At 38.5% G+C, this 144,179-nt stretch overlaps 2 protein-coding genes and 2 pseudogenes across 5 annotated transcripts; all 4 read right to left on the reverse strand.

Annotated features, from left to right (window-relative positions):
• Positions 1-9,952: 9,952 nt before the first annotated feature.
• Positions 9,953-19,263, reverse strand: TBR1 (T-box brain transcription factor 1). Its single transcript, XM_036320865.1, has 6 exons — positions 18,470-19,263; positions 17,722-17,876; positions 17,235-17,356; positions 16,492-16,650; positions 15,413-15,474; positions 9,953-12,460 (listed from the first exon to the last, which is right to left on the reverse strand). The coding sequence occupies exons 1-6, from the start codon at positions 19,159-19,161 to the stop codon at positions 11,602-11,604; spliced, it is 2,049 nt and encodes a 682-aa protein (XP_036176758.1). The 5' UTR covers positions 19,162-19,263; the 3' UTR covers positions 9,953-11,601.
• A 4,434-nt stretch (positions 19,264-23,697) lies between these two features.
• On the reverse strand, positions 23,698-108,423 carry PSMD14 (proteasome 26S subunit, non-ATPase 14). Of its 4 annotated transcripts, none has more exons than XM_036320885.1 (12): positions 107,950-108,159; positions 100,168-100,293; positions 96,919-96,970; positions 66,358-66,429; positions 66,031-66,150; positions 63,370-63,440; positions 62,185-62,335; positions 48,913-49,020; positions 43,695-43,769; positions 35,810-35,935; positions 26,679-26,741; positions 23,698-24,440 (listed from the first exon to the last, which is right to left on the reverse strand). In XM_036320885.1, the coding sequence occupies exons 3-12, from the start codon at positions 96,964-96,966 to the stop codon at positions 24,342-24,344; spliced, it is 933 nt and encodes a 310-aa protein (XP_036176778.1). In that variant the 5' UTR covers positions 96,967-96,970; positions 100,168-100,293; positions 107,950-108,159; the 3' UTR covers positions 23,698-24,341. The 4 variants fall into 4 exon arrangements, with proteins under 4 accessions (XP_036176778.1, XP_036176779.1, XP_036176780.1 ...); XM_036320886.1 differs by lacking the exon at positions 107,950-108,159 and adding an exon at positions 106,996-107,124; XM_036320887.1 differs by lacking the exon at positions 100,168-100,293 and having other exon boundaries at positions 107,950-108,423.
• LOC118662249 lies at positions 37,537-40,899 on the reverse strand (annotated as a pseudogene).
• Positions 94,187-94,329, reverse strand: LOC118662343 (annotated as a pseudogene).
• Positions 108,424-144,179: the final 35,756 nt, after the last annotated feature.

Consider the following 144,179-nt stretch of genomic DNA (forward strand, 5'->3'; position numbering starts at 1 on the left):
CTTAAAAAAATAAAAAAAAATAAATAAATAACTCTATCTTTTCTTTCATTACAAAAACAAACAAAAAACCTAGAGGAGTGGGTCCCAGCTTTGATGCACATTGGAGTCACCTAGAAACCTTCAAAATGCACCGACACCTGGCTCTCACCACAGACATCCCCATTCTGATTATTCGGCATGGGGTGTGAATATGGGCAACAGAATCTTTAAAACCTCCCTTGGTGATTCTAATGTGAAGCCATGGACCTAAAGGATCTGCTATCCTTTTCCCTCCATCCAACTGGGCCCTAGTGTCAAAAAGGGGAAACAGGCAGTTCATGCAAAGAACCAGTTCATGCAAATATGGGTGAGTTTATGCCCAAGACTAGAAGTGACCTGACTTCAATAAATCAATACGCTTAAAGAATGTATGTGTGCATGACAGAGAGAAATGTCTGAAACATCTGAAAAAAAAATAAGATCGTCTGAAATAAAATAGAGCAATCTCAAAGAAAGAGAACTTAACAGATTTTTTAAAACTTCCAGATCAAACAGAAAAAAAACATTGTGAAGGACAGTCTCTCAATCTTTTTTTTTTTAGTCTCTCAATCTTTATACCATACATTTAAGTACTAAATAAGAAGTGATTCACTGTATATTCTGCCATTCTAGAAGAGAAATATTAAGATGTACAGATATAAGGGGAAACTAAGGCCACTCTAGCCTAATCAAATTAATAGTAGCACTCTGACAATGTTTTTTCAAACTTTGAGTCATTGTCCATCAGAGAATCATGAAATAAACTTAATTGATCACAACCAGAATTTTCTTTTCAATGAAATTCAATGTATGAGAAAACAATCAGAGTGTATCGAATGAGGTAAATATTTTGTGAAGCCTTTGTGTGTGTATGTGTATATATTTATTACTGTATCAGTTACAAATTTTGAAAGCTACTGCTCTAGAGGATGTTCCACCCTAGCTCAGAACATGTGAATTCAAACTGCATAGAAAGGCAGGGGTCCACAAAAAAACAAAGCTCTTTAAAGCTGGAAGATACTTGAAAGATTTGACTATAATTTCATTTTTAAAATGAGGACATTGAAAATCATAAACATAAAGTGTCATATATGTGTCCAGTGTTTTCTCCTATACCTTAGGAGTCGGCTTCCTTTGAGACTTGTATTTTCAAAACAAATTTAAGGCAGGTATGTTACATACTAAATAGCCATGGCAACAACTACAAATTTTCAGTTATATTACATAAACATTTCTTTGACATGGTGGCATTTTCACCAACTTCTTACTCAAATGGAAATTATACTGTGTGCAAATTAAGTGATTCATTTAAAGACCCTTGATTCTAGTACTCTAAAGTAGAGAATTGTTTTCCTAGATAAGAGATTGTTAAAAGGCTATTTCTTCAGGCTCCAATAGGAGGTCCTCAAAAAGCATACAGTCGCAGCTGTACCTAGGGAAGCAGAATTCAAGGAGTTTCAAAATTTCCCATTCGCTTTTGTTGACTTTATGTTCTTGTTCTGCATCTCATCATGGTGTTATACACACACACACACACACACACACACACACACACACATTTATATTTTGAAGATTACTGTAGATAAAAAAGAATTGAAAATGAAATTTAAAATCTGTGTAACTTAAATAAAGTAAAAAAAGAGAGAGAAAAAAATCTCTAAAAGGAAAAAAAAAAATCTATGTAACTTTAATCTCAAGAACAAAGAGTTTCCCAAAGAAGTGGTGATGCAAGTAGAACTGTTTTTCATGGTTTGTGAGGCCTGCATTCTTAAGTTCAGTACTTTATTTTTTGTAGCTGTATAGAAAAAGGGCTTATAGTGATATCATTAATAAGATACAGTGCACACATTTGTATAGCCATTAAAAAATCCTTTCTTCTTAATGGTGTTGGCATGTATATTTCATATTGCAATCTCCTTAAGGCATTAAATAAATATTAACTAAGAAAAATTAAGTTTTTAAAATTTCATTTTAAACTTCATTATGTTAAACTTAAGGGCAAGGAGAACATGAATTGGTATCAAATGGTTCAAGGAAGGACATAGAACAACCCAGCATATCAATTAAAATGTATCAGGCTACAAGGGATAAGAAATCAGCCCAGCCAGTGTGGCCCAGTGGTTGAGCATCCACCCATGAACCAGGAGGTCATAATTCCATTCCCCAGCAGGGCACATGCCCAGGGTTGTGGGCTCGATCCCCAGTAGGGGGCGTGCAGGAGGCAGCTGATCAATGATTCTTTCTCATTCTTAATGTTTCTACCTCTCTCTCCCTCTCCCTTCCTCTCTGAAATCAATAAAAATATGTTTTAAAAGAAGAAATAAGAGCCGAAACCAGTTTGGCTCAGTGGATAGAGCGTCGGCCTGCGGACTGAAAGGTCCCAGGTTCGATTCCAGTCAAGGGCATGTACCTGGGTTGCGGGCACGTCCCCAGTGGGAGATGTGCAGGAGGCAGCTGATCGGTGTTTCTCTCTCATCGATGTTTCTGACTCTCTATCTCTCTCCCTTCCTCTCTGTGAAAAATCAATAAAATATATTTTTTAAAAAAAAAAAAGAAGAAGAAATAAGAAATCATCAAGTTGGGGAAGGTTGTTAGGCAATGACTAGAGGAATATATTAAGAAAACTAGCCAGTTTGGCTCAGTGGATAGAGCGTCGGCCTGCGGACTAAAGGGTCCCAGGTTCGATTCCAGCGGGGGCACATGCCCGAGTTGCAGGCTCTATCCCTCCCAGTAGGAGGCAGCCGATCGGTGATTCTCTCTCATCATTGATGTTTCTATCTCTCTAGCTCTCTTTCTTCCTCTCTGAAATCAATAAATATGCTTAAAAAAAAAAAAAAGAAAACTAGTACCAGATTTTTCTCTCACCCTATTCTTCCATAACACATGTCTAGCAAGCTTTCTGAGGAAAGGTATATGAAAATACAACCCGTGAAAAGCAATCCTTAGAAAGCTATAAACTTCATAAATAAATAAACAAGCAGAGAAACCCATGAAAGAAAAGCTGGAAGAAGGAAGGAAACGTTAAGGAGTTGCAGAATCCATGATTCTGAGTCATGCAAAGGCCTAATTGTGATTCTAAATACCTAAGAGAATAATGATTAGTCGGTAATAAGGCCATTACATTTAGTTAAGAGCCCACTGGTAAATGTAGTAAGAAAGATTTTGATGTCTGTGCAAATGAGGAAGCTGAATTGAAAAGGATCAAAGAAAGCATTGATAGATGGGCCTAAGTACAAAAGAGCAGGGATAAATGGAGTGCCTCACAAAGCTAAGGATGTTATGGGTACAGAAGAAAACAGAAATACCAATAAGAGACAACATATTTAATAAGTTGTCCTTTCACAAATGCAAAAAAAAAAAGATAACAGAATAAAGTAAATGTTAAGAGATGAAGTGATTATCGAAGTATATAGGGAAAGTCACATAATATTTTTAAAAAGTAAAGTGGGAGAGTTTAAATAAAACACATTGTATCTGAGGTTTGTCCTGAAAACTTTACAGTTGCTATTGGGGAAAGCATAAAAATTCTGACTGGGTAAAAACAAAACTGATGAATCAGGCATAGATCTTATAAAGACTCAGGTTCAGGAAGATAGCATGAGGAAAATGATTAAGTGGGGTTTTTTTTAAAGTTGTTTGCAACAGAGTTAACAAGGGCAAAATGTCAGGGAGACAGCAGAGCTGGAGGAGGAAAGAACAAATTTGTTGAGGGGGAAGTCAGTATGTTTCTTTGACTTTCTCCACAGGAACAAAGCAGAATGTGAGCATAAATTAAGAGGGTGAATCCCAAAGGTGAGTGAGCTCTAAGGATTATTTAGAACACAGACAAATTTTTTAAATATACTGCAAATTAAGACACGTAGGGGGGAAAATAATTTTATGTGAACAAAATATGAAGCATTCAATGGTAAGTAAACTGTGAAAGGATGTCTTCATTAGAGCTTGTTTCCTCAAAGGTAGGTGCTGAGTAGTAAACACTGCTATTATTTGGTAAAAATATATCCAAAATTATAAATTTTTAATTAAAAAAAACACATCAGGTTATAAAAGTACTAAACGCCTTTGAAACCTTTTTTTTAAATTTGAAATAATGGTTTGGACTTTAGTAAATTCCCAATTGAGCAAGACATTCAAATTAATAAAAATCTATATAACTGAAAAGTTATCATAAAAATGTCACTGTTGATGGCAGATGGCCTAAACTGAATCTATACAACACGTATGCGTATTTTATTCCTCGAAGTTCAAGTTAAACTTTATATATATGGTAGCTTAGTATTGTTAATACCGAGATTAAACTATTAATTTATAACTTGAATTTTCTATTAAAGTTATAATTCCACAAAGAAGCCTACAATTTGACAAAAAGGGAGAGATGCTTTTGCTAATTCATGTCTTTAGATAGAGTCAAAGGAAGTACCTCCTAAGGCAGAGGGAGAACACATCCATATCCTGGAGCCTGAAGAGAATGACCTTTTATTGACAGGACACAGCAAATGTGTGACCGTTCACGGGTGTGCATGTCACTATTCAAAGAGGATACTTAAAACATATACTCAGTGCAAACACGTATCTGAAACAGTAGCGCCTTCTATCAACTTTCAAAGGCAGCCTTACTTGTGCCCACAAGTGGCAGCCCAGCAGACAGTGGCATCAGACCTAGAAGGGCTGTGGCCTGTACAGCATGCAGTGAAGTGCAATGCTCTACTTGTTTGCAATGGTTTTATTTTTCGACTAGTTTTTATCACACTTGGCATGAACAAGGGAACATGTGCTTTGCTAAATTTGAACTTTTAAGATGAAACTGAATTAACTGAGAACCAAAAAATTGCTTCTGAATTATCCTAAGATTGAAAAATGCCTTTCCTTTCACACAAGGAATGACAAAACAAAAGACAAATACATCCTCGCCGAAACCGGTTTGGCTCAGTGGATAGAGCGTCGGCCTGCGGACTGAGGGGTCCCAGGTTCGATTCCGGTCAAGGGCATGTACCTGGGTTGCGGGCATATCCCCAGTAGGAGATGTGCAGGAGGCAGCTGATCGATGATTCTCTCTCATCGATGTTTCTAACTCTCTATCTCTCTCCCTTCCTCTCTGTAAAAAATCAATAAAATATATTTAAAAAAAAAAAAAAAAAAAAAAAAAAAAGACAAATACATCTTGGAAAAGTTGAAATGTGAGCAAGGAAGATCCTGTGGTTTGAGAACATTGTTGACTTTTTTCTGTTTCTAGGAACCTGAAATAAGGTTATAATGAAAAGGCTTTTTCCCATACAGGACACTTCTGCTAACATGAAGATATGTACCAAGCCAAAAAGCTAAATAAACTTAATATGAGCATGAAACCTAACAGAAGCAGTATTTATTTTGTTCAATTAGAAAGTTCAATTAACTTGCCACTCCTTAAAACTCTGAGCGTTGACCTTCGAACCAGGAGATCATGGTTCCATTCCCTGTCAAGGCACATGCCCAGAGTTGCGGCTCGATCCCAGCAGGAGGCATACAGGAGGCCACCGATCAATGATTCTCTCTCATCATTGATGTTTCCATCTCTCTCTCCCTCTCTGAAATCAATAAAAACATATTAAAATATATATATAAAAACTTAGTATAATATGTATATATGTTATATATAAACATATTTTATATATACATAAACATATATACTAAATACATATAACCCTTGCCCCCAAATTTAAAGTTAAGTTCTATTCTTCCTTTTTCCTACTAGTATTGGAACAAAATAACTACATTGGCTAAAATGACCAGAGGCCTATCCCTAGGGACGCTCTCTTCTCTTAAATTCCCTTTTCCTCTTCATAAAAAGTGTGCCAAGATACCTAAATGTAAATGCTTTGTATATAAAGGGAGTGCCATGTCATGCAGAGTTGAAAGCCAAAATAATTTTAATATAAAATTCAAGTTATAAAGCACAGGATATGTTTGTAAGGAATCTAGTGATAAGCAATAGGTCAAACTACCTGAAAGAATCAGCTTGTGGTACAAGCTTCACTGCATTAAGAATGTCACAGTTAGTGTGTTTATTAAATTAAATATTACCAGCAAGGGTCTTCTAAATGCCATGTTCCTAATACTAGATTACATATTTATTTCAGAGTTAGCATAGTAAGAGGGGGGGCTATCACTAGAAAGCCTATTAAGCCATGGTTTTATTTTTCCATTGCGTTAATGGAACTATTCAAATCAAATTTTTCACGCCATGCCTTGAACACCACCGCAAACCATACTGTGGGTGTAAAATACATGCAAGGCGGATATAATCAGCTCAGATGAGACCTGAGTCTTAGACACCATCAAGTTTACTTTATTGTGAAAGCAGTGGGGTTTTCTTTCAAGTGAATATATTTTTAAATACGTTGCAGCCTGACTTACAACCTGGAGACAGGAACCAGGAAGATACACAAATCTCAAAGCCACCGAATTAAACCCAATATAATGCCTTAAAACTTGCCCAGTTTGTCCCTGTCTTCCCTGATTCTTATTTTACCTTGATGTTCTGGCAAAAGGAGATCTGACTGCCCAAAAGTAAACATTGCCCTCAGATTGTAACTTCAACAAATCATATACACTTAATGTGCTTTAAAAGTCTCCCCTAACTTTTAAAAGATTGATTTTACTGATGTTAGACCAAAAATGTACTTTCTTTTTTTTCCAAGCAAATTTATTAAGAATCAAAAATTCACTCTTTCGAATAGTAAAATACATAAAGCAATTGCCCACCTAGTATCAGAGTAAATTAAATATTGTGAAAACTGAATGTGTATCACTAGTATTTAAAGTTGCTAACTTCTTCATAAGTAAGTTTGTCTGAAAATAATCATTGTTGCTGTTTCCTCTGGGGGGATCTAGACTGGTTTGTTTCCACACCAGAGGATCATAACTCTGTGTGTGCTTTTTCCTATCCCCATGGCTAACATACCTCCACGATATGCTGATATACACAAGAAAGATGCTGCCCCCAGGACAGGCTGGGCATTTTAGAAGTCACCCTCGACCACACACACGTTGCCCAAATGTCGCCAGAGATATTTTTCATTCTCCTGTGAAGATAAATGGCCTGTATTCAACAAGGCCTTTGCTCCTGGCCTGCCCCCAAACAGAAAGCAGAACATCCTTGAAAGCTTCGGTGCCAAAAAGAGAAATACTTATCATCACAAAAGAGGGTGCATCACGGAGCGTTTTCGCAGTGGGATTTATAAGTACATGTAACTGCAGGAGGTGACGGGTTCAGAAAGTTCTCTCTAGGTCCTAAATGACTGCATTGTAAGCGCTCGGGTGCTGTAAGTCGGTGCTAAGGAGGCGGAAACAAGTAGAATTTTGAAACAAACAGTCGGGCACATATCTGCTAGGCCGAGGCGGCTTTCCCGCCCGCAACCCTAGTCCACTGCTCGGCGCGCCTCCCTGCGAGAAGGGCGCGCCCTCGGGCCAGACCCAAGGCCGAGGGCCTGCTCCCCCGGGCTCCCCCGGGCTCCCCCAGGCTCCGCGGGCCTAGAGCGGCCGGGACTCCGGACCCGGACCAGGGCCTGGGCCTGGGCTCGAGGTCTAGACCGGCCGCCGGGGCCCCGGCCCGAATTCCCTGTCCAGACCCCTAACCTGGACTCGCGGCTGGACGAATGGGCCCGAACAGCCAAGCGCAGCCGCCCGCGCGCGCAACGCGAAGCCGGACGGCCATGGCCCTGGCTCGGCGGTTGGGAACGGCCGATCGCCTGCAGACGCCCTTGCCCGCCCACCTGGCACCCAGTGCGCCCCGACGGCGCTGGGCTGGGCCACGCAGCGGCCTCGCCCGCGGGAACAGGAACGACCTGCCGCGCGGGCCGCAGCCCAGACCGCCGGGCGCTCGGCTTCCGCCCCCGGTGTACAACGGCCGCGGCGGCCGCTCGCAGGTTAAGAACCGGGTTAGGGCAGCACCCTCGGCGGGGGCCGCACCTCCCCTGCGCGCTCGGCCTCCAGCGGGCGGCTGGGAGTGAGTTAAGATGGCGCGGACTGGGAGTAGCGGGAAGGCTGAGCCAGAATGGAGTGCTAGCCGCACGTCCCTTTCTTTTGCTTTCCTCATTTTTGAAAATACGCTGCTTTTGGAAAACTGGGAAACTCTGCAGATAGCGGGGAGGAATCGCCATCCCTCTCCGCCCTCGCTCTGACCCCTACCCTCCCGGAGATGGAAAGGCGACCCGAAATCTAACCCGGGCGCGCACTGATCCCCCGCGGCCTCCCGAATCCAAACTCCGACCGCGTGGGCACGGCAGCAGCCTCGCAGACGCATGGACAGTGTCGCTTCACCAGTCACCCCAGGCTTCTTGGGAGCGGAGAGAAAGACATGACCATGCTTGAAAGGGACCAGCAAGCACACTGCCTCCGAGAGGAGCGCGGGCTGCAAATTTACCTCGTGCCGACTCAGTCCCCACAGCAGATGGTGGCAGAGCTGATAGGGAAACGACCTCCCTCACTTTTCAAGTGCTTCCTAATAGCAGCTCAAGTGCGTCCTTCAAGGACAAGCCACTACGTGCCTGTGAAATCTAGGCTCGGCTCCTAAGAGCTTCCCTTGCGCACAGGACACCGACTCCTTTGCTCGCGGTGCCTGTGGACCGGGGGCGGCGGGCCAGGCCGCGCTGCGGCTCCCACGCGCCCCTCGCGCTCAGGCCTGGGCCCAGGCGCCCTCCCCACCGCACGTGCGCTCCCTGGGCTCCCTGGGCCCGAGGTCGCAGGAGCGCAGCCCCAGTGGGGGGATCACAAGAATACACTGCCTGTGGTCACCCACTAGCCACGCTTTATACTTTCCGCCCTCCTGTTTGGTTCTTAGGTGTGGGAAGGGAGAAAAGCACAAAGGAAAATCAGTAGTCGCGTTTCTAGATAGCAGACAGCACTCCGCGGAACGCCGTCTAGTGGCGAAACTGTCCAGGGAAGGCAAATCGGTTTCGCTCCCACTCTAATTTTCATTTCCACTGGAACTTTGAAGCCTTCTTTGCATGACAAATAGTGAAAGTGAGACAGGACGATCTCTAGGTGAAGCTAAATGTAGTCCTGTAACCTGGAACTGGCCCAGACTAAGCAAGAATGTTGAGCCATTTTCCACCTCTTTTCTGGATCTCCTTCCTCTGGAGGCAAATACAAAAACCGCTTCTCCACGAGGTAAAGGCAGAGCTGTGCGGACCCCTAGACTAAGACGCAGCGACCCTCTCCCCCAGCTGGAATATCCACATTTCTGCATTTGTTCTCCAGGGATGGGGATCTGGCTTAGGCATGGATTCCACTGGAGAAAGGATGGAGCACTGCTCCCAAATACGTCCCAAATCAAGTTTTAGGTTCCGTGGTTAAAAAAACTGACCTTTCTCAAGTTGGTCACCCCTCTCCAACCCCGCCAAACACCTCCCAACCCCCAAACCATCCATTAAAGAAATGTAGGCCATTCATTCTGTGTTTGCATTTACAGGTTCGACACTGGTGTCCGAGGCCTCGTATTTAAAGACAATTTTCGACTTCTGCCTAATGCTGTGGTCAACAGCCTAATCTGACATGCATTTAAATTACACCCTACTCTTACTCAAAGCCTCACGCCTTACTTTGTAAAATTTAAAGAAAATTTTAACTCCTTATTAAAGACCCTCCGTTTTCCTGCTTGAATTATTTCCAACTTCAGGGATCAGACATATGATGAAATGAATACATTTTCCTGGGGGGGGGAAAAATGAGTGCAACCAAGTGAAATGACTCAGGGAGCTAAGTAACTGTAAATAAGAAGGAAAAGGGATTCACTGGCAATGCTATAAAACAAACTTAAGAGGGGAATGGGAGGTGGTTCCCATCAAACAGACTGCCCCATACTGGAGTGGGGACGGGTCATTCTTCCTTAACCCTTAAAAGTTACTGCCTATAATAATTAAATTATTCTCAAACTGTAAACTGCTTTCAAACACCATAGTGTTTTACCAGATTTATTTTACTTGTTGTACACAGACGATACAAACGAGCAAAAAACAAAACATTTCTCAATGGAGTGTGTACTTGTATAAATTATTCAGTTCACAGACAAAACGAAACAAATATAAAAATCACAACATTGGATTTACAGGAGAGCCAAAGTATACACACGTTTAGACCCTGAATTCCTATTAGGAAAAATCCCCCCGTGGACTGGAATCTAGATTGAATATTGTGTATGATGCATATTTCACATTAATTTTAAAATACAAAAAAAAAAGTATAGGCTTGCTACACAACATTAGAAATCCTACTAATCTATTTCCAGGGAGATAAATGTTTCTTATCAAATATAACAAGACTTAGAGGGGAGAGAATCAGTCTTACTTGCATTAATGCTAGTGTTTTCCCAAGAAAGTCAAATTGCAGCTGTTTCTAGGTAGTGGGGGAATCATTTTCAAAACTAAAATGCAGTAAAATATACAACTCACAATTCATCTTCACTAGACTACACTATAGTTACCAACAATTCAGTCATCTATATGATTAGGGGAATCGTCATTACAAAGATTTACAGCATATAAAGGTGGAGGGGGGGGCGCTGAAAAGATTTTCAGAAACAGTTTGTCAGCATATTTGGCACCTGCACAGACCAGTCATGAATTTGGCACTTTGGGGAAAAACAAATAAGGCAAAATAATATTGCTATGTTGAGCTATTCTATTTAGAAGGAAGGAGGGGGAAACATACAATTCCAGTTAGCTTTGCTTTGCAGGCTTCATGCCGCTTAATGGACTTGCCTAGGAACAGACACCTGTCCTTCTCAGGTGTCTGGTCAGGTTCTCCGTAGCTACTTGTATGCATGAGGGCACAGAGCAATTATTTCATGCAATGGATTGAGGAGAAGTGAGAAACTCATCATTATATCTATCAAGTATTTCAGGTTTCCAGAGCCTCTTAGGATATTGTTAATTATCTCTCGAGGAAAAAAAAATTAAAGGGGGAGAGGTGGGTGGAGAAAAAGGCAAAGAAATGAATGAAAAGGTTAAGCAGGAACTGGTTTTGTGCCTTGACGATGAGAATAAAAACTAGCCATTCATTACAGTAAATTAACACTATATACAATCATTTCACAGGCTTTGTTCCACTAAAAGTATTAACATCCCTACCATCCATCCATCCATTCGGGGATAAGAAAGGACGCGCTGGGTGGATCCAGGTTCTAGAGTCAACATCCTAGGGTTCATGGGGAGGCCGAGACCGACGGGTCGGAATCGCTGCTGCCTGACAGGCTGCCCCAGGTCTCCCAAAGGTGAAGAGTTGCATGACAAGAACTAGAAGGAGGGGGCGAGGAAAAGACAAGGGGGGGGGGCGATGGGAGAGAAGTGTGTGTGGAGTATAACTTCACAGAAGGAGAGGAAGTAGGAAAACCAAACGGTTTACAGCAAAGTGGAAGGTCGGTGCGCTAACTGCAGAGATTGCTGTGCCAACACAGGTTACAGTCACCTTCGCTGCGGGCGGTCATCGCGGGTCCACTGACACGAGGGGGTGCGCAGGGTGGGGCGGGGAGGAGGCGCTGGGCAGAGCCGGGAGGGGCTGGCGGCGCCCGGGCCGCCGGGGGCGCGGGGCCGGGCGGGCAGGGCCGGCCTAGCTGTGCGAGTAGAAGCCGTAGTAGCTGCCCAGGTCCTTGGCGCAGTTCTTCTCGCAGTCCCGCTGGGCCAGCACCTCGCTCTTGAGCGGCGACGAGCTCTCGGACGCCGGCGTGTCGGCGGGCGAGATCCGCCTCCGCTTGGCCTGCTCGTAAATCCCCGAGTCGCTCGAGTCGATGGATTTGATGGAGGAGGGCGTCTCGATCCAGCTGGAGTCGGACAGGTCCTTGGGTTTGGCGTCCTCGGCGGCGCCGGGCGGCAGCGGCGAGCGCTCGGCCGCCAGGCCCTCGGCCTCCTCGCCCAGGTAGGGGTTGGCGCCGGCCATGCGCGCGGCGGCCGCGGCGCTGTTGGGCCAGCAGGGCAGCACCGAGCCCGACTTGGCGCCGCAGTACTGCGGGGGGCTGCGCGCGCCCCAGCCCGACGGGTCGGCGTAGTAGCCGAGCGGGCGGCCCGTGCAGCCGGCCGCCTGCAGGGGCAGCGCCTTCACGCCGGCCGCCGCGTACGACAGCAGCGTGGCCGCGTTGCCCGCGAAGTCCGTGGCCGTGTCGTAGGCCGAGGCGGCGAAGTCCAGCCGGTTGTTGGCCGGCGTCACGAACCAGCGCTGCGGCGACGGCGCGCCCGGGTCCTCGGCCTGCTGGGGCGACAGCAGCCCGTTGGTGTGCGGCACGCTGCGGTCCGTGCCCGGCCCGGGGCCCGCGCCCGCGCCCGGGTGGAAGCGGGCCTTGGCGTAGTTGCTGACGAACTGGTCCTGCAGGAAGGAGCCGGCCATGGCGTAGCGCGCTCCGGGCACGATCTGCGAGCGCGGGGAGTCGTTGGGCGAGGGGGTCAGGCGGTCCATGTCGCAGCCCGTGTAGATCCTGCGAGGGAAGGAGAGAGAGAGAACCCGGGGTGGCGCAGAGGTCCCTGCGGGGGACGGAAGGAAAGGACGCCACGTTTCGCCCAGCCCCGCACGCTCCATCTGAAACTGGCCATCCAGGATGGAGGCAAAAGGTCACAGACCTGTAGGCTCTCCCAAATAAATCGTGGAATTAAAAAGGGAGCAATCTGCCCCGACATGATGCAGATCCAGAGGAAGGCTTTCCTTGTCCCCGGCTCTCACACTCGCCAAGTGTACAGGGGACCAAGAGGGGAGCGCCGCAGCGGGTTCCCATCCCGCACCTCCAATCCGTGTACACATCATGGCAGGTTACCCCAGGGACTAAGGTGTTATCTGCCCAGTGGGCCTTTCCTCTGCGGAGAGAGTTTCTGAACCAAATTTCTAACCAAGAGACCCACGCCTCCGCCCTTTTAAAACCGCTTTCTTCCTATTGACACACCTGCTGGCCGTCCCAGTAGCAACCATTAAAATCTGGCCTCCGCCAGCAGCCTGAGACCCGAGGGTGGCTGCTGGAAGCGTCCAGAGTACTGACTGTCTTGTGTGACCCTTTAGCCCCCACCTCTACCGGTACAAACAAGAATGACTATTTGGAAACAAAGTCAACAATCAATAAATTTCTTTTACAAAGAAAAAGTATTTTTTTACTCTGGCCTTCTCTGCCCAGTTTTGGATTCCCTTATTGGTTTGTTGTTGTTTTTTAAGTACTTTGGGGAAGACTCTTAGAGGACAGTTGTCCACTTCCTCCAAGCAATCTCCCACCAATAATAGCTAACCCTTATGCAACTTGACCATGTGCCAGGCACTGTTGTCTAGGACTGTACAAATGGTGATTTACTTAACTATTACAATAATCCTTGGAGTTAGGTGCCATCATTACCCCCACTCTACAGATGAAAACACTGAGGCCAGGGGAAGTTGAATAACTTGCCCTATAGCTAACTGCCCAGACAGTAATTGTGTTACTGGGAATCACCTTAGATAAAATAATCACAAACTAACTCTAGGCCCTGGGCCTAGAAAATCCCATCAGAATTGAGAGGGAACCAGAGATTGGATCAAGATTGGTAGAAGTGTTTTCTCAGACACATACACACATGCCTCTCTTTTTATTTAGCTCACACTTAAATGTTTTAATATTTAATCAGCAGACTGTTTTGAAAGAGAGCCTCATTTTTGTCAGACCTTAAGCCCTTGGGGAGGAGATTCCCTGGTGAGTGGCCAAGCATCCCGCTGGTCCCCCTAAACTCTTATTGCTCTCCCTGTTTCTCCAGGAGTTGGCGATGCCCAAATAACTGACAGAACAGTGGAAAGGGAGATGTCATGAACCCCTAAAAAGCTAAAGTATCCATTCGTATAGGTAAAGAAGCCTTTTATGAAAAGCACATAGTGATTTACCAATCAAAGGGACCTGGTTTTTCTGACTGAAGTCAGCCAGAGGAGGGGCAGGTGCGGCTACTCTGCAGCTGCTCAGGTCCATTTTGTTCACTGCACAAAACTTCCCTCCTGAAATTTCAATCCCGTTTCAAATAAGAGAAGTAGAAGGAGTCAGAAAAGGAATATAACCAGCAAGGTGCAAATGTCTTTTCTGTTTACCACCGCAATATTTTAAAAGAAAAAGAGAAACAGTCTGCAAAAGACACAGTTTAGAAGCCCATCCAGGTCCCAACCCATTCGGGATTACTGAATTGATTTGTGCAAAATAAAATGCTTCGGAACAGATGTTCACAACAGAATTAAAAGCTCAAAATCTACAAGACCCCCCTAGTACAGACTCCAATATCTCTGGTCTCCTGGGCCACACACTTTCCACTGTGCCGGGTCCACCTTTTTAGACTGGGAGGACTAGAGTAGCCAAGTTTTTATTCTGGGTAATCATAGGTGAAGCTTGCTTCCTTTGAACTAATTTTGAAGGATGCACAATTTGTTATTTTAAAAAACAGAAAAGAAGGTTGGTATCTACCTGGAGATGGAATAGAAGCAGCCATTTGTCTCTTTCTCTATAAACTTAATCTATTTTTAATCAAACACATCTTCAATTTTGTAGCTCTATCCCAGGCACGTAATGCAAGCCGTGAAATTAAAATGTATGTACCCTTCCCTTTTATGGTCAGGAAAAGGTATGGGAATCCCCACAATCTAGAATAGATTTTGCTGTGTAACACTATCTGAACTCTTAGGCACTATACCAGGTCTCTGAGCAAGAATGCTAGAACATGCACAGAGAGCACTGTATACACCTGCGGTTGCCCCAGAGGACAGCATGTTGGCAGAAAAGAAATGGAGATAGGTAAGGGAGGCTTGGAGAAAAGGGAACCAACACTGTTCATTAAAACACATGTAAGAGGAAATATTTTTCTCTCAAAGCTTATAAATAACACACAGCAACAGCACCCAGATCCTTCTCAAAGCCTGAAATTACTTTGGAGTGGCTCTGCTCATGAATTTGCCTATGGTGGGTGCACATTTTTATTCAGTCCATAGTAAACTCACACAGGAAACGCTATTACACAAAACTTGAAGATGGGTAAATAAAAGTCACATATGCCAAGGAGGCTGTAACAACTGCCAGAGCCACATGCACTTTCAGACAGAATCGGGAGGTTTCAGACACAGACAGTCTGAGCTGAGCATCTGCAGCGCCACATACAACTCCACCCGCACCCGGGAACCAGGGCAGCTTCCCCTGCCAGCCAGCAGGTCTCAGAGGCCCCCCTACAACTCTGTAATTTATAAAGAGGCTAAAAATAGGTGGAGGAAACCTTTGACCAAAACTGCTGAAGAACTAAGCCAGAGAGAAAGGGAGAGGGGAAACCTGGAAAACAACCTTGTCTTCACACATTCTAGCTTCCAAAAACCTTGCACATAACAATCCACCTTTGACCTAAAGCCCAATTCCACAACTATTTGAGAAGAAAGGAGCAAAATTACTTACGTGTCATAATTATCCCGAAATCCTTTTGCAAAGGGGTTGTGGTCTATCTTCAGTTGTGTAATCTGGGAAAGAGGAAGAAAAAGATTAATATGATCTCACCTTCCATACAGGAGGATTGGGCGTTTGAGGATATATCATCTGCCACTCTTTATAGGGGCTTAAGGCCTATGATTTCATCAAAAAGTTGAGGGCATGGGTGGAAAGGGGGGGGATTATCATGAAAGTTATGAGGAGCATCTTTAAATCAATGATGCCCAAAACTAAAGCACTGCTTTCAATTAGCTCTCCTATGTGCTCTAAATTGGTTCAAATGCACATTTTTTTAAATGCTTGTTACACATAATGCACTTACTGAGACAAAAATCTCTAAGGAGTACTTGAATTAATCACCAAAATTGCCTATTTTAAACGTTTCACCATATTTTTAAAAGTTGGATGCTTCTGAGTCACAACCAGACAGACAAGTTGTATCTTAAAGTCAGTTTTGGTTTTTGCAAACTTGTAAATGCTCAAGAGGTCAAGAGCTAGAAAATTCATTCCATAGCCCACAGTAATTTAATTTATTGTAGTTTTACATATATGAATTAGTATGTTCTTTTGCTCCCCAAAAGTGATGTTTGATTCAGCCATCAGTTCTGAGATTTTATATATATATATATATATATATATATATATATATATATATATATATATATATATATATTAGGTAATGCCACAGATTGCCAAGAATAAAATGCAGGGTAAAATCTGCTTGTTTTCTAAAGGAAAGAGAGCTTTTTTTAAAAAAAAAAAAAAAAAGCATATTTAAATTTGTTCTAGTTTGAGAACTAAATAAAATATTCCAAAGAAAAGGGGCCCTAGAACTCCTGAGCACCTCAAAGGTGGCCCGCATGACCCAGAGACGTAAATTCCACCGGCCAGGTATCTAGGGGAGGTGCGCAGCAGGCCCCCACGCCTTGTCTAAAAGGCTCAGCAGAGCCAGCTGTTGCCAATGTTGGTGCCCCAGCCCAGCCGGGCTGGCGGGTGCCGGGGAAGAGGTGCCACCGCCCCGCGCCCAGCCCCCAGCCCGCACTCCTTACGTCCGTGTTCTGGTAGGCGGTGACCGCGATGAACTGCGTTTCTGGGAAAGTGAACGTCTGCACGCGGCCGGGCTGGCTGGTGTCCTCCGTGCCGTCCTCGTTCACTTCCACCACATGCAGGCGGGGCTGGTACTTGTGCAAGGACTGCAGAACCACCATCTGTCCCGCCGAGAGAAAGGGAAGCGCCGGGCGGCGCGTTAACGCGGTGGGCGCGGGGCTGCGGAGGCCCGAAGGGGCCCGCCCCGGGGCTACAGGGCCTCGGGTCTCGCCGGCTGGTGACCCGCGGAGCAGGGGCGGGCCAGCCGCGCTCCTCTGGGAGCAGGGACCGCCAGCGCAGGAGGAGAACCCACCCGACCGCCCGAGCCTCGGGGCCCTTCTCCTAGTCCTTCTTCCTTGAGCGAGAAAACAAAGATTTTCAAATCTGCAGATCCTGGGGGTTTCCTTCTCGAAATCAATCAAGTGTGTTCGTACTTGGTTAGGTCATGAACTCGGAAACTGGGCAGGGGGCGAGGAGAACAGCTTTATAGATGATTTAATATAATTTTGGAGGGTGAAAATATAATTTTAAAAGTCTTTTTAATGAAGCAAAGAAACATGTACCCAGTTTTTCATGCTGATTTAACTAATGAGCTGAATATTGAGGGGGCGAGTGCGTGTGTGTGTGTGTGTGTGTGTGTGTGTGTGTGTGAGAGAGAGAGAGAGAGAGAGAGAGAGAGAGAGAGAATAGCTCTTGAGCCACTGACCTGCCCGTTGTTGTTTGAAGCTCCTTTGTTGTTTGTAAGTTTTAATTTTCCAAAAGAGATTTCTTGGCGCATCCAGTGAGCCCCCGTGTTGGGGGAATCCGGATGCATATAGACCCGATTTCCTAGAGAAAGAAACATGTTGTTTACATATGCCCCGGGCACTGCCCAGTCCCAACTCCTCGATGCGTAGGACACACACACACACACACACACACACACACACACACACACACCTTATTCCATCCCACGTAGAGGCCCATTAGCGGGGGCTTTTTAGGCCGCCTTTCTTCCGATTAACTGGGCACCCTATTAAAATAGCTTTTGGATAATCCTCCCCCTTCTGTCTGTCCCCCTGTCCCCCCTCATTTCCTTTCAGAAGTCATTGGCCGATCGTTTTAAAAGTCGCCCGAGCCAGTCCACAAAGGCTTTAATTAATCATTCTCACCTAAGTAAGTGTCAGGGAAACGTGTTAATTGGAAGGACTTGCCTTGCACATTGGTGTCCGCTTTGCCGCAAGGAACCCATTTGCCTCCTTGAAACCTCCAGTGATTGGGATCCGCCAAAATCACATCCACAAAAATATTGTAATGAGCCGTGGGATCGAGACCAGAAATGTTAAAACTTAAAAAAGGAAACATGCGCCTATTTAAATTAAAGGGGGGGGGGAGACAGAGAAAGAAAGCAAGGAGGAAAACATAAATGTTAAAGATTAAAAGCAAGAAGCGCGGCGCCAGATAGCAAAGCAAAACTTGTTCGCTCAGCGTCGGTAGTGAATGTTTGCGGGGTTAGAAAAGGGGTTAGAAAGGGGGTGGTGGGGAAGGGACGGAAGCGCGGCCGAAGCCCGGGGTGGGGGTCCGGCCGGTGCGCCGGCGTGGGGGAGCCGGCAGGTATGGCCGCCCAGGTGGAGAGCAAGGCTGGCGACCCGCATTTCCACCTGTCGTGCACCCCGGCGTCCCTCCCCACTCGCGGCCGCTGGCCCGGTCTCTCCCTCGCTTTCGCCTTTCTCTGCCCACTGACTGCCTTTCCGACCACCTTTCTGGAGAGGGATCCCCCCACCCCCAACATCACCGCGGTGGTTCTACCTTCCACTTTCCCCTTCTCCAAAACCAGCCAACTCTAGGGAGCACCACCGCGCCTTCCACTCGGCTCCCGATCCCGAATCCTCGCAGCCGCGGCGGTCACAACTTGCCCCCGGCCGCCCCAGGAGTAGCGGCAGCCGAGGACGTAGCATTTACCTTCCCTGTTTGGTGATGATCATCTCCGTTTGGTGCCGGTGAAATTTCAGCCAAAGGGGCCTGTTGCACAGGTACACCTGCGCTTTGCCGGGCACAAGCCCGGGCTGCGTGGAGGAGAACTGGTAGAACGGGGCTCCTTGGTAGGAGTGGCCGTACTGCTGTGGGTAGGGGTAGCCGGCCGCGGGGTAGCCCTGCGGTGAGGAGTTGGACAGGAGGCTGTTGTAGGCTCCGTTGGTGATGACTGGGTGGTGGGCCATGTAGCGGCTGGGGCTGCCAATGGAGAAGGCGGGGTGCGCGGGTCCGTGCTGGCCGGGGTACGGGAACATGGCACTGGGAGCAGTGGCCGCAGACTGTGGCTGGCTAGACTGAGAGAGGAGGTAGCGATCTGCAGCAGAGCCATCGAAACTGTGACGAAGCTCAGAGACCCCCTCCAAGACAGGAGAGAGTTTACTTCTCTGGACGTCCCCTGGTGAGTCCTTGGAGTCAGGAAAATTGTCTGTATCTGACTGATTCGTCATCCCCCTGGTAATTTTTTTCAAAGGTGAACTTCTCTCCAGGTTGTCAGTCGTCGAGATAATGGGATGATCGTGCAAGACAAGCTCAGATCCGCCTGAATGTGGGTAGCTGCTGCTCACATTGAGAAATTTCTTGGAGAGCATGATAGAAGGAGAAAGGCAGTGCTCCAGCTGCATAGCTCTAGAACCTGAACACTCGCCCTCCTGTCCCTGATTTTTAAAGTCCTATTTATCATAAACTAGAAATCCACAGACCCCCTCAGTAGGCAGAAAGCACTTCATCCAGCGAATGCTTCCCAAAGGTTTGATTTACTTTTTTTTTTTTCTCCTGGGAGAAGAGATTGGCCAATTGACACTATGCAGCAATCAGAAAAGGCTCGCTCACTTTTGATCTTGCTGCTTGTGCAGCCGATGAAACGGCTCCTGCCATTGGTTAACTGCTGACAGTAATTTAATTAGATAGACATTAATTAGGATAATCACCTGGCTCCTGGTCGCGATGATCATGGCAAATTGAAGGGGATGATTTTATTGTTGACTTGGGGTGGGGGGTGGGGAATGTGTGTTGGTTTTACGTGAGCACTGTTGTGTCACCTTTAAGCTTTGTGACCACTGCTTTAGGAAGATTCAAAGACGTGCGATTTACTAACCATTTTCCTACCCCCCACCCCATTCCTCCTTTCGAGCTGAGGGGCGGAGGAGGGAATTTGACGATGCTAGGAGACTTCGGATCTGAATGAGCCAAATATTCAGTTGAATGTAACGATTTCAAGTGCAAAGTATACAAAGCGCGAGCTGGTGGCCTCTTCTCGCCCTGTAAAAGTTCCAGAATCTGTCTTTTCCAGTTAATACCGAAGCACACAACACCTGAGCCAGTCCTGTGTGTCCTCGGCGACCCCCACCCCAACATACACCTTTTAAATTCCTCAGTAAATAAATCACTGCTGCCGAGAGTCACAGCGATGAAAGTGGGCGGGAAGAGGGAGAAGTGGGGGCGAAAAGCAGCAACTCACTCACCCATCCACCGACCTCCCTCCGGAAGGTTCGGTTTCTTGGGTGAGCATAGAACAGTGAGAACCTATGATCTTTTTAAGTTTTGAAATAATCATAAGCTGTCGGATTGAAGTGCCTTACTGTACTCGCAGTGACGTTTAAGAGGTCTTCACTAAATATTTTATCAGCGAGCTTGGTTGCATGTTATCTGAAGAGCATCTAACTGGGGGCAGGCGCCCCGCATCCCTCGCGTCTCACTGCACTACATTCTCTCCAAGGTACTGCCTCGGCGACAGGTTCAAAAGCCTCACCAGAAAAGGAAAGGGCCGCGTCCTCCTGCAAATGGGTTCGTTAGAAGCACTGATCTGTGGAGACAGAGTGGAAGTGGTGTCAACACAGCGATCGCTGCTGAAGACTCGTGTGTGTGTGTGTGTGTGTGTGTGTGTGTGTGTGTGTGGTGTATGTGCACGCGCGTGCGCGCAGTGTTTATATAATCTGGAGAGGAAAAGAACCCATGCCAATAATTTTAAAATGCGAAGAATCGGAGGAGAAATTGAGAAAAGAAGCAATTTAAAGGATGTTGGCATAAATATCTAGCACGAGGCCCAACGCAACCGCAGGTGCAGAAGAAATCTAGTACTCGGTCTGCAGAGGAGCCAGCCCCTGCCCGGACCGCGCCGGACCGGAGGGCCAAGAGCAGCAGACGCTTTATGCGCCCAAATCGGCTCCCCCTGGCACGGCACCCGCGGACCGGCCCTCCTGCCGCTTCCCCCGGGACGCGGAGCCGCGCGGGAGTATGGAGCAGCCTCGCACCCGAGCTCACTCCGCCCCGCGAGCTGGCCGGCAGGCGGCGGCTCCGCGCGGGGCGCTGCTGGGACTGGGGCTCATAGTGTGGGGTCCCCGAGCGGCCCGAGAGGAGGCTCCCAGGACCCTGGCGATCCTGAGAGGGAGCCTCCGGGTAAACTGAGGGAGCGCGAGCGGGTGGCATAAGGCGCAGAGCCCGGGGCACACACTCTTTCCCGCGCCTAAGGCTGGGTACCTCCGCCCGGTGTGGCCTGCGCCTTTGAAAGAGCCCGTCTCTCTTCCCCAGCAGCTCCCGGAGGGACGGCCGTGCTGGGGACATAGGTGGGTCCTGGGCAGGGGCGAGAGGGGCTAACCTAGGCGGGCGCATTTTCAGATCGGGCTGTGCTGAACTCAGACTGCGCGCCGCGGCGGGCTGGCCGCCTTCGCCGCAGAGGGCACCAGCTGCGGCTCCAGCAGGGCGCCGCGAGCAAGGCCCTGGGCAGGACAAGTTGATGGACCAGATGTCCTAGACTCAAGCCGAGACAGTTTTCTGGGAGAAAATACAGCCAGACCCAATTTTCCATTCAGAAGCATATCTCAGCTCCTTGCCTGCAAGCTTAATAAACGAGCAGGGCCTTGGCTATGCAGGCGTTGGGCTGCGGGATTGGAGTCAGTGGCTATGAGACTATTTGACACTTGTTTTTTTCTGCTCATTACCTTCCAGCACCGTTTCTGAGAGGCGTTGGCTCTATTTTAGCTACTCTTGTATTCCCTTTTCTTTGACCATGAAACTCTTTGTCCCTGAGTGTCTGCCCCCTGCATTGCTTCGTTACCCCCTCCTTCCTCAGCAGGACACAGAGCCTTCCGTGTGTAGCAAAAAGGTGAGATTCTTCCACCTGGGTTCCTTGAGGCTGTCATTCCTAGCACCCTGAATTGTTTTGTGTTATTTCTTAAATGAAGAATGCTGAAAGAAAGGTTAAAGTATTGGAAAGGTTGAAGTGCACGTCCCTCAGAATTAGGAGATGATGTACACTCTATCAGTACGAAACCCAGTGATTCCTCACATACAGGCTATGCCTTGAATTTACATACACTCAAGAAGGAGAACTAAGGCTTGCCCCAGGATCAGCACACCTGCTTTTGAGCCATATTTATGCATAGCAGTGCAAGCTTTAAATTGCATATGAACCATGCCAAGATTCAGGTCTGGATTCTGTATATATAATAAGCTTCCAGAGGGCCCAGGTGTTCCTGTTCCAGGCAGATCACACTGAACAGTGAGGCTGGAACTTTCAATGCCCCTCATACTAGTCTAAGAGTAAAGCAAGACTTTTTGTTCTAGTGCTACTTTAATGTTTAGTACACGTGTAAAGGTCACACAAGCACACGCACACCTGAAAAGTGGCTTGTTGAACTTGTGATTCAATAAGTCACTTCAGTGCCTAAGGGCCTGTGCCATCAGAATGCTGCTAAAATAGCAATACATTCAGAGACAAAGGTGTATTCAATGAGCTTCTTTTTCGGGCATCCTAATCTACAAAGAAAATGTAGGTTTGGGATAGGGAAGGGATTCTGATGTTGTTTTGAAATTGGGAATGTCTCCAACATGAACCAAGTGAGAGAAAATGGTATGTGGCTGTGGAGAGGCCAGGAAGATGAGGTGATCACATAAGAGGGAAAAAGACGAGACTCGTGTAAGCTTTCTCAGTCACCACACTCACTCAGGAGGTATTTTCAGGGGGCTTAAGTGGAACCAAAAAAGAAACCCAAAACATTTCCAAACAGAATGTTGAGAATAGCCATTGCATTACTGAGGCCTTCTTCTGAGGGCATACTGTACAAAAAAAAAAAAAAAATCTGACTAGCTCTAATGAACAGTATTGTGAAATAAGTCATAGAACCTTATTTATGTAAAGGAAAAAATCACGTATCCAAAAAAATAGGCCACACACAAGTTTACATTAGGCAAAAGGAAAACTTCCATTTATATTTTAATTACAAATGATTAGTCGTATGCCAACAAATTAATACATATTACATGTCCTACATAAAATATACTACCATCATATTTAAAAGAAGAAACTACAGGAAAAGCAAGAAATGTTCAGAATATCTCTTATTCCACCAAAAAGAGACTGCAAAATATAATGGAAATTTAAGACATTTCCACTTTTAGTTTCCGCTAACTTTTCATTAGGCAAGCAGTAAGAACCTGGAATTGTTCAAACAGGACAAGAATTCTACCTACCCCTTCGTTCATGCCACCCCTAATAGAGGCTAAGTCTAACTCCTAAGTGCCCAAATAAAACCTCCTTTAAACATTTTTGCCATATTTTCATGAAGGTACAAATAAGACTTAAATCTTTGTCTCCATATGTTTTGTCAACACCCTTTGGGATACCCAGTATGGTGCTGTACCATGAGTATTTGGGGCTGAACTTACGAACATCAGGTTAGAAGCAGGTTGTGGGATAGGGTCATTTACAAAAACTGCCAATAGTCAAATTTTTGTCTTTAACAGAAAACTGAGTACTTCTAAGTTACAGAAAGAGGAGAGAAAACAGTAACAAAATTATTGCTTATGTGCTCATTATATTAAATTCACATTATGGCTAGTTTTCTCTTTTTTAAATATTTTTATTGATTTCAGAGAGGAAGGGAAAGGGAGAGATAGAAACATCAATGATGAGAGAGGATCACTGATCAGCTGCCTCCTGCATGCCCTACACTGGGAATCAAACCCACAACCCAGGCATGTGCCCTGATGGGGAATCGAAATGTGACCTACTGGTTCATAGGGTGATGCTTAACCACTGGGCAGCACTGGCCGGGCTACTTTTCTCATTTCTGAAGACATTATACAGTATACTTTCTATGTCCAGTGGAATTTGCAGCAGGCAATTCCCACACAATCTCAACATGATTGGTGGATTGTACTCTTTTTTTTTTTTTTTAAATGATAGTTTACATCAAAATTGCCCCTTCTTCAATTGCACTCTTCTGAGATCCTGATTGTATGTTAACAAGATATATTGTTTATACAAAATTAACTTGTGACAAATCCTTTAAATGAAAGATGTCAGCATTTTTCTGCATTACCCACTAATGAGGTAGCCACTCAGATGTTTTGTTATCACATTGATGTTTTATGTGTTATAAAATCTTAAAATGCACAGGGAAGCATATCTTAGTATGAAATTTCTAAAGTACTGTCAAATGTTATCCTGTCAATTCCACCCAGTGCCAAAAAGAACTCAAGAGACATAGATTGTAAATGTACTTTATTTTGTAAGCAACAATCAAAATATATTTGTGTTACTGATTTCTTCAAATATTAAATGAGATCTTAACAAAATTTGTCCACTTTGATGTATTCTTATATAACTTTGGAATCTGCAAAGACCCTGACTAAAGAAACAGAAGTAATTGCACAACTGAGACTGAAGGTGTTACAGTGCTGCAAATGATGCCAGATGTCTTACATTTAACCAAATACACCTTCAGAGGTCCCTTGATTTGGAGTATTAGGAACAATAGAGTAATGTACACTGAAAGTATCACTAAAAGCTTTCTGCACTGCTTTATTTAAATACGACAGTATCCAACATAGCTGCTAAACACTGGACAATATTTGAAGTCATAAGTACATCCACATGTTCCTCCAAATGACGTTTGGGGTCCTGAAAGAAAAAAAATAAGGAAAGAGAAAGAAAAAAGAATCATATTACTGGCAGACAAATTACTTAGATTTTTTTCAGTACCTAATGAAATTCAGTCAAGAAAGCCAAACTAAACTGATATATATTTTACAATTTAATATTCCTAATATACTATTTCCCAGCGGTTCTCAACCTGTGGATCGCAACCCCTTTCGGGGTAGAACGACCCTTTCACAGGGGTCGCCTAAGACCATTGGAAAACACATATATAATTACATATTGCTTTTGTGATTAATCACTATTTGAAATGTCTGAGTTTAAAAAAAAACACTTAAAATTGCATTGTAGTAGCCCTGCCCAGTAGGGCTCCATCATCCCATGCACCAAAGGACTGTCAGATCAATTCCCTGTCAGGACACATGCCCGGGTTGTGGGATCAATCCCTGATGGGGGCCATGCAGGAGGCAGCCAATCAATGTTTCACTCTCATATCAACGTTCCTCTCTCTCTCCCTTCCTCTCTAAAAATCAATAAAAATATATATTTTTAAAAACAGCCTAAAAAGTGCATTTTAGTAAAGGAAGATAAATTATTTATGTTTAATGCTGAGCTGAATGAAGTATTTCAGCTAAATATGAAAGCTTTGAAATAAAGAATATTGCACACAATAAAAATATTCCAATTAAAGCATTATTTTCTTATGAGTATTGCTAAAATACCCAAGACTCCTAACTTTAAACAAATGTTCACTACTGGAATTATTTCTTGGCTGTTCTCTTCTAAACTACAATTTCAATGTATTTGATTTTTTAAAACAATCCAGAGATACAACATGCTACAAGTAATGTCAAGTAACTAGGCTACAATTTTAAATTTTCTTTACTTCAGAAATAAGACCTAGAGTGTTTTAGGTGAAAGAGACTAAAAAAAGACTGGCAGGAGAAGATGATTATTGGTCTAATTCCAATACAGACAGTTTTGCTTTTGCTGTGCAATAGGCCAAACCAGTGAAGTACTCTGTTTTAAAAAATGATTCTGATGATTATTACACTTTGCCAATTATACATTTAATTTAGTCCTTTTATTTATTGCTATTATATAAAACCTACACATCAAGAAACTACAGCTTCAGAGTAATTTAAAAAAAAAAACCAGTTACTGAATTTTATACAGTGCACACTTCAAGTTGGTGATTTAATATGTATTAGATGAAAATAAGTAGTGGGGAAAAGACAATAGGGATGACCATATCCCATAGGATGAAAGAATAAGATGAACAATGTTTCATTTTTGTTTTTGAAGGTTCTTGTTGTTTTTAAATTATAATATTCAGAATGTAGTGGGATTTAATTTCATCACTGTGATATTTTTAAGTCAGACCTTTGCCCCTACTGCTCTATTGGAGTAACTGGTTTTGTAGTGAATTGGTAACACACTTCCCGCAGTTATCTACATTACTTCTTGTGGCAGCTGGGTGATTCTTAGAGATTTCCCATCCAAGAATGGTCCTGGCCCAAACCTACATAGCTTGTGAGATGTGATGGGATCAGAGCATATGGTAGGATGGCTGCAAGCAAAGACAGCTTAGTGTCTTGCATCTGAAATATCAAGATTCTGCCAACATCAGCAATATGATAACCATGTTCCATGAAATGAAAAAATGTAATCAACATTCTTTAAAAAACAGTCTAATTAATCTGTAGATTCTTTTAATTGGTTAGTGTGCTCTCCCCAATCCTTAGGAAGGAGGAACTAAAATATATATTTCATCTTAGAAAAGTGAAAGAGCAAATACTTAAAATTAAAACCCTTTCTCATCATGCAGTATAATCCAATAGGGCTCTGAGCTTTCTCAGGAACAGTACCTACATATTGTTAAACTATATCATTAAAAAACTGTTACATATGAAATTAATTTACCATTCTATTATCTTCAATGTTATGATTATTTCAAGTAAAAATAATACTTAAAAATTAACTCAGGGCACAAGTTTCCTAATTTATTTCTAGTAAGGTATTTTCACTAAAGATCTCACAGGTATATTTGTGATTTACTTATCTTTAGGTGGCAGAGAGAATATGACATTGAATAATTCAATGATTTTAAAATTAGTGTCACATTTAAATGACAGAAGAGAAATATAGATTGAACAGAAGGGGGGGGGGGGAAGCAGGGGCGGGAAATAGGCCCTAAAATAGTTTTAACTTTACAAAAGTGTGTTATTATGCGACTGTATAACCTATTACAGTAGACCTCACCTGCTTGCCAACATTCTTTATTGCCAGCTGTTCAGGTGTCATCTTATCTTCTTCTTCTACAGCCTGTGAATGAAACACAAAGGACAGAGTTTCAAATCCTTAGTTTTCCCATTGCAGAATAATCACCAAAGATAATGGTTATCATAATTTTCATTCTAGAATCTTTTTTTTTTTTTAATATATTTTATTGATTTTTCACAGAGAGGAAGGGAGAGAGATAGAGAGTCAGAAACATCGATGAGAGAGAAACATCGATCAGCTGCCTCCTGCACATCTCCCACTGGGGATATGCCCGCAACCCAGGCACATGCCCTTGACCGGAATCGAACCTGGGACCTTTCAGTCCGCAGGCCGACGCTCTATCCACTGAGCCAAACCGGTCTCGGCTCTAGAATCTTTTATTAAAGAAATTTACTGAACAAAAATGCAATTTTACTAATCTTAAGAATATGCTTCAGGGTAATGAAAACTATTATCACCATCATTTTGACAACAGATTTTAGGAAATATGTAAAGGGCACTGAAAATACCAAACTGGACTACCAGTTAACTATTTGGAAACTGTTCTGGAATTTTTTGAGGGATGGCTAAACTGGAGGATAAGAAGTACATCAGATAAACTCCTGGTCTATGATTTATTCATAGTACTTGATAAATGGAAAACAAAGCAAATTTAAGGATCACCCACCTTTAGAAAGAACACTATAGCACGTACTACAAATATGGTTACAAAAGCAGATGAGATGGTGGTGGCAGAAAGCAGGAAACCAAAAAATCCCAGTGAGGTTTAGATTTGGATACTCTAACTTAATAATCTTGCAGCTGCCAAATTTCTTCATGTGTGAACAATGAACATGTAGGAAATGCAATCATCAGACATTTCCCATAAACTGGGAAGTTTGGCTGCATTTCACACCTTCTTAATAGTTTTGTAAACAGAGAACTTGAAAATGAGCAAAGATGGCAAGTGTCTAATTTTATAAATGGACAAACTATCTAGAGAATTTCCCTGGTAGAACCTGCCTAAAAGAAAAGATGGCAAATAAGTATTGTATTCACTGCTTATTACAGTATACTTATTTACAACACATCATTAGGAAATACACTTATGACTGATAAAACTGCAAAAAGGAAAAATAAAGTTAACACTCCAAATCCAGAATTCCCTAGATAGAGAATATGTTCATTTTCAGAGTCAGATGCCATTCATATTATTCTCGGCTATTTAAAAAATTATTTCCTAACTAGGAAATTGCTTCTCTCTATCTTAATGTTTTTCATATATGAATACACTGCAACACATAAAGTTTGTCCTCAATTACTTTTACAATTATGACACCATACCTTACCGATGACTTGAAAACGTATTAGATGAATGGAACAATTTACATAAGTTTGTACTCTATAACCATTCAATGTTAGCTGCTCTATGCTCTGCCAACAACAGTACTTTACAGTATTGGAAGGAGGCAAGAGTTTTGGAACTTGGCTCAAAATACCAATCCCTGTACAAAATAGTTATTATGGAGTATTTTGGGGTATTGCAAATACTGAACATGGCAGATATGTAAAGATGAAAGTCAAACGTCATTTAAAGCATTGACCCAATATGAAAACTTAAGTAGAATGCAAAAACTCAATTTTAAAAATCTTCTACAACATGTAACAACTTTACCAATTAGTTTTTTCCATTTCCAATAATTAAAATAGAGAGTTCACAAACTCTTTGAGAAGTGCAGATGGTAAAAAGTACTCCCAGCCATAGATGCCATCTGGAAAATGAGGAGCAGCTGTAGATTTAGGCATATACTAAGGTTGCAAACCTCCATGACAAAAGATTAAGCACATCTCTTACACTCTAAGACAGACCAGATCACCACATCAACCCCCGAAAATATTTTCTCCATCTACCTAAGTTACCTACATTTCATCTACCATTTGGGCAAGGCCAGTTCGTCTTCATTCATAATTCTAATCTGGCAAGTCACCAGGAAAAATTAAGAAATGGTAGCAGCAGAAACAAATGAAATTCAGGCACAGGCAGTGTCCTCACTAGGGGAACTTCTGTGTTTATGGCAACTTCTGTGATTTGGCATCAAATTTTGCTTTTGCATTTGTGCTCTTCGGTTTACTCAACCAACAAAAAAGCACTGAAAATGTTTGTGGCTATTCACACTAGAAACGTTTTTAACAGTTTATCAACAAAGACCCCCAGATGGCTATCCCATCATGCACGGTCTGCACAGTTCTAAGAAATTCCTGGAATTTGGTCTGTTATGTTATCACAAACCCCTCAGACGTACCCCTGATCTCAAAGAGGCTTTTACAAAACTCATTAACCTTGTCCTCTTTTTTTCTGGTTATGGTCACATTTCTCAAGTGGAAAACCTGTACCTCAAATTCTACCATTTATTTATCCTTTAACAATATGGATTATATCTTTGGTACCTCATTAACAGCCTTTAAGAATCTCCACCAAGTGAGTTCCATGGACTCAGTTTTCTTGAATTTTCTGAACACCTTAGAGCTATTTCAACACGTGTTTTCTCTTCTACTCTTTTAAACCTCTGCTTTTATGACACCATGCCTGTTATTCCAATTCACATAACTATTCCCTGGGCTTCTTTTTTCCCCTTTGACATGTTAAGTTTGTTTACTCTCTAACATGTCATAATCCCATTTAAAGTACATGCTTTCTAAAGTCACAATTTTAAAATGTAATCACATGAAATAGGGATATAAAATGAAGGTGTGGGTGTGTGTGTGTGTGTGTGTGTGTGTGTGAGAGAGAGAGAGAGAGAGAGAGAGAGAGAGAGAGAGAGAGAGAGAGAGAGAGAGAGATTATAGTCCAGCTTGTTGAAAAAAATTACTATGGCAGAGCTTACTAGTTGCCTACTCAATATACATCTTCCCTTTCTTCTTTTGTAATGCAACCCTGATTTTATAAAGGCAGAAATGCTCCCAGGTGAAGACTATATTATAAAGCTTTCCTCAAAACAAGGGGTGTTCAATTTTCTGCCACTGAGATATAATCAGAAGTGCTGGGTGAGACTTGCAAAAGGGATTCTGAAAGAGAAGTGATTTAGCTGGGAGGTATCCCTCTTTGCCCTTCCTTTTTCCCCCCCTGTTGCCAAGAACTCAGATGGGATTACTAAAGCTGCAGCAATCACCATGAAATCATGAAGTGATTTAAAGGATGGAAGCCAACATAAGGGAAGTGGAGCAAAAGACAGAAGGGTTCTGGGTCTGTGATGACTTCAAACTTTCATACTGGTCTTGAATTGCAAGAGACATACATTTCTATTTTGTTTAAGCTATTGTTACTTTGAGGGAACACAATCTTAGGTATAAATATCACTTGCTTAGTGCAAAAACTGAAAATAATTCAGGATTTACATAAAGTGTATCATTCCCCTTCCTTGCACCTAAGAGGTGACACTTACCATAATCTGTTGAGATCTATGTGAGATAGGTGTCTTTGAAAAAGGGAGGGAAGGTAACATAGTAGGGATTTTTATTATTGTTATACAGGTTAATTTTTCACGTATAACAGCAGTTTGCAAGTATTTCTTTTAGTTGGTATTTGTAGTTTTTATTCTTCATAATTAACCCTTAAAAGAGAACCAATAGAGAACATGCTGGTTTGAAGGAATATATCCTATAGAATAAAAGGGTAATATGCAAATTGTCCCCTCTACCAGAGTTCAACCAGGGGGTGGAGCCAGCCAGCCAACCTCCTGTGCCCCCTCCGCCCCCTCCGGCCAGCTGGACCTCACCCGTGCACGAATTCGTGCACCAGGCCTCTAGTTATATCTATTTAAAATTGAAAGGTAAAATTGGAAGGTGACCTCCAAAAATGTTATATCACATTACTTTCCCCACTAATGGTGCATTTCCCCCCCCAAATTTTTTTTAATTTGGAAGGAAATTTTCTATATACAATTTTAATTTTGATTACTTAATAAGGTTGAACTTTTTTTTCATGCTCATATGCCATTGTCTTCAGTTTCCTAGCTCTTTTGTCCAATTTATTGTTTTTAATAACTATTTTATAAGAATTCTTTAGATAATATGCAATTTTTGAATACCAGCATTTGCACGGTTAGCAGCTACAGAATTCTAGATTATAATAATTACTAGAGGCCCAGTGCATGAAATTCGTGCACGGATAGGGTCCCTAGTGGCTGCCGGCTCCCAGCTGGGGTCTCCCTTCCCCCAGCTGCCTGCCACCACCACCAGCTGGGGCCTCCAGCTGACCCCAACCCCTGGTTGAACTCACGGTCAAGGGGACAATTTGCATATTAGGCTTTTATTATATAGGATATATGTTTTTACTTAAAAAATTTTTTTTAAATACATTGATTTCAGAGAGGAAGGGAGAGGGAGAGAGAGATAGAAACATCAATGATGAGAGAGAATCATTGATTAGCTGCCTCCTGCACACCCCGAGCTGGGGATTGAGCCCACAATCCAGGCATATGCCCTTGTCCGGAATTGAACCCGCGACCCTTCAGTCCACAGGCCGACGCTCTATCCACTGAGACAAGCCAGCTAGGGCAATAATTATATATATATTTTTTTAAAAAAACTGATTGATTTGAGAAAGGACGGAAAAGAGAGAGAGAGAGAGAGAGAAAACATCAATTTGGTGTTTCACTTATTTATGCATCCATTGGTTGATTCTTGTATGTGCCCTGACTGGAGACTGATCCCACCTTGGTACGATGCTCTAACCAAGTGAGCTACCCAGCCAGTGAATTCTAACAGTACTTTAATTTAGTCTGTTAGATTTCTATGTTTGCTTGCAAACATACTCTATCATACTTAAATCATGATAATCTGACCTGATTTTCCCAATACTTATATCTATTTTGTTTTTCTTTTTTTTTTTTTTTTTTTTTTTTTTTTTTTTTTTTTTTTTAAATATATTTTATTGATTTTTTACAGAGAGGAAGGGAGAGAGATAGAGAGAGTTAGAAACATCGATGAGAGAGAAACATCGATCAGCTGCCTCCTGCACATCTCCTACTGGGGATGTGCCCGCAACCCAGGTACATGCCCTTGACCGGAATCGAACCTGGGACCTTTCAGTCCGCAGGCCGACGCTCTATCCACTGAGCCAAACCGGTTTCGGCATATCTATTTTGTTTTTCTAATCTTACTACACTAGCACATTTTCATATTTAACACAGCTACTGTAGTAAACAAAATATAATTATAATTACATATTTTATATGTAACACATAAAGATATATCTGAAGTTTATTTAAGGTTTTAAGTAGGCAAATTTCTACCTGAAAAGCAAACTGTCAGAACTCAGAATTTACAGGGCTACATGTTTGAAAAGTTGGTAAATTTTTATGTGCCTATGCTATCTTTAAAATGCTCTTTTATCATTCATTAATAAGTATTCAATAAAATATCAACATCTTAAAAAATTGATGTACCTGGCATGAATTAGGAAATTTGGACTAAGAGTGGTGGGTGTTAAAGTTCAACAATTAGCCGAAACCGGTCTGGCTTAGTGGATAGAGCGTCGGCCTGCGGACTGGGGGGTCCCGGGTTCGATTCCGGTCAAGGGCATGTACCTGGGTTGCGGGCACATCCCCGGTGGGGGATGTGCAGGAGGCGGCTGGTCGATGTTTCTCTCTCATCGATGTTTCTGACTCTCTGTCTCTCTCCCTTCCTCTCTGTAAACAATCAATAAAATATATTAAAAAAAAAAAAAGTTCAATAATTAGAATAAGGACACATTTGTCATACCTTAACTAATAAAGAATTAAAAAAAAAAAGACAACTGAAAAAAAAAAAGTTCAATAATTAGAGAAATCAATGACTAATAATCAAGCAGAATCTGAGTGTGGAATTCAGACTTAAAACTGAAAAGTTGGGTCAAAGGAATTTAATTATGTTCTAACCTCTGTTTACTTCAGGAGTTAACTGGCACCTAACAATAATTACCTTAATTTAAAATGCCAACCAATTAAAAAGAATACTAAGAAAAATGGGTAGCATGGGCTTTTCTTTTTATATTTTAAGTGTTACTAAAAACTCCACCACATTCTCTTTCAATCACAGAGGGAATTACATTTCCAAATTTGGATTGCTTCATATCACAGCTTACACATTGTTTTCATTTTAAAACTAAACCTTACAAGTTTTTGAGTACTACAGAGATTTTTTAAAACTGTAAAATAGCAAAAAAAACTTCTGCGGATGGGCAGCAGTAACCATAAATAGGTTATTTCCTGGCAGTGGTACCAATATGAATTTACTTAAACTTGTAATGTTACAGAGAAATGAAAACCATTCCTACAGTCTGCTGAATAATAACTTGTCATAACTTTTTAATTTATAATAGGTTAACTGTTTCAAATATGATAAATGATTCTTTCTCTTTACTCTTCACAGCATAAAAATATATACTAGAAAGATAAAAATATTTTCCTTGTAATCTAGAACCATAGGGGATTTCCAGCTTGAACACTACATATAAATCAGGGCATGCTCTTCAAAGCCAAACCTAAGTCTGCTGAAATTTAATTTGTATGGGCTCAGCAACTTTTTTCAAAGCTCAAATCTCTCAAAAGACATTGCTACACTTGGCAAATTTTATATACCGTCACCCGGTTAATATTTATTTTGATAAGATGTGTTTATTAATTTACTTTTTGGTGTGATAACCAATATCAAATTTAACTGTCTCCAAATCATAAGCGCTAGCCCCTACCATTAATTTGTAGTCCTACATTTCTGCTTATTTAAAATGCAACTCTTTATCTCCTTTCACAATCCTTCCACTTCTATCCAAATTGGAACTGTTAATAGTACCATCACACTTCTAGTCATCTAGGCGGGAAACCTTGAATTCAACTTCAATTCCTCCTCCTCCTTTCATTTCATCTACCCAATGGGTGCCATGTTTTATTTGTCGACTGATGCCTTCATTCCCACTGCCACTGCAATAATTCAGATACTCACTCCCTTTTGTCTGGGTAACAGCAAGCTCCTCCTAAATAGAATATCCATTTATAGCACTCCTTTTTCTAATCCATTTTCAAATTATGCTTCTAAAGTCTGGTTCTTATGTTTCTAGAGCCAGGTTCTGGTTATATCATGCCCATGATAAAAAATAACTTTATTCTGCCCAGCTGGAGTGGCTCAGTGGTTGGGTGCTGACCTATGAACCAAGAGGTCATGGTTTGATTCCCAGTCAGGGCACATGCCCAGGTTTGTGGGCTGGATCCCCAATGTGGGGCATGCAGGAGGCAGCCAATCAATGATTCTCTCTCATCATTGTTTTTATCTCTCCCCCCCTCACCCTTCCTCTCTGAAATCAAATTTAAAATATGTATATATACAGTATATATATACATATATACATACATATATACATATACATATATACATATACATATATATATATATATACTGTATCCTGATACCCTGCTACTGGACTTCAATAACTTTAAAAACACTTTAGTCTGCATTATCACCCTCATGCATTATGTACTCTAGCCAAACAGGTTAAAATATGTCCTTGCCTTTTCTGTCTCTCCTAATCTTCACCTGTGATGTTCATTTTGCCTAGGGTAACATTTCTCTGTATGTCTAAATCTTATTTATGCTTTAACATCTAGTTCAAATGTGGTTATCATCTAAGACAGCCTCCTGGGTTGCCCATAGCTAAAAGCACGGGCCTCTGAACTTCTGCAGTGCTTTACATGGACTTCTCTATGGCAGCGCCCTCTAACTTCCAGCTTGAGAGTCTACAAATCTCCTAGAAGTCTTGTTAAAATGTGGACTGTGATTCAGTAGCTCTGAGAGTCTGCCTTTCTAAGAAGAGCCCAGGTGACACTGATGCAACTGGTCCGTGGACAACTTGAATGCTAAGGCGTTACGGAATGCACCAATTTTGACCTGGTATTCTGACTATCAGCTTTTCTTGCTGCCCCTGTTTTCCTATAAATGAGGAAATTGTTTTCCATTGCAGCTTATATAGGAGATATGCAATAAATATTTATAAACATAACATTGTAAATATGTGGGTGTGTATATATTTTACAAATTCTAGATTTTCAACCCATTAATGGGTTGTAAGCTATATGTATTTGTGTGTAACTGAAATAGAATGAAATTGAGTCAAATGAAAAAGAAAATAGAATGTATCACATAATAAGGGTAAATATTGTTTCATAAAACTTTTTTGCAATTACATAAATGCAATTCTCACACACACACACACACACACACACACACACACACACACACACTTGCATTGTACTAGATCAAAATGTAAAACCTATTCTTTATGTGGCTTTGGTAAAAAAGCTGAAAATACATGTTCTAGATTGAATCACATCCCCCAAAAGATATGCTGAAATCCTAACCCTAGATAGAGGTTAAAGTTATGCTGCCCCAAGCCAAAGACTGGGACTGACAGAAGCTGAAAAAGAAAGCAGGATTCTTCCCTAGAGAATTCAGAGGGAGGATGGCCCAGCCAAGACCTTGATTTTGGACTTCTAGCCTCCAGAACTGTGAGGGAATAAATTTGTTTTAAGACACCAGTAGATAGTAGTTTATTAGGACAGCACTAGGAAACTAATACAATGCAGAAGATACATTTTAGTCATAGCTCAAGTACTTTCTTAATTTCAAAATTAGAACATAAAACAAAAACATTATCATGGCCACATATATTAACACACAATATAAAAAAGTTCATAAAATAAATTTTATATGGCAAGTATTAAAATATAACATCTCATTGTTGCCCTTTCCTTCCAGCAAAAAGTCCTCTGAAAATTAAGAGACTTCAAATGTAAAATTATTTTAACAAGTCTACAGATGCAATGGCAAACTATAGCCCATGGGCCAAATCTAGCCAGCTGCCTGGTTTGGTATGTAAAGTTTTACTAGAACACAGCCTCACTTCTTCCTTTACGAACTCTTAAGCTACAAGAGCAAAGTAGTAGTTGTGACAGATCCGATGGCTGCAAAGCTTAAAATATTTACTATCTGATCTACAAATGAAGCCACTCTATTTTAACTAATTATATTTATATAATGCTTGGCATCTAAACATACATATTCCAAAGACTATAAGAAATAATGTTGGCAGTAACTTTTACCTTATTGTAATTCTTGGCTAATTCCAACATCTCTTTCACCACTGATTCATTGTGTTTACAGTGTTCACTGTAGTCTTGAAGTGTCAAACCTTCCATCCAACTCTTCTTATGCAAATTTAGTAACATCTAAAAAACATAAAGAAAAAGTAATAATATTCTTCTATGGAGACTATGTCCTTCATTTATCTTGAGAACAATTTCACAAAAATGTTTGGAATTAATGAATTTAATTTTATTAACTTAAATAAACTCTAATAAGAATTCTACTAAATTTATATAACCCAAGGAATACGCCAGCCCCATGGCCTTTGTATTTGCTGTTTTTCTGCCTCAAAGACTATTTTCCTCATATTCCTCAATTTCTTAGAGATAGGTGCCTTCACTAACAACTCAATATAAAAAAGCCCACTCATCCTATCTTAAACAACTTTCTTGCTTTAACCTGCTTTATTACTTTTATAACACCATCAACATCTGAAATTTTTTCTTTCATTTTTTTCTATATTTATTTTAGTTGAATTTATTGGGGTTACATTGGTCAATTATATAGGTTTCAAGTACAATTTTATAATACACTAATGGCCTCGTGCATGAATTCGTGCACATTGTAAGGAAATTAGAATATTTTAATATCACTATTCACCCTTTCTCTATAAATAGAAGTGTCAACCAAATACACGATTGACAATGACAGACTGAAACACACTCGTGCGATTGGCGCCAGCGAGAGAGAGCTTTATATGTATCACACATGCACGAGTCAACTTAGCCTTTTATACTAGTAGATATAGAACAAACTTATTTAATTATAACTGCTTTCTGATTTAGCTAAACTTTCTCCAGCCCAGTGAAGCACCCCAACTTCTCTTTCAGGTAATTGTCAGCAACACAGCAGTAAATATCAACATGAAGCAGATTATTATTGTAGATCACACAGGGAAAACAAAGGGTAAAATATTTAACTGTAGCAGTGTTTGACTATATTCTGCACAGTGAGAAAATGTGAAGTCATTTTCAAGGTCCACCTTTTCTTACTTCTTTGCAGTTGGGTCAAGTTTTTAAGCTTTCTAAATCTCCATTTTCTGGCTAATGAAAATAGGACTCCACCAAGTCTTCTATCTACCTACTCCGGGACTTCTGTGAGGATCGAATGAGATGAGGCACGGGAAAATGCTTCACAGACATTTAGTTAAAGTGTGAAATGTTTGTACCTGGTTATAAAGCAAGTCATGTTCCTGGGCTGAAGAAACTGCAAGGAGGCTAGTCGTTGCTAGGGAGAGGAAGCTGGGCATTGCTACATGACATCATTATCCAGTGCCCACAGCCACCATTTCCGGGCTGGGCTGGGCTTGGGCCATATTTTGCACCATGGGGTATCGGCAGCGTTGGACGTGATTTGATGGGCTGTCGCTCTGGGGTGGTGGCGGGGCCTGTGACCCACTGGGGGAAGCCGAGTGTTGCTTTGTCCCAGGTCCCTGGTGCCGTTTCTCTGTAAACAGCTAGTGCATGTCACGGCAGCTCCTGCATTGAGCATCTGCCCTCTGGTGGTCAATGTGCATCATAGTGACCAGTTGGACACTTAGCATATTAGCCTTTTATATATATACTAGAGGCCTGGTGCACGAAATCCATGCACTGGGGATGGGTGGGGGGTCCCTTAGCCCAGTATGTGCCCTCTCACAGTCCGGGACCCCTCCCTCCTTACTGCCCACCTGCTTGCTGCTTCCTACCGCTTGGCTTGCTGCTCCTTAGCGCTGCCGCGAAGGCCTTGGGTCTGCTGGGTGCCGGACCTGTGGGTTTGTGTCTCTGATACCCCCAGCAGCCCCAGCACCTCGATGGCGGGGCTTGGGGCTGCGGGTCTTTGATGAGGGCCCCAGCAGCCTCAGCACCAAGGTGGTGGGCCTTGGGGCTGCTGGGTACAGGCCCCGCTGCGTGTTTGTGTCTTCTATCAGGCGCCCAGAGCCCCAGCAGCCCCAGCACCGCCTAAATAACTTAAGGGAAACTTGATTTAGTCTTCTTTTAAAAGCAATCTAGTTTAAAAATGAGTTGCAGTTAAGAGAGAACAAAGAACATGGTACCTAAGAGTGAGATAGACAGACAGAGGAGAGGCTGGGCACTGGTCAGGGGCTTACATGCCAACTGTTCTCCACCTGGGAAACGATGTAAAATTGGTTTCTTTAGTTTTCTGCTTAATGGTCTTCTCCAGAGAGTGGAGTGGCATCTGCTCGCTTCTCCCTGGGGCCTGGCTTGGTGGTTGCCTTGGGGTCTGGCTGCGCTCCAGTGGGATCCACACGGGCCTGCCTGCTCCGCCTGGCCCTGTCCACACGTTGCTTCCTCTGAGTCTTCCTTGGGCACAGCCCCGGTCCATCACCTCCTCCTGTGTCTCGCACGGCCAGGGCCGATAAAGAGGCCCACACGGAGTTCAGGTCTGCAAGGAGCTGGTCCTCTGCTTTCAGAACCTTCGGGATCTCCTCTTGCAATTGTTCCCTTCCATGACCTTCCTTCCCTACCTCCGGAATCTTCCCGGAGCACCACATGCCTGCCCTCCAGTAGAAGGTTGTCTTTGTGTGACTTTCAGGGCAGCCTTCAGGGCCTGGTGGCCGCACTGTGGCCCTTCCATGTTGGGCGCCGGGCCTGAGGCCCGACGGGAAGGCAGGCGGCTCCCCAGTAAGTCCCGCTGCACCAGGCACACGTGCACCGCCCCCCCACCGTGCCCTCCAGGCATGGCGGCTCCACACTGTGCTCTCACTGAGTTAAGCAGAAGGGTGGTCCTGATGAGCCGGTGGCTGTGGCAGCCAAGCAGAGTTCCGACAGGCTGTGGCTGGGGGCTGGGGGCGCCCCCTGCCAGCAGCTGCAGGAGGCTGGCCTCAGATTTAGACTTGAGCAGGTGGGGCAGCAGCTGGACAGGGGGGCGGCGGCGGAGGCGGGGCAAGGGCGGGGGTGAAGGGGCCTGTGGTAAATCTAGGGGCCGGGGCGCTGGCTCCACCACAGGGGCAGGGGTCCCAAAGTCTTGCAAGGAGGTGGAGGAGAGGGTGCCGTAGGCGGAGTCCATGGAGCAGGAGCTGCCCTCGCCGGGGCCCAGGGCCAGCAGCTCGCTGGTCAGTGTGACAGATGAGGCGGTGGTACTGAGGGACATCTCATCCAATTGGGAGCTGAAGGGGCCACCCTCGAACTCGGTAGAGGAGAGCATCTCCCCGGGCTCCAGCACCACCACGGCCAGGGTCTCCGTGGAGCTGTCCGAGGCGCAGTGCTGGGTGTCCAGGCTATTGCTGCTTTTGCGCAGGATGGTGGGGAAGCTGGCGAGGGAAGTACTACTCTCCCCACCCTCCTCTTCCTCCTCCTCTTCCTCCTCATCCTCATCCTCCTGCTCCTCCTCCTCCTCCAGGCTCTGTAGGTGCTGCTCGCTGGCTGCCCGCGTGCTCCTACGTATGCAGCTGCTGCAACTGGTTCTGGGCATTGTAAATGGAGTCCACCCAGCCCTGGCACAGAGCCTGCCTGCTGGACTGGAACATGTAGGCCCCCATGGCGCTGTGGAACTTGTTCAGGCAGATGAGGAGGAAGGAGCCAGGGTCCCACAGCTCCCGGCACACAATCTTGTCCACCAGCAGTGGTGACCTGATGACCCTGGTCCCCTCAGCCTTCTTCACTGCCTTGGTCACTAAGAGTAGGTCCATGAAGAGGAAGCAGTACACATCCATCTTGCTGTCCTTTCCCTCCTTCATCCTCAGGCTGCCCCTCCAACAGCAGCTGACACATCTCCTCCAGGGAGGCACCAGGGATGGGCGCGGTCAGGTCCAGGTGCAGAAATTCCTTCAGGAGCTTGTCCACCTCGTCGTTGCTACCCTCCACCACCTCGTAGGCGTCCATGCAGCTCACCACGGCGGCCAGCTGCTGCCGCTCCTGTCGCTGCCGCATGCACGCGTTCACGTGGTGGATGAAATGCTCCACGGAGCTGATCATGGTGATGACGGCCTCCTTGGACGTGGCTCGTCCATCTTCCTCAGCACCGACCTGAGCAGCAGCGGGTACTTGGTGAGCCACTGGTGGGGCTTGGCGAGCATGTCGCTCAGCTTCAGCCACTGGCACTGCTGGTGCTTCTTGGCCCACGTCACCTAGGCCGGGAAGAGGTTGTTGTCGGGCAGCAGGCTGCACATGCACTCCATGCAGCCCTCCTCCTCCATGCAGAACCGGATGTAGGGCTTGAAGAGGGAGCCGAACATCCTGAAGCCTTTGAGGAGGTTCCGGGCTGCAGCAGCCCCCGCGTGCACAGCGCCTTCTCCACCATCGGCGCCATCACGCTGCCCCACAGCCCGCGGTGCAGACTCGTGATCTTGGGGATGTTGCTGAACAGGAGTGGGTCTTGGAGGTGTCGGGACTTCTCCCCAGGGCGACCCTTTACCCGGGAGTCCCCGCCGCTCCATTCACCCCCTCGGCCAGCGGGGAGGGCCCTCGGTGGGTCCGCTGCTCTGGGCGCTGGGGAAGAGGAGGCTGGCGGAGGGCGAGGCCCTAAAGCAGGAGGAAGCCTTGGAAGGCAGGCAAGGAGCCCAGGACTCAAGGCGCCCCCGCCACCACCCCACGTCCCGCTGGGGCCTATACCCAGGAGTGCCATGGCTGCGGCAGGGCCACCGGCTGGGCTTGGAAGTGAGTCCTCCACGAACGTCCCAGCAGCCTGCCTGGTGTGGGTGGGGATTTCGGGTCACCTTGAGAGAGGCTCCGGCCTTTCTGTGCTCCTCTCCTGGTGGAGCGGTGGAGGCGGGGGACTCCAGCACTGAGGTCAGAGGAGCCGCCTTCCAGCCCCCAGGCTGCTTCCCAAAGTCGGAAGTTTCGCCATTGGCCTCTGCCTAGGACAGGACCTCTGCACCCCCAGGGTGCATAAACACACAGGGCTTTCATCAGGCTCCGCTGATCCCGGGGCCCTGAGGCCTCCCAGCTCTGCCGATCTCCAGGCAGTGAGGCCTCTCTGCTCTGCGGCTTCAGGGCTGTTTGGCTTCGCTCCACCACTTGGAGCCTGAGTATGCAAATTAACCGCCATCTTTTAGCTTCTATAATTAAAACATTGTATCTTTTGGAGCTGTTGCTTCAGGAGCTCAGAGCCCCGAAGCCGCAGGCGGGGAACCTGCCTATCTGCCTGATTGCCCCTAACCACTTTCCCCAGCCAGCCTGATCCCCCTAACTGCTCTCCTCTGCCAGCCTGATCGCCCCTAACTGCCTCTGCTTCACCACTGTGGCTTTGTCCAGAAGGATGTCTGGATGGTCATCTGGAAGATATCTGGTCTAATTAGCATATTACCCTTTTATTAGTATAGAAGATAATTTGTAAATTGTATCGTGTTCACCATATAATTTTTTTCTTGTTAATGCACTTCCTTCTCACTTAAGAAAAATCAATAGAGAAAGGACTTTGTCCTGTTTATTTCAAGATTACCAGGATCTAGATTCTAGAACAGTATCTAATCATAACAGACACTGAATGAATGAAACTATGTCGCACACTAGATCTTCAACAGCATAGATCAGCTTTCAAATGCCAAGAAGGTGAAATGCCCATTTCCTGAATGACTGTGTCAAACTTTCTGAGTTTCAGTTTATATAATCTATTAATTGAGGGCTTGTATTAGATAATCTCTAAATCTCTTTCAAATTCAAACATTCCATTTATAATTTAAAAAATAAATCAAACTTTTAATTCTGACAACTAAAAGTTCTTAATTGACACTGAGAAGGAAATGACAAATTCATCCAGTTTGCAATCACATTAGCAAACTGGGATCAGACCCTATGAGTGATCATGAAATTAAACACCGTAGTTCATTGTTTTCCAAACTGGACTCCTAGTTCTGAGTATATAGTCTTGGAAGTTCATAAATTTTCAAGTTTACAATCTTAAGATAGTTTTTCTTAAAGTCTTACTCTAAAGTTGTTCTTCAGTTGCAGACTACCATTGAATAAGAGTTTTTTAAATGATTAATACCATTATCCAATGTGAAAGAAAAAAAAAATGGTGACTACAAAATGATTCTGAACCAGTATATTTAGGTGAGATCCCTGAGCCATGAAGAATTGAAGACATAGTTAGAAAAACTACTCTACCCATTTAGAGGTTTACAACTACACATGGCACAAAGTTCTTTTTATGTTGGAGAAGAAACCACATGTCAAAATCATCTGAGACTTTTAAAGAAATTTCCAAACTCCTCCATGTACCTCCAAGGGTCCAAGGGAGCAAGAAGAGTAGTTTGGGGGGAAGAGAGGGATCTGGAAAATTCCTGCACAAGGAACCCCAATTTCTTTGATTTCTTCCTATCTTTGGCACTGATAATGTTCTAGAAAATATATCCTTAGGAAATTTCAATGCAGCTGCAACTACATGTGCTATAAAGCTGCCTGTAGCTAAGTGCTGAGAACTGGGTTTTCCTGCCACTTCAAAAGCAGAGGAGCAGGATATCCCTGCCATGGGGATTCCATTGTGGCCCTCAGGAAAGGCTTCGGGTTAAGTATACAGGTTGGTAGGATACGAGTAAAGGCAAAGCTTTTGGTAATGAGAAAGCACCTGAACTGAGCTACTTAAAGCATAACTGTAACATTAATTAATTTATATATTTGCATGTATGTTTTTTTAAGCCAAGGACAGTGGCTAAGTGTATGTGGTAGGGAAAATAAATAAATCTTAAATGTAGTTAGTTGAATATTTATAAAAGTTGGATGTAAGATATCAGATTGATAAACTACTTATATATCTGAATGTATTTTCCAGTTTGTGTCTAAGTAGTGCCCCTTTTCACAGCCGGTAGCTATTCTATGTAAATTTAAAAATAATTAATGAACCTGTGGATGCAGCCTGACTCCAAGGCTTGTCATACTGGGGTGTATGTTGGGAGCAGTGATTATATGATCTGTTCAACTGTTTTCTCATGGAATCCTTTGTGTGTGTAATATTGAGAAAGTTTAATATGAGCTCTGATTTTGGTCTGTTAAATCTGAGAGAAATACATAAGAAGGAAAATGTTAAATGTAACCAATCTTAGAACACTTTAACTTTTAAAATTGCAAATGTTTTATATTTCTCTATTTTCTAAAAAATGATATCCTCTTTAAATGTAAAAAAAAAAAAGTGATGATAATGTACTTCAAGCTATCAGCTACATCTATCTAACACAGCAGCCCTGGCTGGTGTGGCTCAGTTGGTTGGAGTGTCGTGCTATATACCAAAAGGTTGCCAGTACTACTCCCTGTCAGGACACATACCTAGGTTGTGGGTTCGATCCCCAGTCGGGTGAGTACTGGAGGCAACTGAGTGATGTTTCCCTCCTATATCAATGCCCCACCCCCCTCACCCCAGTCCCTTCTTCCTTCTCTCTAAATTTAAAAAATTAAAGAATAAAAAATTAAATTAAATTAAATTAAAATCTAGCTCTAAGTATCTGAAAACCTCAAATTGCATTTCCCTTTTGACTCACCTTTAATTTACCCTAGGTAAACATGGTACTTTTTAAAAAGTAGTACACAATTACAATCTAATTTATTCCTTTCCAATGCGGAAAACTATTCAGTTTTTAGTTATAAAAGGTCATTTTACTGGAGAAGACAAATTAACCAGAAAAATCACAGAACTAGGGGCTTTTATAATTTATCATAAAACCAAACTGAAATGTTTATTTCCTACTTTCTCTCCCACTTTAGCACATACCAATAAGGTAAAATATCTTCCAATATATCCAATAAAATATTTCTTTCTTTTATGCTGCAATTCATCAGGAATAAAAAAATATTTGGAACACTTCCATGAAATAGGTCAACAATTAAAATTCAAGTATACCAGGTCATAGTTTAAATGGTATGAAAAAGACATTTTCTTCCCCTCTATAACATAAAAATTTAAACTTACCTTCTGTTCTAGTTCATTTTTCCGATAGTTAATAGTAATAGAGTAATAATGTCTGTTTAGTCCATGAATTAATGCCTATATAGACAAATGATTTGAAAAAGAACAAATTAATATTTTTCACTTTATTAAAATAAATACAACTGTCTGAAACTGTTAACATATCCTGTAGACAATACCTTCATTATCTTCTAAAAAAGGCATTTTATCCTAATAAAGATTAAATTAGTTCTCTGAGCTACAAGTTTAGAATGAGGTTTATAGGTGTGGGTCACACATTCTTCAAAGCATGATCTAGAGCAGCACAAATGCAACAGTTTCAGTAGCCTTGCTCAATCAGAGATGGGGTTTGACCTCATCATAATCCAAATTAGACATTAATTATTCATAACTTATTAAGCCTAATTTTATGATAGCTTTGGGGAATCTTTGTTATTTCAAAATTAAAGCCTAAGAAGGCTTTTATTTCTTCACACACAACATTAATGTGGGATCTCCCTTCTTAATTCAGTTCTAACAGATTCAAATAATTGTGTCCCCACATGTCTCCCAATGAACAAAGTAGTTTGTCTTACTGGGTCTATTTAGCTCATGCTCAATCTCACTAACCAGATATCCCTCCCACCCCCTAACTGCACTTGATCTCCAAGACAAACAGGCAAATCAAAATAAAAATTTAATTAATGGTATGGCTTTATTAAGAAACAATAACCCTGCATGTGCTGGAATCCATTCACAACTGCTCAAATATCTAACTCCAGCCAAAAAAGTTCAGAGGGTCAGAATGGCATTCTGAGGGACCCTTATCAGCTTGCTATATACCTCAGACATATTTTCAACAAGTATAAAAATAAAGAGGGTTTTGGGGTTAACTCTCAGGAAACGAAAGATAAAGCAAACCAAAACAACCGCCATGCTCTCTAATTATAAGATTTTAGAGTGTAGGTGTTACGGTATTGAGGTAGAAGGGGTGGAAAGGAACTATTTAATAAGCACCTAGTATCCGCTTTATACATAGGTCATCTAATCGTCACAACAATCTAGTAAGTAGGATGTTCCATTTGTATTTTGCCAGATAGGAAAATAAGACAATAATCTTAATTTGTCCCAGTTTATAGCTAGTAAAAGGTAAAGCTGGGATTTGAATCCAACTGTTTCTGATTCCAAAATCCATGTTTTTTCTGCCATACAATGCTATAATGTGTCTTAGGAAATTCTTGGATTAAGTCTTTGAATTTTAAGTTATCAGGATAAAAGCAAAGCATAGCTTAGTTTGCTAGCAAAAACCACTCCATAAATACTAAAATATTTTAATACATACTGTAATAAGCCACTTATATTCTTAACATTTGCTATAATAAAATAGTTGATATACAAAATCAAAGTACTTAAGAGCACTTATTAAATCCTTATCCATTTTAAAATCATCAGGAGCAGTGAATTAAATTTCAGTGTATAGAAATGCTGTAGTGTAGAGATAAAAAAAAGTAGAAGGAGGGCCTTTCTTAAATACTCATCTTTATGCAAATTAGGAAAAGTATCGGTTGGGTAGAAGAATTAGAAAAAGGTGCCCAGTCCTCCAACCAGACACAGACTGGCTGGAGAGTGGAGCTTAGATTTCAGAGCCAACTGCCCCCCTCATCTAAGTACCTTTGTGCAATATCCTAACTACATAATTCTACATATTGGCAATACAGTTAGTAACAGCTATCTATGGTCAATAGTTCTAGAAGTCAGCCAATGTGCCCACAGACAGGTCCATATTCTGGAGATTAACTGTACTGCTGAAATATATAGTTTGGTATTTGAAGGCACTACCTACTTGATTTTCAATTACATTATTTAGATAAAAGTATTAAAACTAACAAAGGCAGTGTGAAAGATTAGCAGGTATAACAACAAAGCAAACATAAGTTTAAATCAAATGATATCCTCAAGCAGTCTTCCAATTTTTCCTCATCTGCTGTGTACCCCCCAGTGAATTTAGCACAAATCATAAGTAAATTAGCCATGTGCAGTCCTCCTTCCGCATGAGCCCAAAAAGCACAGCTTATTGTTCAGCTCAGAAGATAATAAATTCTCTCAAATTAACCAATCTAGTTGAATTGAATTACAAGTTGTGGTTGCATATGCCAAATATATGATTAGTTTTATCAAGAAAGAGACTAACCTTTTGAAAGGGTCAAACTGTAAATTAAACACAATATACCAGCAAATGCCATACTATGTTAGGCAGAGAAAGGAGAAAGTTATGTAGCCAGAAAGTTTCTTAAAACATCAACACTTACTTTTTAAATTACAATTAACAAAGATATGGCAGATTAGGAAAATTTAAGCAATTCTTCATTAAAACAGGATTATGTTCCAGAAGCTCATTCATTACTTGGCTATTTGAAATCTGCAACAGTTTCTCACAGAAGAGCGCTCTAAAGCACAGTTCTATTCTATAATATATACTGTGGGCTAAGTAAGCGTCTGGTGTCTGACCTATTTTTACAGCACCACTTGTAGGACAATATATTTTGATTTATTTACAGAGCTTAGCTCACTTGGTTCTTGGATATCCTGACCCTTTATTTCTTTGCTCAAAGCCTGCCACCCTTTCAAGAAGAAAGTTCTGCCTAGGCTGGAACTCAGTACCAATCTAAGGTGTTATCTATTCTAGAGGAAGAATGGTTTAGAGGAGGAACTAGACAAAGGGGAGTTTGGAGACCCTTCCTGCTGATCAACTGTCAGGTTATTTCTGTGCTCCTCTAGTTAACATTCAGAGCAGAGCTTACAATGTTGTTGGTATGACAAATTTAAAACAAGTACACAAATAAACATCCTAGTGAAATAAACTTCAAAATCAATCCCCATCTAAATTATTTATATTTCCGTATTCACAAAATAACGCAGTCTCATACATTAACAAAAAAGTCTATAGTGTAGGCATTATACTTTCCCCTCTCTACCAGGATTATTAATGGCTTCCTTTATTTAAAACATTAAAGTTCATATAAACTTTGTCTATTAGCTTTGTCTTATGGTAGATAATTCAACATTGTTAAGTGCTTTAAAAATAACATTTTCTAAAAGCAGTATGTTTCATTGTAGACAGTTAAAGAAATATTTGGAGAAGGAAAAATAAGAAAAAAAAAATCCTTCCATCCAAAGATAAGTAATACTAAAATTTTGGTATAAATACATAGGCACAGTTTATAATATATATTTGCAACTTGTTTATCTTTATAATCTTTTTCTTACTTAACAAACGTTCCCAAATTATTAAACACTACTGTCCAATAGAATCAGATTTTTTTCAGCATTACTATAAGAATAGTAAAAACAATAGTAAAAAAAATCAGCATTAGAAAAGCAAAGTGACCACCAGCATGAGTGATGGCTGCTGTCAGTTTTCTATCCCCACTACTTGACAGGTGGTTTAGAAGCAAGATCCATCTCAACACGAACTAGTTTTCATTCAAAATAAAAAGCATGTCCTTTCTGAAGAGCTTCTGATCCCTGAGTTAAAAATTCTGTTAACATATCACCACATTTTTCTGGGTTGCTTTCTTTGTAGCTTGTCTTAGAAAACTAATTGTTTTAAGGTGTAGCTTTGTTCTGCCACTTTTTAGCTTGATTCCATTTGAGTGTTTTAGTACTGAAACTGTCTTAATACTGTAAAACACCCAGATATATGACATTCTGATGGGCGCTATATAAACTGTGAAATAAATATACTTACAGATTTTAATTGGAAGGCAAAACAAACTAAAATAAGAAAAACCAATGATGCTTTATAAAGTCCATCTCAAGTTACAGACTATAAATTAGGACCAAAAAATACAAAGTGGACAGGGTAGAATAGAAAGAAGCAGATTTTTTATGTTGATTATACTCAATTTTTCAGGTTAAAATGCAGTGTTTAAATTTAAAAGATGAAATCTGCAACAGGTGGCTATTGACTTGCAATTAGTGAAAACTTCTGGCAGAAACATACCATGAAGTAATCACAATGATCTTGGATTGTGAGATGCTACTTAACCTTTTGCAAAAAATAATGAAGTAGTATGATGCTATGGGGGTTTATAAGAAAGGTCATTATCACAGGCTAAACAGGTCCAATAATATATTCTCTTGGAACATGCAAGCATGGGCTTGTCTGTACCCAATCAAAACAGTGGTAGCTTATTTCATACTCATTATACTTTGCAGTTTTCCCTGACTTATGAAAAAATTTTCCCCTCAAAGTGACACACCTCAAATCTTTTGAAACAAAACATTTCACTCTGATGGAAGATTTCAAATTACTTTTGACTGCTGCAGAAGTAAACTTCTAAAAGTACAGCTATCAAAGGATCAAAGTATCACAAAGGCTTAACCATGAATAACTACTGAAAGTACAGTTATCAAAGTATAACAAAGGCTTAACCGTGGATAACTACTAAAGCCACAACTCCCCAAAGACAATGGTATCGCAGCGTAAGGTTTCAGAGGTGGAACAGCAATAGCTACTATGAAGACTCTGTCCTACGTGTTCTATTTAACCAAACATGGTATTTCTGTCCTTTTAATTAATCTTCAGAGAAGCAATTAACTGTATAAGCACAGGTTGTGGTGCATTTAAAAACACATTTAAAATAATTTTTGCAGATTATAAAGACTTGTATAAAAACAATGAGGCATGTGAATGATACAAAGAAAACATTAATCACTCAGGAGGATATTAAGTGTTGAAAACTGTAACGGCTGACATCACTTCAAACAAGATATAAATGCTAATCAAAGGTAATATATAAATGTTTTGTAGGACGTGATTTAAAGGTGAGGATTAAACAGAAAAAGAAAAAAATTTAAATACTGTTTGGGAATTATTTCTGGGCACCTCTTAAAATTTACATCAATTATGAATGACCCCTAATGCACTCCACCTGGAACTCCTATTGATCCTTACCAATGTTAACCATGCAAAGCCATAAGGTTATTTCAAGATAAAGATTATACTATGTTCCCCAAAAGGTATCCTCAAACTATTAGGAAAGTTTAAAGACTATACTAAAAACTGACTCACATAAGCAAATCTAACTTTTCAACAATATTTCCATAATCTTTTAAAGCACAAAAAAAGTTAATCATATACAAGTTAAAAGGCTAAGTGTTAGATCTCAGAATGGCCATTTTTAACAGCTTTTAAAATGTAAAACATAGTTTTTAACACATTATCAAGAAGGGGCATTACCTGGATAGATGGCTTGTTTAAATGACCCAGATTTGAGGTTGTTTGTCTTGGTTCATGTCCTAGGACCATCATATTAGCATTGATCAATCTGAAGGCATCAATAACAACCTGTAAAAACAAGGTGTCAGGTCAATTCTCTTTTAAAAAGCAAGTGATGATGCCAAGCAACAGTGGACAAGGCATGATCAACTTGCATCTGTTTCTGGCCTATTTCCAGGAAATCATTTAATTATAATATTAATAAAAAAGAGCCTCCTGCTGACTGTGCCATCAGCACACCACCCTCAATCTTGTAATGTAAGGTGACACCAATTATTGCAATTTTCATAAGGCAGTAAAGAAAAATATTAACTTTGCATCTTTATTATTGAAGTGCTTCATTACTAAACTTACACTGAACAGCCTTCCGTGGTGTGCATATGTTTGTCACCTAACGTTTACCTAATCAAAATGAATGACAAAGAGAAACTAAAACTGAAAGTGAGCACAAGCTAAGGGACCACATCTAAAGCCCAGCCCTGTCACATCAATTATACCACCACAGTACTTGAAATGACAACAAAATTACAACCAGCAAGGCACTTGCTCCATGGATTCTCTTCTAGTCAGATACCTTTTACTTCTTGTGACTATAAAAGACTCTGTATCTTGTGTGATGGCCTTAAGTGTCATCTGTGAAGCCACTGTCAAGAACAGGCAGCACAACACAAGAAAACCAAGGTCATCTACGCTTTAAGCCAGGAACATGGTATAGAATGGCATGGCACGCAGTTCACAGTAAAGAAATAACAATAGGAATCCTCTTTGTGCTAAGTGTATTCAATATTTCTGTATAGAAAGACTTCAAATTCTTACATGATACAATGTCATCTGTTAGCTCTTATATATTAAGAGATTTAACAAGAATCACATAGTCTCATAGCTTTTCTCTGTTCATTACCATGGATTTGAAAGAACTCATTAAAGCTTTTAAATGTTGTAAAGTTTTAAGTAAAGCACTGGGGCTGTGCCTCTTTCAGGGAATTGAAATCAATTACCGAGAGAATAAACTCAATACATTTATTTATCACATAAAAACAATCTTAAAGCAGGATAATATAGTATTTCTAAACTTGTCTTACATAGTGTTAAACAACTAGGATTTATCAACATTTTAAAAGCTATTGCTATTTAGTGGGTTCTCATTTGTACATGTTGTCTGCTAAAGAACAAGATTTAAAAGAAAGAGACAAAACAAAAATCTCCCTTTCTAAAAGGCTGCCACAAAAGGTCAACAGTATCAGAGTACAAACTTAAACCACAGCACTAGGAAAAGTGAGTCAATCTCAGGCCTCTATCCACTCTAAGACAAAAAAAAACCCCCAAAATAACAAACCCACAAAATCAACTTTGAATTTTGCTTTTATTTCTAACAGTTTGAAATTCCTCAAAGGTTCCTCTTGCCTCAAAATAAAACCAAGTATCCCCCAAAATGTATGATTTAATAGTTTGTGAAACTATTTTCTTTTTATACAAAAACTACAATCCAGATTTAACTTTCACATTTATATGTAAATATATGTCCATCTGTATACTTAAAAAATTTTCTAATCATGTTTTTCCATACAGCAATAATAAAAATAGGTACTAATATCAGACATTATAATACTTTAAGACAGTTGTCTAACATTTTCTATTAAGAAGCACATAAAATGAGATAAAATTAAAATGTAGTCCTAAGAAAAGTGACCATTTTGATAGATGTGCAACTTAAATACAGAATTAAGAATTGCCACTCTTATTATTAGTGGTAAATACATATATTTCTCTGGAATATTATAAGCAGCTGTGAAACTTCATAAAAAAGGAAATTAAAATACCAACTAAGTAGATATCATGATCAGTTAAAAACAAATGTGAATAAAAATTTTAAATTATATTACAAATTAAGAGAAAAATTCAACTATTTAATATACTGTTCAGCTAATAAATGATGGCCTATGTGAAACAACATGCTTAGGTGGACAATTCCTGAGTAGCAATATGATAGCCAATAGAAAATAAATACTTTACACTAAGATTAAAGGAATTTGCTGCCATCACTATAGCAACTGTCTAAGGAAACTAACATGTTCAACAACCTGCAGACCAAAATTAGACTTAGTATGCAATAAAAACATAAATATGGCAATAAAGTCTACATTTTAATTTCTGTACAATTTTATAATTGCTTTTTGCGCTGTGAGAATAAGTGGGTTTCTCCTTTAGAGCAACCTATCAAAATAGACTCATTAATGTCCAGTGCACTAATGAGCAATGGGTAAAGAAGGTGTTAATTATGCCACTGTACAATTCAAGAAAAAGCCCCAGTGAGCACTTGGAGGTGTGTACAAGCTGAAGGCGTTTCTCCATGTTTATGTATTTACAGCATGATGCAATATAATGACAGCAAAGTGGTCACTCCATGGGTAAGAATGAAAAGCTTGGATACAATATACTGAACAAAGAATCCCCAATGATTAATTAAGGTATTAGAGGGGGGAACAAGGCAAATAATCCACTTTTTGGAGCTATATGAATTTTCTAATGAGTTTGTTTTAAAGTATATATATATCAAACCAGTTCAGTTTATGACTTATAAATCCAAATAGGAATTTAGCAAAAAACAAAAAACAAACATGAAAACTACCTACTTAATAAGTAATAAAACCTTGTAAGCTAAAGCGTGAAGAATATTTTCAGGAATATGATGCTATATTTTTTTAATTCCCTTCCATGCTGTAGTCCTACACACCATACCGAATCTCTATTCACCAGCCTGATCATTTAATTTTTTCTGGTACAAGTGCCTTGAGACTTTTCAGAGGTCACTGCAACAGTAGACAGCTTATAACAAAACCATTAGCAGTTTGGCTAGCTTAGGGAAACCTCTTACTTTCCTTTTTTGTTTATTATCACTGCATGAATCTGCAGCATATGATAGTTTATAATTTCTCAGGCTTGTTAAATTCATGTTAAAGGTCTGTTTTCTTGTTGAATAAATTTTGTTCATATAATGCTGCCTATTTCATACACTCAGTCTTTAATAGCACCTTTGGTCTATGCGCAACTCACAGATCAAAACAGAGGACTAAAATAGGGGTTGATGATGCTATTTACATGTGTGATTCCTGCTGTCTTCTTGTTAGTAGCTTTAATATAATAGAAGACCTTGTCTGTTTTGTAATTAACACATCTTTACTGGAGAGATATTTGGAAGTGATTGCTGTGAATATACTGGTTAGTAAAATAAACACAATCACACACCACTTTCTGTTATCAGACAAATTTGTGAATTGTACACATTATATTCCAGATCAACAAACTGTGATATAACAGCCAAGTAGAAGACACATATTTATATAACCCTTTATTTTTCTGAAAATATGTATTCATTCTGACCTTGCAAATATAATTAGCTTGTGGGATGTGCAGATTTCAGTATCATGGTTGCTTTACTAATTGCAACTCTTGGAAATAGACACTAAATATTTGGAAGCTGCCAATACAAAATAAAAACTACATCTTTTTTGTACATCTGTCTTAGCTTATAAAAGCAAAATAGTTTTAAAAACAATACTGTGTTCCATATTTATTCCAAGCACACCCAAGGGTCAAGAACCTATCATTTCAATTTAATAACGAATATGGTTTAGGACTCAAAACTAATTATTTTTTAATCCCACTTAATTCATATTTTTGGCTTTTTTCATGAGTATAGTACAGTTTATCCAATGTGCTATTTATTTTTAAATTTGTGTTTTCATATCAACTGCTAGGTCACTGAAAGACTAAATTAAATTTCTAAAACACCAGTCTTTATTTCCCAATTTTTACATTCAAAGGAACTTATATTTTTAAGTAACTCTTAAAATTAGTTAATACAAAGGAAAAGGTGTTTGAAAGAAAAATGCATAGCATTTCTGGCAGTAGTTATATAATTCATAATACCCCCTTCTCTTTTTTAACAGTAGCTGCTGCCTTTGGCATTTACTATTGTACTTACATTGAAGTCAATGACTATGGGAAGTGTTTATACAGAAAATGAACTAGAATAATTGTTTTGAAGCTTGAAAAAAAGTTTTAAACCTCAAAATCAATGTCAAACATCAGAAAAAGGAAAAAGTGTTACAATTCAGTAACCAGTTAAGTTACATATTTAAATTTATATAAGCCTACCACCATATAAAGTCTCTGAATGACTATAAAAAACTAGGTGTGGAAAGAAAAGCAACACCCATATCAAATATCCTTTATCACTTAGAAATGACCTGTTATCAACTGCTTAGGCTATTTCCAGATTCTTTAAAAATTAAGGGTGCATGTGACCTGGGAAGTACTGCTGGGGTTTGTGACCATTTCGTTACTTCTGCTGCCATGCACTGCCAGACATCTACAAGAGAAAAACATCTATGTCTCTTGTAAGCCCACAGCATAAAAAATTCAAAGAAATCTTACTTTTTATGTCATTTCCAATGAAAAGCACTAAGAACTAAAACTGACTCATGCCAAATGCATATCACTGAATTGCTGTGATTTCTTAGTCTCAAGTTTGCAACATGCAAATTATTTATAAAATGTCAATTTTAACTTTGAAAAAGAAATTCTTATGTGTGTGTACATTTTCTTTCTTCATCCTTGGAGAATTGCTTATTGTAGCTGGAGATCTGTAGTACAACTTCAATATATTTGGAGGAAAGCGGGATGGGGTGTAACAAGCATAATGTACTTTTTCTGACAAGTGAAGACATGCATCAAAATTTAAACAGAAAAAACACAAGTTTTGAACATATATGCCTTAATGGGAAAAAAAACCTGATCTTTAGAAGCTAGCATGGCAAAAGGTAATTAGCCATTTTTAGAGTCATGAAACTTTGTTAACAAACATATAATTAAGTCTTAAAGTTTGGCATGATTTTTTAGTGTACACATGTAGTCAGTCTGGTATAGGTGTTTAAATGCTTGAGATACTTTGGTGTCAGAATCCTGCCCAAGTTAAAATTCTGGCTCTATCACTTACTAAGTCAGTGATCTAATGTAAGCTATTTAAGCTCTCACTGTCTCCGTTTGTGCATGAATGACACCTCACAGAGTTGGTGGTCTGTCCCATAGTTACTAGTGTTACTAACTGTGGCAGTCGTGGAATTGCCCATCTCAGATTTCCTTTCAAGAGAGCCTACTGTGGAGAACATAGCTGACTCACAGCCTCCAGATGCTGCACCTTCAGGTCCTCTGAGGGTTCACCCCGGGCCATGCTTCCCTTGGGCTGCTCCTAGCCAATGACTGAGCAACAGAGGTACTAGACCCTAGCCATTCCTGCCAAAACAGGGATTCCTCTAAAGGGAAACGTTGCCTCAAGGACTCCCTTTAGTCTGGCTGAAACTTAGAAATATGCTGCAATCTGATGCTCTTCTACCCAGTCCTACTTTTCCTTTGTCTTCCTCAGGATTAAACCTGTACTGCTGTCTGAAGGTGTTTCCCCTAGTGATCTCTTGCACATCTAATCCCATTTTGACATCTGCTTCTTGGAGCACCCAAACTGACACAGTAAACAAAGCAGAGGGCAGTGTTAAAGTTAGAAAAAAGCTATTCTCCAAACCAAATCAGAACTATGAATTTGGCATCCACAAACACTTGGAATATGAAAACATCAAAAGGAAATCAGGGAGAGACACTTAGGGCATATATTTCCTTAGGAAAATTCCTAATTAAAATAAAAATGGCATAGTTATACTGAAATTATCTCTTTTTAAAAATGACAATATGCCTAGAATCTCAATGTTCTTGCAAGATAGATATTTCTAGACTTTACGTGACAAATGCACAGTGAATTTAAAAACTGAACTCCACAAGAGGCTATTAATGAGCTACAAGAGACCCGATCATCTCTGGTCACTGGTCTGATCCCAACATGGAATCCCAATTCTACCTGGTGGCTACTCTGTCAGCCTACATAAAATGAACCAAGTCCACATTCCTCTCTAGTAAACAAACTAAAGCAAGACAACTGGCATGCTTATCGACAGCTGCACATAAAGTAAAGGAATAAGAGGCTCGACTAAAGGCTGGGGCTTGACTACGTTAGCAAGGAGGTATGGAGGGTGAATGAGGGGAATAAAGGACTTACATACATTTGTTGTGCTTTAGCATCACCTTCAAAGACAAATGCAAATATAGGCTTTAAACTGCCATCTCTCAAAAGGCAAGGTCATTTTCGCAGAAAAAATATGTAAAGATCAATTACTTTTCTATGTATCACTTTTCATATTTTTATTGGGCTTGATTGTACAGAAATTATCTTGTCTAATGTTCTCAACAACTAAGAGGTAGGTATTAATATTCTCAATTTATGGATGAGGAAAGCAAAAATCAGGGGACTTGATGATACCACTACGATTTGTTTCAGACACAGCATGCCAAAGCCAGTACTCTTCATCACCAAGCTATTTGATATAACAGTTATCCTAACACAAAAGCAAAAAACAACAACAACAAAAAACTACTATTAGGCCAAAACCGGTTTGGCTCAGTGGATAGAGAGTCGGCCTGCGGACTGAAGGGTCCCAGGTTCGATTCCGGTCAAGGGCATGTACCTCGGTTGCGGGCACATCCCCAGTAGGAGATGTGCAGAAGGCACTGATCGATGTTTCTCTCTCATCGATGTTTCTAGCTCTCTATCTCTCTCCCTTCCTCTCTGTAAAAAAATCAATAAAAAAATATATTTAAAAACAAACAAACAAACAAAAAACTACTATTAGATTCAGTTACTTGACAGCAAGGTTTGAGTCTTAATAACCATTGAATATCCATTTCCCAGTGACTCTCTGGCACACATAATATGGTACAGAATAAATACCTATTGAAATGTGAAACGCTCCAAGAAAGTATTTTTGGATATTATTTTATACATAGTTTTACTATTCAGGTTTATTTTTTATAGATAACATTCATTATCTATAAAAAATCTGATCACAAGCTTGACAAAAAATACACTTTACCATTTCCTCAGTTTTGAATCCATAAAAACTGTTTTATGGAATGCTGAACTGAAAAACTCAAACATCACTCAAGCACTGAGCTGTGTTTAATTTGAAATAAAAACTGCAGAGAATAAAGGTATTTTAAATGTAAAAAAGTGACAGTAGGCATCTATTAATTAGCTTACTAGCAGCTAAAAATAATCACTGAAGAATCAGCTATGACTAGGAAGAAAATTTACCACTACAATCAATTCTACCCTCTTCAGGAAATTACAATAACAACATTAAAACTGCCAAAACTAAGTCCCATGTCCAGAAATATTCTCATCCTATATAATAAAAGGCTAATATGCAAATTGTCCCCTCGACCAGGAGTTTGACCAGGGGGTGGGGCCGGCCGGCCAACTGCACACAGCCCCTTCCCCCCGGCCTGATTGGGTGAGCCGGCTGGACCCCACTCGTGCATGAATTTGTGCACCAAGCCTCTCATACTTAATAAGAGCTAATGTCAAATCGTTTGAATATCTTAAACAAATAATATATATATATATAGGTTATGAAAAGGCCTTTTAAACCAAGTCATGTTTCCATTTGCTGGTACAACACAGGCTGGTACAGGGAACAGATGTTACTCTTGTCTCCAGTGTAAAACTGGTATACAGTAGTAGTCAATAAGTGTCTGTTGAATGGATGACCAGGGATTAGACTGGAGAATGAAAAGCATTACAGAAGCAAAAGAGTAGATAATATTCTTATAGATAACGGAACACTAAAAACTGTTAGATTTATATACGATTTATGCTTGTTAGAATTTTAAACAAAAAATTGCTTTAACATTCCAACAGACAATTTCTGATTATATTAGCTAAATGTTATAAATCATTACATTTGTCTGTCAGGTATAGTACAGGTACATTAGTACCTATAGTATTTTCTTAGCTATCGTCACAGACTAAATCTAATACTATTAAAAAACTTTAATTTGATAAAAAAAGTGCAAAACAGAAAGCAAACAAAAGATACAATAGTAAATAAACTTGTCCCAAGAGTTGGGTGGGTATGCTCAGAACTATATTAAAAGTGGAAATAGAATTTTTATGTGTCCTATTTTCTATTTTTCTCTTTCAATCTGGAAAATGAGATAAAGAAAAGGTGTGTATGTACAATTTGAGATTAGGATTATCCAGCTCTCACTGATCCTTAAGGGATAATAATCAAAAGAGAGTAAAAGAAAGTCTTATGAATAACAACTATTCTAAATATCTTGCACTACCTTTAAAAAACAAATGACATGGTAAACTTGAACTCTAGCTCTGATTACACACAAATTCATCAAGGCTAAGGTTTGTGAACAAGTTGCCTCACTGAGCTTGTCAATTCACACATTTAATAAATGACTCTATGACTCCTCTAACATATAAAAATTACTTACTAAAACTCATAAAACTGCAGTTTTTTATATGCTGAAAGCCAAACTGATAACAGTGACCACTGACACATCCATTCCTTGATTTTATTTTATAAAAATTTATTTAAAAAACTACTTAAAAAAAACAAACTACTTTTGCCAGACAATATATAAATTCCAAGACATGAAAACGTTTTTATCCCAAAAGAGGCTCCAAAACACAAAATGGTTTTAAGTATAATACATTTAATTACTTCAAAGGCCAGAATTTTAATGTAATGTATTCATTTTCCTCTTCATCAGCATGCCCCAGAGAAATATGCTGGAAAATAGTAATTGCTCAATAAAAAGTAGCTGAATCAGAAGAGCATTCCTAAATTCATCAGGCTATAGAAAATACAAGGGAAAGTTCTCATTTCTTTTATGGAATGGAAAGTTTTCATTACCTTCATCTTCCTAAAGTGAGCAAGTTAGTAATTAATTTATAGACTTATTCTTAACAAAACTTTCAGAGATATTCACATTTTTAAATATGCTTGTAGTTAATTCTTTTGAGTAACAATTACTTTAATCTTCAGAATAATAAAGGACCATTTATTGCACACCTCTGATTATGTATGGCATGTGTACACTAATCATGCATATGTCATTTCATAATATTCACAATATCATGATAGTCACTAAAATCCCTATTTTATAGATGAAAAAATCTGAAGCTCAAGAAAATTAGGTAACTTGCTCAAGGTCATGCTGTAAAGAAGATATAAAAATGGAATTCTAATGTAGGTCTCATCCCAGAGCCTGTGCTCTTCATTACTCTATGTCCTCCCTGCCTCTATGACATTTTTTTAAAATAATAACAAGCTAAAACAAAACTATTAGTTGAGTAGTTTAAAATCTCCACCATCTTAAAACTTTCCAATACAAAATGTCTTGGTAAATATTTGCCCCCTTGTCCTGAAAAAGGCATAACCTTCTAAATATCTGCAGATAAAAGTTAAGGTCTTATAACATTCATCCCCTAATTCTTTTCTCCTATATTTGTATTTACTTTTCAGAGCCCCATTTTTTTTTTGTAAAACATTAATTTAGAAAAGAACAACAAAAACTATAGACTATTTACTTTATATTCTAATGCATCTGTGAAAGCAGAATTAACAAAGGTAAGTACCATCTAGAATGGTATTGTTCCTACATTCTTCCCCACAGGTACAAACTCTTCTTTTCTGAGTGATGTCCTGTCCATCCCTCAAAGCTCAGTCCAAATTTCATGTACTTTGTGCATCTTTTACCCATTTCTTCCTTCTTTTAATTTAATCTGTATTTACTATGCTTGCTATACAAATATATTTTTTATATATTGGTACATGCAGGGTTCCAAATAAGTATTTATTGAATTATATCTGTCCCTAGTAACCAATTTAATACTTAATTTACAGAAACAAAGCAGTATCAGTATAATATGTATTCTATCAGTACGCAATGTAGGATTATCAGCATATAAATGGCATATTATCTGGCTCACAAATAATACCAAATGTATATGACTAATTTCCTAGAGACAAAGACCATTTTTTCTTTATGTGGTACCCCAGAATCATTAGCATACAGGTATATCGGATTTACTTAAGAAATACCTACAGATGAGCTGATCTACAACTAGATAAATATTACATTTTTAAAAGTCTATTGAGACATGGCTGGTGTGGCTCAGTTGGTTGACCATTGTCCTGTGTACCAAAAGGTTGCTGGTTCAATTCCTGGTCAGGGCACATGTCTGAGTTTGTGGGCTCTATCCCTGGTAGGGAGCATGCAGGAGGCAGCCAATCTCTCTTCTCTCTTCTTTCTCCCCCTCCCCCTCCCTTCCCCTCCCCTCCCCTCCCCTCCCCTCCCCTCCCCTCCTCTCCCCTCCCTCCCTCCCTCTCTCTCTCTCTCTGAAAATCAATAGAAACATTTCTTTTTAAAAGTCCATTGAGTATTTCTGATTATATTAAATAAAATATTTTCAAGGAAATAGAGATGTATTTAGACTAAAAGGTTATTAGTGTTTTGTGTCCTTTTTAATGTTTTTAAGATAGAGAACAGACACAAACAGGAGTTAGCAGGTAACATATGAACATTTTACTGACAGGAATCCTGATAAGAAAATGAGTTCTCAAAAGTAGTAATAATTATGAATTAATTGTGATTACAAAGAAAGAATCCATGCTTATCACTCAAAAACAGAGATAATATTGGGATTTATAAAAATAAAAATACATAGGAAAGAGGTATTTAGTGAACAGAAACCGAATTTAAATCATTTACATATAGACTGCCATTTTTAACTCTTGATCTACTCATTGCCTTATTAAATATTTTGACAGCTTTGAGAAAGCAAGTGCAAGGGAGAGGAAGGCAGAGTCTTATGTTACTCAGTTTTTACAAGTTTATATTCTTAAGTTTAATGCTTCAACTAGGAACACTGGCCATGGATGTACTAGCATTTAAGTTGGTTCATAGTTTCGAGGTCTTGACACTGAGAATCATATATTATAATCATATTCAGAACCTTATAGATCAGTGGTTCTCAACCTTCCTAATGCCGCGACCCTTTAATACAGTTCCTCATGTTGTGGTGACCCCCAACCATAAAATTATTTTCGTTGCTACATCATAACTGTAATTTCGCTACTGTTATGAATTGTAATGTAAATATGTGATATGCAGGATGTATTTAGGCAACCCCTGTGAAAGGGGTCGCGGCCCACAGGTTGAGAACCACTGTTATAGATGAAGTTACTTTAGTTCTTAACAAAGAACTAAACCTTTATTTCAGGTAATAAAATTGTGAAAATCTATGTTAGGTATAACAAGTGATGTGAATCATCAATGATACATACTTATACTAATACAAAAATTTTTCAAAAATATTTTATGACAAAATTAGACAGTACTACTTGTTATTTCATAATTTTAGATATTTTTAACTCTACATTTTACCACATGACAGCAGTCATGTGATACAAGTATTTTTAAATGCAACACATTCTTCTAATATGAATTATGATTAATTATAAACAAGCAATGCAAATTCCAACACTGTATGATACTTAAAACTGGTTTAGAACCTAAAACTAACATTTAAAAAAACTATATGCAAGATAACCAAAAATAAAATACATATTCACTTATTTACAATCTATTTTGAGAATGCTTTCTTTTATTGTATTTAAGCTTATATTTTCCTTTTCAAAGTGGCCACCGTCACATAAACCAGCATCATAAAAAAATCTGTCACAATAATACAAAATAAAACTCTAATTATATTTAAAATTAAAGCTTCAATTATTATTTGTAAATATTGTGGTAGAGAAACTTAATCTGATAATTCTGTTGTTACATTTCTAAAATAAGAATCATTACTTAAATGAGTTGCCAAAAAGGTATGTTATCAGAAAATTAAACTTAATAGTATTATACTGTACTTTAATTCCAAAAACTAAAAACAAAAATCAGGGATTTTTAATTCCTTTTAGATATAGATATATTATTTAAGTAACAACATACTTAGTAAAAAAAAAAAAAAAAGTAAATAAATTGAAATACTGGTACATAGCAAGCATCTGAAGTTACCTATACTGAATTGCCTAGTATATCAGCTATTATTATTGGTTTTATGGATAGTTTTTGCTTCTGAAAAGCTAAATCACATCTAATAGGATCATGATTTAGAGAAGACCTCAATTTTATTCATCATAATAATATAATGTCAGCAAGTGTTTAACTTCAAATTCATGATAAAAACTCCACATTTTAACAGCCAGATTTAGTTTGTTTGGGCTGGTGAACAGATGTTAATGTAATCTACAGTACCATCAAACTCCAGGTCTAATAGATAGCAAGCTAATATTTACTCTTAAGTGCTCTAAAAATAATTTGTAAAAGCTGCATAAAAAGGATCCCATAAATGTATTATGATTTTATTATAACAATTATTCTACACTACAATGGAAGTACATGCTCAAACAAGACACCTCAGCAGTATTTTAAAGCAGTAACCACCTAGCCAATTTCTGTATGTTCTGTAGTTTTTCTAATCCACTCTCCCTGTGGTTGAGCAAAATCGAATTGCCTCTCACATTTGCAGACAGCTCTGTGAAGGTGATAATAGAGCTACTCCCTGCTGTCATGAGGCAGGAAATAGGAAAATGGCATATGGGGCTAGAAAGAAAGAAAAAAAAAAGAAAGAAAGAACAAACGAACAAAAAAAGAAAAAAAAAGAACTAAACAAGAACAAAAGATTTTGACAAAGAACAACTATAACCCAATATGCTTTGCAAGTTAATCTCTTTTCAGAATCATTTAGCATATTTAATTATTCATCTGGGTCCTCACTCCAAAAATGGGAATGATTGTTACCAAGTCTTTGGGGCAAGTTTTCATTGTCTAAAATATTTGGAACATACAACTCCAGAATATGTCCTGCACAATATCTGTAAAACAGAGCTCTTTAACTAGATTTTTTAAATGTGCCAATCCCAAATTCTCCATTTTTAAATAAAGAAAGGAAGAGTACTGTTTATTAAAATATTCATGAAGTGTGTATAGCAGGCTTTTAGCATGGTTTAACATTCCTAAACCTATGAAATAAAAAAATTTAAAGATAAACATTCATGATTAGACAATAGCTGATTAAAGTAGAAACAAATCTCTAAATAATACCAAGACATATAAACTTGAATAGTCCTTTTTTTCCCTTTTTTAAGTAACCAGTCGGGGGTTTTGTGTAATTAAGAATTCTGCTTTAAAAATACAGATTCCTATTTAATGTGACTGCAAACAGAATGTGGCAGTAGATGCTAATAAAGACAGAATCTACTCTACCTTTCCTTTTACACTCTGAATGGGATCCACAACCACTGCCACAGCTCTCTCCGACAAGGCTTCAAAGCTCTGCTGCGTGTTGATATCCACACCAGAAAGCCAACAACCAAAGCCAGGGTGACTGTGATACCAACCAACAACCATCTCCGGTCTGAAACAAAGAGGGCATTCAGCTGTTCAGAACAGAACAAGGAATACATTTATGATATGAAAAGAAACAGCACACTAACAGGGTATAAATTAAGAAGAGATGATAAACACACAGGTGTGAAAAAGCACCATTAGAAACACTGATATCATACACCACATTATCCAGAAAACATGGAAATGAGTAAGTGTGATAAAGGAGTGCTATCATTAAGAGATGCACATTAGCAGTGGTAGATAAGGCTTTCAGTTTTTCACCTTGTTACCACACTTTCTCAGAGCCAGTTTTTACCCTTTCAGCATTCAAGTAAATATCTACTCTTTAACTCCTTAGCTCTGGGAGTTGGATTTTTCAGGCACAGTATATTTTTAACAATGGACACCAGGATCCACTGTTGTGAAAGGATTAAATATCAATTAAACCAGCAGTAGAACTAGGAACTCAGTCAAAAACCAATTTGCACTGATCTGCTCAGCTGCTGAGCCTTTTGCTAACATTAATTTTGAAGTTTTCTCCACACAGTAGAAGAATTTGAGCAAGAGAATGACAACTATTGAGAGGTTTAATCTGGGGCGGGGGAAGGGGGGAGCCGGGGGGGGGGGGGGGGGAATAACTCGAAGAATATTTAGATTCTATTTGCCCTGTCTTTAAAACTCATATGCCTACAAATATAATTAAATATTCAGAATATTATTTGGTTGCAACTCTCAAATACAATGGAACATAAACTCTCTTTCAATTATCAGTAACTAGAGAGTAACTCCATATGCTAACCAGAGGGAAGCCACAGCACAAGCTTACTATGTGATGGTTGAGAATTTTATCATGAAGCAGTTTTCTGATTGGCAAATTTCTTTGATTCTAGATGAATGAGAAACTAGATGGGTGGTGCCTAGCACTGACAGTGATGCTTTTACATTAACTGCATGTAATTCCCCCCGCCCCCAGGAATGATATTCATAAACATCCAAAATTTTGAGATATGTTTCTGAAAATATTTGCCATTATTCCTTTATATGATCATTTAAAATACTTACCTTCCTGTCTGCTTCAGCATATCCAGCATTTTGGCTTGGAACACTGGATCAACTGCCTCCACACTAACACCCTGGTTTAAAAAGGAAGAAAAATAAATAGCTTTTATAATTACAGGAGGGGAAAAAACCCCACAAATTACAATGTAAATTAACAAAAAGCTACCCAAGAAAACCTAGGTATATTATTTTGAGATATCAAAATAATTTTATAAGTTTTGAAACCCATATTTGATACCTGCTCATTCATTTATAAATCTTACATCAATAAAGCTCCTAAAATCACCAACTACCAAATTTCTTAGTTAAGACTTAATTAAGGTAATTTTCAATTATAGTAGAGACCATCTTTTTCAGGTTCCTTTAAAAGTTTATGGCCATGGCGTTCCCTCCCTCCCTCTCTCTCTCCCTCTCTCTCTGATTGTGTGTGTGTGTGAGAAACACCAAATAATTGAATTAACTATTTTTTGGTGAGACCTGTTAGAAAGCATACTTCCTAATGCTGCCATCCTTTGTTAACTTTTAAGCATCGCATTCAAAGTTCTACAATTATTCAGCTATTATAATAATAAAGTTTCAATTATTTTCCCAGCAATGTAAACACTTTGAACAAAGAAAGTAATTTATTCATTTCACAGAGTTGTTTTTGGGGTTGGAAAAAGAGGAAGTTTAGTGCTTCAATTAGGACAACTTGGTAGATTAGGTAGTTGGAGGGAATTAATACACTTTTGAATATTACCTAAAGTATAAAAGCATTCACATAAAAATTTCCCACTAGAGACAATCTATAACCAAGTCTTTAAAAAGCTGTATTATATTGCTTTTTCAACCAAAAGAAAATTTCATAACCTAAACTATCACAGGCATTCATATCATCTCTTTAGTGATAGATCATTGCTATTGTAGCTCGCAAAAGGCTTTCTTCTAACTTCAGGAATTTAAGTCTGATCTACTTAAACAAACCAGTTAACATAAACACTTCCTTCCAACCAAACAGTATTTTGAATCTAATTGAGAGTGCATACTCAAGAACAGGGGTATCCAATCTGCTACTACCTACAGAATAAAAAAGGGTTTTTTTTTTTACATTTTTAAAAGATTGTTAAAAAAACAAAACACAAGAAACACACACCCACACACACACACACACACACACACACACACACGCACACGCACACGAATAGGAGGCAGAGACACATGTCTTTACAGAAGTTAGCTAACTCTTAGACCAGAAGAAAAACTTTCAAATTCAGCACAGATTACACATGGGAATCAAAATCTTCTATTTTATATTGCCAAACAAACACTTATACAGAATATTAAAGCTTAAGATCCCTTTATAATGAATAAGCATATAAGAATCACGTTACAGATAAAAACAGTTAATTTTGTGTTTCATATATTCTGACATGAAAAGATAGATATAAATAATAGTCTAATATTTAAATCTAAATCTTTAGTTAATATGTAGTGTATTTCTCTATGTCCAATGTACAAAATAAATATAATGGAAAATCGGCAGATCCAAATTAGTTTGCCTCATTTCATGTTTTTCTATATTTTGCTTTGTTTACAAATAAACTGCATTCTGTAGCAACTACTCCATTTAAAATACTTATTAAACACACACACACATATTGCAATATTTAAAAATGAAAATTGTTTTTCTCTAGCATCTATTTTATCAAAACATACTTACAGTAAAGAGCCTCAAACAGAGCAAACAGCTTTATGAAAACAATTTCTTTAACCTGGATATTTTATAAGGTCCAATAAGAAAAACATCCATCATAAAAAATACACATATTATATTTTTGTAGGCAAACAGATGAGAAGGATGTGTATGTTGTTTTTTTGGAAGGTAGGTAGAATAGTTATTGTCTTTTGGCCAATTTCTTTAAGTTAAAATACACACCTATCTACACAAGTCCAATGCACTAAACAAAATAAAAAACAAAACAAAAAAATTGTTCCAGAGAGAGTAAAAATTCTAAACAGTAGATGACTTTCAAATCTGTATGAATTCTGTTTCTTACATAAACAAATTACCATGATAGGCAAAAAGAACAAAGTTTACCATAAATTGTTTTTTAACTTAACATTTTGAATAGGAAAAGTTTAAGAGTCATTTATCACCATATATGAAACATTTAAAAAAGGGTCATATTTCAAAAACAATGGAAACAAAACATGAGGACTAGATAATGTATGTAAGTGAAAATCTAATTAAGAGTCTGAAATCTTTTGAAACAAGTGTTCAAACTAATCAAACTGATATCCTACTATTTGAGAGTGACTAATTTATAATAAACCCAGTATGCTATGCTAGTTTAAGCTGAAGGTATGAGTAAAGGGATTTAATGTTAGCATCATTCAGTTTACGGATGCACTTAAAATATAAATCATTTAATTCAATACAATCATTTAATTCAACAAACTATTAATTTATGATGAATTTTAATCTTATGAATTTTTCCCATCAGGAAGAGAAAATAGAATACGATGAATGTTATTTGGCATAGGAAAATCTTATGATGAATTTTCAATCTTATGATGAATTTTTCCTATCAGGAAAATATAATATGATGAATATTATTTTGCATAGGAAAAGTAAAGAGAAAAGAAACACATTTACTTGCAGCAGGCAACCATAAAAGTACTCACTGTTCCTGACTGTGGCATAGCAAACACATCAATCACTCTGACGGTGTAATCGTCAACAAATTCTCCAAGCATCAGACCCATAACTTCCATTGGAACTCCAGCACGACCATGTTTTAACATCTGTAAGAGAAAGAGATGTGGACACAAAGCTTTGAGATCTTCATTCTTTTTAAATTAAGAACCTAATTTAGTTTCAGTAGAAATAAAACACTCTATTTTATTGATGTAGCTAAAACAATAGTTTGTCTGAGAGCATTAAGATGACAAGTATTCCAAAGTAAAAGATACAGAGCTCTCTTAAAGCAAATTACTCCATTCAGCACTTACTTTTAACAGTGCCAGGGAAGAGATATAGACTTGTTCTGCTGTGTCCACTGCAGGAGCATCTGTAGGTGGCCCCTAGAAACAAGCGTATCAATTATAAACACACAGACTTTATGAGTTTAAAAGGTTAAAAGGAAAGTTACAAATTGATTGGTTTTAAGAGTTTGGGGAAAATATGTCAAGTATCCTTTTATTCAGGTACAACACAAATAATCAAAACAAGTTTGGGATATCAAACCTGTTGAAAACAGATCAAACTTAGTACTAAGGCAAATGTCTAATGGACATAAAACTTAAATCTTTCAGCAATGCTAATCTATCTCCACTCCAAAATAACTGTAATGCACCAATTAGTCATGTTTCTCACCAATGTGAATGCAAAATGCTGTCAGACTAGCATGATTAGTGGAAGGATCAATGTGAAGAGCAAATTCTCTGAGCTTGATTTTCAGCATGTAGATTAGGGCTATGGGATTTCTTTGAAAATAGTAGATATAGTGGGGGGGGGGGGGAGGGGGACAAAAGACTTCTAATCCCTAGTTGAAAGAGCTGTGAACAACATACTATATACTTCACCTGATGAAGTTGTTCCCCTCCTCCCATACAACAACAAATTTAACACAGTAAACCCCAGGTGTGAACAAATGCAGCCTGGTGTAGCTAACAAGAAAATACTTTCAAATCCTGACCACTACCTTTAAAACAAATATTAATCTTAGTATTACAGGCTATGGAAGGTACTGTTTCTCCCTAAGGATCCTATCTTCATCAAAAACAAACCTCTTTTACTATAACATTCTGTGGCACAAAGTAATTTATATATAGTCCTTACCCTCAAGATGACTACAATCTTATAGCTATAATTCTGCACATAGAAATTTTTTAAAATTTATTTTTATTGTTGAAAGTATTATAGATGTTCCCCTTTTCCCCCCATTGACTCTCTCTACCCCCTCTCCCCCAGAACTATTGTTGTGTCCACGGGTTATGCATGTATGCATATAAATTCTTTGGTTAATCTCTTCCCTCCCCTCCCCTTCCCTGTGAAATTCTTCAGTCTGTTCCATGCTTCTATGTCTTAGGATCTATTTTGTTCATCAGTTTATTCTGTTCATTAGATTCCACATATGAATGAGATCGTGTGATTCTTGTCTTCCTCTGGCTTATTTCCCTTAGCATAATACTCTCCCGGTCCTTCCATGCTATCTCAAAGGGTAAGAGGTCCTCCTTTTTTACAGCTGCATAGTACTGCATTGTGTAAATTTTACCTACAAGATGACTACAATCTTATAAATGTAATTCCGAACAAAGAAAACTTTTTTCCCCCTTAATACTGGGCAGTCTGGGAAATTAAAATTAAATGTGACTTATAATTGTTAGGTGCAGTTTTGCTTAAAGTTCCCTTTCCTTGACATCTAACTATTACAAACTATATAAAAAACATGATACTTTCCAAATTATGTCAACACTCTATCTTGCTCTAACAGGTTTGCTCACTAAAATTAAACAACTGCTTTACTCATTACATTTCACACTTATAGGTCTATGTATACTTTGTGCTTCTTGTCTATTTCTATGCTAAATTCTGTGATTTGTTTTGTTTAAAAGCTCATTAATATTTATTGAAGCATCCTATATAATAAAAGTGTAATATGCAAATTGACTGAACGGCAGAATGACTGGTTGCAGGAGCCTATCCCATCTCTGCTGCAGGTCGGCGGCAAAGAGCGCGTGAGGGTTCCGGACTGCAAGAGGGCGCAGGCTGGGCTAGGGAATCTCGTGGCACTGGGCTTCTAGTTAAGAATAAAAGGCCCTACAATAAGTTTTCTCTAAATACAAGAATAATACAAAAATCACCTGTTTCCATATGTACAATGTGGTAAGAAAAATCAAATCCCTTAAAATTTTAAATAATAAATGCCACATAATAACTTAAAAACTGAGTTCTTCATCTATTCTCACCCAATACAGCTTTTATCGCTTGCATTTCAAATATATATGAATCTCAGAATGAGAACTTAATGTAAGTTAAAGTGCTACCATGCCAAAACATTTGCTGAGATCATCCTATATAATAAAAGCCTAATATGTTAAGTGTCTGGTCGTCCGTTCAACCAATCAAAGCATAATATGCTAATGATATGCTAAAGCTGCTCAACTGCTCGCTATGACGTGCACTGGCCACCAGGGGGCAGACACTCCAACAAGTAGGTTAGCTTGCTGCTGGGGTCCAGCCGATTGGGACTGAGTGAGATGGCCAGACACGCCCTGGAGCCCTCCCGTGGTCCCTTCCTAGCTGGCCAACCTCCCGCGTCTCTACCTTGCCCCGATCATGCACTGGTGGGGTCCCTCGGCAGCCTGTTTCACCCTGATCCTGCAGGCCAGGCCGAGGGGCCCCACTGGTGCATGAATTCATGCACTGGGCCTCTAGTCATCATATAAAACATAATTTTGTTAAAATAATTTTATTCATCTAAAAAAGTTAAGAAAATTTAAGAAGGTAAGGACAGTAGTAAATTGGGATGAGAGGTTTTAGGGAAGTAATACTTTAAGGTCAGGACAGTGAACACTGTATTCATAAAAAGTATTCCAGGATCCACAGCAACTTAAAATACGCATATGGAGAAAAAATTTTAAACTGGTGTCTATACTACAGTTATTAATACAAGTGATTTTTAACAAGGGTGCCAATACCATTCAATAAGAAAGGGATAATCTTTTCAACAAATGGATATCCACATGCAAAAGAATAAAGCTAGAACCTTATCTAATATCATACAGAAATTAACTCAAAACGGACCAAGGACATAAAAACATTAAGGAAGACCTAAAACAGTAACAAAAGAAAATATAGAACAAAAGGTTCATAAGATTGGTTTGGCAATGATTTCTTGGATATGATATTAAAGGCACAGAAAAAATATACATTGGACTTTATAAAAATTAAAAAATTTTGTGCATCTCCATGGCCGATGTGGCTCAGTTGGTTAGAGCACTGTGTTGTGCTCTGAAGACTCATGGGTTCGACTCCCGTCTGGGGCACATATTCAGGTTGTGGGTTCGATCCTTGTTCAGGACTAAAAAAATTTTTTGTGCATCAAGATACTATCAACAGAGCAAAAAGGCAACCCACAGAATAGGAGAAAATATCTATAAATTATACATCTGACAAGGGATTAATATCCAGAATATACCATAGAGAACTCTTGAATCTCAAAAAACAAAACCAAACAACTTGCCCTAAGCGGTCGGCTCAGTGGATAAAGCGTCGGCCTGTGGGCTGAAGGGTCCCAGGTTCAATTCCGGTCAAGGGCATGTACCTTGGTTGTGGGCACATCCCCAGTAGAGGGTGTGCAGGAGGCAGCTGATTGATGTTTCTCTCTCATTGATGTTTCTAACTCTCTATTCCTCTCCCTTCCTCTCTGTAAAAAATTAATAAAATGTATTTTTTTAAAAAACACCAAAAAAAAACCCAAACAACTTGATTCAAAAATGGGCAAAGAACTTGAATAGACATTTCTCCAAAGATACACAAATAGCCAACTAGGACATAAAGAAGATGCTCAACATCACAAGTCATTAGGGAAATGTCAGTCAAAACTACAATGAATTGTACCCATTAAAATGGCAACTATAAACACACACACACACACAAAACAAAAAACAACAATGTGAAGAAAATGGAACCCCTGTGCACCATGGGGAATATAAAATGGTACAACCACTGTGGAAAACAGTATGGCAGCTCCTCAAAAAATTAAAAATAGAATACCATAGCATTGAGCAATTCTACTTCTGAATATTTACCCAAAAGTATTGAAAGCAGGATCTTAAAGAGATATTTGTATAGCAATGTTCACAGCAACAATATTCACAACAGTTAAAACATGGAAGCAATCCAAGTGTCCATCGATGAATGAATGGGTAAGCAGAATGTGGTATATATACACAAAGAATATTGAGCCTTGAAAAGAAAGTAAATTCTGCAATATGCTTTGCCCGGGCGACAGGCTCCGATCGCCCAATGGCGAACGGGGAACCAGGGAACATGGCTCTGATCGCAGGCCAGGCCGAGGGACCTTACCGAACACGAATTTTGTGTGCCAGGCCTCTAGTGTGTGTGTGTGTGTGTGTGTGTGTGTGTGTGTATGAATTATCTGGATCAGAAAACACATTTTATGTATAAACCTAACTGAACAAATAAAACAATATAAAGCTGACAACATAATCTAAAATTACAAAATACTAAAAAACTTAAAAAGGAAAAAAACAAACCCTAAAAACGAATTGTCCCGTTTACAACAAAAGTCAACATAAAAGTTACCAAAATACTAAAATCTTAATGGAAAACATGTGCAAATAATATTAAGCAATTATTACATAACAAACACATGATGAAATATGAAAACTGTCCAACCTCAATAGGTGACCTTCTTTAAGACATGCCAATTAACACAGTAAGACATTGTTGTTGTTTTTGTTTTCCTATCAACAAGCCTTACAATGCCTAATTTTGGAGAAGGTATAATAAAAGAGACATTCTCAGCACTGTGGTGGGATTGTGAATTAGTATAATCTATCATAAAAGCAATTAAGTGATGTATATTGAAAGCTTTACAATTGCACACACTTTTTGACCTACTTTTGCATTCCTAGAAAATATTTAAGTAAATAAGCAGAAATATGTGCATAACCAGAGCATTCATGATAGTTCTTCTTAAAATAATGCAAATAAACCTAAGAACAAAATAACAACCAATAACTGAAGAATACTGTTGAAAGTTCCTTTCTCTAAAATCTCTGCTGTCTGTAGCCATCTTAATCAGCAATATTACCTTAAGTTAAAGGTATGCCAGCTGCTGCTATACTGAATATTTTAAACTTACAATCTTGAAGGAATTCTCTCCTAATTTAAAAAGAAAACTAAGACAGTGGAACATTGCTGCTAAATACATTCACATGGAGGCAGATTTCTCTCCCTTCTTGGGGGCTATGATAGCAAGAAAGATAAATTAGCAATTAACCCATAAGACAACCACACAGGCTCCAATGTTTGCCAGAGAAAAGATTTTATAGCACTTAAGGACACAGCCTTTTTTGGCCAGTTCTTGACTGTATGCAAAAGATTCCACTTCAGAAATTTCTTCAGTCTCAAAATCTGAGCTCTTAGTGTGGGAAAGTGACTTAAAATCATGAAATATAGTAAAGGTTCAAAAGAACTTGATGTAGCTTGGAAAAGATTCACGGTACAGAACAATGATCTTCAAATATAAGAAAAGTTTCAGACAAAGTTCAGACTAATAGTTCTGAAAGTGCAGTGCTTGAACCAGACCCAGCATCAGCATCATCTGGGAATTTGTTAGAAATGCACATTCTTGCTAAAACGGGAATTCTGGGGGCAAAGCCCAGAAATATGGATTTTGAAAAAAACCTCTAGGTGATTCTAATGCTCACTAAATTATGAGAACCACTGATTTTAGACTACATAGTTTATAGAACTATAGCTAATGTTAAACGCTTATATTGGTCCAAGCTATCTAAAGAAGAGTTGAGTTAATGAGTTCCTTGTAATAGGAGTTATTAAAACATAAGTGTTCAAATTTATGAACATGTTATAGAAGGATCTCAAACATTTGATAACTGCTTAAGTCAGATGATGTTTTTGGGTTCTCTCCCAACTCAGCAATCATTACAATTGTTTCCCAAGGGAGACAAACAAATCCAACATCTTCAAAATCAAACTTACCAAGTTTCTCTACAAACTAACTTTCCCGACTTATAACTCTAATTAATTATCTTGAGTAGTCTCAAACTAGAAATTTGCACAAAATTTTGTTGACTCTCCTTCAGTCCTCATATGGAATATATCACAAAGTTTTATCAATTCTTTGTTATTCTGAGTGACAGAGATTTCAAAAAATATTCATTTTTGAAAAAAGAGTTAAAAAATACCATCCAAAGAGTTCATTCCTAGTCAAGTTTAGAATATTTTGCATATATACCCTACCCCCCAAAGTTATGCTGTATGTTAGAATATTAAATACTTGGAAAAAAATCTGTTTATCTTTATTTAACCTAACGTTTTCTGAATCCATGGGCGACATGGTCCTCTCAGAACAAATCCAGAGTTTCTTCCTCAGGCTCTGAAGAAATTTATAATTTTTTCAAATGTGAAGGCAGAGATCAATCCCAGGCTCCAAATAATATGTAAGTATTTACCATTGTGCCTAGCACTTAAATTCATGGTTAAATGAAGGCTTCAAGAAGCTTATGATGTAGTTAGAAAGGCAGACACACTGGCATAGGTTATCAGGACTAAAATGCAATTTCTGACTTCCAGCATGCCATCCCATTTTCAGATGCCCAAATGTACTTTTATTCTGGAGGCTTAGTTCCTTTCCTTTGTTTACAATGTTAGAATCCTCTGCTACCTGGAGCCATTTCCTATTAGAGACACAGGATGCTGTTCCTCCCCAAAAGCAGTTACTATGCCCACTGAGAACAAGGGACACTTGAAGAGTCTCCACATATTTTCTGAAATCTGGATGGGCACACTGGGCTTTGCAGAGTTAAACACACTACTGTATTTACTTACAAAACAGTTCCTACTCTACTATGAAAACCAAAAAATGCCTCTTTATTAAAACACACTGTAGGAAATTTAAGTCACACAAAATGTGGGGCTGTTTTTTAAAATCACATGTAATTACAAATTCTACACATCCCATGCATAAGATAAAAAAAATCTGGCCCTGACTGGTTTGGCTCAGTGGATAGAGCGTCAGCTGCGGACTGAAAGGTCCCAGGTTCGATTCCGGTCAAGGGCATGTACCGTGGTTGCAGGCACATCCCCAGTAGGAGGTGTGCAGGAGGCAGCTGATCGATGTTTCTCTCTCATTGATGTTTCTAACTCTCTATCCCTCTCCCTTCCTCTCTCTAAAAAATCAATAAAATATATTTTTTAAAAAAAAATCTGGCCCTAGTCAGTCTGGCTCAATGGATAGATCGTCAACCTGCGGACTGAAGGGTCCCAGGTTCGATTCTGATCAAGGGCACATGCCTGGGTTGCGAGCTCGATCCCCAGTGTGGGCGTGCAGGAGGCAGCCGATCAATGACTTTCATCACTGATGTTTCTATCTCTCTCTCTCTCCTTCACCCTTCCTCTTTGAAATCAATAAAAAAAAATTTTTTAATCTGAATAAATGTAGAGAATTTTAATTACTGCAATCATCTTTCATTTACTTCTCTTTATTTTATCATTTTTCCATCACCATTTATGCCCCCTATATCCTCTCCTACCACCATTCAATCATCTTTCATTCATTAAGAATGTAGGCTCAAGAAACTAAGCTAAATGCTGGGTAAACTAAGGTGAAAATTGTATGATATAAATCAAATGAAAACCTGGGCCCAAATATTTTTGAATTTTAAAAATTAGCCTAGACGATTACTATTATAAAAAATAAATTATAGAGAAAATGTTTCTTTCCCCCCTGGTGCTTAATCAACAGCGTATCTCTAAACATTTCAGCTTATACAATGTGTGAACAATTCAAGTTAACTCTGCTGACCTTATAACAACTATTTTACCATCATAATAAACAAGTACAGAAAGTCATGTTTTTGGAGACTGAACATGATATAACTTAAATTTCAAGGTCTTTTAATAACAAATGGTAGAATAACTGAAGGCACTGGTATAACTAAAGCAGTATTAAGCAAAAGAAAAAACTAAAGAGAATTGATCTGTATTTCACACAATGCCACTATAAAATAGAAACACACATCACTGACAACAGATAAATAAGAAACATCTGAATGTTTCAAATTGAAAATTGGAATATGATTTAGTTCTATACTGCTGTAAAAAACATGAAACTAAATGCACATACCCCCTCATATATATAAGAAATAGAAATAATTACTTTCGTTATATATTTCTCATTCTTAGTACTTAATTCCTATAGGCAACTTTGAAATGACTTAAGTCTGACTCTTTATAGTAAGTTTGTTTTAAAAGGGGGGGAAACCCTATTCCTTTAAACTGACTAAAATTATAAGTCAGCCATCTAACGGAACTGTGGGGTAAATAAGTGAGCCATAGGCACAAGAAGTGAGATCGACCTTTATATAAACGTGAAAATCTACCCAACCAGTGAGATGTAATACCTATGATGGACTGCACAGAGGCATCAAGCCTACCTCTGTACAATAAGTTTTAATCTGTCACATTTAGTAAAACAGAAATTATTAACCAAGTCCACAAATTTTAAGTGTGGGTAAATTAAATGAGACATGAGTTGAGTTTTTTGTCTTTTTTTTTTTCTTTCTATTTAGAAGGTTAAAATTTGATCCAACATTAAAAGGTGTGACTTTTACTTGGGTAGCCCTTGTTGACTAAGTGTTAAAAAAAAAAAAAAAGGTATTTGCCATTATAACAGGATAAAAACTAACGACTCAAAGTGTTACCTACTCAGGCCTTTTAACAAATTTGTTAACACTATTAGTTATATTACTCCACCTTTCTCTTAGTGTGAACTGGTATCAATTACTTAGCCAATTTTATTATGTTATTAAAATACCTGCTGATTAAACATGAACCAAAGTGTCAGCTGAAAGAAATCTAAAATAAAGAGTATCACTGAACTTCAACACTTCAAACATAACTGAAATTATAAAGTTATCTTGGGAAATGACATTTGAAAATTTATAAAAAATGTTGCTGTGGGAGTAAATATTACATAGGACTTATTTTTATACTAGCTATTTAAAGGTGTGTATTTGGTCCTGCATTATAGAATTATGTTTAAAGGTCTATTAAAATATGTATTTTTCAACAAAGGAAAAATAAACTATATCAACAAATAAAGGTGACTACTTTAAAACGAAATGAAACCTAAACATATAATATATTGAATAGTTAACAAAAAATAATTTTTTTTTTTTTTTTTTTTTACTTTTATTGTTGACACTATTAAAGATGACACCTTTTCCCCCCTTTGCCACCCCACCTCTTTCCCTCTGGGTACCACCTCACTGTGGTCTGTGCAGAAAATAATTTTAATCTATGGTATCCAATATAACTCTCAACAAATTCTACCAAAAATTTAAAATTTTGATGAAACCAGCACCTTCAATTTCCTCAATGAAAAAATTCAAAAAGAGAAAAAAAAGAAAAGCACACACAAAATAAGCAAATTCAAACATATACAAGTAACCACCACTGCATTGTTTATTTCTTACCCAGAAAGCTAAGAAGCAACCTTTTAATACTTTAATTTTGTGAGTATTAAACAACTAGTGTGAAAAACAAGCTGCATGTAAACTATTTCTACTGCCTGAGCTTCAATGACTAGCTGAGGCAACCTGTTATAGGAGGTGTTAATTGGCAATAGGAGTACAAGTCAGAAGCATGTTCCCCATCGTCCTAACCCAGCAAGGCTAGGTCATTAAAGTGGAAATGAATTCTTTCATGTCGACTTAACCCTTTCAATGCATGATTTCAGCTGTTTCCTCTCAATTAATTTTTAAAACTTGTTACTTTTTAGAGTTAAAAAAATGTTAAAAAAAAAAAAAGTCCTTTGGCTGACAGTTCCAATGACTATATTATTCAAAAGAGAAGAATAGAACAAGTTAATTGCAATGTATTATTGCAACTCTCCCCTCTGAAAAACATATAAACTAATTGTATTTGCTTATTTTAACACTGAAAAGAAGATACAGGATATAGTGTTTAGAAGTAGCTTGTAACCATTTAGTCACATAGAGTTTTGATTTACATTTCTCTTTCAGAATCCAACAACTACCCCACAATGAAAACTTAATCACCTTAACCTTGGGATAGAGCAGTACTAATTTTTTTTTTTAATTCCCATAATGTTCGTACAGGAATTCCCAATATAAAAATGTTTTGAAACATATATGTTAAACACTTTCCTAATTATGTTTCTTTATTCTGGTAAGGTAAATAGTCACAACATATCCTGATGACTGGTAGCCAAAAAAGCCAAAATTCCTTTTATGGCATGATCTTAGAGGTTTCCAGATGGCACATTAATTCTTTAAAAAAAAAAAAAAAAGGACAAAAAGAAGGAAAGAAAAATAAGAAGGGAAATGTCAAAATAATGATACATTGCTTTGAAATGCTATATTTATGAATGCTAATATTCCCATATATTTTTAAACATTATAGGCATTTAAAATAAAACTCAATTATATAAATATTCTAAATAGTATGATTAAAAGTTAGCATACATATAATGCATCTTTTATCTCTCAGTAATATTGGAAGGATTTAATAAAAATATCAGACTAAGAACAAAAAATTAAAAAACCTGTAATACCTAACACTATGTAGATAAATCAATTAGAAATTACCAACATGGCAATGGAGACATAATTTCACCCAGTTATAAAATAGCTGGGCTCTGGAGTAAATATAACCAATAACATACTTATTAGAAGTCACTGGTTTGATTCCCAGTCAGGGCACATGCCTGGGTTGTGGGCTCAATCCCCAGTAGAGGGTGTGCAGGAGGCAGCCAATCCATGTTTCTCTCTCTCTCTCCCTCGCCCTTCCTCTCTCTAAAATCAATAAAAACACATTTGAAAAAAGAATATAAAAATTTCAGTGGGAAACAGGCACTGGGGTGAGGCAATGTGGAATATGGCACCATCATCTTATAAAGACATCAGATCAAAGTAACAGGGGCTGATGGCCCAGTGCACTATGACCAACTGTGACATTTCTTTGTCTTTAAGACCACCCTTGATACTCACTTTAAAACAATTTTCACCTACTTAAAAATGAGTGTGTGAAATATGCCTTAAGCACCGATCACTTTAGACATCTTTGAAATCTGTCTCACCAGAATAGGGACTATCTCCCACACCGGGTGATTTTCATTCTGCCCCACAGCAATGAGGAAGGAGAAAGCACAACGTTTGGTTACTTTTGCTATATAAAGCACAATCATTCACAAGGATCAATCAAACTTCAGAAACCAAAGTGTAACAACAAACGTTTCAGAGTGGCTAAAACACACTATCTTTTATAATTGGAAATATAAAAGGGTCCCAGAATGAAGCAGAACCTTGAATGCCCTACAACAGAACATTAAGGTATCACAACAGTTCCATATTACTTACAGTAATATGTAGTGTCTCTTTGGTTGACAGAATTTGTACAAATATTATATCTGACTTACAGTCTTGAGGCCAGGGGCTATTTCTCTTTAACATATAGTTCTCAGAACAAAATATTCTTTAAAAAATCCTATATAACAAAACCCCAATATGCAAATTGACCAGACAGTGGAACGACCAGTTGCTATGATGTGCACTGACCACCAGGGAGCAGACGCTCAATGCAGGAGCTGCCCCCTGGTGGTCAGTGCACTCCCACAGGGGGAGTGCTACTCAGCCAGAAGCTGGGCTCATGGCATTGCTGGCGAGTACAGCGACGGTGGGGGAGCCTCTCCTACCTCCGCTGCAGGCAGGCAGTAAGGAGCGAGGGGTCCAAGACTGCGAGAGCTCCAGACTGTGAGAGGGATGTCCAAATGCCAGCTTAGGCCCAATCCTCAGGGGGACTGGGCCTAAGCCGGCCGGCGGACATCCCCCAAGGGGTCCCAGATGCAGGGCGCAGGCCAGGCTGAGGGATCTCCCCCCCCAACCCCCATGCATGAATTTCGTGTACCGGGCCTCTAGTAATATTATAAAAACCTGATTATCTGACATCCAAGTAATGGGTACCACTGGAAGAGAAGACAGTTCAAGGCTGGGATTAGCTAAATCACTGACCAAAGGAACTGAAAGGGACCAAGAGGTAGTCAGTGCGCCTCAGAATGACTGGTCCAGCGGTTGTTCTGGTCGTTCTGTCGTTAGGGTGAATTTGCATATTACCCTTTTATTATATAGGATGGATTAATCACGTTGATATGTAAAGATCTCTTACTTTATAAAAGGCCATTGTTAAGTGTAATTATGTACACATTTTCCCACTAATGCACTATTATGTACACATTTACCCACTAATGGATAATTAGGTAGTTTTTAATTATTATATATAGAGATCAGCAAACTATAACCTGTGGGCAAGCCAGCTGATTGTTTTTTTGCAAATACAATTTTATTGGAACACAGCCAGGCCTATTCATTTTTGTATTATGTATGGCTGCATTAACACTACAGATTTACTATCTGGCCCTTTAAGAAAAGCATACCAACCCTTGTTATAAACAATGCTATTATGAATGACCTTGTATCCATGTGGAACACATAATTGGGAAAAAAAACTGGTAGGTTATAGAGTAGGAAAATCTTTATCATTTTCTAAATTTCACCAAAATGTTTTCCAAAATGGTTGTAATACTACCATTAGCTTACATGCATTTAGACCATTTGCATTTCTTCCAATGTTCATATCTGTTGCCCCTTTAAAAAATTTTTTCTTACTGATTTGTAGAAGTTAAATATATATATATATATGTAAAACACGAATGCTTTCTCTATTACATATTAGCTATATTTTTCCCCATCGGTGGCTCACTGTTTTCTACATTTCTCCATGCCTCAGGTGCATCTGAAAAATGAGGATTATAACAACAACCCAAATTCATACAGCTGTTGCAGATCATGAGTTAATATCTTTAAAATACTTAGAACAGTGCCTAGCACATCCCAATGTTCCACAAATGTATTTATTTTATAATGGTGTTTCTACGAAGGGGACAGGCAGGACAATTATTCAACATACACGAAGTTATAATTTTTGAACTCTGTAACTTGTCATATACTACTCAATTTTAATAACTATTTACCTCTTTAAAAATACCTTGTTTAGGTCTCCAAAAACTCCTTGATTTATGCTAATTAGAAGCAAAAAAAAAAAAAAGGCTTAGAAGTTCTGAGGCATAACAGAGAATAAAGGATAGAAATCATCTCTTCACGACTTCTAGAAATACTCCTGAGCACTGCCCTAACTTTATTAAGCATTCATCTATTCACAATAGTATTTGGGATATCACCCAAAATATTACAGAATTGCTATTTCTGAGGAACTAAGAGAACAAGGACAGAAAATAATAGAAGAAAAATGCTTGCAAAGCACTGAAAGAATAAATGTGGTCAAAAGGCACAGGGGGAAGCTATGTTCTTTAGGGAAGGAAGGCACAGGTCATACAACTACTTCTCTTCTTATACTTCCATTTAATGCTCCACAGAAGAGCACTTAAAAATCTTTCAGTTCTGCTCTGAAGTCACATTTTTTTTTCAAATGTATTTCTTCTAAAATCATAATACACTGAACAAGTTAATTCATTGCTATATGCCTCAATTTCCCCACCTGTAAAATAGAAACTTGTTGCTTAACCAATAATATTTACTAACTACTGGACATTATTGCCTTAGGAAAGGGAACAGCCAAACCTGTGAGAACAAAAAAGGCACAGTGGTCAGGTATGACAAATAACAAACAACAAAACATTTAAATAGAAGGTGTTCTCTCCTTAGGAGATGGTCAGCCCTGAGAGGTAAAAGAGCCTGGGGATGAGGCTAATATATGGAAATCTACTCTGGAAGAAAAATGAATAGGACAGGATCCCAAACCATTCTCTTTCTTGTACATTAACACCACATTTCCATGTACTCTTTTTGCACCATGGATCTCATCCATTGTTTGAATCCAGTCTAGCTCTAGAGCAGTGGTTCTCAACCTTCTGGCCCTTTAAATACAGTTCCTCATGTTGTGACCCAACCATAAAATTATTTTCGTTGCTACTTCATAACTGTAATGTTGCTACTGTTATGAATCGTAATGTAAATATCTGATATGCGACCCCTGTGAAAGGGTCGTTTGACCGCCAAAGGGGTCGCGACCCACAGGTTGAGAACCGCTGCTCTAGAGTTTTGCCTTTCATTGTTCCCCAATACACACTGCCTTTCACAGAGTTTAGGCAGGTCAGAGATCTGTGCCAGGGCAGCCACAAGGTCAAGCTGGTGTCCACAAAGTGATAAGGGCACAAATTTGTCCCACACAGACTGGTGACCAGGAAGCCTGCCCAAATTCCAGGAACCTGGGTTTGTGAGAAAACAAAAGCATGGCATAGTCCTTTCAGGTAGGAATGTCATTCAAGGCCTCCAATATCTAATCATATCCACAATCCTTCAAAGAAGCCAACTTACTAAAGAAAATGTCCTACAAAATATAAGACCACATAAGGAAGATGTGGCACAGTGAGAAAGAACATAAGATAATTATTTCCAGAAATTTTTATTTTCCAGTTATTAACAAATGTTAAAATACAATCATTTACCAATAAGTAACTTAAATCCTTTAAAATTTATAGGACAGATACTAAGTTCATTTCACACAAATGCTACATGTAGAAATCTCAACACTTATGTGGCCTTAGACTACATTTATTTAAAGGAGACATTTGAAAGTGAGTTTATATTAATGAGAAAGGGCAAAGAAACTTGCCAATGTGTGCCAGCTCTATGACCCATGAGCAATGAGCATCACCTGTCTGTGCCAGTCACATTACCAAACAACATTACCATGAAGGCCATGAAAGAAGCTGTTAACACTCTGGTTTGATTCAGTACAGGCCAGAGCAGCAGACTAAGCAGAACTTTACATCAGTGGCAGGTCTCCCAAGTTCTCTTGATGCCACAGAATTCATAAGTGGGATCAGTATGTTCTAAAAAAACATGGTACTGCAAAAGGAAATAAAGGTTCCACAGCATCAAGCAGTGTAATACTTGAAACCCCATCATCAAAGTGACAGTTTTCAAGTGCCATTTATGATGCCCTAGTCTGGAAACATCCCAGCTAACCCATCTGATCAACAATTTCACAGATGGAAGCACTTGATGGCTAATTGGCAAGTCTATTATTCAAATAAAACAGCTCTCTGTACCTCTTCTTTCATTATAACAAGTCAAGGTACAACAAGATTGGTCATTCAAATTAGCTTAATATGAGAAGCCTCTTTCCCAAAATAATTTTTTAATGAAAAATAAAACTCACCATAATTTGACAATTAGTTTAGAGTGCTCATCAGCTTCTGAATAGCAAGAAAAATGTTTTAAAAATTAAAAAGAGTAAGAAACGTAACCCTTCATTAAAAAGCTGTACTATTTGTATCCTCTACCTTTATCAATAGTCAAGATATACATTATAATAGGGAATAAAATGAAACATTCACTCATTCCTTAAATATTCTTAAAATATGACCAAGTATTACATGTCAGAATAAAAAAAAACCCTGTCAAATATTATGTTTCCTAAAATTTAAAAAGCAAGTATCTTACTCTTCACCTACATGTAATAAAAATTTCTGGGCTATTTAAGGTTTTTTACTTTATGAAGTAAGTAGCCAGGGACAACACTATAGATTTATCCACCTAAAGAAATACTGTTGCCGAAACCGGTTTGGCTCAGTGGATAGAGCGTCGGCCTGCGGACTGAAAGGTCCCAGGTTCGATTCCGGTCAAGGGCATGTACCTGGGTTGCGGGCATATCCCCAGTGGGAGATGTGCAGGAGGCAGCTGATCGATGTTTCTCTCTCATCGATGTTTCTAACTCTCTATCTCTCTCCCTTCCTCTCTGTAAAAAATCAATAAAAAATATATTTAAAAAAAAAAATACTGTTGATGCAAAAAAAGGTTTTGGCATCCAAAAGACTTATATTCCAACTCAAGCTCCACTTCTTGTTAGTTCTGGGACTTGACCCTATAATCCTATATAATAAAAGCCTAATAAGCAAATTGTCTCAACCAGGAGTTTGACAGAGTTTGACTCCTCACTATGACGTGCACTGACCACCACGGGGTGGCGCGGAACATGGCAGGCGTCAGTGACGCAGTGCTGGTAATGGGTGGTAGTAGAGGTGCTGCCGGCCCCGATGGGCCCCAACGAGAGTGGGACTGCAGCAGGATGGTGGAGCAGGTGAGCAGGTGGTGCCAGGACAATCTGGGTGCAAGCAGGGAACCAATCACCCCACAGACGGCGACCAGCAGCAGCAGCAGGGGGCAGGGCTGCCGCCCAACTTCCAGGTGCTGAGGGAGCCAGGCGGGGGGGCCAGCCCTGAATGATCACCCCATAGGCGGGATGGTGGAGGTGAGGGGCAGCGCTGATACTTCCATTACAGAGAAAGGGCAAATAGCAATATTAAAATATTTCTTCTAATTATTTTCCTTTCAGTGTGCACGAATCCATGCACCGGGCCACTAGTATGGAAGTAATTTTTCCTACCCACATAGGATTGTTGTGAGGACCAAATGAGAAGATTAAATACAGAGACCATCTCACATCAAAACATGGGAGGCACTCAGCATTAGTCCATCCCCTTCCCCACCTCATTTCTATAAATTCTAGAAGGGAATCCTGATACAACTGTCAAAATATGTGGGTTCTCTTTATGGATCCATACATTTGCTCCCGATCCCACTGACAATTACACTCCCTATTCAAATGATCTGGTTATCTCCCTATCATATCTAATAATAGACAAACATGGTAACTGACTGTACCTTCGCTATGCCTCCCATTGGCTAATCAGCACAATATGCAAATTAACCAAAAAACAACGATGGCGGCTAATTTGCATACTGCAGGCAGGGCGCAACAGCGTGAGTGCAAGCCGCCATCCAGGCCCCCGTTTGCAACCCCAGAAGCCGCCTGCCTGCTGCCCATGATCGGATCCAATCCCGGGTCACAGGCCGGCCACAGAAACCCCAGATGCCGCCCTTGATGGATCTGATCCAGGGTCGCAGGCCGGCCCCGGAAGCCCCAGAAGCCGCCTGCCTGCCGCCAGTGATCAGATCCTATCCCAGGCCGCAGGCCGGCCCCAGAAGCCACAGAAGCCGCCTGCCTGCTGCCTGTGATGGATCCTGATATGGCAGTAACTCTATCAGTAAGCACTCTGAAAGTCAGTGGCATAAATGCACCAATTAAAAGACAGATTATGAGGGTGAATCAAAAACAAAACCCACTTTAAATATAAAGACACATATAGATTAAAAGTAAATAAGTTAAGCTGCAGCCTGTTTTTCTCAGTGGATAGAGCATTAGCCCGTGGACTGAAGGGTCCCAGGTTCGATTCCAGTCAAGGGCATGTATCTCAGTTGCTGGCTTGATCCCCAGTCCCTATCAGAGCATGTGCAGGAGGCAACCAATCAATGTGTCTCTCCCTTTCCCTTACTCTCTCTAAAACTCAATGGAAAAATATCCTTGGGTGAAGATTAACAAAAAGAAAAGTAAATGGATTAAGTAACATTAAAGAGATTATAAGAAAAAATATATTCCAAATTTTGTTAGTTGTATAATGGTTATGTTTAAATTATTAACACCTAAGAAATTGGGTGAAGGGTACATATAATATACTGTAGTATTTTATAGTTTTTTTACATGTATGAGATTATTTCAAATTTAAAATATTAAAAAATTAAAAATAAAATATTAATTGAAATGTTTCTGCATTACATAAAAAAATCTCCTAATTGCTTCTAGCGAAATTTATTAAATTGTGCTAAAATATATAATAGTGCAGTTATAAGCACTTATCTGAAAAGAAAAATTTAAAGAAGTGAATTTAAAGAAGGGATTAGCCAAAGAAAATATATGCACAACCCATGAACACAGACAACAGTATGGTGATGGCCAGAGAGAAGTGGGGGGCAAGAGCTGGGTAGAGGGGGCAAAGGGGGGGAAAGAGGGACATCCTATATAATAATAATAATAAAAGGCTAATATGCAAATTGACTGAAAGGCAGAATGACCAGTTGCTATGATGCACACTGGCCACCAGGGGGCAGACGCTCAATGCAGGAGCGTCTGCCCCCTGGTGGTCAGTACACTTCCATATGGGGAGTGACACTCAGCCAGAAGCTGGTTCATGGCTGGCCAGCACAGAGGTGGTGGCAGGAGCCTCTCCCACCTCCGTGACAGCACTAAGAATGTCCAACTAACAGTTTAGACCTGATCCCTGGCTGCCAGAGGATGTCTGACTGCAAGCTTAGGCCTGATCCCCTGGGGAGTGGGCCTAAGTTGACAGGTGGACATCCCCCAAGGGATCCTGGACTGCAAATGGGTGCAGGCCGGGCTGAGGGACCCCCCCCCACCCCCAGTGCACAAATTTTTGTGCACCGGGCCTCTAGTATTGCTATAATTACCAAGGAAACCACCAAGGAAGAACATTGTAGAAAGACTGAGCTATAAAATATTTGAAAAACTCATCCTATATAATAACAGGCTAATATGCAAATTGACCAAACGGTGGAATGACCAGTTGCTATGACGTGCACTGACTACCAGGGGCAGATGCTCAACGCAGGAGCTTCCCCCTGGTGGTCAGTGCGCTCCCACAGGGGGAGTACCACTCAGCCAGAAGTCCTGAGCTGGGCTCACGGCTGACGAGCACAGCGGTCATGGCGGGAGCGCTAAGGATGTCTGACTGACAGCTCCCAGACTGTGAGAGGGCACAGTCTGTGCTGAGGGACCCTCCCCCTCCAGGGGCCCTTCCCCTCCCTCCCTTGCATGAATTTTGTGCACCAGGCCTCTAGTTTAGTTATAAAATAGAAATTAGAAGCCAGAACCTACAAATGGAAAGGAAATAATAGCCAAAAACTGTGCAACGAGGTGTAAACTAATGTAAAATCAAAATTAATTCCTCACAGTTACAAAGCTAGATAAAGGTAACAAAAAATGTATTCTATTAGGTAATGAAATAAGTATTTTCCTGTGAAATTAAAACAAACAAACAAACAAAAAAGCACCTTTTTGCCTTAGCCGATTTGGCTCAGTGGATAGAGTGTTGGCCTGCAAACCAAAGAGTCCCAGGTTCGATTCTAGTCAAGGGCATATATCTTGGTTGCAGGCTCCTCCCTGGCCCAGACCCTAGGTCAGGGCTTGTGCAGGAGGGAACTAATCGGTGTGTTTCTCTCACACTGATATTTCTCTGTCTTTCCCTCCCTCCATTCTCCCTAAAAATCAGTGGCAAAATATCCTCAGATGAGGATTAATAACTACAAAGAAAAGCACCTTTTCTATAAAACAGAAAGGGGTGCTTTTCTAAAACTAGGTTTATCTACTTTTGATAAGCATCTTGCTTTCAATTACTCAGGCTCTAGTGTTTACAACACTAGGAAATAAAGAACCAATTAACACAGGCTATCACAGGTAGGTAAGAATGTAATTGAGTAAAAAGAGGGACATGTATACAAAATGAATAAGGATAGAGTATAGCTATCATAATTATTAATTTACTCTTTATTGTCCCTAAGCCTTCCCATTGTGCCCAACACATGGTATTTAGTCTCCTGGAGGGAAGAGCCTGTGAAATCACTGGGAACATTTGAAAAGCAGTACTGGGAGCCTGTCCAGTGGAGACCATTGCTCTCTCTGGTGGCATACTTCCAGTGCACCCAACCCAGATAACATCCCACAAAAGACCACTTTGAATGTGTCTTGTGGGAGAGAACACTGGTCATGTCTGCCCAGATTTTAAATGAGTATGATATCTAGAGAACTGTCCAAATGACAATATGAACTGAAAAATTCAAGTTATATCACACAAGTTTAAGACAGGAAACCAAAGATCAATGTACCAAATGAGCAATGTAACCAGTAAATCAAAGATGTAAAACAATGTTGAGGACAGGAAAAGAAAAGATATAGATTGAATTTTTATGATCAGAACATCCCCATACATTTGGGATATTGAGAATCTATTGCAATATCTTTGTGTCCTATATTAGAGGTATCTTCCCATTTCTCATCTCATATATCCTTTCTATCGAAAAATGGTATCAAATATCATAGCTCCATCATATCCTTGATTTCAAATTTAAAATTTTTACATTCTTCAAACTTTTCAGTTTTCCTCATAATTTTGATTTTCTATTTCATCAGACTGGGATTAATTTTGGAAGACAATTTCACTGTAATTGAAAATACATCACTGCTCTCCTTATGTGCTAAAGAACTCAAAATCATTTAGGGTAATTTCTTATCAAAATAGAAATTTAACATTGACAATGTCAAACACCTTTCCCCTTGAAAGACCAGTCACAACTAGAATGTTCAAACAAAATGACACAGATTAACTAGAATACACCCACTATAAATTTGTTCCCCTTTGACTTAATTGAGAACTCTCAAGCGTTGATTTGAGACCAACAGTTGATTTCATGGGGTTTAATATCTATCTAAAAGAATAATGCTGCAATGACAACTAGAAAGAGTATGCTCTAATTAGCTTGCTTTTGATCTGACCTCTTTCTTAATTTTCTGTAGTAGAAACATAAATTCAACTGCATTAATAGAATGATTAGGAACTATACTTTCTAAAATAATAACTATTCTGTTTTAAATTATCACATTACAAAAGCAACAAATGAAAAAAACTTAAATATCTTGTATTTTTGCTTCGTTTCTAAAGCAAAATCACTATTTGTAGTTAAGCAAAGAAATAAACCTATTAAAATTTCTTGATCCTTCTCTACTCCTTAAAAAGAAAATGGCCAAATGAATCTACCAATGTTTGTAAATGTTCAGAGGATCACATCAGAATAGCTACTCAAAGAATCAAAAGGAAAAAATGGTAACCAAAGCATCCATATAAAATTGTCAATACAGATTGGCTACAGAGATCAAAGAACTCATAAAAAGCCTGCTCATTTTCATTCTACTGTGCCAATCCTATATAATAATAGCCTAATACGCAAATCAACTGAATGGTGGAACGACCAGTCCCTATGATGCGCACTGACCAGGAACTGCCTCCAGCCCGCAGGCCCCAGGCCAGCCAAGGCTGGTGCAGAGGGCCCTCCCTCCACCTGATAGGCCGCTGATCACCCTGCAGAGGGAGGTGACCAGCAGCTGTGGTGGGGGATGGGGCCAGTGAGCAGGCAGTGCCAGGCCGGGGCAAGGCGGGTGCCAGTGGGTCGCCCCACAAATCGGCCCTGATCACTGGCCAGGCCTTGGGACCCTACCCATGCACGATCTTCGTGCATCAGGCCTCTAGTAGTAAATAAATAATTTTATTTCAAATGTGACAAGTGTAAAGACTAATTGTACACATTAAATCATACCAGAATCTCTCTATCAAATAAATATACAATAAAAGCAGACACCATAATCAGTAATTTTAAGACAGCATTGTAGTAGTTTCTTGGCTATGCTTCTATTCTTGCCTTCCTACATAGTATCCAGAGTATGCAAGTTCTTTAAAAATGTAAGTCTGATAAGCATAACTCCTTGGCTTAAAAATCTCTAATGACTCCTCAACTCACTCAGAAGAGAGCCTCTAAAAGGCCCTGCATGATCTAGTCTCTGCCAACCTCTTCAGTGTTACCCTCTTCAGCTCCAAGACTGAAGGAAAATATGGAGTGCCTAAGTAAAGTATGAGGAAAAGTAATGAACAAAATGAATTTCTGATTTTGTTTTACTTGGTGGCTTTTGTAAAAGGTACTAAAGGAAAATGTTATTTGAGATCATTTAATGTTACTCATAATGTTTTTGCTTTATTTTATTAAAAATAGAGAATGATACATATGAAGTGGAAGTTCCTTTAGCCTCCCTCCTTTCTCATAAATTTGGTGTGGGTTATCTAGGCCTGTGCTATACAATATGGTAGCCACAGCTACATATGACTATACAAATTTACATAAAACTACAAATTCAGTTGTTCAGTCACACTGAGCACATCACATGGACTCAATAGCTACATGTGGCTATTAAACTTAAATTAATTAAAATTGAATAAAACTTAATGCTTAGTTCTTCAATTGTTCCAGTCATATTTCTTTTATTTAAAATATATTTTTATTGATTTCAGAAAGGGAGAGGGAGAGATAGAAACATCAATGAGAAAGAATCATTGATTGGCTGCCTCCTACATGCCCGCTACTGGGGATTGAGCCCACAACGTGGGCATGTGCCCTGACTCGGAACTGTGACCTCCTGGTTCATAGGTCGACGCTCAACCCCTAAGCAACACCAACCAGGTGCTCCAGTCACATTTCAAGGGCTTAACAGCCATGTGTGGCTAGTGTTTACAACAAGCACGTCAAACTCAAAGGCTAACATGGGCCAAATAAACGAGGCATGCAGCCCGCGGGCCATGAGTTAGGCATGCTTGGCCTACAGTATTAACACATTGTATGCGAGAAACACACACAATTTTTATTGTGGTAGAATATACATAAGAGTTACCATTTAGTCAACAGTTTCACGTTGACTGGTAGTAGAGCGCGGGACACGTATTAATACGTTTTTTATAGACTAGCGGTAGAATGCAGGTAACGTATAAATACGTTTATTTTTATACTTTTTTATTGCTCTAAAGGGATGCTAACATGCAGATATACGAATTCCAAAGGACAAAATTTGGGTCTCTAACACATACAATGGTGAATTATGTACGTACTTCCAGGTATAACGGTAATCAATCTATTCAACTGCAAAAATGGCCCACGCCACCTGTTAGCGCGCGATAAAAACTACCCGCAAACAATGTGTTAAACAGTGCAGATACAGAACATTTCCATGCTTGTAGAAAGTTCTACTACAAAGTGATACTATAAACTTTATAATCCTTTCACTCAAGAGTTATATACACTTACAAAAGGTATTATTTTATGTTTTTTAATTGTTATTGCTTTCATATTGTTTATACTAGAGGCCCGGTGCACAAAATTCATGCACGGGGGTGCGGGAGCCCTGTGATCGATCGCCCCAAAGAGGTAGGCCCCGCCCACCCATCTGGGTCTCCTCAATGAATTGCCCCCAAAAGGTAGGCCGGAGCCAGGAGTCCCAACTCTGTGCCATGCAGGGCTGCAGAACCCCCAGGCCTGGCGGCGCGGAGTGGCCGCCGGACCCTGCCTCCATGCCGCACACGCAGCTTCAAGTCCCCACCCACCTGCGAGCACCCGCTGTGCACTCAGCCTCCTGGGGATGAATTGTGGGATTATGATGGTGTGAGGGCATCACGGTGTGAGGGCGTGACAACCACTTAGGCTATTATTAGTATAGATAGCTCTAAAACCTCAATTTTTCCTCTTAATCCTATATAATAAAAGGCTAATATGCAAATTGTCCCCTCGGGAGTTCGACCAACCAGGAGTTTGACTGCTCGCTATGACGTGCACTGACCACCAGGGGGTGGCGTAGAACAAAAGAAGGCCCCGGCTGGCAGCTGGGAGCTGGCAGCCGGGGAAGGAATGCCCCGGCCAGCAGCCAGAAGGCCCCAATCAGCCCTGATTGCTGGCCAGGCCTAGGGACCCACCCATGCACAAATTTCATGCACCAGGCCTCTAGTATGTTTATAATGTCTATTATACTTATTGATATATACAACCTAGTTAATTTTACCTCTTGCATAATATTCCATTATAACACATTTTGCCACAAATATTTAAGTATTTTACACTTTTGCAATAATAATAATGTTATAATGAATATCCTTAAACATGTCTACACATGTATAAAAGTTTCTCTAAAATGAATAAATTGAATTGCTGAGCCACAGAAATTAGGGCATTTTCAAGTTTACTAGAGACTGACAAATAGGTTTCCAAAGTGACTTTAACCATTTATACTCCACATATAGTATGTTCATTAAAAAAAAATAATTATATATATATATATATCCTCACCTGAGGATATTTTCTCCATTGATTTTTTAGAGAGAGGAAGGGGGGGGAGGTAGAGACAGAGATAAACATTGATGTGAGAGAGACACATCGATTGGCTGCCTCCTGCATGAGCCCAAACCTGGGCCAGGGATGGAACCTGCAATGGAGGTATGCGCCCTTGGCTGGAATTGAACTCATGACTCTACAGTCCTCGGGCCAACGCTCTAACCACTGAGCATTCAGCTAGGGCAACATATATTTAAGATCTTCCATTTGCCAGGTAATGTTCTAGGCACTGAGATATAATTTTCAACCAACTCTCACACCCCACACCAACCCATCCTCAAGAAAAAGGCTTACATGAAAATTTTTGCTTCCCCAAGTCTTCATTAACACTTAATACAACAGACTTTTGTCTTTAAAAATCAAATACTTGTTTTAATTTTCATTTCCCTGATATACGGTAAAGTTGAGTATCTTTTCGTATGCTTGGCAATTTTTGCTCTACAAATTACCATTTCATGTTCTTTTTTCTATGAGGTTTTCTTTATTGTCTTCCTGATTTATGGTTCTGCTAAATGTGTTGCAGATAAATGTGTTACAAATAACTTCTCTCCTTCTATGGCTTGTCTTTAAAGTTTGTTTCTCTTGCCTTTGTTGGGACAAGAGTTAGTAATGTACCGAGGTAGTCAATTCCCAATCTTCTCTTTCGAGTTATGCTTTCCTAATTTGAGGTCACAAGGACAAAAAATTTTTTCCCAAAAAAATTGGGGGGGAGGGCTATCTACTCTGTGTATTTGACATGTTCACTCACTCTGAGTTTATGTTATCCTCATAAAAACAGCTAAGGTATATATTATTAATTTCATTTTAAGGATATGGTAATTTAATTTTTATTGTGGTAGAATATACATGAGAGTTACCATTTAGCCATTTTTATGTACAGTTCAGTGGCATTAAGTACATCCACAATTGTCATGAAACCAGAACCCCTATCCAGCTCCAGAAACTTTTCATTTCCCAAATTTAAACTCTGTACCCATTAAGCACTGACTCTTCACAACACTATGGGCTCCATCCCCTGGCAACCACCATTCGACGCTCTGTCTCTACAAATATGACTACTCTAGTAACTTGTATAAGTGTAATCATACAATATCTTGTCCTTTTGTGATGAGCTTATTCCACTTAGTATAATGTCTTCAAGGTTCATCCACGTTGTACCATATGTCAGAATTTCCTTCCTTTTAAAGGATGAATAATATTTTATAGTATGTATATAGCACATTCTGTTTTATTTGTTCACCCATCATCAGACACAAGCTGTTTCCACCTTTTGGCTACTGTGAATAATGCTACTATGAACACTGATGTACACACATCTAATTGAGTCCCTGTTTTCAATTCCCTGGGGCATAGATTCAGTAATGGAATTGCTGGATCATATGGTAATTCTATGTTTTCTACAGAGGTCACACAATTTTACATTCCTACCAGGAAATACACACGGATTCTATCCTCACCAATAGTTGTTTTTGGATTATTTGTGGATAATAGCCATCCTGATGGGTATGTCTTCCAAAATTACAAAGTTTGATTTTCACAGTTACGTATTCATTTGGTATACATTTTTATATACAGAATAAGGTAAGAATCTAATATTACCCCCCACATAGAAAGCCCCTTGCTTCAGCATCATTTAATGAACAGGCCTCTCCTTCCCCACTAATTTTTAATACCAGTTCTAACACAAATTAATTTCCCCTATATGCAGACAACTATTTCTGGGCTTTCTATTTACTAGTAATTATACTGATCTACTTGGCTATCACTATATCAATATAACACTCTTTGAGTCATAAAGCATTAACATATCTTTTGATATTTGGTATAGCAAGTTTCATTTTCATTTCTAAGAATTTCTTTACTATTCTTGGATTGTTTTATCCTATATGGATTTTAGAATCAATTTTATAATTCCAAGAAAATTCTAGTTGGCATTTTTATTGGAACTCCATTGAATATATGATTAATTGGAGGGAATTAGAATGTGATATTAAGATTCCTCATATATAAAAGTGATATTTCTTTATTTATTCTAGCCATTTTCCATTGCTATGCTAAATTAATCCTTTCTATATAACACTAGACCAAATTCTAAAAGACAAATAACTGAAAGACTATTTCTCATCCAAGACCCATAACAGGAAACCAAAAATATGGTTATTATATACACAAAATCCATACACTGTATGGATTTGTGAGTTATAACAAATAAAATAGATCATATCCAATTGATTAAGTTACTTTTTTAAATCTAGCCACCTGAAATAATCCTTCAAAATGTAGCTTATACCTCACCACTTTCAGAAAGCCCTCTCTGATCACGCATCTACAGCATTTCCCCTTGTTTTTGCACCTGGAAATTATTGAAGTCAGTTTCAGAGAGCTACAAACCAATCACTTATAGGCAACATGGGCCTGCATATGTGCTTAGTTTGACCTACACCAGGTTGCTCAAAACAAAAACTGGACACCAAAAAAATTAGGACATTTCACACAAAAATCACAGGATTTCTGACTTGCAGGTTATATGTCATTTTCCCTTAGGGACCAAGCGATGAGAGGTTCCATCTCCATGCTTCCTTGATTACCAGTGTAGGCAAATCTCACACTAATTCTTAAAGCTTCCACCTAAAAGTGACCTGTTAATTTCCTACTCATATTCCACTGGTCAAAGTAAAATCATGGTCAGGCTAACTTCAGAAATGATTTTAAAAGGTATAATCCTACAACGTGCCTGGAAGGTAAAAAGTCAGAAATATCTCCTATAATTAATGACATTGACTTCAGTTTCTTCCCTTCTACCTATTCTCCAAACTACCACTAGAAGCACAGACTGAATTATTTCACAACACTGCTTAAAAAAACATGAAACTACAATGTTTAAAGGATAAAAAGTAAAACTGAGCTTTCATAATCTTCTCCAAAGTCTTTTACCACCTTCTTTTCCCATTATATCCCCTCACATTACCTATTCTCTAGCCTTTCTGAATATGTTTTAGCATATATTCCAAAATTTAGCTCAAACATCATCTCAGGCTCATTTTTCCCTTTTTCTGGAAAAAAATAAACCCTACATCCACTATATTTATAAAACCACATTATTTATAATAAGCAGTAGTACTCACTCAAAGTAGTTTATATGTGCCAGGCACTTAAAACATAACGGCCATGTATCTATTAGAATGTACGGTGCCTAGATTAAGTAAAGATCTTACTTGCCCTGGTAATTAATTCCCTATAGCATAACACCAGACACACAGATTCTCAAAACATGAGCCTCCAAACAAATTCAAATAAGACACGATGTAATGCCACGACATTTTACTTACGTTTCATTTACTTTTAAGCGTACTTTGACTGTTTCTAAAGCTAAACGGACCCAGACCTAAACTATCGCTTTTTGAGACTGAAGACTATGCTTTAGTTATGCACGGCTCTTGGGTTTTGTCTTCACTGCTTTTGGAAATAGTTTACTTACCAAGACCTAAGTTGGGGTAGTTATAAAGACAATCAGGTAGCCAAATTAGAGCAGTAAATGCTTTTAATACAATCCTCACTTCTTTTAATAATTTCAAGTTTGTAAGCACTCTAGCAAAGTAAATTTAAAAACACATTTGAAATTTAAAGTGATTAGTTTACAAATTCTAATAGTTCTAATAAAATATCTGTTTGCTTCTGCTTCAAACTAAGTTATGCTGAAGTAGGAGACTGTGGACATATTTAGTCATTTTAGTCTACTACTGTCCAAATATTAGCATTTCTAAATGTAATATTAAAAAAAATAAAACTTCAAATGAACTTGTTTTGTAGGTACGGACACCATAATGAAGAACTAGGAAAAAAGTACCATAATAAAGCAAACAAAGAGAAAGTTTTAAGACATTGTGAACAGTGCGGAATATTGAAGTCTAGTTAAAAGAGAACTAAAAGTAGGCAAATAGACTTGGCAATTTAAACAATTACAGTACAGTAATGGAGGAGGCCAGAATATAATCTCAGGAAGAGTCAATGGAGGTAAGGAAGTAAAATATGTGACTATAAGCTATTATTCTCAGAAATTCTAGAAATAAATGGAAGAAAAGTTTTAATGGCAGGGTGCAGTGAAATTCTGTTGTTTCTTTTTGTTTTTTAATGTGCCTCAGGCATGAAACAGCTCTGGCCACTGACACAGGCATCAAGCTAGGATGAACTAAGGACTGTACATCTGCTTTGCCCTGACTGATATAAGAGCAACATCACCAATCAGGTGTCTCCTTGCCCATTGCTGGGGGTTGTTAAGTTTTGTTTATAGAATACAGGAGACTTAAATATCTTTGTAGGCAGAGAAGGGGGGATGGTCAATGGAGCAAGGTTTCAAGAAAGTGTAGGATCAGAGAATAAGCTAAAGGATCAGGCATGGAAAAGAGAAAGAATACTTCTATTCAGAGATAGGTAAGAATTCTTAGAATAGATGAAGAACTCTATTCTGCTCATTCCCATGTTTTAAAGGGGGCATCTGCAAACTTATCAGGAAGTTTTGTGGAAAACTATTATGAGGAAATTCTGCCTTTTCAATTAAATGGTAAGATAGTAACATTCTCTACTGGTCTCTGGAGGATAAAACAACTTATGTCTCCTATTCTATTTTTATTGGCTGTTATGTATTAGCAAATGGCAAGAGTGGCTATTATCAATCTAAATATCTTTGACTTCTTATTAAAAATAAACAATACATTTAATGTTTCATTCCTGTTCATTAAAAGACAATGCACTTAACATTTCATGTTGTAGAAGTAACATCGTAAGTATATGACAAATCAGTCTGGAACAAGCATGTCAAACTCAAAGGCTAACACGGGCCAAATAAATGAGGCATGCGGCCCAGAGGCTGCAAGTTTGACATGATTGGTCTAGAACAGCGGTTCTCAGCCTGTGGGTCACGACCCCTTTGGCAGTCGAACCACCCTTTCACAGGGGTCGCCTAAGACCATCCTGCATATCAGATATTTACATGACGATTCATAACAGTAGCAACATTACAGTTATGAAGTAGCAACAAAAATAATTTTATGGTTGGGTCACAACATGAGGAACTGTATTTAAAGCGCCAGAAGGTTGAGAACCACTGGTCTAGAACAAGAGTAAAATAAAATTTTATAGAAAAGTTTCCATCCTTTAATACCTAGTATTTGATAAAAGAGATATCACAGAAGTTAAGAACCCCCACAAATTATTCCCTTGAGAATTTGTCATCTAATTGGCCAGATGAAAAACATACATAAAATGACAGATTCTTAAGTAATATATTTTTTAGTTCAAATAAGAAAAAACTGAGGACCCAAGGGGTGAATAAATTATCACAAAGCAAAGAGAGGTTACTGAACCACAACTTAGTTTTCCACTTACGGCAAAGGTTTGCAGTGGTCACTGAGATATAATGTAGCTCAATTTGTGGTCAGTAAAACCACTATTTCACATCCAATAATTTCACAGCACAGATACATAATTTACTGCATTTAATGCTCAAGAAAAGTTACTTTGGCATTTAAATTTGATACAACTTCCCTTAAGAATTCTACTAAGGCAACATTCTTACCTATAATTTGCAGGTGAATTTATAGTACCTACACACCACCTCAGCTCATTTCTGACAATTGTATATCTCAACACTGTTATTGTTAATTGCAGAATAAGTTAGGGAAATTCTAGAAGCTATATAGAATGTTTACAAAAGTATAGAAGCAGCTTTGGAAGGGTCAACTTCAGAGATGCTTAGGCCTGTTAAGAAAATGGATTATGTCTTACAAAATTGGAAGAATCATGAAGAAACAGGCTGATACTACAGAAACATGAGAATATTTAAAACTAACAAAAGTAAACAAAAAAATAACTGAAGTCTATGCAAGGATGCAATATAGAATCGCAAAATGATTTCAATTGTCTAAAAAAGTCATAAACCGTGATAGATCTAATCAAATCATTGTTGAAAAATTGCCTCTAAAACACTGAAAATTTCACGAAATTTCAAACACAAGTGTTTCTTACACAAAATAGACTGCTTTGTATGAAGGAAGACAAAATCACTGATAGTGATATGGAAATGAGGTAAAGGGATACTAAAGGTGGGTTATAAAAATATTTCCCCAAAATAAAACAATCCATTACTTAAAAGGAAGGAACAACACATAGTCATCTCTCTTGCTAATAGAGGACTGAAAAGATAATTAGTGTAGAACTCAAAAGAGGCAGAAATTTCTTCTTTAACTGAAAGTATATAGAATACCCTGAGATAGAAATCTATGAAGAGGTCATTTGTCCAACAGCATGGAACAAGACAAATGATAATAGTAAAACAACCGAAAATGCACTTAATTTTAATAAGAATGTAAAAAAAATCTGTACCAGATTTAAAGAAAAAAGAGGTATTACTTATCAATTCATCCATGTTTCATAATCACTAACAAGAATTTATCAGTCTTAAGATTACACAAATGTTCTAGAGATCAGTTTTCTGGATCTTACCAAGAGTATGCCATGTTTACTTTTTCATGTGTTACTTCTAATGTCTACATTGCAAACCCACAAACTAGATATTTTGAGTCCCTTTTTTACTAAAAGGAAAGTTTGATAATCTCACATATCTCCAAATTTTAAATCAAAGCAAAGAGAGAAAACTCTTATTACTAGGCAAAAATTAAATTAAGATAATAGAAAATGTTCTCCATGTTACTTAGTGTTGAAATACAGCAACCATATAAGGTAAGCTTCTTACCACAATGTTACCTATGAGGTGATTTTCTTGGGAGTGATTTCTTTCTGTGGATAACTAGAAAAAAGCTTGCAGTTTACACACAAAGAAATACTGAGAGTCTGTATACTAACCTGGCCCAGTCCAGGCATACCTCCTCCAAGTCTAAGAAGTCTGTCCATATTTCTAGAAAACAGAAACAAAGGAAAACGTTTCTAAGCACAAAAGTGTTTACGCAATTGCTATCTATATAATTCACCTTCAGTCACTCAGTATGTCAAAAATATTGGTGGTAATTACAACACAACATCAGACTTCCTGTTAATTAACACCACATATTAATTCAAGAAACTGTCTTCCATGCTAATTAACAGACCTTATTTTACTGCTTTGGTTTTGGGTTATCCCCAGTTTTAAAGACAAGCAATCCTAGCATAATTTCAAAACTTTGCTATCATTAAGTTAATTATATATTTTATTGTTATCTAATAAAGTACCTGAATAAGGAAAAAGTGCCTGAAATGCTTATATGTATGACTGAATTTCCTCCCATTTGTCCAGAGTGTACAAATAAAAATCCTCACTCTTAAAATTAAATTTTAACATCCTCATTAGTAAGTTCTGTGCTAATTAACTTACAGCTTGTCAGTTATCATCAAAACTACATGTGAAAGACATTGTGAGCAGATTATGGATCTCTGAATTAGCATCAAAGGCTTTTGAAAAATGAACTCATTATACTAACAGGAATATTAAAAGTAAACATTAATGCATTAAGATAGTGTTTTACAACCTACACAGATGTTTTGTGTTATTTCAGATATTGTGGAGATATGTCCTTTTTTTGCTAAGGATATTCAGCTGCTGTTCTTAACTCTAATAGAGAGGATTAACTTTGAAATAGCAATCTGATTTGTTTTTTTATGTCTGGAATAACTACAGAAGACATTCTGATAAGCCTAGAAATTTCACACAAGAAACTGAAAGGAAAATAATAGCAAGGCCTCAACTATACAAATAGGAGTAATCAAGTTATACAAATTCATATCCAGTACCACTAAATACTTAAAGATGAGAATAAAGCATTTTTTTCTACTTGCTAATATGCCTTACAATTTCTCTTCTTCCTATGCTTTAGAAAATGGTATTACTACAAATACAAGTAAAATGCTAACAGATTCGTTTAGTCATTTGTCCATATCATTTTCTAGTTAAAAATGCTACACAAATTGAAACGCAGTAATGTACTTATGGCCCTGTGGCTCAGTTGGTTCCATGAACCGAGAGGTTGCTGGTTGATTCTGGGTCAGGGCACATAACCAGGTTGGGGGCTTGATCCCCAGTAGGGGGGCTGCAGAAGGAAGACAATTCATGTTTCTCTCCCTCTCCCTTCTTCTCTCTCTAAAATCAATAAAATAAAATAATGTATTAATGATCATTACTTTTCGCTTAATCATGTTTGTTGAATCCTAACAATGTAATCATGAGAATCTATATATATAAAAGGCTAATATGCAAAGTGTCCCCACGGGAGTTTGACCGGGAGACCAGGAGTTCTATCACTCGCTATGACATACACTGACCACCAGGGGGTGGCGCGTAATGAAGGAAGGCCCCAGTTGGCAGCCAGCAGCCAGAGAAGGGAGGCCCCAGCCAGCAGCTGGCAGCCAGCGAAGGAAAGCCCCAGCCAGCAGCCAGGAAAGGGAGGCCGCAGCCGACAGCCAGAAGGCCCCTATCGGCCCTGATTGCCAGCCAGGCCTAGGGACCTACCTGTGCACCAATTTCGTGCACTTGGCCTCTAGTATTTAATAATGTTAACACTGCAAACTTTATTCAAGTCCATATAAAGAACACTGAAAACTTTACTCAAGTCCACATATAGAAGAGCACACAAATGAGTAAACCATGGAATTTTCACAAAGTGACCACATTCGCATAACTACCACCTAGATCAGGTGTGGGGAACATCTGGCCCAAGGGCCATATAAGGCCCGAGAAATCATTTGGTCTGGCCCTGCCAAGGCATTAGGGATAAGTTAATTAAACGTTTAGCAGGCTAATTTTTAAGTTGATAATTTTGTATGGCCCTCACATGATGTTACAAATATCCAAATGGCCCTTGGCAGAAAAAAGGTTCCCCACTCCTGACCTAGATGAAGGAACAGATCATTATCAGCATCTAAGAACACCTCTCATACCCCCTTCCCAGTCTCTACCACCCCACAAATTAGAATTCCAACTTCTAAAAGCATAGATTAGTTCTACTATTTTTGAATTCTATAGAAATTAAATCATATACTTTAGTATCCAGCTTTCACTGCACAAGTCTGTGAGATTCACAACAAATAAACTCCTCTAAAAAAATGAAAAGGCACATATGAAAACTTGATAGCCCAGACAAATTTCTGCTTTACAACCTTAACTCATACTCCTAATGGCAACATTTACAAATAAACTCTCCATCAAATTCTCATCAAAATTCTTTAACTCAAATCTGGCATTCAATATATAGCATTTTTTAAAAGGCTATAGATAGGGGGGGAAAAAAAACACCTATATATTTTAAATTATTAAAGACATTTCTCTAGAATATATTATCAAAGGAAAAACTTTTTTTTTTTGGACTATTTCAAGCTTACAAACTTAAATGCAAATGGAAAAAAAAGTAGTAACACACCTTCGTTGGGTGGTTCAGTTAGTTAAAGTGTCATTCCATATACCCAAAGGTTGTGAGTTCGATTCCCAGTCAGGATACATACTAGGTTTTGGGCTCAATCCCCAGGAGGCAACCAAGCGATGTTTCTCTCACATGGATATTTATCTCTTTCTCTCCCCCGCCCCCCTTTTCCTCTCTCAAACGTATCCTCGAGTGAGGATTTTAAAAAAACAAAACAAAACAAAACTAACAACATAGAGTATATTCTAGAAATTCCAGGCCAAAGTCGATTCCCAGCTGTGTTCAGTTTATCTATTCCCCATGTTGTTTCTGATGCCTTTACACAGACTCCAGATGCTGTGAATATACATGAGCAATGTGGGGAGCAGAGGGAAAGAAAATCTGGCAGGTCAAATTTGTGTTTTTAGCAAAAGTAGATGTCTCAGCAAACAGGAGATAATATTTAACAAACCAAAACATTTAAGATAAGATAATCAGATCTAACAAAATACCAACATTTGGAAATGAAAAATATTGATAAATGTTCTAAATCACACCACTATTTTTAAGTTTATAGAATGCAAATAAAAACAAAAATGCTTTCATGAGCCCTTAAATTTGGTTAACTGATTTATAATTTGTTATGTGTTAAAAATGATATATTTTCATAACACCCTATATTAATTCCTGAAAGAATATGTAAGTAAAATACATTCTTAATTCTCACCTGGTCAGTAACTACAATTCCTGTGGTGCTAAGATTCAATTTGTTGACTTTGACAAGTTTCTTCTTAAGTCAAGCTATTGCTAATTCTGGCAGTTATGATTTTTTTGAAGTATTTTTTTCTCTCTCCTAAAAAAAAAAAAAAAAAAAAGTAAATGAAATGATATAATTTTGAGAACTAAAAAGGAAAATATAACAAGCACTTTATAAGAAGCAAAATTACTTAAAAATAAAACAGAAATCAAAATTAAATTTTTAATTACCATTTCCAGAAGGTATAGAATGAAATATCATCCTGGGAAGCTAGATAGCATAGTGATTAATTCTATATCAAAATTTTGTTTCTAAGGATTTTTTTTAAATTATATGTATTTTTTATAACTTTATTGTTGACACTATTACAGATGTCCCCATTCACCCCACCTCGCCCACCTTTACCCAGCCCCCTTCCCCCTTCCCTCTCACCATCACCACACTGTTGTCTGTGTCCATGGATTATACATATATGTTCTTTGGCTAATCTCTTCACCTTCTTTTATCCATTCCCCCCCACGATTCCCCTCCCCTCTGAAAGCTGTTGGTCTGTTCCATGTATCCATGCCTCTGGTTTTATTTTGTTCATCAGTTTATTTTGTTAATTAGATTCCACATATAAATGTGATCATATTGTAATTATCTTTCTCTGACTAGCTTATTTCACTTAGCATAATAATCTCCAAGTCCATCCATAGTGTTGAAAAGATGAGTTTCTTCTTTCTTTTTTTCAAAATGCATATTCCAGGGCCTTACCCCAGGCTCACTGCATCTTTTTCCCCCCAATATATTTTTATTTTTTAATTGTTGATAGTATTACAGATATCTCCCATCCCTCCCTCCTTTACCCCTCCTAGAATTTTGTGTTTTTTTTTAAACCGTTCTAATTATATGTAAAAATTGACATTTTATGACTTTTAGTCTTTTGGGAAGTGTTTCAACAAACAAAGAGAAAATTTACTTATATTTTTAAGTAAAATAAAATTCATTTGATTGTGTAATTACCATATAGGTCCACTACAACGCTATTACAAATCTATGATACATTATGGAATCATTATGTTATTTGTCCTGTATCTTGAAATTTGCTGTTCATTATCCTAGAAATTAAGTTCATTTCTTAATTCATTATTGCCAATTGTGCCAAAAAGACTAAAATAACATGAAAATGTAAGAATGACAACCATCATCCAAAATGAAGCAATCATGAAACACGTTAGTTACTGCACCATCCTTTAGTTTTTATTGTGCTGTACAAAGCTTTGCTTCATCTTTCAAAAAAGATATAAAAGACTAGAGACATTATCTTTATAGTCTTTTTTTAGTTTTCATTGAACACAATTAGAATTTTCCATATCCCACCCATAATGGCAAAAGGAGAATTGACAAAGAAACAAAGCTTCACAATTTTTAGGGAATCACAAAATGAATGTAAAGAAAGAAGTAACAGCATTCTTTTCTAATAAGACAATAAAACTGATGGTATAAGCCAGTGATGGGGAGCCTTTTGAGCTCAGCATGTCAGCATTTTGAAAAATCCTAACTTAACTCTGGTGCCATGTCATATATAGAAATTTTTTGATCTTTGCAACCATAGCAAAACAAAGACTTATATTTTTGATATTTATTTTATATATTTAAATGCCATTTAACAAAGAAAAATCAACCAAAAAAATGAGTTCGCGTGTCATAGGTTCACCATCATGGTATAAGCCATGAGTTGGGGGAGGAGGTCCTTTTGATAATCAGAGCCAAAAAATTTTGTTGTAGGGGGCTGTCTTGTGTATTAGAGGATGTTTAGCAATACCCCTGACCTCAACCCACTAGATGTAATAGCACCTATCCGGTGGTGATAATAAAAAATGACTCCAGACATTGCCAAATGCGCTCTGAAAAGGCAAAATCACTCCCAGTTACGAACCACTGACATAAACCAAATCTCAGCTCATGCATCTTCAGGTGACAATACCCTAGACCAGTGGTTGGCAAACTCATTAGTCAACAGAGCCAAATATCAACAGTACAACAATTGAAATTTCTTTTGAGAGCCAAATTTTTTAAACTTAAACTATATAGGTAGGTATATTGTTATTAACTTAATTAGGGTACTCCTAAGGCTTAGGAAGAGCCACACTCAAGGGGCCAAAGAGCCGCGTGTGGCTCGCGAGCCGCAGTTTGCCGACCACGGCCCTAAATTCATTTTCTCAAACTTAAGAACCAATGAGTGCTGGAAACTGTTTGGGAGCTCTTCAAAAAATTCAACATAGAATTACCATATGACCCAGCAATTCCACATCCAAAGGCGTGAAAACAGGTATTCAAAAGTACATGTTCTATTCACAATAGCCAAACAGTGGAAACAGCTCAAGTGTCAATCAAAGAAAAAAATAAACAAATTCTAGCACTGTATATATAAGCAATGGTATGGAATATTATTCAGCTATAAAAAGAAATGAAATACTGATACATATTACAATGTTGATGAAGCTCAAAACATTATGCTATGCGAAAGAAGCCATGGACAAAAGGTCACATGTTATATGATTCCATTTATATGAAATATTCAAAATATACAAATCCAGAGAGACAAATGGAGATTGGAGATTACCAGGAGCTTGGTGAAAGGAGTAAAATGGAGAAACTACTGCACAGGTTTAAAGTAACAGATTTTACTTTAAAATGATGGAAATGTTTTGAAACTAGGTAGGTGGTAGTTGCACAGCATTGTGAACGTACTATACGACACTGAATTAACTAACTGTTCACTTTAAAATGGTTAATTTTACATTATGTAAATTTCACCTCAATAAATTATTTCTTAAAAGGATAAATGAACAAACAACAATATTTCTAAGAAAAAAAAAACAGAAATATGACATTTTCATCCAGTTAGGTACTCAACAAGGACTTTATCACATACTATTTTACAAGAACCTGTTTTGCTAACAAAATGTATAATATATTCTTTTACCTTTTTAAAAAATTTATTTTTGTATTGATTTCAGAGAGAAAGGAAAGAAGAAGTTAGAAACATTAATGATGGAGATAATCATTGATCAGCTCCTCCTGCACCCCCCTTATTGAGGATTGAGCCTGCAACCTGGGCATGTGCCCTAACCAGGAATCGAACTGTGACCTCCTGAGCTCTTTTACCTTTTATGACGTTGATACAGTTCATATGTGAACAAATGCTGAAGTATAACACAAAAGGAAACAGATAATGTAGTAATGGAAATAAATTATTGGACTAACTCTAATTGGTGTTTATATATCTAAAAATAAAAATGTTTTGCAAGCAAAGATGATGCCCATCCTCTCTTCCACAAAATTAAGAACTTCCAATGTCTGTTTTCAAAAGTATTGCAATTGGGAAGATGAAAATTTTTGGAGATAGATGGTAGTGATGGCTGCACAACAAAGTGAATGTACTTAATGCCACTGAACTGTACACCTAAACACAGTTAAAATGGTAAACTTTAGGTTACGTATTTTTAACACACATACCAAGTACTGCAAGTACAAGAACTGAAGAAATCATAAGCTAGGGCCCATTTAGAGAGGTATTTAAAATGTGGAGCTGATCTTTACAAGATGGATATGGACCAGGTGGATGATGAGCAGTTAATTACATTCAAACGATGTTGTCCATTTCAGGTACATGTGCCTTCAAAACCAGGAAAATATGGAATAACAATTTGTATTTTCTATGTTAAAACTTAACATTACTAAAATAGTTGTTTTTTTACTCTCTCTCTATTTTTACTTCTGTACATTATTCATGACTTAAAGGTGTAAAAAATGTTAGAAGGTCCACTGGACCCAGACAGAAAATTGATTTATGAAGGTTAAAGGCTATGACTCTGTAGTCCAAGTGCCAGGTCTAACACTTATTAGCTCTGTGTCCTTGGGTCAGTAACCTCTCTCAGTCTGTTTCCTCATCTGCAAAATGGAGATAATGATAGCATCCATCTCATAGAGTTGTTTTGAAGATTAAAGAAGACAATGGACATAACATTTAATATAATGTTTGGCACATAGTAAGTAAACCATGAATGCTAACTGCTATCATCAGCACTACTATCCTATGAGCATGCTACGTTCATCCAACACAGATTCTACTTCCCACATAGTGTGCCACATAGGGAGTTTTAAGATACTGGGTAGCCTGGCTGTCATGGCTCAGTGGTTGAGCATCAACCTATGAACCAAGAGGTTAAGGTTTTGATTCCTGGTCATGGCACATGCCCGGGTTGAAGGCTGTATCCTTAGTAGGGGGTGTGAAAGAGGCAGCCAATCAATGGTTCTCTCTCATCATTGATATTTCTATCTCTCTCCCTTCCTCTCTGAAATCATTTAAAATATACTTAAAAAACAAACAAAATTACTGGACATATTTACGGCACTAAATGAATCACAATGGAGAGAAGGGATCTGCATTTTGAAGAATTTAGCAAAGGGATTCATAAAATTCAAGTGTTACACTATAAATGAGAATTCTTCCAATTCTTAGAAATAAAAGCAACATAAAAGGTCTATGGTTCTAAACCAAGTGTTTACACCTATCAAAAGGTGGAGGACTCAAGAGCTCATTTCTGATATGATTAACTTAAAATATGGTCAGATAATATGAATGAAGTGTTTAGTTACATGTATTATGCCACACATACAGTAATGTACACTAACTAGTAAAAACAGTACAAAGTATCATTATTTTCAAAAGGTTATTAATTTTCCATTTTTTCATCTTCTGAGTTAATATCTGATTAGAACTTGATATAGTTAGATAATATCCATGATGTATGTAATTAAAATACATCATTCCCAAATATTTATAGGAAGTTTATGGAACCATGAATGGACTTAAAAAAAACAGATCCTCCAAAACTATCTTAATCTTGATTAAGCATGTGATAATTTTTTAAACATACATTTTGATTGGTTTCAGAGAAGGAGAGGAAGAGAGAGATAGAAACATCAATGATATGAGAGAATCATTGATTGGCTGACCCCTACTGGGGATCGATTCCCACAACCCGGCCATGTGCCTTGACCAGAATCAAAACATGACCTCCTGGTTCATAGGTCGATGCTCAACCAAGCCAGCCAGGCAGAATGTGATTTTTTATTTTTACTTTTCAACCTTTTCACAAGAGCCTCTGGTATCCCAATAATTCATAAAATTCAAACAAAATCATGAAGCCCTTAGCTGTTTGGGTTTACTATTAAGTTTCTCATTTTCCTTCTTCACTTCCCAACCCATGCAGTTAAATACTATTATTTCTCAGACTGATGCTAAATGCTTTTAAAACTACTCCACATTTGTGATCTCACTGTATTTCTAATTCCTCCATTCTGATTTGTGGAAAGTAATTAGGAACTTCTTTCACATTCTTAAGGGCTTTCTTCAGTGGAAGAAATACAAAGAGTCAACATTAAACTTAATTATATAAACAGGATTTCGAAAGCAAGATTCTCCCCCTTCACAACAGAGTGTGGATAGAATTATAAGTAACTCTTGTGGTGTCTCCTAATTACGGCATTCAAGTGAAACAGTTATTAAGTACTACCATGTTTATAAGGTAATACAAAAATAGAGCCACTAAGAAACTTAGTGACTTGCACTGAAAACAATTTACAATCTACTTGGGGAGGCATGATATAAACACATGAAAAATACCTAAAGTGAAAGGACAGCAGAGTAGGAGAGCCTGAAAGGCTCTGCAACCAATCAAACCTAGATTTGAATCCCGGTTTCAGCACCTACTTATTACAGGATCTGGAACAAGATACAGTGCCTTCTTCTAGACCAGAGGTGGGGAACGTCAGTCCCCGGGCCGTATAAGGCCCTCGAAATAATTTGGTCTGGTCCTGCCAAGGCATTAGGGCTGAGTTAATTAAATGTTTGACCAAATATAGCAGGCTAATTTTTAAGCTGATAATTTTGTATGGCCTGAGAATGATGTTATAAATATCCAAATGGCCCTTGGCAGAATAAAGGTTCCCCACCCCTGTTCTAGACTATAATTCAAATGGGACCACCTACCTTGCAAATCTGTTGCAAGAATAAATACAGAGCACCTAATATAGTCCCTGGAACATTATAGGTACTCAATAACTTTTGTTGTTTTTACTATATTATTATCTTTGAGCTGAAAAAGATTATTGAATCCAATTCTCATTTTACAAGTGGGGACATGAAAGTGTCACAAAATGGAATATGAATGTCAAATAAGTACAAGAAACAGGGTATTTGACAAGTTCATGAGTAAGAAACCACAGGAGAATCCAAGTAAGGCTTCCACAGGTGGACACTGATTTATGAAATGAACATTGCTTTCTATTGAAATTGGAAAAAAAATAAAAGCACCATTGCTTCTTGGTACTGATTTGCAAACAGGGGTTCTGAACTTGGAAACTAAACGCACAGTTTACACGACAAGTATAAGAAGAGAATGAACCCATGTCAGCGAAGTTAAAATCCAGCTTTTCCGTTAGAACAGCAATACAGTATTTTCTAAACACCCAGAGCAAAAAAAAAAAAAAAAAAAAAAAGTCTCCTAAATTCAACAGGTCAGGCTTCACGGAACGATCATGAAATCTTTCTCCCACTGGCCAGATGTAATTTTGTTCTGGGACCAGTTTAAGACAATATCCAGGCTTTCCATTAAATACCGCTTCACTAAACATATTGTAACCAGTTAATTCTGAGCGACTATGCCTTAATCTCTCCAAATGCACAAAACACCATACACTTTGTTTGAACCACATAATGTAAACTCTGAAGGTTGGCAGGCTTACAGGAAGGTCACCACTGTGTCAATCACCTCCACTAGAATTGTATTCAGTTCCTTTTTGTTATTTCAGCATTATCAGTGATTGTCTTGTTGCTGTCCTCATAAACATTTTAAGTCAGCAGCCCTAAAAACACTTTTGTGAGCAATGAAAAAAAAAATTATTTTCACCCCAGAATTATATTTCTATGCTAATTTTCAAAGACTCTCTCTTTCCTGCCTCTCCCAAGAAACCTTTCTCAACGTTTGGTACCATCTTCATTTCAAAACTTCTACATCCGGTCACCAGGTTCAGATTCTGATTCTCACAAAAAGCTTACGTTTTTCTTCTTTTGACTGAAATGAAGTGAACGTCCCCAGCAAAACTAAGAGGTAACACACAGAAGCTGGTTTCTACTTTACTGAGAAACAGGAACTGTAACCAATTCCCCAACAGCTACTCATTGGAGGTTAAGTTAAAAGTAATTTAAAAAGCCGGAATAACCACGCATTGTTTTACAGATTTTCAAGATGAAGAACAAGTGAACCTCTGGGGTTTTGTTTGTTTTTTGAAGGGAGCTAAAAACCTAACACGAAGAGTCCGGGGCTACGGGAAGGACAAGTAAGTGATCAAGCCGGCATGCACTCAATTAGAAAATTAATTTTCTTCTCTCCTTTGTCTGCTCTGTCTGCTTTCCCAAACAGCAGTAACCACCCATGGGGCACCCATAGGGCACCCATGAGGCCCTGAGCACCGGTCCTCCCCGTCCAGTAAGGAGGTCCCAGGATGCGGATCCGGGGCCGGAGCACCGGGAGAGGAGGAAACACCGAGACCTGACTCTGCCCCAGGCCCGAGCAGCCCTTCCAGGGCCCGGGCCTCCCGCGGCGCCTCGGCCGGGGAACGTGACTCAGGAAAGCGCGGGGTGGCCGCGGCCTAGCGCGCTGTCTCCGCGGCCTCCGGGCCCGGCCCTCCCCGTCTTACCTGGGGGCGGGCGGGGGTCCGCGGCCTGGACCCTGGTCTTCCCGCGGCGGTGACGCGACGGCGGCGGGGCGGCGGCGGGGGGTCAGACTCGGCCCGGATCTGGCTCCGCGAACCGGCGATGAATCAGCCCGATTCCATTCAAAAGAGTCGCCCAGGCCTCCGCCGCGAAGTACTTCCGGGTTCACGGCTCCGCTTCGGCTTCCGTTCCCCCGAAGGCCAATGGGAGACGACTCGGGAGCCGGCGGCGTCCCCCGAAGGACCGCCCCGGACGGTCTGCCCGGGCGGCGGAGCTTCCCGGGGCCGCGCTGGGAGGGCGGGGCGGACGGTGCGGGGGCGGCCTCCGCGGCTCCGACCGCCTCTCTCTCCCCGACCTCCGGGCGCCCGGATCTGGGCTGCCGGGTTCCCAGCCCGGCGGGGCGGGCGGGGGAATGGAAGTGCAGGATGGCGGAGATCGGAGCCCCGTCGCTCCGTCCACCGCGGTCCTACTCGAAAACTAAACGCTTCGCTGGGTCAGCTGAGAAGCAAACGAGAAGGAGGAGGGGTGTGAAAAGAAGAGGAATCGGTCGGAGGCCCATTTCCGTAGTGCCATCTACCCCCTTGTCTTCACCGCGTTGCAAGGATTGGATTTCAAGGAAAACCAACGTTTTACCAAGTGTTAAAGCCACTTATTTGAGGCTCAGTTGAATTGGCAGGGCTTAAGGAATCATTTACTCGTGTTCCTCCGTGTAATTTGCATTAACAACAATGTTTTATCCATTTACCTGATCTGTGCTAGGTTTTAGCAAAAACGCCCAAGAAATGTTCACCAAGTCCCATTCACTTGGTCAAATGTCTTGCAAATAATAAGCATCTTTAGAACATTCCTAAGCCAAGAATGGTGATGAATTTACTGGGTGGAGGGGAAGAAGGGGTTATGGCATCTGAACTCAAGGCTGTTTGAGTGGTACAATTACAAAGAATTTCCCTCTCAAAGATGCTCCGTCTCTATCTAAAAAAAAATACATAGATGATTTAAGCGTAGGTAATATTAATTATATTTGGATCCTCATCCTTATGTTTTCCCCCAAACCTATTCCTCCTCTGTTTACATTTTTGGTGAATGAACCCATCCTTAACCCATTTCCTAATCCAACCTGAGAGCAGACACTTCCCTCTTATTTACCTGTTCCCACTGGCTTTCCAATTTATCACCCTGGAAGTCATGAAGAGTTTAACCTGTAAAATAGCTTCCCCAATCCACCACTCCCCTCTGTTCATTCTCTCTTCTTCATCCTTAACTCAGGCCTTCATCACTCTTTTCCTATCATGCTGCAATAATCTCCTTGATCTCCCTGTCTCCGGTCTGTCCCCCTTCAATTCATTCTCCACTTGGTTGGCAAAGATTTTTTTCTGGCTGCGCAAATGCAGTCATGCCCCTTCTTGGCTAAAACCCTAACCAGTGGTTCTCAACCTTCTGGCCCGTTAAATACAGTTCCTCATGTTGTGACCCAACCATAAAATTATTTTCGTTGCTACTTCATAACTGTAATGTTGCTACTGTTATGAATAGTAATGTAGATATCTGATATGCAGGATGGTCTTAGGCGACCCCTGTGAAAGGGTCATTTGACCACCAAAGGAGTCGCGCGACCCACGGGTTGAGAACCGCTGCAAACCTAACCCATAACATCTAATAAGAGATTAAAAATCTTCCAACTTTTTTGGAGCACCATTGCTCCACCCATTCTAAGGTATTTAGCTGGGATGAGATGTCCGTAGGGACTTTTTTAAAATTCTGACATATTCCTGGGAATCTGGAAGGAAATATACATGCTTAGGGCCATTTGCTTGCTCAGGAAAGACCTGAAAAGGCCTTAAGCTTTCACTTCTGCCTGCCCTTTAGGCTCTATATAAGTAAGAAGTAAAGACTAAGGTAGAGTTGTAAAGTCCTTGGCTGAGTGTGGAAGGCATGCCCCAACACACATATAAGATCCCTGGCAAGGACTGGGAGACTAATTAGTTGAAGATATTTAAGGAGATCTCTGGCCAGTCATCAGATGACCATTAAGCTAACTAAGCAAAGACTTCAGTGCTTCAACAAAGAACACAGACTTGAAGGAATGAATTCAGAAAAGTCACTAAGCCAACAACTATTAGAACAAACAGAAACAACAAAAATCCTGGGGAGAGAGTAGAATTTGATTTCCTGAGTTGCCATATTTTATTATTTTAAATGTCCAGTTTTCAAAATAAAAGTATTGAAAAAGTATGATACTTACAAAAAACAAAACAAAACAAGAATATAATGCCCATACTTAGGAGTAAAAGCAATCAGTAGGAACTATCCTTGAGAAAGCTCATACATTGGACTTATTAGATAAAGACTTTAAATAAGATATTGTAACTATGTTCACAATGCTAAAGGAAACAACGTCTAAAAAAATAAGAGAAAAATATGAGAAGTGTGTTTCACCAAATAGATAATATTAATGAAGATATAGAAATTATTTTTAATCACAGAACAGTGCAAACATAAGTTTTGGTTTGGTGACAAACCAAAGAATTCACATGACTCACTTATTATGATATCCACTTTATTTTGCTGATCTGGAACTGAACCCACAAAACTCCAAGGCATGCCTGTAGAAAAGCGAATAAAGAAATATAAGCAGAGCCTCAGAAGCCTGTGGGACACAATCAAGCACACCAACATATATATGATGGGAATCTTAGAAGGAGAGGAGGAGGAGACTAAGCAGAAATAATGGTCAGAAAATTCCCATATTTAATGAAAAACCATCTATACATCCAAGAAGCTTAAAACGCCAAGTGAGATAAACTCAAAGAAACCCACACTTAGACCCATTATAATCAGCCTGCTGAAAGCCAAAGACAAGGGGAGAATCTTGAAAGTGTCAAGAGAGAATCCACTTATCACATATTTGTCAGTAAGATTTACAGCCAAAGCTATGGAGGGAGAAAGCAGCGGGATGACATTCAAATACTGAAGGAAAAGACTTGCAATGAAGAATTCTATATCCAAACACTATCCTTCAAAAATGAAGAAATTAACACATTCCCAAAATGTATGTATAAATAAAATTAGAGAGAATTTGTCACTAGGAAATTTGCCCTCCAAAAAATACTAAAGGGAGTCCTTTAGGCTGAAATGAAAGGACACTAGACAATAACTCAAACCCACAAGAAGAAATAAAGGACACATGTATAGGGTACTACATAAGTAAATATAAAAGACAGTACAAATATGTTTTCATTTGTAATTCATTTTTTTCTCCTATATGATTTAAAAGACAACTACATAAAGCATATTTATAAGTCTATGTTGATGGGCATATAATGTATAAAGATATAATTTGTATTACAATAACAGCATAAAGGAGGGGAAAGAGAATGAAGCTATATAGTAGCAAAGTTTTTCTGTACTACTAAAGTTCAATTAGTATTAATCTGAACAATCCTATATAATAAAAGGCTAATATGCAAATCGACCCAATAGCAGAACAACTGGTTGCTATGACACACACGGACCACCAGGGGGCAGACACTTGATGCAGGAGCCGGGCTCACAGCTGGCAAGCACAGTAGTGGTGGTGAAAGCCTCTCCTGCCTCCAGGGCAGCGCCAAGGATGTCCAACTGTCAGAGAGTGGGCCTAAGCTGTCAGTTGGACATCCCCTGAGGGCTCCCAGGCTGCAAGAGGGCGCAGGCTGGGCTGAGGGAACCCGCCCCAAGTGCATGAATTTTGTGCACTGGGCCTCTACTATTGCTATAATTGGTAATTTTAATCCCCAGAGCAACCACTAAGAAAATATTTAAAATATAGATAATAAAATAAATAACAGGGAATTAAAATTGTACACTACAAAGTATGTATTCAACACAAACGGCAGCAGTAATGGAGGAATAGAAAAAAATGTACAACTTTAAAAAATAAATTACAAAATAGCAAATGTAAATACTACTTTATTAGTAATTACATTAAGTGTAAAGATTAAACATTCCAATTAAAAGGCAGCAATTGGCAGAATAGGTTAAAAAAAAAAGATTGAACTATGTGCAGTCCACAAGAGACACAATTTAGATTCAATGACACAAATATATTGAAACTAAGAGGATGAAAAAAATATATACCATACAGTTAACAGTAATGGTATAACAACTTCGAAAATTGTTCTGGTATTTTTTAAAAAGTTAAAAACACAATTACCATTTCACCTAGCAACTCCACTTTATATATTTACAAAAAATAAATAAATGTCCCTCTCCCATCTCCTATGCCCACATTTCACCCACCTTTTTGGAGCGTGGTCAGTTAATAGCAGCCATGTGTATTACCCTACAATCAAACTCTATCATCCCTGTTTTACTTATCTGCCTTCCCATCTAAACTTTTTTTAAAAATTAGTGTTGTGCCCTAACCGGTTTGGCTCAATGGATAGAGCATTGGCCTGCGGACTGAAGGGTCCCAGGTTCAATTCCAGTCATGGCATGTACCTTGGTTGTGGGCACATCCCCAGTAGTGGGTATGCAGGAGGCAGCTGATAGATGTTTCTCTCTCATCAATATTTCTAACTCTCTATCCCTCTCCCTTTCTCTCTCTAAAAAAATCAATAAAATATATATTTTTAAAAATTAATGTTTTATTTTTAAAATATGTTTTAATTATTTTTTTAATCCTCATGCATGGATTTTTTTTCATTGATTTTTAGCAAGAGTGGAAAGTAAGGAGGGAGGGGGAGAGAGGAGAGAGAAAGAGAGAGAGAGAGAGAGAGAGAGAGAGAGAGAGAGAGAGAGAGAGAGAGAGAGAAACATTGATGTGAGAGAAACTCATTGATTGATTGCCTCCCGAATGTGCCCCAACTGGGGCGGGCATGGACCCTGCAACCAAGGTACTTGCCCTTGACTGGAAATCAAACCTGCAACCCTTTGGTGAGCAGGCTGATGCTTTATCCACTGAGCAACACCAGGGAAGGGAGAGGGATAAAGAGATAGAAACATCGATGAGAGAGAAACATCAATTGGCTGCCTCCTGCATGCCTGAGCCTAAAACCAGGGCATGTGCCCTGACCAGGAATTGAACTGGTGACTTCTTGGCTCAACCACTGAGATACCCCAGCTGGGCCCCATCTAAACTTTAAGCTTGAGAACAGAGAACATGGCCTGGGCACAGAATGTACTAAAAATTAAAATAATAGTTATCCAAGTACTTTTGCTTACTAAGAATACTCAAACGGATCAGGCCATTTTTAAAAAAGATTTTTTAAAATTGATTTTTAGAAAGAGAGAAAGGAAGGAGAAAGAGAGAGAGAGAGAGAGAGAGAGAGAGAGAGAGAGAGAGAGAGAGAGACATTGATGTGAGAGTGGTACATCATGTGGCTGCCTCCTGCACGCCCTACAGGGGACTGAGCCCACAGCCAGGCTTGTGCCCTGACCAGGAGTGGAAATGGCAACCTTTGGTGCACTGGATGACGCCCAAACAACTGAGCCACACTGGCCAGGGCCAGAAACATTTTAAATCCAGATACAGCCCCTCTTGAAATAATTCTTTAAAAATAAACAAATAGGCAAATTTATGGAATTTGAAAGACCGCTTATCTGATATGAATATTACATGCTAATGCTTAAAGCATTCATTGGGTAACTCCCATTGTGGCTTTGTATGCAATTATGAAATGTTTGATATGCTTCCTAGAATTATAAATTGCCAAAAGTTCACATTATTGAATATGTAATATATACATTGTGTCAGAGAAACTTTTCTGTTCATTTGGTATCTTCTGAACCTGACAGGTTTGTTCAATGAATGACTATCTCTAGCTTAGTAGCATTACTAACATACCCGCTCAAATTGCATTGACCTTATAAAAATTTCCTCCCATTTTTAAAGAGCATTATATGCATATACATATAATTTCTTTTATATACAAAGTCTGACTATGTGTCTAATACGATATTGCAACAGTAAATTTTTCAAATAGCCCAGCTTTACAATTATGAATCTCAGAAGAGGGCTGTTGCCATTTGAATTTTTAAGGAATGCTTGGAAAGAATTTAAAAAACACATTGTTTTCTGTTCAAAATCAGTTTTAATTGTTATACCTAATTATAGTTTTTGAATTTTGCAGTTTCTGAGTATTATAAATAAATACAGCTCTAACACAAGAAAAAGGAAAAATAAGAAAATATTTACTTTTTAAAGTACAGTGAATTAATTTAATGTATAAGACCAATAGAATAATTGTTACTTCTGCCAGATGGTATTTTACATTTTGATAAAAAGATATATTCTTAATGATATATGTCAAGAAAAAGCGACCATATGTTGTTAAATTCTTCCAATTTGTCATTTTATTTAAAAGGCACTACTGATATTGCCATAAAATTTTTGATGATGTGGCCTGAGTATCCTTAGTGTCAATAAAATTTAATCTTCTCAAATAATTTTCTTATTTCTCTTTGACTTTTGAGAAAATAATTTAACGAAGAGTTTTCTTATCATCTATTAAGAAGCAATAGCATAATGAGGCTAAATCAGAATCTAGAGTCTATATTCCAATAGCTATGAGGTAAGAAGCATAACCTCTGTTTTCCAGAAGCCTCTAAAATGTAATTTACTGTATTCTAGCAAAGTAAATACAATATACAGAGTAACTCAAATGAGTCCACATTGATGTAGCTTAAGTTCAGAAACCCAGTATAGTAGTATTAAGGTTTAAAAAGTGAATGATTATAAAATAATTTTGCACATGATGAAATGTTAGGTATGTGCAACTACAAATAAGGACTAACTTTAAAAAAACTTATGGAGTCCGCCCCATGTGGCTCAGTGGTTGAGCATTAGCTTATGAACCAGGAGGTCATGGTTCAGTTCCCAGTCAGGGCACCTGCCAGGGTTGCAGGCTTGATCCCAAGTAGGGGGCGTGCAGGAGGCAGTCGATCAATGATTCTCTCTCATCACTGACGTTTCTCTCTCTCTCTCTCTCCCTTTCCCTTCCTCTCTGAAATCAATAAAAATATATATTTAAAAAAACACCTGATAGAAAATATCATTCAGTCTAAAAAGGAAAAAGAAAATTCATATTAGATGATTATTAAAACAAAGATTTTGCAATAGTTCTCCCTTATCTGTTTTGTTCTCCCCTGTTTCAGTTACCCATGGTCAACCAGAGTGTGAAATATTAAATGAAAAATCCCATAAATAACCAATTCATAAGTTTTAAATTGCATGCTATTCTGAATAGCATGATGAAATCTCTTGTCATCCTGTTCTGTCCTGCTCAGGATGTGAATCATCCCTTTGCCTAGCGTATCTGTGCTATTTAGGCTACCTGCCTAGCGGACTTCACCAATGCCTGCATCATTCACCTCACTTCATCTCATCATGTGGCATTGTATCGTCTCACATCATCACAAGAAGAAAAAGGTAAATACGAAACAATAAGATATTTTGAGGGAGAGAGGGAGGAAGAGAGAGAGAGTGAAATCACACTCACAAAATTACAGTTTATTGTTATAATTACTCTATTTTATTATGAATTATTATTGTTAACCTCTTAATGTGCCTAATTTATAAGTTAGCTGTGTATGTTTAGGGGAAAGTAAAATATATATATAGGGTTAGATCCTATCTACAGTTTCAGGCATCCACTGAGGGTTCTTGAATGTATCCCGATGGGTAAGGGGGAACTACTATATATGGCTTTGTTTCCACTGCCTTTTTGAAGAGGGAGTTTGATGGTCCCTTATCCACTGCCATTCTCAACCAGTTTCTCATTTCACACTACAGGGTTCTATGTATGATTTCATTCAGGCTTAAATTTTGTATCATGTACAAGACTTGCAAATTCCTATTGTCTGTGCCTATTATCCAGGTTTTTCATTATTGTATGATTATATCACTATCTATTCTCTAGTTGATGATAGACACTTGAATTGTTTCCAGTTTTTTGCTGTTCTGAATGCCATAAATATTCTCTGTGTCCCCTGGTCTATCTTACTAAGACAGTTTCTAGAATGTATACCTAGAAGTCAAATTGCTGCTACGGCATGCATATTGTTAATTTTACTAGATAATCCTATATAATAAAAGCCTAATATGCTAAGTGTCTGGTCATCCGTTCAACCAATCAAAGTGTAATATGGTAATGATATGCTAAGGCTGCTTAACCACTCACCATGACATGCATTGACCACCAGGGAGCAGACAGTTGACTGGCTGACCAGTCACTATGACATGCACTGACCACCAGGGGGCAGATGCTCTGACCAGTAGGTTAGCCTGCTGCTGGGGTCTGGCCTATCGGGACTGAGCAAGATGGGCCTGACACACCCTGGAGCCCTCCCACAATCCCTCACTGGCTGGCCAACCTCTCGTGTCCCTCTCTGGCCCTGATCGTGTGTACCGGTGGAGTCCCTTGGCCTGGCCTGAGCCCTCTCGCAATACAGGACCCATCAGGGGATGTCGGAGAGCCGGTTTCAGCCCAATCCCGCAGGCCAGGCTGAGGGACCCCGCTGGTGCACAAATTCATGCACTGGGCTTCTAGCATCAAATAATATTCCAATATATTGTTCAAACTTTCTCATTGCTCTGCATCATCTTTAACCTTAAATTTTGTTAGACTTAATTTTTTCCAATCTAGTGGGAATAAAATAACATTATTTTTACTTTAATTTGAATGTTTCTTATTACTAAAAAAGTTGAACATCTTTCCTATGTTTGCTGTGATTTAAACTTTTTATTTTTTCTGAAATGCCAATTCATGACTTTGGCACACTCTTTACAATGAAGTTATTTATCCTTTTTTGCATGCTTTCAAACTCTTCATTTGGTACTTCAGTAAAATGCAAACCAAAGAGGATACATAGCATAGGATAGGTCATGTAGCAAGTTAGAGCTAAGTCAAAACTTGTAGTAGCCAGTGATTTTGTGTGTGGAAAAGCAACTTATGTGCATCCAATGTCATTTCTATCTATGTTACAATTTTATTTTTCTAAAATGGAAACAAGTATATTATTAGATTTCTATGAATTTGGATTGCATGTGGTCACCTCTTTTCTGAGCCAGGCAGGTATGTGGGCTCAGTTGTCGACTGAGATTGGAATGCTGCTACACCTCAAGGTGAACCTTGGGAAGTCATAGGCCTGTTCATTATATTTGCAAATAACATAGGAAATTTGTTAACAACTATCCGGAAAACTCCAACTGGGGGGATGAAGTGGGGAAAGTGTATAATATAATGAAGTTCCCCAGTTGAGACTCATCTTTCTATTCATTGCGATCTATGTGGTCATTGTGTAAAATGATTGAGAGGCAAAATCAACATACAATGTATTTCTCATTGTTTACCATGAGAACCAGGTGGTACAAAATGTCCATGAACATTTTTTGCATTAATAGGTATATAGTTATTTTGATGTGTACTAGAAAAATACATAAAGAGCACATCAAAGACTGGTGATTTAATGTCTATGATTTCTTTTTTTAAAATATATTCTATTGATTTTTCACAGAGAGGAAGGGAGAGGGATAGAGAGCCAGAAACATCGAGGAGAAAGAAACATCGACCAGCCGCCTCCTGCACACCTCCCACTGGGGATGTGCCCACAACCAAGGTACATGCCCTTGACTGGAATCGAACCCAGGACCCTTCAGTCCGCAGGCTGATGCTCTATCCACTGAGCCAAACCGGTCAGGGCTAATGTCTATTATTTCTTAAAACAAGACTTAATTTTTAAAAATCATCTATTTAAAAAAAATAAAAATCATCTACTTAAAAATATATATATAAAGTAAATAATAACACAAATAGTATGTGGGCAGGGAAAATTGTGAAAATAATGCAGAAATAATCCAACTTTTTGAAATACTGGACTATGATTTTGATCATAGGTAAATCTGGATTTATACATTGACTCAACGAAAGTTATTTACCTCTCTTGGCTGAATTGGTTAGTATATTAGTTGCTTTAGCAAAGACCCAAATAGTAATTGCTTAAAAAAGTTATAACATTTCTCTATCTCACATGAAATTTCAAGGTGGTGAGAGGGTCAGGGTGGCACTGCTCCATGAAGTTGTCCAGGAACCTGGGGTCCTCCTACCTAGCTGCTCTATCATCCTCTCTCACAACAGCATGTCGGAAGGGGAAAGAGGAAGTAGGGGTAAGTAGCTTTCTACTAAGAGCATGAGCTAGAACTTACACATATCACTTTTATTTACAATCTAACTTAACTGCAAAAGGTACTGTCATATCTAATAGAAAAGAAGAAAACAATGGAACTTAAGACATTGTACATCAAACAGCAAAGGAAAAAGAATCTGGAGCGATCGAAAACAAATAAGGAGAATCCTCTAGTTCCCCCAGTCGTCCTAGCTTATGCCTGGAGAAAGTTTCCAAGCCTCAGCACAGGAAGGGAGAGCGCAGAGGTCTATCTGAATTGAGGAGACAGAGGTGGGAGTCTGGGGAAGCCGTGCTGCTAGAATTCATAGGACAGAGAACTAGAGAGGAGAGACATGCAGAGGGAGAATGCCAGAGATCTTCAGAGAGACCCCTTGAGTTCAGTGGTGATCAGTGCAATGTGTGTGACTGGAGAAAGAACCATGTAAAAGGAGAGGGAATGGTGACTGGCTGGTAGGGACCAGAAGTAATACTTGTTTCCAGTACCATTTGAGCACCAAGTAGGGTATGCTTCAGTAGTGGGGAATAATTATCCCTAGACTAAATGCAGGTCTGGTCCTGATTTAAAAAATTAAAACAAGACTCCAAAAGATCAAAGTGTTTCTAAGTTACTGAACCAGATTCAATATTAAGATTTTCCCCAAGCTGATTCTAAAATTCAAATGGAAATGCAAAGGACTTAAAATAACCGAAACAACTCTGAAAAAGAAGAACAAAATTGAAGGACTTCCACGAGCAGACTTCAAGACTTATACAGCTGTAATAATCCAGATTGTGGTATTTGACAGTTCCAGAAAGAAATCACATTTCCATTTCTTACTTATTTTGGGCAAGTTACCTAAAGTCTATAAGCTTCAGTTTTCTTTATCTGTAAAATAACAATATTAATGCCTTGCAGGATTAGGTGACTAAATGAAATAGTATACAATGCATTTAGCACAGTACTGGACCTGTAAAAAGAATGCCAGCTTTTATGATCCACTCAACCTCAGGCTCCATAGGACAGAGACTGTATCTGCTTATCCCTGTATCTTGGGGCCTTAGAAGGAAACTGAGATTCAACTATCTCAAGCAAAGAGTTAACAAGAAACCAGTTAACTAGCTAGTTAAAAAGCTTTAGATATTATTAAATTGACAATTAGCTACTACTTGAAGTGTAAAGATATTAGTGACTCATGGGTTCGGACTTACATAAAGCTCTGAACCTTTTATAAGAAAACTTGATCCATTTACAAATATGAAAATCAGATCAAAATGTGTCAAGTATCAGAAAATGTTGCTCCAGTTAAACTTCAAAAGCTTGCTTGGCCTCTAATGAGGTAACTTAAACAAGATCGTCTTTGTTGGATGATATTAATTGGGTCTATAAAGAACCCTATTATTATAATCTAACTACTTTTATAATGAACTTACTTGATTTGTAGATTAGTTCACTAGAAACCCTTTTCATCTTTATATTAGTTTTCTTAGCATTTTGTGATTTTTTTCTATAATTATTGTATATTTAATAGTTAAGCAATAAGTTTAATGCTTTAAAATGTTAGTGTAATAAATTAATTGCCTAACAATTTGGGTGAAAATGAGCTCATTCATGGAGAGGATTTAATATTCATTGACAAAATGACAAGAGAGATGGTCACATTTTAAATAGACCTCAGCCACTGAGTTAAAGGTTCAAAAATGGTAATTCTGAGACATCAGATAACTTAAGAATTAAATGAAGGGGAGAAACCAAGATGGCGGCATAGGTAAACACCAGAAATTGCTGCCTCCCACAACAACTTCAAAAATACAACTAAAAGACAAAACGAACATCATCCAGAACTACAGGAAGGCTGGCTGAGTGGAAATTCTACAACTAGAAGGAAAGAGAGAAGCCCACTGAGACTCAGAGGAGGTGCGGAAGTAAAGTGCAGAGGTACGGAGGCACACGTGGAAAGGGCTGGCAACTGAGGACGCGGTTGTTTTTTTCAATGGGGAGGGAGTCTCAAGCTCCTGACTGCTCTGAACTCCAGTTCTGGGCGAGTCTCTGGGGACCCAGACTCATACGGGGAGAAACTGGACTGTCTGGCATCGGTCGGAACTCGAGGGTGACTTTCTCTCAGAGGTGCTTGCAGCGATTACTGGGACACTGAGACTCGGGACCTCTTAGGGTAGGACTGAGGAGCAGACATAGCTGCTTGCTCCGCCCTGTTGATCCCCTGAGACCCCACCCAGAGGCTTTTGCATATAAAAGGCCTGGTCCTTTGCAATCTGAAAATTACCTAACAAACTGCAGCTGGGTTAGAGAGACCCAGAACATCCAAAAGAAGGCCCAAGGCTCCACAGCAGCTTGCATTGCTTCACAGCTGGGCCTCATCTGGGCACCTCCAAACCCCAAACAAAGAAGAGGAACCTGCAGATCTCTCCATAGCTCCTGCTGGGTAGCCTCAGGCAGAGGCTAAATTAGCACCTCCTTAGATCCAAGAGCCAGTGTACCCAGTGGTCAGAGTGGGACCATCCAGATTACAACTCCTCAGACCCATAAGGGACACACTCAGGGGGCAGACTCAGTGAGCACCAAAGCCCCACTGAAGCAAGTCTTGCCCCAGAAGGGTGTCTCCAGCACAGAAGTTCTCCCATCGTAGACACAGCTGATTCTCACAACCAATTGGCCTGGAGGTCAATTCCTCCCAGTGATACCTACAACAATCAAGGCTTAACTACAATGAGACTGTGCACAAAGCCCACAAAGGGGTGCACCAAGAGTGTCCACCTCAGGTAATTAGGGAGGCTGAGCCACTGGGCCCTATAGGACACCTAGCACACAAAGCCACTCTACCAACAAAGGGAAGCATAAAAATGCAGAGACAAAGAAACAGGTCACAAATGACAGAAATGGAGGAAAGAAAACTACTGGATATAGAGTTCAAAACCATGGTTATAAGGTTTTTCAAGAATTTTCTAGAAACCGCCAATAAATTTAGTGAGATCCTGGAGGATATGAAAAAAGACCAACTAGAAATTAAGCATACACTGACTGAAATAAAGAATAATATACAGAGATCCAACAGCAGACAAGAGGATCCCAAGAATCAAGTCAAAGATTTGAAATACAAAGAAGCAAAAAATACCCAACCAGAAAAGCAAAAAGAAAAAAGAATAAAAAATATGAAGATAGTGTAAGGAGCCTCTGGGACAACTTCAAGCGTACCAACATCAGAATTATAGGGGTGCCAGAAGAAGAGAGAGAGCAAGATATTGAAAACATATTTGAAGAAATAATGACAGAAAACTTCCCCTACCTGGTGAAAGAAATAGACTTACGAGTCCAGGAAGCGCAGAGAACCCCAAGCAAAAGGAATCCAAAGAGGACCACACCAAGACACATCATAATCAAAATGCCAAGAGCAAAAGACAAAGAGAGAATCCTAAAAGCAGCAAGAGAAAGAAACTCAGTTACCTACAAGGGAATACCCATACGACTGTCAGCTGATTTCTCAACAGAAACTTTGCAGGCCAGAAGAGAGTGGCAAGAAATATTCAAAGTGATGAATGCCAAGAACCTACAACCAAGATTACTTTATCCAGCAAAGCTATCATTCAGAATTGAAGGTCAGATAAAGAGCTTCACAGATAAGGAAAAGCTAAAGGAGTTCATCACCACCAAACCAGGATTATATGAAATGCTGAAAGGTATTCTTTAAGAAGAGGAAGAAGAAAAAGGTAAAGATAAAAATTATGAACAGCAAATACATATCTATCAACAAGTGAATCTAAAAATCAAGTGAATAAAAAATCTGATGAACAGAGTAAACTGGTGAATATAATAGAACCAGGGGCATAGAAAGGGAGTGGACTGACAATTCTTGGGGGGAAAGCGGTGTGGAGGTGCAGGAAGAGACTGGACAAAAATCATACACTTGCCGAAACCGGTTTGGCTCAGTGGATAGAGCGTCAGCCTGCGGACTGAAGGGTCCCGGGTTCGATTCCGGTCAAGGGCATGTACCTGGGTTGCGGGCATATCCCCAGTAGGAGATGTGCAGGAGGCAGCTGATCGATGTTTCTCTCTCATCGATGTTTCTAACTCTCTATCTCTCTCCCTTCCTCTCTGTAAAAAATCAATAAAATATATTTTAAAAAAAAAATCATACACTTATGGATGAGGACAGTGGGAGGGGTAAGGCAGTGGGTGGGGTGGGAACTGGGTGGAGGAGAGCTATGGGGGGAAAAAGGAGGAACAACTGTAATAATCTGAACAATAAAGATTTAATTAAAAAAAAGAATTAAATGAAGGGCAGATTATTTTTCTTCACTAATTTTTTACTTTATGTTTCAAAACAAAATTGGGCCAATGATGCTTAACAGAGCAATTGAACTATTAATTGTTCTGACCAAAAACAGTTAAAAATAATATTCACATATAACACATCAAATCTTTTATTGATGATAGCATATATGTAACTTTATGACACCAGTATACAAAAAGCCTCCCTAGGGTTGTAGTACTAACCATGGTATCTATGGCACAGAATTGCCTCAAAGATGACATCTTCTCAAAATAAAATACTTTGGAAATTTGGCATTACGCCAATTTTCATTAGGTTGTAAAATGTTTCTAATGAATTTTTCATTGTTTAGAGGAATTTAAAAATAACTCTAAAAGCAACACATAGACTGTATATTTCTTTGCATAGTCTAGTCAATTTTTTCTAACTTGCACACTTCTAGACTCTATAGTGCTATCATAAGTAATTAAATAACTAATAATGGAACACATGCAAACGATTTAAAACCAATCAAAACTACTAAGAACTAAACAAACTGAAAAAGTCAATAGGCTATTTATTTAATTATGGCAAAAGAGGATTTAGTTCAATGGCTAGTGTAGTGTTTCATTTAATGTTAACAAAGGGTAGTAAAAAGAAAGAAGAAAAAAACAGCAGGCCTGGACCACAGTAAGGGACTAACTTGGTGACTTTAAATTGTTTAACTGCTCTGGGTGCACAACTGGAGAGTGGGTCTCAACTTCTTCCTCCTCTTCTTTTTCTTATTCTAGTGTTAGAGCCCTTTGTCAAATGGTGTCTGACATGGAGCATCAATATACAAAGCAGATAACTGCAGAGCGGCTTGTGGAGGTGGTGGGCCAGCCACCCTGGCGGTCTCTGCAGATTTGTGTATGCTGCTTTTCACTGTATAAAAGTTGGGTTTTTTTAAAAGTCTGACGACGTTGCTTTTGTTTCTGGGTTGTATATACCCAGGAAAAGGATTTTACAGCAGAAAAATTCTTTTAAACAATCATAGCTTCCTTCTTCAAAGACTATTACATGTAAAACTTGATCTATCTGGATTTTACTTTCATGTAAGGAGTAACTTAGATCTCTAAATTCACATTTTCCAAGATTACTACCTAATTTATTTATTATTTTCTCTTTTATTATTTTCCATTTATTATTTTCTCTTTATCCTATTGATTTGAAATGTCACCCTTCTCCTATAATAAATTCTCATATATCATCAAATTGATTTCTAGTTTTTGATACTTTAGTTTTAGGGACGCTTCTATCTCTCCATATCTTTTACCTATTGCCAAGAACAAATATTATATTATAGTCCTTATTTTTTTAAACTATAAAGACTTTCAGTTCTGTATACTGATTGCTAGCATTTTTTATATCTTTTCATGCCACACTTACTATCCTTTATTGTCAACCGTGTAAAAAATACTGACATGCATTGCAATGATAACCAAATAAGACACATAAAAATCACCAGCATAGTGGTTAAGAGCATGAATTCTGAAGCCAGAATGGGGACAATTATGCTACTTATTCAATGGAGCTGTTGTGAGAATTAACTATCTTAATATTTGTAAAACACTTAGTTATTATAATTATGCATGTAATCTACAGATCAATTCATTTAGCTAGTACATTATACATTTAACCTTTCTTAAAGTCACTACTACCCCTATATCTTAACATGACTTTTTAACTTATCAATGTATAAATTTAGTCAGCATTTTTCTCATTTCTCCCACACCAAGGATCTTAAGACGCTTGAACTCCAATAAATACCTCTTTCATCTTCCATATTATTATTGTCCAGTTCTATCTTGCATTCAATATTCTCATAATCATTATACTTATTTTTTCAATTCAATGTTAGGCTTATCCACATGGTATCCATAATCAATATTCAATATAGTTTTTCTTAAACTCTATTTGTGTTTATTTTTCATTTTATTCCTCGTATTTTTTTTATGTCGACCTGCCTTCACCATCTTCAACTTCTTCCTTACTTTGTAATATTCATTAGTCTCAATTCTTTTGGAATTAAATAAATAATTTTCAGTTTAATCTGTACAATTTAAAATTTTGTTTTAAACCTTAAACAAAACCTTTGGATGTAGCCTGTTCCATATTGTCCTAATCCAGTAACAAAACAATTGCCCTGAAACTGTCACCTTTTGCCACTAGATGGCACCTATGTCTAAATAACACAATCTTGCCCCTAGCCGGTTTGGCTCAATGGATAGAGCGTTGGCCTGCGGACCAAAAGGTCCTGGGTTCGATTCCAGTCAAGGACACATACCTTGGTTGCAGGCTCCTCTCTGGCCAAGGCCTAGTTAGGGCGTGTGAAGGAGGCAACCAATCGATGTGTTTCTCTCTGTTTTTCCCTCTCTCTTCCACTCTCCCTAAAAATCAATGGAAAAAATACCCTCAAGTGAGGATTAACAAAATAAATAAATAACACAATCTTTACTCTTTAAGTTAAACTATTTAGAAATAACCTTGTCTTCCCTTGAGGTAAATCCTGCTAGTGAATTTTAATAATGGGTAAAATTTATCTCTTTAAGACTTAAGGATTTGTTAATTTTAGACAATTTGAATTAAAATCTTGCCGAAACCGGTTTGGCTCAGTGGATAGAGCGTCAGCCTGCGGACTGAGAGGTCCCGGGTTCGATTCCGGTCAAGGGCATGTCAAGGGCATGTACCTGGGTTGCGGGCACATCCCCGGTGGGGGATGTGCAAGAGGCAGCTGATCGATGTTTCTCTCTCATCGATGTTTCTAACTCTCTCTATCTCTCTCCCTTCCTCTCTGTGAAAAATCAATAAAATATATTTAAAAAAAAAATCTTTCTAAATTTAGTTATACATTTCTCTCCCTTAAACTAGAGCATAATAAACCTGTCTCCTGATGATTTTCAGTAATCATTATAAACAGCAACTTATAATACTACACAAGATTATTCTAGGGTTTGATCCTACAGTAAACAGTCCCAGATAAGTATGCTTTTTAAGCTTACTTTTTACAGTATTTTAGCTTAATCTAATATTTTGAGACTTGTATATTTAATAAGCGTTTTTTCTTTTTTCTTTCCAAATATTACTTTTTATTTTTTAAGTTTGTCTTTATTGTTGAAAGTATTAAAGCTGTCCCCTTTTCCTGTTGTTGTTGTTTTTTCCCATTGATCACCTCCACCCCCACCTGCCCCTCCCAAGCCTTCATCACACTATTGTTTGTGTCCATGGGCTATGCATATATTCATATAAATTCCCTGTTAATCTCTTCCCCCCTCCTCCCCCCAACCTTCATTCTGAAATTCATCAGTCTGTTTCATGGTTCTATGTCTCTGGATCTTTTTGTTCATCAGTTTATTTTGTTCATTAGATTCCATATATGAGTGAGATCATGTGATACTTATTTTTCTCCCTCTGGCTTATTTCACTTAGCATGATATTCTCCAGGTCCATCCATGCTGTTGCAAATGGTAAGAGTTCCTTGGTTTTTACTGCTGTACAGTATTCCATTGTGTAAATGTACCAAAGCTTTTTTATCCACTCATCTGCTGATGGGCACTTAGGCTGTTTCCAGATCTTAGCTATGGTGAATTGTGTTGCTATGAACATGGGGGGCATATATCCTTTCTGACTGGTACTTTGGGTTACTTAGGATATATTCCTAGAAGTGGAATCACTGGGTCAAATGGAAGTTCCATTTTTAATTTTTGAGGAAACTCCATACAGTTTTCCACAGTGGCTGCACCAGTCTGCATTCCCACCAGCAGTGTACTAGGGTTCCCTTTTCTCCACATCCTCACCAACACTTGTCATTTGTTGATTTGCTGATGATAGCCATTCTGACAGGGGTGAGGTGATACCTCATGGTCGGTTTTTTTGCATCTCTTGGAGGATATGTAACTGAGCATTTTTTCATATGACTCTTGGCCTTCTGTATATCTAATTAGGAGAAGTGTCCATTTAGGTCCTTTGCCCATTTTTTAATTGGGTTGTTTGTCTTCCTTTAGTTAAGTTTTATCGGTTCCTTATATATTTTGGAAATTAACCCCTTATCAGATGTATCATTGGCTAACATGCTCTCCCATGCAGTGGAGAAAAAAGCATACAATGGGGTAAAGACAGTGTCTTTAATGAATGGTGTTGGGAAAATTGGACAGGTACACGCAAAAAATGAAATTAGACCACCAACTTACACCATACACAAGAATAAACTAAAAATGAATAAAAGACAATCATGTAAGTCATGAAACCATAAACATTTTAGAAGAAATCATAGGCAGCAAAGTCTCAGATGCTCTCATAGCAATATGTTTACCAATACATCTCCTAGGGTAAAGGAAACTAAGGAGAAAATAAATGGGACTACATCAAAATAAAAAGCTTCCGCACCGCAAAAAACCCATCCAGATATTACTTTTAAAAGTAACTTTTAGAAGCAAATATCTTCTATGCCTAAACTTTGTTTTGAATCATTGCTACTTCCAATGTACGTTTTTTGATAAAATAAACCCCAAATATGAAGTTACATATTAAAATCAGGTTTAGTCCTATTGATGCACTACATATAATTTTTTATGGCATCTGATTTGAGCACTATATGATCTGTTTAAGTAAAGATGTTTTGATAGCTGAAGTTGCTTAATAAGTGACATATTTGAATATATTATTATATTTATAATTAAATATTATGTGCAGAGCATTCACAAATTTGAATGCTATTTAGCATATTGACTTCTCTTTGACATCTTCCTCCTTTTCATTTCTGCAAAAATAGTATTATTCATCTATTAAGGTGACTCTAGGTCTAAGAACTCGTTTCATATAAGTAATTTCAGGTCTATTTTTTACCCTTTGCAAATGTATTTTCATTTCTATTGAAAAATAATTTTGTTTATACAAAGAAAATATTTGTAGAAATTTATGAAAACATGAATATTAACCAAAAAAAAATATTCTTTAACTTTAGTATACATCAGAATCAAGTAGAGATTTTGTTACACATGTATACAGATGCCAGGGTTCCCACTTCCAGAGACTGTGTTTTGACTCCTATGAGGTAGAGACCAGGACTCTATAAGCACCTTCATTGATTCTTTTACCTCTCTGTGTTTGTCAGAATTCTTAACTGAATCTAAAGAAGAAATTCTCAGTTGAATAGATGTGAAGTTGGGTGTTTCATTTTGGATTAAAAATTAAGGTGTGTTATACAATTGTAGCTTACAGGAAGGAAATTAATTTTCACGTCAAAGCCTTTTCCAAAGTAAGATAATACCGATAATTCAATTTAATACTTATTTTCTCATAAATAATATGAGGACATCTCTTCATAGTCCAAGTCATATCTGAAGATGGCAAACAAAAGTCACATCTGATTACTATTTACTAGTTGGACTTTCTAATATGCAATTATGAAAATTTAATTAAAATTAAGGTAACTATCACAGGTTATTTTAAAATACTGATCCTTGTTTATTTTTAAAATGCTCTTTCTAGATCTGGATCTTTTTTTGTTATTAGATCCAGAGACATAGAAACATTGAACAGACCGAATAGACCATCAAACCTCAGAGGGAAGGCAGGGGAGGATGGAGAGGAGGTAAGAGATCAACCAAAGGACTTGTATGCATGCATATAAGCATAAACAATGGACACAGACAGTAGGGGGGTGAGGGCATGTGCTGGGGGGCGGGAGCAGCTAGGGAGAGGTCAATGGGGGGGAAAGGAGACATATGTAATACTTTCAACAATAAAGAATTTATATTTTTTAACAACTGAAGAATGAATTTTAAAAAAATGTTCTTTCTAAAAATGAACGTATGCCCTTCTTACCTGTTAGTAACACTTTTCCTTGACTTCGAAGTGACCTTGTTTTGAGAAGTGTTAACACTTAGGGAAAATTTCCAGGTATGTGTCAGGTATCCTTTGGTTTACTTTAATAACAAAACAGTCTCCTTGTTATCCTCACTTACTCAAGCAATGCACGTTCTTACTCCTGTGTTTATACAGTACATTATTAGTGTTTTTTTACTTGTCTAGTCTTTTGGGTCACAAAACTAGAGTTTATTACCCGCCAGGTAATGGATCTTCTTATTTACAAATTAATTGCAGATCATGTGTGGGCAGGATGATTGCTGATCTTGCCTAACGAATACATTCAGTGTTTAATTTTTTTTTTTCTGTTGCTATTTTCTAATTTGAAGTGGGTAGACCAACACCAATTAATTCTATTCCAGCTTTCCAGTGCTTTGCTGTATGCTTCTTCTGTCACTACAGATGCTTGTGACTCTTAATGTATGTCTTTAAATAGCATTGATATTAGAGATGTGCTGATACTAAACTACATGCTCTTGATAACTGCACCTTTCAGGTAAACCAGAGCTGCTAATTACTTTAGAAAGTTTTAGGTCACACACTCATAATGCTACTTAGTTTATCTTCAACAAAACTACTTATATTCAGGTGGCTTTAATATAATCATAGCCTCAGAACTAGAAATCTTTAAAAACATAGCTCAAAGACTGTAATACCTAGTTCAATGTGATTTTACAAGAGGGGAGATTTGTGGAGTTTTTAATATCTGAATATGAAATTAATAGATCCAGAGATATAGAAGCATGGAGTAGACTATCAAATCTCAGGGGTAAGGTAGGAGTAGGTGGGTGAGTGGGAAGAGATTAACCAAAGAACTTGTATGCATATATGCATAACCCATGGACACAGACAATAGGGTGGTGAAGGCCTGGGGCGGGGGTGGGGGAGGGGCGTGGGGCTGGGGTGGGCTAGAAGGGGTTAATGAAGGAAAAGGGGAACATATGTAATACTTTCAACAATAAAGTTTTTTTTTTTAAAGAAATAGACATATGGGATACTTTCAGTGGTTCTCAACCTTCTGGCCCTTTAAATACAGTTCCTCATGTGACCCAACCATAAAATTATTTTCGTTGCTACTTCATAACTGTAATGTTGCTACTGTTATGAATCTTAATGTAAATATCTGATATTTAGGATGGTCTTAGGCGACGCCTGTGAAAGGGTCGTTCGATTGCCAAAGGGGTTGAGAACCGCTGCTTTAGATGAAGTTAGTAGGTTTTTGTACTCAATAACTAGTCAATAAAGAGTATGAGTGAATGCCCTAACTGGTTTGGCTCAGTGGATAGAGTGTTGGCCTGCGGACTGAAAGGTCCCAGGTTTGGTTCCGGTCAAGGGCATGTACCTTGGTTGTGGGCACATCCCCCAGTAGGGGGTGTGCAGGAGGCAGCTGATCGATGTTTCTCACTCTCTATCCCTCTCCCTACCTCTCTGCAAAAAATCAATAAGATATATTTTTTAAAAAAGAGTATGAATGAAGTAGAAGAGCAATTTTACACTGTAAAGACAAGCACTTATTGAGGCTATCATAAAATTCCAAAATATGAGGTGATTTTTATAGTTTTTAACTGAGATGTTAGCATTAGTGAGCAAACAGGAAGGTGAATTTAATGAACAGGTAAATATTTGTGCAAATATATCTTGGTACAGCCATAACCCTAACACCACAAGAATCAAATATATAGTAGAAATATCTTTATTTATTTTCATGTTGGAAAATTGTGAACTGATTCTATACCATAATATTAGACAAAATGATACTTCAGTAACCCTAACTTTAGCATAATCATGGACAACCAGGTACCCCAAAATCTATGTGACATTAACTAGCATTAGACACTTGAAACATAAGAAGTAGTGAGTGTGATATAACTGGATTTAAATGTAACTATTTTTAGTATGTATTATATTTCTAGCACTGTGTTAGGCATAATTATATAGGTTATTTCATTTAATTCTCAATCTTTTACATTCAGTGTTTATTTTTTTTTCTGTTGCTATTTTCTAATTTGAAGTGGGTAGCCCAATACCAATTAATTCTATTCCAGTTTTCCTACACTAATGAATGTACTCTATAAACACAGGGGTAATCTCAATCTTCATTTTGCCAATGAAGAAATAATAATTTTCTCCTGGCTTATTCATTTTCTTATTGTCAATTATATATGCCCCAGCAGAAGTAAGCATTACCATCACGTTGCCACAAAAAATATTAATGCTAAGTCCATGTACGTACTTGAAGAGATTCATCCAACCCTAATATCCTATACATTTATGTGACACTGCTCTATTTTAGATCATGGAGAAGTCTTAAAAACCATACAACTGGGGCACAAAACCATTAGGATATTATCTATATGAGGCAGAAACCATGTTCTGATGCTCATAGGTAGATAGGATACATTCATGGCAATCTGTCCAGGAGAGTTTGGAACTGATTATGTATACAAGATTAATTGTTCTTAATTGTCTACATCATAGTAAAATAATTACCTAATACATAATACATGAGAAAGAATTGGCTAGAAAGGATTGCCCCTGCCCATTTTTTTTTCTTTTTTCTTTTTTTCAGCAGTAAGCTTTATGCTCGCACCTACAAAATGAGCAGAGGTTAACATTCTAATTCTATTTCTCTGTAGGACACCAAAAATAGAATCAGCTTGCATTGAAATAGTACTGTGACTAAGCCTAGCCTCGCTGTTGCATGTTTCTAATTGCATGCACTTCAAAGTTTGAGGTTTTTTTAGAAAGCTATTAAAAAGTGGGAAAGTAGGCCCTACAGTGTGACAGAGTTTACTTTCAAAAATTCAACTACTTAAGTTCACCAGTATTTAAGGCAGTGCTATTTTTCACTTCTTTTTACTTTAATCTTTTTCATGTATATACATAGTTATACAGACAAGTTACATGCTCCTGTGTATTAGCTTTACAAAAAAAAAATAACTGGGGGAAAAAAGAGATGTCCAGTTAGAAAAAATATAGAAGAGGGACTAAAGAATATTTAATAAACTTTGTCTTACTCTAACATTATCTTTTGGCTACTTCACATGGTATTTGTGTTTGAATGAACTCCACTGACAAAAAATTCTTAAATGTTTGCTTCAATAAACTGGGGAGAAAGTTTGCTTTTTTTCTGCTTACTTTCTCAGATATGTCTGCATCCTTGCTGCAGTGCAATTGCTTTTTTTGTGGGGCATGTAGGTTCTTAGAATCTGTCCCTAATTTCATTCAAGTCAATCTTAACCTCTCTTTTTAAAAAATTGCTTAAAATATACATAATATAAAATTTCCCATTTTAGTCACTTTTAAGTGCACAATTCAGTATCCCTCAGTGCATTCACATTGCATTACAATTACCACCACCATCCAGCTCCATCCATCTTTTTTTTTTAAAGCCTTATTGTTAGAGATGTAGGATTGGGCCATAGCTGCAGCTTTTCTGACCCCCACTTACCTTTCTAGCTGGGTTCCACAAGATAAATTTGCCAAAGACCTTCTAATCTAATACATTTGTTTATCTGTATTTCGCTAACCACAAATACTAATAGCATAAGGTAACTTAAAAAAGTGATATTAGAAAATGGATGAGCCAGAGCAAATTATGAGAAGTGATAAGGAGGTCTGTAAGCTCAAAGATATTTTAAATTTTCTGTAACGTTATAATCATGTATTTGAAGTAAAGAATTTTATTATGTTTTTATTGGTTTTTAGAGAGAGAAGAAGGGAGAGTTAGAGAGAGATAGAAACATCAATGCAATAAAGACCAGGAACATTGCTTGGCCGCCTCCTGTATGCCTACTGGGAACTGAGCCCACATCTAAGCATGTGCTCTAACCAGGAACCGAACCAGAGATCTCTTGGGGCATGGGTTGACACTCAACCACTATGCCACATTGGCTGGGCTGAAGTAAAGAATTTTTTAAAAATCTCAACAATTGAAAACTAAAGTTAAATCTATGAAATCCTGTAGCATGGGATTTTTCCTTTAGAATATGAACTCTGGCACACAAGATATGAATTTATATGGTGTTAGGGATAAAACTTGTGACAATATCAATTCTTTGTTCAGTAATTATTTGTATATCTGAACATATTACCATGGATATTGAATCTCCAAAATAGCTTCCTACAGTTGCTCTCAAAATGTGTGTGTAAGATAAGGCCATACTCACTCTTCCAGGAAATCTATTCATTCCATAATTTAGTTTTCAATTGAGCCTGAAAATATATCAGGTGAAAATAAGATGGTCCAGATGTGTCAGTATTGATGTATACGTAGGTGGATCCTTTATTATAATTTGTGAAATGCTTGCGAGCTGTCTTGGGAGGCATTTTGCATGGAGAGAGAAAATCAAGATCCAAGATGTCAAAGTTCAGTCAAGATGTGCAGTTTCGTGAAGTGATCAAGTACAGTAGGTTTTAAGTAAACCAGGTAAATTGTTGGCCTACAGCATTTTAGTGCAAATTATTTGATATCTTAAAATTCTTTTCTTTTCAGTCTAAAGTCACTGACAACGCCTGAATTCACTTGCTTCCATTTGAGTGGCATGTCATTAAAAACCCCCACGCTGAAACCCCTGTTATTTCTCCAGGAAGCACTGCAATCTACATCAAAACTGTCTACAACCAGGAGTTGTCTTTACATTAACTGCTTTTCTATTGTATTGAGAAAATAACTTTTGTTTTTCAATTACTTATTGGATTCTAAAAGAAACAGTTGTCAGAAATAAAGCTTACAGTGGTGAATGGCTGCTTCAGCGGGTGTAAAATCAATTTGTAACTTTTATTTAAGAAAAGGGATCTGCCAAACTACCCACTGTTCCTTTAGTTACTGATTCTTGGTAGTGATGGCATACCTAATTCCAAAGAGAAAATTTTGGCTCGGCTGGTGGAGTTCAGTGGTTGAGGTCAGACCATGAACCAGGAGGTCACAGTACGATTCCCGGTCAGGGCACATGCCTGGGTTTAAGGCTCAATTCCCCAGTAAGACGCAGCTGACTGGTGTTTCTCTCTCATCTTGATATTTCTATCTCTCTAGCCCTCTCCCTTCTTCTCTCTCTAAAATCAATAAAAACATAGTTTTAAAAAAAGAAAATTTTGTTTTTTAAGAAGCAAGTTGATGTGCTTTATCACAGAGTCAAGCATATCATGAGGTATGTTAACATTTTTCAAGCAATAAGGTTTTTTTTCCAACCTCTCTCCTTTATACTAGTATGTCTTAATTTTCTCCCTGAAATATATGATCATCTCTTCACCCTACAAACAAATCTATTTCAGAATTAAAAGTTCACCGTGGAGAACCAATGATTGAACGTATTTGGAAGTGAGATGGAGAAATGACAAAGACTACCTAGAAAACTAAAGGCTCAAATATGCCAATAGATGTTATGCTAAACTAAAGCTTGTACTTTTAGGGCTTTTACCCTCTATATTTCTCTTCAGGTGAACTTCTGCACTTCAAAATCAACGATTAAAATAACATAAGCAAGAACAGTAGGTAGATATGTTGTCTAGTAGGCTTACGTTGATGCCAATCCCCCTTCGACGTAAAAGAACCATTGCTGGTGTGCAAATGTTAAAACAAGACCCCATAAGGCCTTTCGGTTCTTGCTTAAACACACCAACCATGGCAACGAATTTGCCACGTGGGAGATTTTGATACAAATATCAACTAGACAAGTCCAATGCTTGCAAGTACTTGGAAAATAATTTTAAATTACCAAAGGCAAAGTATGAACGGCCTGCATTTGAAAACAAAATGGTTGCGTTGAAGTGTAGCCAAGTAGGAAAACACAAACGGTTGTGAGAAACCTGGTCCAGCGGGTGAGCTCTTTGGGGTCCACCTGAACAGGGACAAAGATGGGAGAAGTCACGCAAGAGCAGTTCTGCTTCCTGCCTCTCTGGTTCTTGCGAGGGTGCCCATTTTTAAAGTATCCAAACAAAGAACCACGAGCCGCCACGCACACCACAATACCAGCTTGTGTTTACATTGCCAGCTCTGCGGGTCGCGATCCCGCTCAGTGCACACAGAGCGGGTGCCCGCTACCCGCGCCGGCCGGCCGCGTCGGGAGGCCTGAGACTGTAAACACAGCTGGTATTTGGGTGCGATCACGCTAATATGGCGGGTTGTGGGGTCCAGGGCGGGAAGGTGAATTGCCTTGCTTTTGTCAGCTTAAGTCAGGCTGCTTTCGCAGGCGTTGCTTTTCAAACGCGAATAACCCAGCTAGCTTAAAGGAAGGAAGACCTACCTGAAAATCTGACCCTCGGGAGCATTGTCCTCCAGGCGAAGTAGTGGAAGCTGCATCCCTCAGATCCTGTAACGCTAGACCTCGAGAGGCACGGTCACAATCTAGTTCCGATGTAACCATGTGTTAGCCACAGCCACGGGGTTGGGTGAGACAACCCAACGTCCCTACCTAATAGCCTCAAAGGGAAACCCTTCAGGTGACCTGTTTTACTATGAAAAGTCCGTTCGACCAAGAAAATTGGGAAGGAAAAGTGATGAATGGTTCATTGTGCCCTAAAGAGCAGCGCCACACGCTTGAGACGTTACCACAGAATACTCTTTCTACTTTATTGCTGAACCAAAGTTGACTTTTGCTGTTTAATTACAGGTTGGTAATATGTCTTTAACCAAACTTGTGCTAGTTGGGATCCTCAAGATTATTTGGATTTGGAAGTATTATGGAAGTATTCTCAGCACCAAAGTATCAAAGATGGTAGCCCAGCTCTCCAATAAGGACAAGGCAAAGGTCATTAGAAGCATGTTTGTTGGAGCTTGATTCCTATCCAACATAGGCTAGCCAATAAATAGATAAAATTAGTCTTATAGTCTCATTTATTCCTTCACACAGATTCAGGTAAATAGAATCCTTTTAGTCTGTTAACTTTTAAAGAGTATAATCTTAATAAGATCATCAACGTTAGAAAGATAAATGGTGGTTTCAGTAAATGAGATGCATTTACCTTGCGCTTGGCCCTTTTTGAGTGACAGTTACATGAGGATTGGTTATATTTCTAGTAATTTAAAATTTCCGTTCCTGATGACAACACAGGCTTTTCTTCTAATGTGTACTCTTTAGATCTGTGTGAAAAATAGTCCTAAAGTAGAGTGCAGTTATCAAAAATGGTTTTTGTTTGTTGTGCTTATTGTTCTATGTACAGAAATAAAAAATAGAAAGAAACCCAGCCGGTGTGGTTCAGTGGTTGAACGTCAACCTATGAACCAGGAGGTCACGGTTTGATTCCCAGTCATGGCACATGCTGGGGTTATGGGCTGGATTCCCAAAAGCGAGCGTGCAGGAGGCAGCGATCAATGTTTCTCAACACTGATGTTTTTCTCTCTCTTTCCTTTCCTCTCTGAAATAAATAAAAATATATTTTTAAAAATAGAAAATTTTCTTCTTCATATATGAAGTTATTTTCTATTTATCAGAACTTAATTTGAAACAAAGTTCAAAGAAATAAAATTTTACATCTTAAGCAAACAGGTCAATAATAATTATATGTATGCAGCTGTCCCACAGAGAGCCATCATACCTGTGACAGCACTGCAATTTCTAGAAGTAAAAAGTTCAGGTAGTCTTTTGGACTATTATAATCTTAAAGCTTTCAATAAAGCATGGACTAATAAACCATCCACAGGTTGGGATATTTGGAGTCTCCCCTTAGAAGCCATCTCTGATTAATACAGAGCAATTGACCACTATTTCCCTTTCATTTGCAAGTGTTCATATGTAATCATATATAATGGATGCATACAAATATCTACACAATAAGTAAAGCTACACATAAATAACTAGAATAAATAATCTTTATTAGCCTATTTTAAGTGAATTCATTTGGGGCTTATTTTTTCTCTCCTATTAGACCTTCAACTATTTAAAAATTTGAACCATATTGAAATGAAAGTTGTAGCTCTCACAGCATCATTTATTCTGCTCATCTCAGTAATGATGGCAGTACTGATTAAAAATGGAGGTGGGCCGAAACCGGTTTGGCTCGGTGGATGGAGCGTCGGCCTGCGGATTGAAGGGTCCCAGGTTCGATTCCGGTCAAGGGCATGTGCCTGGGTTGCGGGCGCATCCCCAGTGGGAGATGTGCAGGAGGCAGCTGATCGATATTTCTCTCTCATCGATGTTTCTAACTCTCTATCTCTCTCCCTTCCTCTCTGTAAAAAATCAATAAAAAAATATATTAAAAAAAAAAAATGGAGGTGGAGGGAAGTGAGAAAATAATAGAACGTAAAGAGAGGCCAATGTCCTGAAAGATTACTGTTGACCTCAGTGGGATTTTCCACATTTTTATGCATCATTAACATATCTTTTATTTATTTATTACTTGGTCTACAAAATGCATTTATTTTCCATTGACTTTAGAAGTACAACTTTTTTAGAAAGAAAATGGAAGTATATTTAAAGAATAAAGGAAATAATACGAATGATTAAATACAAACAAAAAGCCACATCATTTTTTTGCTGTATTTTCCTGTTTTACGGTTTTTACCTGCCTCTTTCTTCCTTTGAATACTCTAATAGATAAACGTGTGAAAGAAAATTTATTGTCTACTTACTTAGTAAAAAATTTCCTTTGGGAAAAATGGATGGCTATTTCTGAATTTGAATAGTTAGAGCAGAAAAGGGTAACAATTATAAATTTTTTTTCATCTTATTAGCATAATGCCTTTTCACTTAGAATAGTGATAAGTTTTATGAAATGATTATTTGGTTTGTAATTCTACTGACCAGATCAGATTCTGTGGAGACGAATGGGGAAGGTGATGCCTATATTTTCTTGGCATTGAATGAGATCTCCTTGGGCCTCAACCATAATTTTTTTTTTCAAGAAAGAAATATGCTCAGGTCAAATTAGGCTTCAGAGAAAATAACGAAAGGCTTAGTTTAGATATTCAGAGTTTTGAAAAGTGGAGAGCAAAACCTGTAGCTGAAATCTAAGTGAGATTTTACATAGAGTAAGTAAGTTTAAGCATTTTTAACATGTAAAAAATTTACTTTTTTTGGATGGCAATTTTCTATTACATATCAATATTTCTCTTTCTTATTTACCATTTAAAATATTTCTCATATGATAACATAAAAACAGGAAATAATTTTATTAACTATTAGATTGTATACAAGTATATGTAAGAGAGATAATAATGCTTTTGTAGTTCTTATATTTGAATTAAAAGACATAGACAAGTTTTGGTCTCAGCAATAAATAGTGTCATGTGTAATGTAGGTAGATAAATGAAAATAATATATTATAACAGAACAAGCATTAATAAATATTAATGCCTAGTGAAATTAAAGGAATGTAATATGTACTTAAGAAAAATATTAACCACGTAGGATATTAGTCACTGTAACACAATCAGATAAAATGCTAACATGGGATGTATACTAGTATTCTCATTCGCAAGCAATTAAGAACTCATCTTTCTTTAACCTTCGGTAGAAATGATCAGCTGCATCTTCCTGGACATTTATTTACTAAGAGGGACTAACACTTCAGGTTCTCCAGTGGTCTCAGTACCATGTGTCTGAATAGTGTCATCTGGGTTAAATAGAAATTTATTATTTGCCATTAAACAAAGAGAGGGACATAATCTGAATGAGGCATTTTCTAGGCATATCTCTACCTTTTTCTGTTTTTAAAGAGACTTTTCTTTGCTTTTTGTAGCTTTTTAATGGGTGGGATGTGTGAAGAGAGGAATGGCAGAAAGACAGAGATGTAGAGAATAAATATTTCATGTTATATTTTAACTAGAGGCCCGGTGCACAAAATTTGTGCACAGGTAGGGTCTCTAGGCCTGGCCGTTGATCAGGGCTGATCAAGTTCTTTGCCTCCCTGCCTCCCCACCTCCTCCTTCTCTCACTCCCTTAGCACCCTGCCACTGCCGCCACTGGTCGCCCACCATGTTCCACGTCATCCCTTGGTGGTAAGCACACGTCATAGTGAGTGATCAAACCCTGTTCTCTTGGTCAAACTCCTGAGGGGACACTTTGCATATTAGCCTTTTATATATATAGATAATTGTTTCCCAGGGAAATTTTTCTCTGTGTAAATAAGTATTGTTTTTTTATATATTTCTTATTGATTTTTAGAGGGAGAGAAAGGGAGAAGGAGAGAGAGAATTAGAAACATCAATGATGAGAGAATCATTGATCACTGCTTCCTGAATGACCCCCACTGGGGATTGAGCCCCCAACCACAACCAGGGCATGTGTCCTGACTGGGAATTGAACTGAAGACCTCCTGGTTCCTGGGTCAATGCTCAACCACTGAGCCCACACCGGCTGGGCAAGTATTGTTTTTTTAAATCACAGTTTACGTAATTATTTAATATATAAATGCATGCTCATTGTTAAAAAGTAAAACAATATGCCAACACATTAGAGTAAAAAGTGAAAGCCCTTATCAGCACCTTAAAACACTGAATTTTATCATCAATACATCTTTCTATCCCAGAGGTAAACAAAATAAAAACCATGATGTCTATCATTTCAAAACATATTCTTATGCATTTACATCACATATGTTGTTTGGAGAGTTTTGTGTTTTGTTTTTTTAAACTCTAAACAATCAGCCCCAACCGATACGCTCAATTAATATTTGACAAAGGAGGCAAGAACATACAATGGAGTCAAGATAGTCTCTTCAATGAATGGTGTTGGAAAAATTGGACAGATACATGCAAGAAAATGAAACTAGACCACCAACTTACACCATACACAAAAATAAACTCAAAATGGATAAAGGACTTAAATATACGACGGGAAACCATACAAATACTAGAAAAATCCAAAGGCAACAAAATCTCAGACATATGCCGAAGCAATTTCTTCACTGATACAGCTCCTAGGGCATTGGAAACTAAAGAGAAAATAAACAAATGGGACTACATCAAAATAAAAAGCTTCTGCACAGCAAAAGTAACCATCAACAAAACAATAAGAAAACCCACTGTGTGGGAAAACATATTTGCCAATGTCATACCTGATAAGGGCCTAATCTCCAAAATTTATAGGGAACTCATACAACTTAACAAAAGGAAGATAAACAATCCAATCAAAAAATGGGCAAAGGATCTAAATAGACACCTTTCAAAAGGGGACATTCAGAAAGCCAAGAGACATATGAAAACATGCTCAAAGTCACTAATCATCCGAGAGATGCAAATCAAAACAACAATGAGGTACCATCTCACACCTGTCAGAATGGCTATCATCAACAAATCAACAAACGACAAGTGCTGGAGAGGATGTGGAGAAAAAGGAACACTTGTGCACTGCTGGTGGGAATGCAGACTGGTGCAGCCACTATGGAAGACAGTATGGAGTTTCCTCAAAAAACTACAAATGGAACTCCCATTTGACCCTGTGATCCCACTTCTAGGAATATATCCCAGGAAACCAGAAACACCAATCAGAAAGGATATATGCACCCCTATGTTCATAGCAGCACAATTCAACATAGCTAAGATCTGGAAACAGCCTAAGTGCCCATCTGTAGATGAATGGATTAGAAAACTGTGGTACATCTACATGATGGAATACTATGCTGCTATAAAAAAGAAGGAACTCTTACCATTTGCAACAGCATGGATGGAACTGGAGAGCATTATGCTAAGTGAAATAAGCCAGTCAATGAAGGAAAAATACCACATGATCTCACTCATTTATGGATAATACAGACCATTATAAACTTATGAACAAAAATAGATACAGAGGCAGAGCTGCCTCGAACAGACTGTCAAACTACAGCAGGAAGGCCAGGGAGGGTGGGAGGGCAGGAGGGGGGTGGGTAAGAGATCAACCAAAGGACTTGTATGCATGCATATAAGCATAACCAATGGACATAAGACACTGGGGGGTAGGGGAGGCCAGGGGATTGTCAAGGGCGGGGGGGAAAAAAAGGAAACATATATAATACTCTTTGTAATACTTTAAGCAACAAATATATATATATATATATATATATATATATAACCTAAAAAATAAAAAAATAAACTCTAAACAATCCATCTTTGAGCTTTTCTATGCACATATATATAGATACACCTCCTTATAAGATTTCTGCATAGTGGTCCTCAATTTATTGAGCTGTACCTCAATTTATTTCACTTGCTGCCAATTAAGAACATTTAGTTTCTTTCAAGTAGTTTCCATTGAAAACAATGATGCAACGAGCTGCCTTGTATACCTATCTTTGTGGTTGTGTTTGAGTATTTTACAGGATATGGTCAAAGAATTGGAATTGCTAGGTCAAACGCCTGTGTATTAAATTTTGATGAACACTGCCAAATTGCCAACCACAATGAATGAAATGTCTGCTAAGAACTTTTAAAATGCAGCTTTAAAAACAGCAAAACTATGTAGAAGTTCAAAAAACAAAAGGGCCAGTTTTGATACTATTATATTACATTGCTAGTTCATCCAACCAACAATAAGTATTGACTGCTGCCATGCCTCATGTGCTGTTTAGTGGTGGGACAGTAAGTTACAAGGCAAAGTAAATACTTTTTTACTCTTTTTTTTTTTTTTAATATATTTTATTGATTTTTTTACAGAGAGGAAGGGAGAGAGACAGAGAGTTAGAAACATCGATGAGAGAGAAACATCGATCAGCTGCCTCCTGCACATCTCCCACTGGGGATATGCCCGCAACCCAGGCACATGCCCTTGACCGGAATCGAACCTGGGACCCTTCAGTCCGCAGGCCGACGCTCCATCCACTGAGCCAAACCGGTTTTGGCTACTTTTTTACTCTTAAGATTGTAGTTCTGACAGCAGAATCCTAAGATGCAATTTGTTCTTTGTTTTATGGGCGGGGAGGAGGGCGGGGAGGAAAGAATGTTTGAATAAAATGCAAAAGAATATAAAACTAGATTGATTTTTAAAACTGAAATAGACAGCTTACATTATTTCCTACTTGTGCACCTATGTGCATGCATTGGTGATTCTATGACCAAGATAGCAAGGCTATCACCTTTGATCACACTACCTTCCAAATAGATTGATCTCATTAGCTCCAATGCAAAGAAAACTTTAAGGGATATTCAAATTAACTAATTTAAAACTAACACAGACATCAACACACTTTGACAGCCTACTAGTCATGCAAATGTGAAGTTACCAATAATTGGAATAATTCCATTAAAACAACAAAAATGTGGAAACCATTGGAAGGCTTTCAAGCAACGAAGGCCATTTAATCAGGTAAAGATAAATACAGCAAAGTGAGAACAGGCCTTCACTTGGGCCGAAATGAAATCAGTGCTGGTAATATCAGTGGTTTGGGAAAAACGTTTTTTAAAAATTGGGCAGGATTAATCGGCCCATTTATAATATGCAAATGCACTGCTTTCTTGTATAAGGTTTCACGACTGAGCCAAGAGTTGGGAATAAACTATGTGCTTTCTACATACATGCACACATTTCTCGGCACCATTGGCAGATGACTAAATAAAAACAAAACCATCGTTACTTCATTCTTGCTTTTTACCAAAAACACGTCTTTTTTAAAACTTTATTGAAGAATAATTGACAAATATATTTGGTTTGGCTCAGTGGATAGAGCATTGGCCTGCGGACTGAAGGGTCCCAGGTTCGATTCCATTCAAGGGCATATGCCTGGGTTGCGGACTCAGTCCCCAGTGTGGGGCATGCAGGAGGCAGCCAATCAATGATTCCCTCTCATCATTGATGTTTCTATCTCTCTCTCTCCCTTCCTCTCTGAAACCAATAAAAATATATTAAAAAAATAAAGTGTACAGCGTGATGATTTGATATACATATAAATTATAAAATGGATATGTATAGAATTTCTTATCAATTGTCCAAAACACATTTCTTGCAAATGAATCTAAATTAATGAACAGGTTTGTGTTATATTTTTGAAAACTGACTTTTATTCTTTCTTAAAACTTCTCGTTATATATATATTCACAAGAAACAGCCAGTGCCTCATAACACTGAACGCAAAGGAGGTTTCAGCTCCTCCCAGCTGCCTTTGCACTGAGAATTTCTTGGTTGTTTTTGTATTAAAGACCCCTTTTAAAATGCATTGATTTTAAATCAGGTTTTCAGGACTAATGAAATACAGGGCACTTCAATTCCAAAACTTGGGTCTTTGAAGGACAACTTAAAATATATGGCTCTAAAATTAAGCCTCAAAGTAATGCTTAAAAATACATTTAAGCCTGGAATTTCTATCTTATAAAAAGAACATATAAATTATTTATTTCCTTGACCTAACAATCAATGCATCCTTATAAAAGTCACATCTATTTTAATACATTTTTTGTTCTTATTTAGATGCAGAGAATCCCTGTTCAGCAGCTTTTCTCTTAAAATACATCTTACAATTAAATACTATTCAAGTCACACCCAGACTTTAAGATTAAATAATGCCAATTCCTTTAGCTTTCCTCTAAAATCTAAATTAGATCTCTTTGATTATTTTTCTGTCCTTTGAACTTTCATCAATATCTACAAATCTTTAAAAAGTGTGATCCAACAGGAAGTAATTTTCAAACAAAAGTATAATTAATACATGGTACAAGGAGAAACAATTTGTGAAGCACAGTTTTGGCCTTTTCTTTCTGTTTTTTGTTTTTTTCTTGTGTGAAATTCGCTGGACATTGCTCTTCCCTTACTGTGCTCTCCACTTGCCTCTAAATGTTCTCAATTACTGAGGGGCCAAAATTCCCTGTTGTAACTAAGACACACTCAAGTTCTACTGGTCAAACTGGACCCAACCTGCTCCATGCTGAAATCCTTCCCTAGACATTACTTCAATTTATACCTAATTTTAGTCCCCTTTCCTGTCTTCGAAATGCACCACTAGCTAAACATTTGAGCAATTCTTAGAGAACAGAAGTTAAAAAAAATTGGACACAATACAAAAGATTTTTTGAGTAAAAAAATTGAGAAGGATGCCAGTGATCATATTGGACATCTATAGGTACGGTGATGATCTGCCCAGACAGGAACAGGCAGGAGAAAGACCCATGTCCTTACCTATGTTGAGAGATAGTTTATGCATGAAAATCACTTGACCTAATACCAGGTGACTTCGTTTATGGCTGTTGCCCTAGTATAATTATTAATAATGTTCTCTTTCACTTCCAAAAGTATGCCAATTTGGACAATAAATGATATGGCCACCCTAAATATTCTGCAAATATTCTTGGAGCCCCTTTTGCTACCAGCAAATGAGAGGAAACCTGTCAACCAATGGTGTTGGTGCCAATTCAATGCCAACAGGAATCCCCAATTTGGAATCCCCAATTTCGTATGTGGTGAAGAAGGAAACTTTATTCAATGCAAAACCGGTCAATTGTGACAACAGCATGGCACAGCTGTGAGGCAGTCCTGGGACTAGGCCCCTCTCTGGCTAGACAGCTCTGCTTCACTCCTCGATGGTCTGCTCGCTCTGCTCTAGCCAGACATCTTCAGTGCTTCCGCTGAGCCAGAGAGATTCAATTTTCAATGGAAAGAGAAATTTCACTTCTAGTTTTGACTTTTTTGAATAAATAGAAAATATGTTGATTATTATGGGTCCCAAGAGTAATCCCTTATTTTTCTCATTAGATTCCACATATGAGTGAAATCTTATGGTACTTGTCTTTCTCTGTCTGGATTATTTCACTTAACATAATGCTCTCCAGATCCATCCACGCTGTTGCAAAGGGTACGATTTCTTTCTTTTTTATAGATGAGTAGTATCCCATTGCGTAAATGTACCACAGCTTTTTTATCTACTCCTCTACTGCTGTACACTGGGCTGCTTCCAAATCTTGACTGTCCTATATAATAAAAGCTCAGCGACCATAAGGGCAGAATGACCAGAATGACCACTTGACCAGTCACTATGAGGTGCACTGACCACCTCTTGGTCCT

Source organism: Myotis myotis, unplaced genomic scaffold (genome assembly GCF_014108235.1).
Source record: "Myotis myotis isolate mMyoMyo1 unplaced genomic scaffold, mMyoMyo1.p scaffold_m19_p_8, whole genome shotgun sequence".
In the NCBI taxonomy this organism is placed as follows: domain Eukaryota; kingdom Metazoa; phylum Chordata; class Mammalia; order Chiroptera; family Vespertilionidae; genus Myotis; species Myotis myotis.

Excerpts from the sequence above, each read along its gene's own strand:
- PSMD14 (XM_036320884.1), bottom strand. The coding sequence starts at position 98,061 with ATGGAACCAACTGAGCCACAGGGCCATAA. Across the intron at positions 96,971-98,032 it reads ACTGAGCCACAGGGCCATAA|AAATATGGACAGACTTCTTA; the intron begins GTACATTACTGC and ends TCTGTTTTCTAG. Across the intron at positions 66,430-96,918 it reads GTATGCCTGGACTGGGCCAG|GGGCCACCTACAGATGCTCC; the intron begins GTTAGTATACAG and ends GCTTGTTTCTAG.
- TBR1 (XM_036320865.1), bottom strand. The coding sequence starts at position 19,161 with ATGCAGCTGGAGCACTGCCTTTCTCCTTCTATCATGCTCTCCAAGAAA. Across the intron at positions 17,877-18,469 it reads ATCATCACCAAACAGGGAAG|GCGCATGTTTCCTTTTTTAA; the intron begins GTAAATGCTACG and ends TAATTTAAATAG. Across the intron at positions 17,357-17,721 it reads AGCGGACACCAATGTGCAAG|GAAATCGGGTCTATATGCAT; the intron begins GCAAGTCCTTCC and ends TTCTTTCTCTAG.